Here is a 144,179-nt window from a genome sequence, read left to right as displayed (position 1 = left end):
AAGTTCTAATTAATACATGAATGTAAGGTATCATAATTGATATAGAAGTGAGTCTTGCAGAAATAGAGTGGGTTACTTCTTCAGTGGGACTTAGTATGTCAACATATTTTATCACCAATCCTAACTGGTAAGTAGACGGCTGCTGAATATTGTCATTTTTAGCACAGCAAGCAGCTATAGCCATTTTTTGTTCTAGGACTGATTGGAACATATACAGCGTGGAATTCCACCTGGTACTTATTTATGTCTTGTTTCAACTTGTGCTGTGGCAAGTTGTACTGTGGCAAGTTGTACTGTAGTCTGGTTCCTTATGGATTTGATTCTGACATGGCAGATTAAAGCAACAAATTTGGTTCAGTGATTCCTTACAATCCTTAGGGTCTATAAAGTGATTTCAGAAGGGGTGCGACCATGAACTCCCCTGCACCCTTTTGTACGACAGCTAATTTTGAAAACCCATGAAATTAAAACCCACTACATTTTCTATACTGTAAAGCCTTTTTCTCAAACACATTCCCAAGGTTAATAGTTACTATTAGTGAGAGAGTAGTCCATAAAACATACCATAATAAAATACTATGACTCTGTATCAAAGATACACAGCTTAAACAAAACTATAAGTTTAGCAAAAAATTAAAATCACTAAAATTTAAACACGGCTATGAAGGATTGGATTTTTTATAATTGTTACTTATTTTCTATCAAAACCATGTCTATGTTTGCACATACTGACTAAGTACTGTGCACAGAACACCTGGTTACCGGATACTTCACACTTGCTGGTGTTGCAAATAGGCTCAACCTTATAGCCAGAATTAACAAGGCTTTAAGTTGACTTTGATCACCTCTTGGAGAGTGGTGAAAAGAAAAATCTTCAGCTTTAATCATTGCCAGATTATATTACCTATCTGTTTAATGCTGTCTTTTTTCTATATGCATATCTCTATGTACAGTAGCTGATCATAGTCAGTGCTAAACTTAAGGCAAGTTTTCTATTGGCACTATAGCTATACATTCAGGAAATACCAATTCCGTATACGTAGGTTTAATGGTCGCTTATTATATTTTCAGATCATAGTGTGCTCCTTAATGAAGAGTGTTCCATGCCAATATTTGATAATTGCAATACTTTTTAGCCCAGCATACAGAAACTGCTAGAGAACGAGCAATTATCATTGTCACCAATATAATTATACCAGCTGCAGGTTATACTGTTCTGGAGGGATTATTGAAGTCTGAGAATCTGAGTGGACTTAAAACCATTAGTTTAAAGTTACAATTGAACATGACAATGGTCTCTTACCTTTATCTGATTTTGCCATCTCTTTGGAATTTGAATAACAGAACAGCAATTAGGAAATAGAATTGTACAAATTTAGCTATGTAGTGTAGTTCTGGCTATATGTACGGTTGAGCCTGTTTACAACCTATATCCAGTAATGCACAGTACAGTACAGTACTGACTATGTTCTGAGCACAGTACATAGTCAGTGTACTACAAACATGGGCATAGTTTTTGATAGAACAATCTGACACTGTGAATACCTTAATAAAAAGCTGTGCTTAAATTGTAGCGATTTAAATTTTTGCTAAACGTACAATTTTGTTTTAAGCTGTGTATCTTTGATACAGAGTTATAATATTTTATTATGGTATGTTATGGACTACTCTCTCACTAATAGTAACTATTAACCTTGGGAATGTGTTTGAGAAAAGGGCTAATCAGCATTGAAAATGTAGTGGGTTCTAATTTTGCGGGTTGTCAAAATTAACTGTCGTACAAAGGGGTAAAGGGGGAGTTCATAGTGGCATCCCTTCTGAAATCATTTATACATCCTAAGGAATCACTGAACCAAATTTGGTGCTTTAATCTGATTTTGGCTAAATTTTGCCATAACAGACCCTACTATTGAGGCTCTCTTGGATTCTTGTGAGGCTATGTGATGCAGTAGACAAGTGTATTTTCTGTCGGTTGAATGTTATACAGAAAATAAGCTCCCACATGAATACTGTATGGTTGTCATGTGAGCCTCTCTCACGTGACAGTAGGTATAAAAGGTAAGGTAAAGTGTTACAATTCATTCTACGCCACGTGTTTGTATGAGTGGGCTACGAGTGCGTTAATGAGTCTTCTACAGCAAGTTAGACTACGAGTAACGGTGATGGAGAATGCAGCCGCCAGGATGGCGAGCTTTAATGGCGGCGAAAACCGAGACACTGACCAGCAGAGAGGTGGACTTTTGATCCTGAAGATGCCGTAAAGAAGGTGCTTACTGCTTAGACACATTGAGGGGATATAGAGGAAGCGCTTGGCTGAGGCAGCTCGGTGAACAGCAAGAAAAATGTTATGGGGAAAGTATGCTGGTAGCACGAAGTTCTAGCAACCGTATCCTTCATGCTGATACCGGTAATATTATAAATAATGCCACGTGTTGATGGAACAAACAAGGTGCTTAATAGATGTGTTGATTGAGCAAGCAAATTAATCTCATGTGTTGATACGTAGTACTGAGCAAAGATGTGCAAAAATGTCGAAAAAAAATCTTACCAGAGTTCGAACCAGGGACCTCCATATCTAACACCTGCATCCTTAACCACTGAACCACTGCTACCTTGACTGATCACCTCACTTAATTTCTGCTTTATAAATGAAATTTCTAGTTGAAATCTGCTTATAATCAAACATTTGTAATTTCATAGATCTACCAATAGAAGTTCTAGATTGTTCTAGAACATTCTATGTATGTTCTATTAGAAATCCTCGAAAAAAATGTGCACTCTATTAGAGTATTACAATAAGATTATCAAATATTGAATTAAACCATGCAATGAAATACATTTATAAGTCTGTCTTCAATAATCATCATTGTATCTACATAGAAAAGAAGAAATGTGAGTAAAACAAACCTCAAAGTCAGCCATAGGCTGGTTTTGGGGCCTTATAAAGTACAAAAAGGAGTGAAATCCACACAAAAACAGCCAAGCTGTGAAAAAATGGTGCGGCCTTAAAAAACCTGGGTGAAAAAAGTTGTGAAATCAAAGGTGGCGGCCAAGAAATGGCTGCAATGATGTTAATGCTAAAAATTTTTAATAATGGCTGTGTGCATTGTTAAAATTTATTAGCATTAACATCATTGCAGCCATTTCTTGGCCACCACCTTTGATTTCACAACTGTTTTCACCCAGGTTTTTAAAGGCTGCAACATTTTTTCACAGCTTGGCTGTTTTTGTGTGGATAGTATTGTACTAGGAGTAAAGGGCTCAATCACAATGTTCAGTTAATGTCAGTGATATCACTAAGGAAATGTTGCTAATGTGTTGATAGTAGTGAGTAAAGGGCTCAATCATAAGTCCACGTGTTGGCAGCTAGTACTGAGTTAAGGCTCAATCATGACATTCCGATGCCTTGAAATGAATTACAGTTCTACTGATTTCAAATGTACCACTATTATGGACTCCAAAGTAGAAGAGCAGCTGCTTTGTGTTATATAGCCATGGTGAACCCTTCTTATAGAAGTTATCCAGACAATTAAAACCAGGGGCTCCACTCCGAAGCACATTGTTTATAATAGAGTTCTTTCCCTAGTTATAAGAAATTATATTATGTTATTTAGAAGTTAAAGGAAGTTCCATAACCAATTTCTTTTGTTCTTTAAAAGTAACTTAACATTGTCCAATGCTACTGTCTAATCAAAGTTTGCATTCAGATTGCTATAGCTATTCCGTCTATTAGAACATGTGGTAGTGGATTTTAAAATAAATAAATTAAAAAAATAATTTAAAATGTAAAGAAAAATATGGTTTCTGGAAATTCTTGGAACTGCCCCTGTAAATGTCCATGTACCAGAAAGTGTCTAGAGCATCCTTATATGTGGTTTGATACAGAATTCTATAACAAATAAAGGAATTCTTGGTAGTTAAGTTGACCGGTTGCTGTTCTCAAGTAGGGGGAAGACATTTTTTCCTAACACTAAATGTATGCCTACAAAATTCAATGAATGGTTAACAGATTCGAACAGTAAATAGAATAATCTGTGTACCATCAGCTTTTGTTCATACAGAGCAATCCCAGGGTAGTACCTCAATTTATAGTGCCATTAGCTGTTATCAAATAATTATAAAAGTGCATGTGCAATGTATGCACTATATTGGAGAAGAAGACAAGAAGGTGAATCTGGCTTGAGAAGCACCATAGGAACAAATTTGGTCAAACTTGAGAGAATGCTGTTAGAGAGTTTAATATAGTAAGTTTGTGGCCACATAGCATTTCTAAGAATTCAATTCACCATTATAAACCACAACTCAAGGATCCTCTATAGTTATACTGGAGATGCAATTCTCCAATGGAGTATTCACCACTTTTTGGCTAATGGTCCAAAGGAACCGGCGTATAGGAACACCACAATCTATGGACCAAGTTAAGACAGCTATATACAAAGTCAAATTTACAACCAGGTATCATGTTATGAGTGTGCTTTTTACTATACTGTATGTGATATTCACTGGTATTACTTGTTCTTAGTGGCAAAGGTTAGGTTCACATGTTGATAGTAGTACTGAGCAAAGAATTTAACCATCTATTGTGCAAATGGATCAACCATCTATTGTTAATGTGTTAATAAATAGTACTGAGCAAAGGGCTCAACCATCTATATTGTTAATGTGTTGATAGCAGTACTAATTAAAGGGCTTAACCAGCAATGGTTCATGACTGAATGAAGGACTCAACCAGCTATGTTGTTCATGTGTTGATAGCAATACTGAGCGGAGGACTCAACCATAAATTATATTGATAGTATATAGTATTGAGCAAAGGCTCAACCATCTGTTGTTCATGACTGAGCAAAGGGCTATATTGTTCATGTGATGATAGCAGTACGGAGCAAAGGGCTCAGCCATCTATTGTACTCATGTGTTGATAGTAGTATTGAGCGAAGGTCTCAACCATCTATTGTTCATGATTGAGCAAAGGGCATATCCAGTTATATTGTTCATGGGTTGAATAGCAGTACGGCTCAATCACCTATTGTTCATGTTCTGATAGTAGGCATATGCATGCATGGCTAAAGGGCTCAAATTATTATTGGTATAGCTATAAAAATAAAATTAAAAAATTCTAAAATAAATAGATTTAAAATAAAGTGGAAGTATGTATGCATAAAAATAACCCCCTCCCTAACTTGGTCATTGTGTTTGATAAAATGGTAGCAACAAAATATAGCTACAGTCGAATGTTTAATTAGGAAGTCCAACTAGTCTGGTAATGCAGTGGACAAGTCAGGGCTGTCAACAGGTAAGAGGATGGAATTGATAACATCAGCATTTGCGAAAATGAACAAATTAAATTAGAAAGAAGTTCCAATCACAGGTGGTACTGACTTGATTACCAGTAAATTTGACCTCAAGTTTGGGATACTATCATTGGGGTAGAAGCGGGCTCCAAGGGATCTGCATGGACGTAAATAATGAGAAATGTTAGATGTGCTACTTTAATTTGTAGCCTTATACATATTGTATAGTTTTCTTAAACTCATGGCTTTTGACAAATAGATATAGAGCTTTAAAAATTGACCAAAGACCGAATGGTCACAGTCCAGAGGGCTATTGTATGCATTATCTTTGGTGGAATGGTCTTAGAGGACCAGTACTTATTGCCAAGGCAACCTATAGAGCCGATACATGTATGTGTGACCCAAGACAGAATGGCCACAGCCTAAGAGGGTTGCCTGTATGTACAACCAATGTTGGAATAGTCATGGTCTGTAGGTATGTCCACAGATGGATTGGTCATAGCCTACGTGGAGTGCTGGTATAATAATATGACCAAAGATGGAATGGTCACAGCCTGGAGTGCGGGTATGTATATGACCAAAGATGGAATGGTCACAGCCTGGAGTGCTGGTATACATGACCAAAGATGGAATGGTCACAGCCTGGAGTGCTGGTATGTATGACCAAAGATGGAATGGTCATGGCCTGGAGTGCTGGTATATATGACCAAAGATGGAATGGTCTCAGCCTGGAGTGCTGGTATGTTTGACCAAACATAGATCACAGCCTGGGGTGCTGGTATATATGACCAAAGATGGAATGGTCTCAGCCTGGAGTGCCTTTATGTTTGACAAAACATAGAATGGTCACAGCCTGGAGTGCTGGTATATATGATCAAAGATGGGAATGGTCTCAGCCTGGAGTGCTGGTATGTTTGACCAAACATAGAATGGTCACAGCCTGGAGTTCTGGTATATATGACCAAAGATGGAATGGCCACAGCCTGGAGTGCTGGTATGTACGACCAAAGATGGAATGGTCACAGCCTAGAGTGCTGGTAGGTACGACCAAAGATGGAATGATCACAGCCTGGAGTGCTGGTATGTATGACCAAAGATGGAATGGTCACAGCCTGGAGTGCTGGTATGTATGACCAAAGATGGAATGGTCTCAGCCTGGAGTGCTGGTATGTATGACCAAAGATGGAATGGTCACAGCCTGGAGCTGAAGAAGTGGTTATGGTGTCGTTACCTATGACAAAGGATCTCACTTTGAGGCTTACAACCTGAATGCCAAGAGGGCTTTGGAAAGGAGGTGTCAGTAAGCCAACATGTTGATTATTCCATATTTCTGTTATAATTGTTATGTAGTGATAAAGGCACATGCAGCCACTATAGTTATTTATGGTCCTGTAGTGCAGTAAAGAAATATCCGGTTATTTACAACCACATAGAAGCCAGGTGGCAGTTACAGTACAAGACAATGGGAGATGTGATTCTTTTGTCGGATTTATACATAGTTAAGTTGCTTGAATTGCTTGCTTGTTTAGTATTCTGCAGGTTTCTTAAGATCTGATGAGATTATACACAGCAACTCATGCTATGTTCTAGTGCCCTGCTGGCCAGGCAGCAAAACGTAATCTTCAGCAAAATGGGAGATAAACCATCTAACACAGGTGTAACAAATCATAGGTGGCTGATAGAAGCCAGTGGCTCAGTGATGTACTAATTCTGAGGAGAGTAGATTGTCTGTCACCAAGCAATTGGGCTTATAAATTCAAGTATTACTATAACGTTTTCTTTGTTACCCTAGTGTGTGTTAAAGTCATTAACAGTAGCCCACGCTTGGTGGCACACAACCCAATGTGGTGCTGTGTTGTGGTTGGTTGTAAGAGTAATAGTATGATGAGGTGTATTTTCTGTCGGTTGAATGTAATGAATTAGACAGAAAATAAGCTCCCGCACGAATACTATATGGTTGTCACGTGAGCCTCTCTCACATGACAGTAGGTATAAAAGGTCTTACAATTCATTCTACACCACGTGTTTGTACGAGTGGGCTACCCTGCCCTCCCCCCAATACTGTTTGGGTTTTTTGTTCTTGATTCTCTGTAGGTAATTTTGATGGAACTTGAAGGCCTTGGCAGAATGAAATCATGGATTTCCTGTTTACTTGAACATTAGTTAATGCACAACATGAGTGGAGCCAACTTTTGGTTTTTCCTAGTAGGTTAAAAAAAAAACAACCTATCCCAGGGGCTGCCTTGGGCTGGGCAGTCTCAAATTTATATTTAGCTTATTATGATTTTGGCTAGCCCCCACTCCTCTGTTTTGTATATCAGCAACATGTACAAAACTGATGAGCTGTAATAGTAGCTTTGTGCAGTGTAAATCCGTTAGTGTGTTTTTGTGTGTTAAAGTCATTAACAGTAGCCCATGCTTGGTGGCGCACGACCCAATGTGGTGCTGTGTTGTGGTTGGTTGTAAGGGTAATAGTATGATGAGGGAGTCGGTGAAAGTGACCCACTATACTCGTACAAATAACTGTTATGTCAGCTACAACTCTTTGAGACAATAATCCAACCAGCTGTAGTGAGTGAGCGAAACAACTGAAGTGCGCCAAGGAAGCATCTTGCATAGCCTTCACCATGTTGCTCCCGACATTTTTTTACATTTTCTGGACTTTTTGGTTAACACCTTTTGTTGAAATATTAAAAAGTCATTTTATTGGATTAGTATACCGCCAAAGAGATGACTTGAAATTCAGTCTGTATATAGGTAACCATCAGAGCTCAAACCTTTTGTGGTTTAAATAAAATCTAAGTAAGAACTACAGAGTTACAGGAAAAAGCAACATAATGTAACATTGCTTGGGTCAAAATACTCTAATAGAACAGTCACAAAGTAGCAAAAAAGTGCACAAAAACTGTCAACAGTTCAAACCAGGGACCTAACTCCCAACTCCCAAGGTTAAACCTTTAACACTATTGAACCATTCTTTTCACCTGTTCAGCTAACTTAATTTCTACCTTATAAGTAGAAGAAAAAATAAGAATTTTAAGTTGATAAGGAATCAAAGCATAAAGTAGTGAAACAAGGGAATACTAAAAAGTGGTGAAACAAGGATGATTGCCTATACCTGCAGATATACTAGTAGACATTAAATCCCTCTTTCAATCAATAACTATTGGGAAATAAACGTCCACTAGTCTTAGTATATCTGCAGGAGGTATAGGCAACCTTCTTTGTTTCACCACTTTTTAGCAATTCTTTGTGTCACTACTTTCATTTTTGATTCCCAATCCAAATTAAAATTCCAGTGCATGGAATAACTTTTCAGACATACATATGCTAACATACTGTCAGAACATTGTGAAAATTGAATGGAATCAAACAATTTTACCATATGTGACCAGATCTGCGAAAACAGGACATAATTGCATTTTTTCGAATTCCTGCTTATTAAATATTTATAATCTACTTAGCCAAGTGTACCCTCTGGCAAAATTTCAGTTTCATTTGCCAATAACTTTGTGAGTTACAGCCCTACAAAGTAGCAACAACAGAAAAATTGATTTGTACAGCAAGTATAGGGAAAATAAATTACAGGCGCTTACAAAAACTGCTGTAACTTACCAACGGGTTGAGGTACGGGCTAAAGTTTTCACCATTGTGTTCACCATGAACAGGGGAATCAATTACTGGGTAAGTTTTTCCTTTACTCACTCATCTTCACTGCATACAAAGGCAAAATTTGTGAAGAAAAATCGATGGCGTACAATCGCTTCGACATGACGTAAACAAACGCTCATAACTTGCGTATCCTTGGGTCTACTGCAATGCAACATTTTCCAACTCCTCTTGAGCAGATGAATAAGATGATATCCAGGTTTGTATTGTTAGTCCTTTGCTTCACTAAGAAAGAGGGGTTAAAAAATTTTACAGAATTTTTTCAATGATATGCAAGCATTTCACTATATGTATTCAATGCTTTATACTGTAAATTTAGGCTAGTGCGATTATGTCCCTTTTTCGCAGATTCGGTCACAAATCTTTAAACTTTTGTTGTTTCTCCTTTCCTGTGTTTTTACCTACTTGGATGTCTGCCAATCATTGGAGCTACCTATGTACTGTAGAGCTGATTACTAATCAATCACTCACAGACACTGATACTACAGTATTTTAAACGGTCACATAAAAGAGCTTCTTTTTTGGTCTTCACCATCCTTCTTGTGCTGAAATGTCAAGGTTGTGATTCAGTAGTCATGATCAGTCATTATTTGCATCAGTAAGACAGTATTCTAGCTCGATCATTAGCTAGTATCAGTAGCTAGTATCAGTAGGCTGGCTACTGTACACATCTCCTGGGTTGATATCAGAATTGAAATCAGGTTATAGAATATCTGGCATGATTGGATCATAAGTGAAATGGATCAATTAGTGGAAATGTATTGGCCTAGTCCAGCTCAGTGGCGTAGCTACCATTAAGGCAACCGAGGCAGCTGCCTTGGTGAAAAAATGCTCAATAATTCAGGCTAAGCAGGTCTAAGTTTTGGCACACTGAATTTTCTACTCAAACATTACTACTAGACAGCATTACTGTACCACACATAATAGAGTCTATGGCTGTAGTAAGCAGGGCCAGAGCCCACGGTAACACAGTCCAGCATTGGTTGGACCACTTTTCAGTTTGCATGAAAAGATTGAGATACTCTAATAGAGCATTCAGTACAGATTATAGCCACTGCTCCCATTACAGTGCTTGGTCTAAATCATTTACATTTTATATGTTAATTGTCTTTAAATTACTTTTCAAACTGAGTTCTAGTGAGACAACTGCATGGCATTACATTGAGCTAATTGGTCATGCATATCATGCAGGGGCGTAGCCAGGATTTTTTGAAGGGGGTTCTAGCACCAGCATTGAGTTACCAGAAGCAGGGGTCTGGGGGCGCAGCCCCCAGCCGCTGAGAGACTTTCAATATTTTAATGAATCAAAACTCAGCAAATTGCTATAATTTATGCAAAAAGTACATAAATTATGATGCATATAAGTGCCCTGCAATGAAGGTAGTACTAGATAAAGCCACCTAGTGGAAACAGACAGCATAACACATAGAGACATATAGTAATCTGTAAGTGATAGTTATCTCGCTGTGGTATAAGAGCCATGAATCCACTGATACAAATGGAATGACTTACAATCAAAACAATATAATTATACAAATATGCATAGCATGAATTCATTTGGCATAACACAAGTGATAAATTACTGGAGCTCTATATCTTTAAACATTGCACACCAAAGCTATAACAGTATAAGGTCATGCTAAGTTTTGTATTTAATGTTAGAATGTCTGAAAAACTTCATATGGATATGGATATATTTACATGCATGTTCTATTAGAGTATACCTGACTGCTCTATTAGAGTATATTGATCTTTTTAACAAGTTTTGAAGAGGCCTAGGGCTCATGTTACCTCTGTAAATCCTTCCCTGAGAGATGAATGCAAGCTTTATCAATTGTTGTGCCGTGCCATTACACTATATTACTCACTCATTTTGTCCTGCCACACTAAATGGTGTGTTAGGATCCTGCTTGCAGAAGTCTCCAAAATTTTACAGGGGGGGTTTCTGAACCCCCCTCCCTATGCCCCTATCATGCATTAGCAGTTACAATTAAAAAAATAGCCCCACATGCCATTTCAAAGCATATATTTTCAAGCCCCCCTACTCCCTAGCTTGATATGCTTAGCATATGTAGTTGAGTATCCCATGAAAGAGATAGCTACATAATTTCTAACTTAAATATCACATCAGATCAATAAAAGTATAGTGTGCATGACGATGACCTCCATTGCAGTCCACCAATGGCCTGACCACCCAAAATATCTTTGGCAGGGTAAGTCAGTTTTTTGTGTTGAGTATATTGAAGCATACCATTAATTAACTAAGCTGGAGCATTACTTATGACATGTAGAAAAACAACTTATTTAATGGAATTTTCTACTGACTGACTGACTGACCGATGCCTTAAGACAAGCGTAACTCGATAACGGCCAAGGCTATGGGCTTGATTTTTTCACTGTTCGACATCACTTCAGCCCAACAGGTGCCTTTTGGCATACTGCAGTACGTACAGTGCATTCTTCATGGTGTCCTCCTTTGTATCCCATTCATCTTTGCTGACAGCGAAAAGTGCCGATTTGGCGGTAGCACGTGATGGCTTCCCTTTGTAACGGAAATCATTCGTATTCTTCATAGTGGCTATTTTGATAGCAGAGGTACTTTTCAAACAGTTCTTGATTCGTACTGTTGTGTAACGGGTTGAACATAACCGACAAAGAAGTGTAATGGATACTTTACTTTTCAGACAATAATTGTATAACTGGGATGTGCGGCAACATTTTTTTCGGTATGCGTGGATTGCAGAGGTGCTTTTCGAACAGTTCTTGATTCAAAATGCTGCGTAACGCATTGAACCTAGCTGACAACGAAGCGTAATGGATACTTCACTTTTCAGATGATAATTGGGGTGCACTGAGCCATTTCGGATGTGGTATGTGTGGGCTCACCAGTCATAATAATTATTTACAAAAAAAGTTAACAAACAAGTACACAGAAAAATTTGGAATATTCAACTAGAGTAGGGACCATAGCACATCGATAAAAGTACTGAAACAAGCTGCAGTAGTGCATGATATTAAATCACAGTAAAGCAATAAGAAGTGTTATATCCCTACTGTGCTCAAGATACCATAATGGAAATGCACAGTAGGGATATAACACTTCTTATTGTTTTACTGTGATTTAATATCGCGCACTACTCCAGCTTGTTTCAGTACTTTTTATTGATGTGCTATGGTCCCTACTCTAGTTGAAAACTTCTGTGTACTTGTAGATATAAAGAATAGTAAAGCTAAACTACAAAAGGAAATGGGTGTGAGGGAGATGACAACTAATACCCTTTTCATATGGTCACCTTAAACCAGGATGAACCCACATTCAACCCGGGTTAACGCGTTCATATGATCACCTTAATCGGGTTGAACCCGGGTTGAACCCGGGTTGAACCTTGAAATCATAACCGAACTACAAAGCAGTAGGGTTGAACTCAGTTTATGGCTTCAAAAGCAAGTTGCGGTTTTTAAAGAATACATAACATGCATAGAAGACAATTATCATTCAATGAATACCATCATGTGATGATTGCTTGTGAACAGAAACTGGGTTGAACCTGGGTTGAATGTGGGTTATTCTGCCAGGTTGAACCCACTTTTGGGTGGCCATATGAAAAGGGTGATAATTAATGAAGATTGGAGATTTTGAAACACTTTACAAGGTATTGTATATTTGGTTTAGACAGAAATGTGAGGATGTGTCTGTAAACAGTAGTTTGCTCCAAGAAAAGGCCAAGAGTTGAGCAATTGTGTCCAGACACTTCAACTCCTTTTTGTACTAGCAGTGGTTTTAAATGGCGATTTTGTAAATACCATAATCTTCTAAGTATAACCATGTAAGGCGAACAGGGATCAGCGGATATTGTCGTTGCCTGCGAGTTTAAATATGATTTTGAAAGGTGTTGGCTGAGTATTCTACAGAGCAAATATTTGATTGAGAGGCCTTCAGTATTGCTTATCATCATTGTTAGCTTGTCAGAGAAAATAGCTAAAAGGGAGTGAAAATGTAACGATAAAGTGACAATCCATGCATGCAAAAATGTAACTGGTACAGTTAAGCTTCCACCGCTGTTTATTGGGAAGTAAGCCAGGCTACTTGTTTCACATGCTGCACACTCAGACTTTGGGCATACAATTCTAGCAAACCACTCGCGCCCATATTACAACTATAAATTGTACACTACTTGGTTGAATTTTACAACAGACAATTTATTTCAAGACAGTTACATTCTAGCATCTAGCATTATAACATGACTCACGAACTGAATATCCACATCGCAATGATCAGCATGTAGTCAACAGATGTCACATAAAACAAAATACAACAAATAATTGTACACTACTTGGTTGAATTTTACAACAGACAATTTATTTCAAGACAGTTACATTCTAGCATCTAGCATTATAACATGACTCACCAGCTGAATATCCACATCACAATGATCAGCATGTAGTAAACAGATGTCACATAAAACAAAATACAACAAATAATTGTACACTACTTGGTTGAATTTTACAACAGACAATTTATTTCAAGACAGTTACATTCTAGCATCTAGCATTATAACATGACTCACTCCCTGAATATCCACATCACAATGATCAGCATGTAGTCAACAGATGTCACATAAAACAAAATACAACAAATAATTGTACACTACTTGGTTGAATTTTACAACAGACAATTTATTTCAAGACAGTTACATTCTAGCATCTAGCATTATAACATGACTCACTCCCTGAATATCCACATCACAATGATCAGCATGTAGTCAACAGATGTCACATAAAACAAAATACAACAAATAATTGTACACTACTTGGTTGAATTTTACAACAGACAATTTATTTCAAGACAGTTACATTCTAGCATCTAGCATTATAACATGACTCACCAACTGAATATCCACATCACAATGATCAGCATGTAGTCAACAGATGTCACATAAAACAAAATACAACAAATAATTGTACACTACTTGGTTGAATTTTACAACAGACAATTTATTTCAAGACAGTTACATTCTAGCATCTAGCATTATAACATGACTCACGAACTGAATATCCACATCACAATGATCAGCATGTAGTCAACAGATGTCACATAAAACAAAATACAACAAATAATTGTACACTACTTGGTTGAATTTTACAACAGACAATTTATTTCAAGACAGTTACATTCTAGCATCTAGCATTATAACATGACTCACGTTCTGAATATCCACATCACAATGATCAGCATGTAGTCAACAGATGTCACATAAAACAAAATACAACAAATAATTGTACACTACTTGGTTGAATTTTACAACAGACAATTTATTTCAAGACAGTTACATTCTAACATCTAGCATTATAACATGACTCACCAGCTGAATATCCACATCACAATGATCAGCATGTAGTCAACAGATGTCACATAAAACAAAATACAACAAATAATTGTACACTACTTGGTTGAATTTTACAACAGACAATTTATTTCAAGACAGTTACATTCTAGCATCTAGCATTATAACATGACTCACGTTCTGAATATCCACATCACAATGATCAGCATGTAGTCAACAGATGTCACATAAAACAAAATACAACAAATAATTGTACACTACTTGGTTGAATTTTACAACAGACAATTTATTTCAAGACAGTTACATTCTAGCATCTAGCATTATAACATGACTCACGAACTGAATATCCACATCACAATGATCAGCATGTAGTCAACAGATGTCACATAAAACAAAATACAACAAATAATTGTACACTACTTGGTTGAATTTTACAACAGACAATTTATTTCAAGACAGTTACATTCTAGCATCTAGCATTATAACATGACTCACGAACTGAATATCCACATCACAATGATCAGCATGTAGTCAACAGATGTCACATAAAACAAAATACAACAAATAATTGTACACTACTTGGTTGAATTTTACAACAGACAATTTATTTCAAGACAGTTACATTCTAGCATCTAGCATTATAACATGACTCACGAACTGAATATCCACATCACAATGATCAGCATGTAGTCAACAGATGTCACATAAAACAAAATACAACAAATAATTGTACACTACTTGGTTGAATTTTACAACAGACAATTTATTTCAAGACAGTTACATTCTAGCATCTAGCATTATAACATGACTCACGTTCTGAATATCCACATCACAATGATCAGCATGTAGTCAACAGATGTCACATAAAACAAAATACAACAAATAATTGTACACTACTTGGTTGAATTTTACAACAGACAATTTATTTCAAGACAGTTACATTCTAGCATCTAGCATTATAACATGACTCACTCCCTGAATATCCACATCACAATGATCAGCATGTAGTCAACAGATGTCACATAAAACAAAATACAACAAATAATTGTACACTACTTGGTTGAATTTTACAACAGACAATTTATTTCAAGACAGTTACATTCTAGCATCTAGCATTATAACATGACTCACGAACTGAATATCCACATCACAATGATCAGCATGTAGTCAACAGATGTCACATAAAACAAAATACAACAAATAATTGTACACTACTTGGTTGAATTTTACAACAGACAATTTATTTCAAGACAGTTACATTCTAGCATCTAGCATTATAACATGACTCACATTCTGAATATCCACATCACAATGATCAGCATGTAGTCAACAGATGTCACATAAAACAAAATACAACAAATAATTGTACACTACTTGGTTGAATTTTACAACAGACAATTTATTTCAAGACAGTTACATTCTAGCATCTAGCATTATAACATGACTCACCAGCTGAATATCCACATCACAATGATCAGCATGTAGTCAACAGATGTCACATAAAACAAAATACAACAAATAATTGTACACTACTTGGTTGAATTTTACAACAGACAATTTATTTCAAGACAGTTACATTCTAGCATCTAGCATTATAACATGACTCACGAACTGAATATCCACATCACAATGATCAGCATGTAGTCAACAGATGTCACATAAAACAAAATACAACAAATAATTGTACACTACTTGGTTGAATTTTACAACAGACAATTTATTTCAAGACAGTTACATTCTAGCATCTAGCATTATAACATGACTCACGTTCTGAATATCCACATCACAATGATCAGCATGTAGTCAACAGATGTCACATAAAACAAAATACAACAAATAATTGTACACTACTTGGTTGAATTTTACAACAGACAATTTATTTCAAGACAGTTACATTCTAGCATCTAGCATTATAACATGACTCACGTTCTGAATATCCACATCACAATGATCAGCATGTAGTCAACAGATGTCACATAAAACAAAATACAACAAATAATTGTACACTACTTGGTTGAATTTTACAACAGACAATTTATTTCAAGACAGTTACATTCTAGCATCTAGCATTATAACATGACTCACGAACTGAATATCCACATCACAATGATCAGCATGTAGTCAACAGATGTCACATAAAACAAAATACAACAAATAATTGTACACTACTTGGTTGAATTTTACAACAGACAATTTATTTCAAGACAGTTACATTCTAGCATCTAGCATTATAACATGACTCACGTTCTGAATATCCACATCACAATGATCAGCATGTAGTCAACAGATGTCACATAAAACAAAATACAACAAATAATTGTACACTACTTGGTTGAATTTTACAACAGACAATTTATTTCAAGACAGTTACATTCTAACATCTAGCATTATAACATGACTCACCAGCTGAATATCCACATCACAATGATCAGCATGTAGTCAACAGATGTCACATAAAACAAAATACAACAAATAATTGTACACTACTTGGTTGAATTTTACAACAGACAATTTATTTCAAGACAGTTACATTCTAGCATCTAGCATTATAACATGACTCACCAACTGAATATCCACATCACAATGATCAGCATGTAGTCAACAGATGTCACATAAAACAAAATACAACAAATAATTGTACACTACTTGGTTGAATTTTACAACAGACAATTTATTTCAAGACAGTTACATTCTAGCATCTAGCATTATAACATGACTCACATTCTGAATATCCACATCACAATGATCAGCATGTAGTCAACAGATGTCACATAAAACAAAATACAACAAATAATTGTACACTACTTGGTTGAATTTTACAACAGACAATTTATTTCAAGACAGTTACATTCTAGCATCTAGCATTATAACATGACTCACTCCCTGAATATCCACATCACAATGATCAGCATGTAGTCAACAGATGTCACATAAAACAAAATACAACAAATAATTGTACACTACTTGGTTGAATTTTACAACAGACAATTTATTTCAAGACAGTTACATTCTAGCATCTAGCATTATAACATGACTCACGAACTGAATATCCACATCACAATGATCAGCATGTAGTCAACAGATGTCACATAAAACAAAATACAACAAATAATTGTACACTACTTGGTTGAATTTTACAACAGACAATTTATTTCAAGACAGTTACATTCTAGCATCTAGCATTATAACATGACTCACATTCTGAATATCCACATCACAATGATCAGCATGTAGTCAACAGATGTCACATAAAACAAAATACAACAAATAATTGTACACTACTTGGTTGAATTTTACAACAGACAATTTATTTCAAGACAGTTACATTCTAGCATCTAGCATTATAACATGACTCACTCCCTGAATATCCACATCACAATGATCAGCATGTAGTCAACAGATGTCACATAAAACAAAATACAACAAATAATTGTACACTACTTGGTTGAATTTTACAACAGACAATTTATTTCAAGACAGTTACATTCTAGCATCTAGCATTATAACATGACTCACGAACTGAATATCCACATCACAATGATCAGCATGTAGTCAACAGATGTCACATAAAACAAAATACAACAAATAATTGTACACTACTTGGTTGAATTTTACAACAGACAATATATTTCAAGACAGTTACATTCTAGCATCTAGCATTATAACATGACTCACGTTCTGAATATCCACATCACAATGATCAGCATGTAGTCAACAGATGTCACATAAAACAAAATACAACAAATAATTGTACACTACTTGGTTGAATTTTACAACAGACAATTTATTTCAAGACAGTTACATTCTAGCATCTAGCATTATAACATGACTCACTCCCTGAATATCCACATCACAATGATCAGCATGTAGTCAACAGATGTCACATAAAACAAAATACAACAAATAATTGTACACTACTTGGTTGAATTTTACAACAGACAATTTATTTCAAGACAGTTACATTCTAGCATCTAGCATTATAACATGACTCACCAGCTGAATATCCACATCACAATGATCAGCATGTAGTCAACAGATGTCACATAAAACAAAATACAACAAATAATTGTACACTACTTGGTTGAATTTTACAACAGACAATTTATTTCAAGACAGTTACATTCTAGCATCTAGCATTATAACATGACTCACCAGCTGAATATCCACATCACAATGATCAGCATGTAGTCAACAGATGTCACATAAAACAAAATACAACAAATAATTGTACACTACTTGGTTGAATTTTACAACAGACAAATTATTTCAAGACAGTTACATTCTAGCATCTAGCATTATAACATGACTCACTCCCTGAATATCCACATCACAATGATCAGCATGTAGTCAACAGATGTCACATAAAACAAAATACAACAAATAATTGTACACTACTCGGTTGAATTTTACAACAGACAATTTATTTCAAGACAGTTACATTCTAGCATCTAGCATTATAACATGACTCACATTCTGAATATCCACATCACAATGATCAGCATGTAGTCAACAGATGTCACATAAAACAAAATACAACAAATAATTGTACACTACTTGGTTGAATTTTACAACAGACAATTTATTTCAAGACAGTTACATTCTAGCATCTAGCATTATAACATGACTCACCAGCTGAATATCCACATCACAATGATCAGCATGTAGTCAACAGATGTCACATAAAACAAAATACAACAAATAATTGTACACTACTTGGTTGAATTTTACAACAGACAATTTATTTCAAGACAGTTACATTCTAGCATCTAGCATTATAACATGACTCACAAACTGAATATCCACATCACAATGATCAGCATGTAGTCAACAGATGTCACATAAAACAAAATACAACAAATAATTGTACACTACTTTATGGGGTGCTGTTTGTATCAAAATTATAACAATATTATAAGTATAAAAAACTAGGTTATATATGCTTGCTGTACATGGTTTATACATATGTACATTTTTCATAAATAAATAATGACTCTTTTTAATAAATAATTTACATTATTTAATATACAATGCTCAAATGACAAGACAATGACAAGTATCTTCTCTATTATGTGCCATTTGTTGTCCTGTTACACATTTTGGCACAAAACCTGAACTTTCAGATGCCATTTGTATCAAAATTTAGGTTTTAATTACATTGCCAAAAATAGAAATGGAAATTATTTTCCTTGATATTGTTTACCCAAAAATGTGCAAGATTTCTATAGTACTTTTCATTATTTATTAAATCCTGAACATTAGTTGTTAAACCATTAAATTCTTTACTTAATGTACCGTTAATCTTAACAAACCTTGCAATCAACATCTACAACAGGCTACACAAGATTACACGAGGCTACACAGAGTTACATAAGGCTACACTGGGTTACATTAAAGCTACAAAGAGTTACATGATGCTACACATGGTTACATTTGGCTACAATGGGTTACATGATACTGCACAAGGTTGCATGAGGCTACATTGGGATACATGAGGCTTTACAGGGTTACATGAGGCTACACTGGGTTACATGAGGATTACATGAGGCTACACAAACTTACATGAAGCTACACAGAGTTACCTGAGGCTACTAAGAGTTACCTGAGGCTACACAAGGTTACATGAGGTTATACGCAGGGTTACATGAGGATACATTGGGTTACATGGAACTACACAAATTTACATTGAAATAATTATATGAGGCTACACAGTTTTGCATGATGCTACACTGAATTATTATATATATGAGGGTACACAGGGTTACATGAGGGTACACAGGGTTACATGAGGCTACACAAGGTTACATGAGGCTGTATATAGGGATACATGAGGATACATTGGGTTACATGGGGCTAAACAGAGTTACATGAGGCTACACAACATTACACTGTACTGGGTTACATGAGGCTACACCGAGTTACATGAGACTACACTGAGTTACATGAGGCTACACTGGGTTACATGAACCTAAACTGTGCTACATGAGGCTACACAAATTTACATAAGGATACATAGGATTACATGAGGTTACACAGAGGTTATACATAGGGTTACATGAAACTACACAGGCTCACACAATGTTACACAGGGTTACATGAGGCTACAAAGGGTTACGTGAGGCTACACAGAGTTACACAAGGCTATACATTGGGTTACTTGAGGTTACATGACACTACACAGAGTTACATGAGGCTACACAAGGTTGCATATGAGACTGACAGAGTTACATGAGGCTACAAAGGGTTACATGAGGCTACACTAGGTTACATGAGGCTACGTAAGGTTACACGAGGTTTCACAGAGGCTACACAAGGTTGCATGAGACTGACATAGTTACAAGAGGCTACAAAGGGTTAAATGAGCTGCACAGAGTTACATGATGTTACATTGGGTTACATGAGGCTACGCAGCCTCACGTAACCTTTTGTAAACCCAATGTAGCATCAGGTAACTCTGTGCAGCCTCTTGTAACTCTTTGTAGGCTCATGTAACTCAGTGTAGCCTTATTTAACCCTGTGTAGCCTCGTGTAACCCTGTGTATTGCCTCATTTAATGCAGTGTAGCCTCATGTAACCCTGTGTATTGCCTCATGTAACTGTGTGTACCCTAATGTAACCCAATGTCTCCTTATGTAACCATATCATGTCTAGCCTCATGTAACCCAATGTAGCCTCATGTAACTCTGTGCAGCCTCATGTAACCCTTTGTAGCCTCATGTAGCCTCATGCAACCCAATGTAGCCTCATGTAGGTTACATGAGGCTACATTGGGTTGTATGAGGCTAAAAAGGGTTACATGAGGCTGCACAGAGCTACATTGGGTTGCATGAGACTACAAAGGTTCACATGAGGCCGCACAGAGTTACATGGGGTTACAAAGAGTTACATGAGGCAATACACAGGGTTACATGAGGCAATACAAAGGGTTACATGAGGCTACACTTGGTTGCATGAGGCTACACAGGGCTACATAAAGTTACATCAGGGTACAAAGGAATAATTATACGGGTTACATGAGGCTTCACCAAATTACATGAGGTTACATTAGGTTATATACAGCTTTACATGAGGATACATAGGGTTACATGGGGCTACATAGGGTTACATGAGGCTACATAGAGTTACATGAGAATACATTGCATTACATTCGGCTAGGAGGCTACAAAGGATTGCAACACAGATTACATTGAAGGCTAAACTGGGTTACATGTTGATACACACATTAGGCTACACAGGATTACAACATGGTTACATGAAGCTACACAGCATTACACAGGGTTACATGAGTATACAAGAGGCTATTGTTATACACGGAGTTCCTGGTTATATGTGACCGGATTTGTGAAAAGGGGTATTCTACACACATCCAATTTACTAACTTTGACAATTAATAACTTATAAAATTGGAAAAAGATATTGACTTGAAATTTGGTCAGTAGTGCCTACCAACATAGCTCTCAAGTTCAGAGAATTGGATGTGTGTGGAAGACTCCTTTTCGCACATCTGGTCACATGTGTGACCAGATTTGCAAAAGAGGTATTCCACACACATCCAGTTTACCAACTTTGACAATTTATAACTTCAGCTGAGAAAAAGCTAGTTACTTGAATTTTGCTCAGTAGAAACCCAGCATGGATTAATGGTTGGCAAGAAGTTCAGGCTTATATGTGATCTTCACAGTTCATAGTATTGGATGTGTGTGGAAGATCCATTTTCTATCACATGTGAAGCTACATGAGGTTACATGATGATACAAAGGGTTAAATGGTTACATGAGGATGCACTGGGTTACATGAAGCTACACAGTGTTACATGAGGCTATATACACTGGGTTACATACATTAGGCTACACCTGGTTACAGATACTCAGGAGATTGTGTATATAGTGTATTAAACTGTGTTTCAGCTTTAAATATTTAAATGAGCTTTAGGGATTCTTTAAAGTCTAAAAAAGTTGAGTAAATTTATCAAGGGTTGTGGTGGTTATAAATTTAAAGTTACAAATACCTAAATGGTTGATGTGATTCCACATACACTACATAAGCTTTCTTGTGTATTGTTGTGTACTGTAATTTGCCTTACTCATATTTGGGCTTAACATTTATGATAAATTTTTCACCTATTTACTAAACAATTTACTAAATATCTTATTGCTGCTTTTACATGACTATTATTTACATTGAAGTTTTGTGATAGATACAAGTTGAGGGGAATAACCAAATCAAAAATTAAGTGAAGAGTAGCTATAGAGTTGAGGTTGATGATGAATAGACTGTGTAACTGGTCTATTAGAGTAACTAAACCTTTTCCACTAGTGTAGCAAGGGTACATAAAGATAAATCTGTATTCTTATTATGTACTTGTTTAGTAACCTGCTAAAGCCTTACAACTTAGAGCATATGGAAGAAACAAAGCCATATCTATCTATATAGTTGTGCTAAAAACCCGGTTAAATGGAGACTAGCACAAGTTTATTGTGAATTACAGCACTGTATTATAGGAAAAATACTGATTGTATGTATACACCCAAGTATCCATTTTGTAACCCAGTACTTCCATTTGTATCCCAGTGTATTCTCATGTAACAAAGTATACCTACTGTGTACCGATGTGAAACCCTGTTGTAACTCAGTTGACGTAACCCAGTGTAACCTCTATAGAAGTGACTGTGTATTAATGTGCACTTGTAGCCCAGTGTATCATGATCCACTATTACCTAGGTGTATCCACAGATCCACTTGCAACCAAGTGTAGCTTCATTTAACAGGCTTATCCTCATGAACCCCTGTGTAGTCTGGTGCAACCTTGCCTATATCCTCAGTGTAGTAGCCAAGTATAGCATGTTGTAAACCTGCATAGCTTGTTGTAAGCCTTTGTACTCCTGTAGCCTCAGTGTAGTCATCCTCATGTAACCCAATGCAACCTTGTGTAGCTCATTGTAACCTCATGTAACCCTGTGAAGCCTGTGTAACCTGAGCTGTTCGCAAATTCTCAAGCATTCTATTTATTACGATAGTTAATTCAAAGACCGTCAACCTTTAGTGCTTGACACTGCGAAGGTAGTAGTAGTAATACTAATACATATAGTTGTAACCTTTTGTGTAGCCTGTTGTAATCCTGTGGTTCTTCCAGACTATAGATATTATCCTCTGTTTGACCTGTTGTAACCCTGTGTAGTCTTGTGTAACTTTGGTAGCCTCATAGAACTCTGTGTAGCCTCAAGCATGTAACCCGATGTATCCTTATGTAACTCTGTGTATAGCCTCATGCAACTTGGTGTACCCTTATGTAAAGCTAATGTAACCAGATGTATCCTCCTGTAACTTTATGTATCCTAATGTAATCCTGTGTAGCCTCATGTATTGTAACTCTGTGTAGCCTCATGTAACTGAGTGTCTCCTTATGTAACCTTGTCTAGCCTCATGAAATCTAGTGTTGCCTCATGTAACCCAATGTAGCTCCATGTAACTCTGTACAGCCTCATGTAACCCTTTGTAGCCTCATGTAACTCTGTGCAGCCTCGTGTAACACTTTGTAGCCTAATGCGTCATGTAACCCAATGTAGTCTCATGTAGCTTACATGAGGCTGCACAGAGTTACACACAGAGTTACATAAGACTACAAAGGGTTACATGAGGCTACAAAGGGTTACATGAGGCTGTACAGAATTACACGAGGCTACATTGGGTTACATGAGGCTACATTTGGTTACATGAAGCTAGACATGGTATGATCACATGAGGAGACATTGGGTTACTAAGGCTACACAGAGTTACATGAGGCAATACACGGGGTTAAATGAGACTACACAGAGTTACATGAGGCAATACACAGGGTTACATGAGACTATACAGAGTTACATGAGGCAATACACAGGAGGCTAAACAGGGTTAAATGAGGCTACACTGAGTCATATGAGCCTACAAAGGGTTACACGAGGCTGCACAGAAGTACATGATGCTACATTAGGTTTATAAAAGGTTACAGATGAAGCTGCGTAGCCTCCAATGTAATACCATGCAACTCTGTGCAGCTCATGTAACCTTGTGTATTGCCTCATGTAACTCTGTGTAGCCTTATGTAACCCAATGTCTTCTCATGTAACCATACCATGTCTAGCTTCATGTAACCAAATGTAGCCTCATGTAACCCAATGTAGCCCCGTGTAGTTCTGTGCAGCCTCATGTAACCCTTTGTAGCCTCATGTAACTCTGTGTAGCCTCATGTAACTCTGTGCAGCCTCATGTAAGTTACATGAGGCTACATTGGGTTACATGAGGCATGAGGCTACAAAGTGTTACACGAGGCTACACAGAATTACATGAGGCTACAAAGGGTTACATGAGGCTGCACAGAGTTACATGAGACTACACAGAGTTACACAAGGCAAAACACAGGGTTAGATGGAACTACACAGAGTTACATGAGGCAATACACAGGAGGCTACAAAGGGTTAAATGAGGCTACACTGAGTTACATGAGGGCTAGACAGGATTACATGAGGCTGCACAGAGTTACATGAGACTACATTGGATTACATGACGCTACATTGGGTTACTTGAGGCTAGACATGATATGGTTACATGAGGAGAAATTGGGTTACATGAGGCTACACAGAGTTACATGAGGCTACACAGAATTGCATGAGGCAATACACAGGGTTACATGAGGCTACACAGAGTTACATGGGGCAACACACAGGGTTACAGGAGGCTACAAAGGGTTACATGAGGCTACATTGAGTTACATGAGGTAACACTAGGTTACATGAGGCTAGACAAGGTTACATGAGGAGACATTGGGTTACACGAGGCTACACAGATTTACATGAGGCTACATTGGGTTACATGAGGAAACACTAGGTTACATGAGGCTAAATTGGGTTACATGAGGAAACACTAGGTTACATGAGGCTAGACAAATGTTACACGAGGAGACATTGGGTTACATGAAGCTACACAGGGTTAAATGAGGCTACAAAGGGTTACATGAGGCTGTACAGAGTTACATGAGGCTACATTGAGTTACATGAGGTAACACTAGGTTACATGAGGCTAGACAAGGTTACATGAGGAGACATTGGGTTACACGAGGCTACACAGATTTACATGAGGCTACATTGGGTTACATGAGGAAACACTAGGTTACATGAGGCTAAATTGGGTTACATGAGGAAACACTAGGTTACATGAGGCTAGACAAATGTTACACGAGGAGACATTGGGTTACATGAAGCTACACAGGGTTAAATGAGGCTACAAAGGGTTACATGAGGCTGTACAGAGTTACATGAGGCTACATTGAGTTACATGAGGTAACACTAGGTTACATGAGGCTAGACAAGGTTACATGAGGAGACATTGGGTTACACGAGGCTACACAGATTTACATGAGGCTACATTGGGTTACATGAGGAAACACTAGGTTACATGAGGCTAAATTGGGTTACATGAGGAAACACTAGGTTACATGAGGCTAGACAAATGTTACACGAGGAGACATTGGGTTACATGAAGCTACACAGGGTTAAATGAGGCTACAAAGGGTTACATGAGGCTGCACAGAAGTACATGAGCTACATTGGGTTTACAAAAGGTTACATGAGGCTCCAATGTAGTATCATGCAACTCTGTGCAGCTCATGTGACTTGGGTAGCCTCATGTAACCTAGTGTAGCCTTATGTAATCCAATGTAGCCTCATGTAACTCTGTGTAGCCTCATGTAATCTAGTGTAGCCTCATATAATTATCCCTTTGTAGCCTCATGTAACTGTACATGTCAGTCTCATGCAACCTTGTGTAGCCTCATGTTACCAAGTGTAGCCTCAAGCAACCCAATGGATAGCTTCATGTAACTCCGTGTAGCCTCATGTAACTCTTTGTAGCTCTATGTAATATCGTGTAAGTCTGTGTAGCTTCATGTAACCCTATGTATAACTTCTGTGTAGCCTCATGTAACCCTATGTATCCTTATGTAAATTTGTGCAGCCTCATGTAGTACAGTTTAGCCTCATGTGACCTATTGTAGCCTCATGTAACCCTGTGTAGCCTAATGTAACCCAGTGTAGCCTCATGTAACCCTGTGTAGCCTCATATATATCATCCAGTGTAGCCTCATGTAACATTGTGTAGCCTCATATAATTAACCCAATGTAACTTTGTGTAGCTTCAAGTAAACCAATGCATCCTTATGTAACACTGCATATAACCTCATGTAACCCTGTGTAGCCTCAGGTAACTCTGTGTAGCTTCATGTAAGCTTGTGTATAGCCTCATGTAACCCAGTGTAGCCTCTGTAATGCCTCAGTGTAGCCTCATGCAACCTTGTGCAGTATCCTGTAACCCAGTGTAGCTTAATGTAACCCAGTGTAGCCGCATGTAACCATGTGTAGTATCATAAATCTTTGTAGCTTTAATGTAACCCAATGAAGCCTTATGTAACTCTGTGTAGCCTCGTGTAACCCTGTATAGCCTGTTGTAGATGTTGATTGCAAGGTTTGTTAACATTAACGGTATACTAATGTACATTAAGTAAAGAATTTAATAGTTGAACAACTAATGTTCAGGATTTAATAAATAATGAAAAGTACTATAGAAATCTTGCACATTTTTGGGTAAACAATATCAAGGAAAATTATTTCCATTTCTTTTTTGGCAATGTAATTAAAAACCTAAATTTTGATACAAATGGCATTTCAAAGTTCAGGTTTTAATTGTGCCAAAATGTGTAACAGGACAACAACAAATGGCACATAATAGAGAAGATGCTAGTCATTATCTTGTCATTTCAGCATTATATATTAAATAATGTAAATTATTTATTTAAAAAGAGCCATTATTTATTTATGAAAATGTACATATGTATAAACCATGTACAGCAAGCATATATAACCTAGTTTTTTATACTTATTATATTGTTATAATTTTGATACAAACGGTACCCCATACTACTTGGTTGAATTTTACAACAGACAATTTATTTCAAGACAGTTACATTCTAGCATCTAGCATTATAACATGACTCACGAACTGAATATCCACATCACAATGATCAGCATGTAGTCAACAGATGTCACATAAAACAAAATACAACAAATAATTGTACACTACTTGGTTGAATTTTACAACAGACAATTTATTTCAAGACAGTTACATTCTAGCATCTAGCATTATAACATGACTCACAAACTGAATATCCACATCACAATGATCAGCATGTAGTCAACAGATGTCACATAAAACAAAATACAACAAATAATTGTACACTACTTGGTTGAATTTTACAACAGACAATTTATTTCAAGACAGTTACATTCTAGCATCTAGCATTATAACATGACTCACTCCCTGAATATCCACATCACAATGATCAGCATGTAGTCAACAGATGTCACATAAAACAAAATACAACAAATAATTGTACACTACTTGGTTGAATTTTACAACAGACAATTTATTTCAAGACAGTTACATTCTAGCATCTAGCATTATAACATGACTCACGAGCTGAATATCCACATCACAATGATCAGCATGTAGTCAACAGATGTCACATAAAACAAAATACAACAAATAATTGTACACTACTTGGTTGAATTTTACAACAGACAATTTATTTCAAGACAGTTACATTCTAGCATCTAGCATTATAACATGACTCACCAACTGAATATCCACATCACAATGATCAGCATGTAGTCAACAGATGTCACATAAAACAAAATACAACAAATAATTGTACACTACTTGGTTGAATTTTACAACAGACAATTTATTTCAAGACAGTTACATTCTAGCATCTAGCATTATAACATGACTCACGTTCTGAATATCCACATCACAATGATCAGCATGTAGTCAACAGATGTCACATAAAACAAAATACAACAAATAATTGTACACTACTTTATGGGATGCCTTTTGTATCAAAATTATAACAATATTATAAGTATAAAAAACTAGGTTATATATGCTTGCTGTACATGGTTTATACATATGTACATTTTTCATAAATAAATAATGACTCTTTTTAAATAAATAATTTACATTATTTAATATACAATGCTCAAATGACAAGACAATGACAAGTATCTTCTCTATTATGTGCCATTTGTTGTCCTGTAACACATTTTGGCACAAAACCTGAACTTTCAGATGCCATTTGTATCAAAATTTAGGTTTTTAATTACATTGCCAAAAATAGAAATGGAAATTATTTTCCTTGATATTGTTTACCCAAAAATGTGCAAGATTTCTATAGTACTTTTCATTATTTATTAAATCCTGAACATTAGTTGTTAAACCATTAAATTCTTTACTTAATGTACCGTTAATCTTAACAAACCTTGCAATCAACATCTACAACAGGCTACACAAGATTACACGAGGCTACACAGAGTTACATAAGGCTACACTGGGTTACATTAAAGCTACAAAGAGTTACATGATGCTACACATGGTTACATTTGGCTACAATGGGTTACATGATACTGCACAAGGTTGCATGAGGCTACATTGGGATACATGAGGCTTTACAGGGTTACATGAGGCTACACTGGGTTACATGAGGATTACATGAGGCTACACAAGCTTACATGAAGCTACACAGAGTTACCTGAGGCTACTAAGAGTTACCTGAGGCTACACAAGGTTACATGAGGTTATACGCAGGGTTACATGAGGATACATTGGGTTACATGGAACTACACAAATTTACATTGATGCTACACTGGATTATTATATATATGAGGGTACACAGGGTTACATGAGGGTACACAGGGTTACATGAGGCTACACAAGGTTACATGAGGCTGTATATAGGGATACATGAGGATACATTGGGTTACATGGGGCTAAACAGAGTTACATGAGGCTACACAACATTACACCGTACTGGGTTACATGAGGCTACACCGAGTTACATGAGACTACACTGAGTTACATGAGGCTACACTGGGTTACATGAACCTACACTGTGCTACATGAGGCTACACAAATTTACATAAGGATACACAGGATTACATGAGGTTACACAGAGGTTATACATAGGGTTACATGAAACTACACAGGCTCACACAATGTTACACAGGGTTACATGAGGCTACAAAGGGTTACATGAGGATACACAGAGCTACATTGAGTTGCATGAGGCTACAAAGGTTCACATGAGGCCGCACAGAGTTACATGGGGTTACAAAGAGTTACATGAGGCAATACACAGGGTTACATGAGACTACACAGAGTTACATGAGGCAATACAAAGGGTTACATGAGGCTACACTTGGTTGCATGAGGCTACACAGGGCTACATAAAGTTACATCAGGGTACAAAGGAATAATTATACGGGTTACATGAGGCTTCACCAAATTACATGAGGTTACATTAGGTTATATACAGCTTTACATGAGGATACATAGGGTTACATGGGGCTACATAGGGTTACATGAGGCTACATAGAGTTACGTGAGAATACATTGCATTACATTCGGCTAGGAGGCTACAAAGGATTGCAACACAGGTTACATTGAAGGCTAAACTGGGTTACATGTTGATACACACATTAGGCTACACAGGATTACAACATGGTTACATGAAGCTACACAGCATTACACAGGGTTACATGAGGATACAAGAGGCTATTGTTATACACGGAGTTCCTGGTTATATGTGACCGGATTTGCGAAAAGGGGTATTCCACACACATCCAATTTACTAACTTTGACAATTAATAACTTATAAAATTGGAAAAAGATATTGACTTGAAATTTGGTCAGTAGTGCCTACCAACATAGCTCTCAAGTTCAGAGAATTGGATGTGTGTGGAAGACTCCTTTTCGCACACCTGGTCACATGTGTGACCAGATTTGCGAAAGAGGTATTCCACACACATCCAGTTTACCAACTTTGACAATTTATAACTTCAGCTGAGAAAAAGCTAGTTACTTGAATTTTGCTCAGTAGAAACCCAGCATGGATTAATGGTTGGCAAGAAGTTCAGGCTTATATGTGATCTTCACAGTTCATAGTATTGGATGTGTGTGGAAGATCCATTTTCTATCACATGTGAAGCTACATGAGGTTACATGATGATACAAAGGGTTAAATGAGGATGCACTGGGTTACATGAAGCTACACAGTGTTACATGAAGCTACACAGGGTTACATGAGGCTATATACACTGGGTTACATACATGAGGCTACACCTGGTTACAGATACTCAGGAGATTGTGTATATAGTGTATTAAACTGTGTTTCAGCTTTAAATATTTAAATGAGCTTTAGGGATTCTTTAAAGTCTAAAAAAGTTGAGTAAATTTATCAAGGGTTGTGGTGGTTATAAATTTAAAGTTACAAATACCTAAATGGTTGATGTGATTCCACATACACTACATAAGCTTTCTTGTGTATTGTTGTGTACTGTAATTTGCCTTACTCATATTTGGGCTTAACATTTATGATAAATTTTTCACCTATTTACTAAACAATTTACTAAATATCTTATTGCTGCTTTTACATGACTATTATTTACATTGAAGTTTTGTGATAGATACAAGTTGAGGGGAATAACCAAATCAAAAATTAAGTGAAGAGTAGCTATAGAGTTGAGGTTGATGATGAATAGACTGTGTAACTGGTCTATTAGAGTAACTAAACCTTTTCCACTAGTGTAGCAAGGGTACATAAAGATAAATCTGTATTCTTATTATGTACTTGTTTAGTAACCTGCTAAAGCCTTACAACTTAGAGCATATGGAAGAAACAAAGCCATATCTATCTATATAGTTGTGCTAAAAACCCGGTTAAATGGAGACTAGCACAAGTTTATTGTGAATTACAGCACTGTATTATAGGAAAAATACTGATTGTATGTATACACCCAAGTATCCATTTTGTAACCCAGTACTTCCATTTGTATCCCAGTGTATTCTCATGTAACAAAGTATACCTACTGTGTACCGATGTGAAACCCTGTTGTAACTCAGTTGACGTAACCCAGTGTAACCTCTATAGAAGTGACTGTGTATTAATGTGCACTTGTAGCCCAGTGTATCATGATCCACTATTACCTAGGTGTATCCACAGATCCACTTGCAACCAAGTGTAGCTTCATTTAACAGGCTTATCCTCATGAACCCCTGTGTAGTCTGGTGCAACCTTGCCTATATCCTCAGTGTAGTAGTCAAGTATAGCATGTTGTAAACCTGCATAGCTTGTTGTAAGCCTTTGTACTCCTGTAGCCTCAGTGTAGTCATCCTCATGTAACCCAATGCAGCCTTGTGTAGCTCATTGTAATCTCATGTAACCCTGTGAAGCCTGTGTAACCTGAGCTGTTCGCAAATTCTCAAGCATTCTATTTATTAAGATAGTTAATTCAAAGACCGTCAACCTTTAGTGCTTGACACTGCGAAGGTAGTAGTAGTAATACTAACACATATAGTTGTAACCTTTTGTGTAGCCTGTTGTAATCCTGTGGTTCTTCCAGACTATAGATATTATCCTCTGTTTGACCTGTTGTAACCCTGTGTAGTCTTGTGTAACTTTGGTAGCCTCATAGAACTCTGTGTAGCCTCAAGCATGTAACCCAATGTATCCTTATGTAACTCTGTGTATAGCCTCATGCAACTTGGTGTACCCTTATGTAAAGCTAATGTAACCAGATGTATCCTCCTGTAACTTTATGTATCCTAATGTAATCCTGTGTAGCCTCATGTATTGTAACTCTGTGTAGCCTCATGTAACTGAGTGTCTCCTTATGTAACCTTGTCTAGCCTCATGAAATCTAGTGTTGCCTCATGTAACCCAATGTAGCTCCATGTAACTCTGTACAGCCTCATGTAACCCAATTTCTCTTCATGTAACCATATCATGTCTAGCCTCAAGTAATCCAATGTAGTCTCATGTAACTCAGTGTAGCCTCATTTAACCCTGTGTAGCCTCCTGTGTATTGCCTCATGTAACTCTGTATAGTCTCATGTAACCCTGTGTATTGCCTCATGTAACTCTGTGCAGCCTCAGGTAACCCTTCGTAGCCTCATGTAACTCTGTGTAGCCTCGTGTAACACTTTGTAGCCTAATGCGTCATGTAACCCAATGTAGTCTCATGTAGCTTACACGAGGCTGCACAGAGTTACACACAGAGTTACATAAGACTACAAAGGGTTACATGAGGCTACAAAGGGTTACATGAGGCTGTACAGAATTACACGAGGCTATATTGGGTTACATTTGGTTACATGAAGCTAGACATGGTATGATCACATGAGGAGACATTGGGTTACACAGAGTTACATGAGGCAATACACAGGGTTAAATGAGACTACACAGAGTTACATGAGGCAATACACAGGGTTACATGAGACTATACAGAGTTACATGAGGCAATACACAGGAGGCTAAACAGGGTTAAATGAGGCTACACTGAGTCATATGAGCCTACAAAGGGTTACATGAGGCTGCACAGAAGTACATGATGCTACATTAGGTTTACAAAAGGTTACAGATGAAGCTGCGTAGCCTCCAATGTAATACCATGCAACTCTGTGCAGCTCATGTAACCTTGTGTATTGCCTCATGTAACTCTGTGTAGCCTTATGTAACCCAATGTCTTCTCATGTAACCATACCATGTCTAGCTTCATGTAACCAAATGTAGCCTCATGTAACCCAATGTAGCCCCATGTAGTTCTGTGCAGCCTCATGTAATCCTTTTGTAGCCTCATGTAACTCTGTGTAGCCTCATGTAACCCTTTGTACACTTATGTAACTCTGTGCAGCCTCATGTAAGTTACATGAGGCTACATTGGGTTACATGAGGCATGAGGCTACAAAGTGTTACACGAGGCTACACAGAATTACATGAGGCTACAAAGGGTTACATGAGGCTGCACAGAGTTACATGAGACTACACAGAGTTACACAAGGCAAAACACAGGGTTAGATGGAACTACACAGAGTTACATGAGGCAATACACAGGGTTACATGAGACCATACAGAGTTACATAAGGCAATACACAGGAGGCTACAAAGGGTTAAATGAGGCTACACTGAGTTACATGAGGGCTAGACAGGATTACATGAGGCTGCACAGAGTTACATGAGACTACATTGGATTACATGACGCTACATTGGGTTACTTGAGGCTAGACACGATATGGTTACATGAGGAGAAATTGGGTTACATGAGGCTACACAGAGTTACATGAGGCTACACAGAATTACATGAGGCAATACACAGGGTTACATGAGGCTACACAGAGTTACATGGGGCAACACACAGGGTTACAGGAGGCTACAAAGGGTTACATGAGGCTGTACAGAGTTACATGAGGCTACATTGAGTAGACATGGCACAATATGAGGTATTTAGATGTTATGAAAATTTATCTTGTAACTGGCTTCAGAAGTTACTAGGTTACAATGGAAATGAACTGAATGGCACAACAAATTGTACTGGGAAATTACAAATATTTGAAGTGATTAAAGCTGATGACAGTGGTCACAACAAATTACAATAGATTACAATGGGTAACAGTGGGTTACGATAGGTAACAATGGGCTACGGTAGGTAACAATGGGCTACGGTAGGTAACAATAGGCTACTGTAGGTAACAATGGGTTACAGTAGGTTACAATGGGCTACAGTAGGTAACAATGGGTTACAGTAGGTTACAATGGGTTACAGTAGGTAAAAATGGGTTACGGTAGGTAACAATGGGTTACGGTAGGTTACAATGGGTTACGGTAGGTTACAATGGGTTACGGTAGGTTACAATGGGTTACGGTAGGTTACAATGGGTTACGGTAGGTAACAATGGGTTACTGTAGGTTACAATGGGTTACAATAGGTTACGATAGGTTACAATAGGTTACCATGGGTTACAGTAGGTTACAATGGGTTACGGTAGGTAACAATGGGTTACAGTAGGTTACAATGGGTTACGGTAGGTAACAATGGGTTACGGTAGGTTACAATGGGTTACGATAGGTTACAATAGGTTACAATGGGTTACAGTGGGTTACAGTAGGTTACACTGGGTTACGGTAGGTAACAATGGGTTACTGTAGGTTACAATGGGTTACTGTAGGTTACAATGGGTTACGGTAGGTTACAATGGGTTACGGTAGGTTACAATGGGTTACGGTAGATTACAATGGGTTACGGTAGGTTACAATGGGTTACGGTAGGTTACAATGGGTTACGGTAGGTTACAATGGGTTACGGTACGTTACAATGGGTTACGGTAGGTTACAATGGGTTACGGTAGGTTACAATGGGTTACGGTAGGTTACAATGGGTTACGGTAGGTTACAATGGGTTACGGTAGGTTACAATGGATTACGGTAGGTTACAATGGGTTACGGTAGGTTACAATGGATTACAGTAGGTTACAATGGGTTACAATAGGTTACAGTGAGTTACAATAAGTTACAATGGGTTACAGTAGGTTACAATGGGTTACAATAGGTTACAATGGGTTACATTGAGTTACAATAGGTTACAATGGATTACAATAGGTTACAATGGGTTACAGTAGGTTACAATGGGTTACAGTAGGTTACAATGGGTTACAGTAGGTTACAGTGGGTTACAATAGGTTACAATGGGTTACAGTAGGTTACAATGGGTTACAGTAGGTTACAATGGGTTACAGTAGGTTACAATGGATTACCGTAGGTTACAATGGGTTACAATAGGTTACAGTGAGTTACAATAAGTTACAATGGGTTACAGTAGGTTACAATGGGTTACAATAGGTTACAATGGGTTACATTGAGTTACAATAGGTTACAATGGATTACAATAGGTTACAATGGGTTACAGTAGGTTACAATGGGTTACAGTAGGTTACAATAGGTTACAATGGGTTACAGTAGGTTACAGTGGGTTACAATAGGTTACAATGGGTTACAGTAGGTTACAATGGGTTACGGTAGGTTACAATGGGTTACAGTAGGTTACAATGGATTACCGTAGGTTACAATGGGTTACAATAGGTTACAGTGAGTTACAATAAGTTACAATGGGTTACAGTAGGTTACAATGGGTTACAATAGGTTACAATGGGTTACATTGAGTTACAATAGGTTACAATGGATTACAATAGGTTACAATGGGTTACAGTAGGTTACAATGGGTTACAGTAGGTTACAATGGGTTACAGTAGGTTACAGTGGGTTACAATAGGTTACAATGGGTTACAGTAGGTTACAATGGGTTACGGTAGGTTACAATCGGTTACGGTAGGTTACAATGGGTTACAGTAGGTTACAATGGGTTACGGTAGGTTACAATGGGTTACGATAGGTTACAATAGGTTACAATGGGTTATAGTAAGTTACAATGGGTTACAGTAGGCTGCAGTGGGTTACAATGGGTTACAGTATGTTACAACATGTTATAATGGGTTACAACATGTTATAATAGGTTACAACAAGTTACGGTGGGTTACAAGAAGCTACGGTTGATTACAATAGGTTACAACAGGTTATGATAGGCTACAGTCTGTTACAAACAGTTACAGTGGTTTAGGCCTGTTACAATGAGTTATGATTGGTTACAATGGGTTATTTTTGGTTACAGCAGGTTATGATAAGTTGCAACAAGGTACAGTAGGTTACAGCTTGTTACAACACTTCCAATAGTAGAAAATTATGCATATTTGACAAAAACTTCTGATTGACAGTGTTCTGTTGTTTTGTATTATGATATTTTTAATTTCCATGAATCAAATGGAAAATATTTGTGTCTAATTTTTAATTTTAATTTAAGTTTAACCAAAAGGTAAGGTGAATACAAAAGGCAAATATGCCTATATGAGTACCACCTACAAAAACGATACAATACAAAACCAAAGAACTAAGGATACATTACAAAGACAATTACAGTACAGTGAAATAAAAAGTTTACATTAAAAACATACATGACTTAACCAGAAACAAAATTGTAAAGCATTCGCCTAAAAGTCCATGGCAAGTCCATGGCAACCACAATGATTATGCCACAATATACATATTGTAAAACTACTCCTACGCACTTTTGAGTTTTTTCTAACAACTACACTCATTCAGCTTAAAAATTGTGATGTGAGAGTTTGGAATTTGTTTTTAATGGTAGTTATATACTTTGAAACAAATCAAATTACTGTATTATTATTATTATTTGATTGGGCCATGATTTCTAAATTGTTGGCAGGCTTTCCTATAATAATTATATATTTAAATTGCTTCCAGAAATTATCTAAACGCTGATATAATTATAGTGCTTGAATGTTAACATTGCTATGGTGGGTGCAGTTACATCTGTTGCAGAGATAGCTACTAGTCCAGTGGAATGACTAGTTTAGAGATACTTGTAATATTAAAAACAGTACTACAGCAGAATACAACTAGCAACAACTTTATAACTCAGCAAAATCAGAGATAACAGCATACAAATGACAAGTCCTTTTGTACAAAACTAAATCATCTATAGATACTACTGTTCTAGTACATTCTGCAATAACTAGAATGATCAAATTTCCTCAAAGTTCTAATTAGTTCTATGGAGTTCTAGAACATTCTGGACACGTATTCTTCCTTAAAAACAACTGCATGTGTTTGGTAAATAGTTCCATTGATTTAATAGCAAAAAATGTGTTGTCTAGCTGATGACCTAGGCATCAACTTTAGTTGATGCCCATGGTCTCTGGTAATGGTTGAACTACAGGGGTGCAAATAGTAGGTTCCATGTCATAGTAGTTATTCAATATTTTGTAGGCTTCAATCAAATTACCCCTTTGGCATCTATAGTAAAGGGATACAGACCTTATTTTTAAGCGGCTTTCATATGACAAATGTGAGGTCATGAAGGTATTGGTGGCTTGTCTCTGAACTTTTTCTAGTACTGTATGTTTATATCTTTGGCCAGATAAGGGTTCCAAACCTGTACACAATACTCAATATGAGACGTACATACATTTTGAATAAAAAGACAAGCATATCAACTAACACCTTCTGATAAAACAGAGAACCTGAGAAGCTTTAACTACAGCTCTCTGACCGTGTAGAGATGGCTTTAAGTCACTCCTACACATACGCCAAGATCTTTCTCCTCACTGACTACTTCTAAATCAGTAGATAAGTTGGTGGTAATGCCCTCAACCATTCTAGTTGCTAAGTGTACGGGCAAGTGGGTTGAGATTTTTGGCAATTAATACCTTGGAGCACCAGAGACTACAATGTTGTTTTACCTTTTGTGTAAGTATACAAGGAATTCCTTATCACATCACAAATTCAAACAATCTTGTTGCACCATTTTACACTATTCCAATACTTATTGATATCAGAGGCGGTTGGACTCGATACAAGTGCTACTGAAAATTATTAGCATTAATTAAATACTTCGAGACTAAAATAAAGTTGATACAAGGCCCTAAGACACTGCCCTGTGGAACACCACTGATTACAGTAGACCAGAAAGAAGCTGATCCACTGACACAAATCCTTTGTCTACAATTACTTAAGAAATTTTGAATCCACTTAAGATTGTCTCCATTTACTCAATGAGCTTCAAGTTTGCAAATCAGTAGCTTGTGGGAGACTTTATCAAAGGTTTTTCTGAAGATCCAGGTACATGCAAAATATCAATATCTTTACCAGCATCAAAACAGTCAGTATATAATGGTTTACCACTATCAGTAGCTGCAGTTCACAAGATCTTCCAAAACGAAATCCATATTGTACATAAGATTACAACAAATTTGACTCCAGGTGTTCCATTAGGTGAATTTTTGTGATGGCTTCAAGCATTTTGCATATCACAGATGTTAAACTCACCAGAAGGTAGTTGCTGGGTTTGGCCTGCATCCCTTCTTGAATATTGATGTAACATTTGGCATCCTTACATGAGTTGGGTAGAGTGGATTCTTCAAGTGATTTATTAAAAGCAGTGTCAAGGGTAAAACTAGACCATTACAAATGCTGAACAAAACATAAGGTTGACAATTGTCAGGACCAGCTGCATCTAACTTATTTGTTTTCAATCTACATATTTATTATTGCATGGTTGAGAGCATATATACTTCTTCAGGTGTTACTGTAAATTTATCAAAAACCGTAAAAAAATAATCTGAAATTAAACGCGGGCATAAATTGGTAACCTGTTGTAACACATCGTAACCCAGTAACTTATCCTAACCCACCGTAACCTATTGTAATCATATGTGGTTTAATTGTAACCTATCGTATCCCACTGTAACCCACTATAACCCCATTGTTACCTATTGTAACCTACTGCAACCCATTGTAACCTATTGTAATTGCTACCCCATTTCAACCTACTGTAACCGACTGTAACCCATTGCAACCTACAGTGACACATTGTAACCTAATGTAATACATTGTAACCCATTGTAACCTACTATAACCCATTGTAACCTACCGTAACCTATTGTAACCTATTGTAACCCATTGTAACCTACTGTAACCTATTGTAACCTACCGAAACCCATTGTAACCTACTGTAACCCATTGTAACCTATTGTACCCTACCATAACCCATTGTAAAACCTATTGTAACCCATTATAACCCACTGTAACCTATTGTAACCTACCATAACCCATTGTAACCTATTGTAACTCACTGTAACCTACCGTAACCCATTGTAACCTATTGTAACCCATTGTAACCTATTGTAACCTACCGTAACCCATTGTAACTCACTGTAACCCATTGTAACCTACTGTAACACATTGTAACCTACTGTAACCCATTGTAGCCTACTGTAGCCTATTGTAACTCACTGTAACCTACTGTAACCCATTGTAACCTATTGCACCCTACCGTAACCCATTGTAAAACTTATTGTAACCCACTGTAACCTATTGTAACCTACCGTAACCCATTGTAACTCACTGTAACCTACCGTAACCCATTATAACCTATTGTAACCCATTGTAACCTACTGTAACCTATTGTAACCTACCGTAACCCATTGTAACCTATTGTAACCCATTGTAACCTACTGTAACCCATTGTAACCTATTGTAACTAACTGTAACCCATTGTAACCTACTGTAACACATTGTAACCTACTGTAACCCATTGTAACCTATTGTAACCCATTGTAACCTACTGTAACTTATTGTAACCTACCGTAACCCATTGTAACCTATTGTAACCCATTGTAACCTACTGTAACCCATTGTAACCTATTGTAACCCATTGTAACCTATTGTAACCCATTGTAACCTACTGTAACCTACCGTAACCCATTGTAACCTATTGTAAACTATTGTAACCTACTGTAACCTACCGTAACCCATTGTAACCCACTGTAACCCACCGTAACCCAATGTAACCTGTTGTAACCTATTGTAACCTACTGTAACCTATTGTAACCCATTGTAACCTACTGTAACCCATTGTAACCTATTGTAACCCATTATAACCTACTGTAACTTATTGTAACCTACCGTAACCCATTGTAACCTATTGTAACTCATTGTAACCTACTGTAACCTACCGTAGCCCATTGTAACCTACTGTAACCCATTGTAACCTACTGTAACCTACCGTAACCCATTGTAACTTATTGTAACTCACTGTAACCTACTGCAACCTATTGTAACCTACGGTAACTCATTGTAACCTACTGTAACCTATTGTAACTCACTGTAACTCATTGTAACCTACTGTAACACATTGTAACCTACTGTAACCCATTGTAGCCTACTGTAACCCATTGTAACTCACTGTAACCAATTGTAACCTATTGCAACCCATTGTAACCTATTTTAACCCATTGTAACCTATTGTAACCCATTGTAACCTACTGTAACTTATTGTAACCTACCATAACCCATTGTAACCTATTGTAACCTACCGTAACCCATTGTAACCTATAGTAACCCATTGTAACCTATAGTAACCTACTGTAACCTACTGTAATCCATTGTAACCTACCGTAATCCATTGTAACCTACCGTAACCCATTGTAACGTACCGTAACCCATTGTAACCTACCGTAACCCATTGTAACCTACCGTAACCCATTGTAACCTACCGTAACCCATTGTAACGTACCGTAACCCATTGTAACGTACCGTAACCCATTGTAACCTACCGTAACCCATTGTAACCTATAGTAACCCATTGTAACCTATAGTAACCTACTGTAACCTACTGTAATCCATTGTAACCTACCGTAATCCATTGTAACCTACCGTAACCCATTGTAACGTACCGTAACCCATTGTAACCTACCGTAACCCATTGTAACCTACCGTAACCCATTGTAACCTACCGTAACCCATTGTAACGTACCGTAACCCATTGTAACCTACCGTAACCCATTGTAACCTACCGTAACTCATTGTAACGTACCGTAACCCATTGTAACCTACCGTAACCCATTGTAACCTACCGTAACCCATTGTAACCTACCGTAACCCATTGTAGCCTACCGTAACCCATTGTAACCTATAGTAACCTACCGTAACCCATTGTAACCTACCGTAACCCATTGTAACCTACCGTAACCCATTGTAGCGTACCATAACCCATTGTAACCTACCGTAACCCATTGTAACCTACCGTAACCCATTGTAACGTACCGTAACCCATTGTAACCTACCGTAACCCATTGTAACCTACCGTAACCCATTGTAGCGTACCGTAACCCATTGTAACCTACCGTAACCCATTGTAACCTACCGTAACCTACAGTAACCCATTGTAACCTACCGCCATTGTAACCTACCGTAACCCATTGTAACCTACCGTAACCCATTGTAACCTACCGTAACCCATTGTAACCTACTGTAACCCATTGTAACCTACCGTAACCCATTGTAGCCTACTGTGACCCATTGTAACTTATAGTAACCTACTGTAACCCATTGTAACCTACCGTAACCCATTGTAACCTACTGTAACGCATTTTAACCTATTGTATTCCATTGAAACCCATGTTGTCGCCACTGTCATCTGCTTTAACCATTTCCCACTACAATTTGTTGTGCCATTCAGTTCATCTCTACTGTAACCTAGTAACTTCTGAAACCAGTTATAAGATAAATTTTCACAACATCTAAATACCTTTTTAACCAATTGTAGTAAGATATTAGGAGCTAAATTATATAAAGTCATAAAAGATTACTGAGATATTAGTAGCTAAAGTTGTAACTTGTGTAACTGGTTACAATGATTTTTTTCAGGATTTTTAAGGAGAATATTACCTCATATTAAGCCACATATGACATTGAGTTACATGAGGTAACACTAGGTTACATGAGGAGACATTGGGTTACACGAGGCTACACAGATTTACATGAGGCTACATTGGGTTACATGAGGAAACACTAGGTTACATGAGGCTACATTGGGTTACATGAGGAAACACTAGGTTACATGAGGCTAGACAAATGTTACACGAGGAGACATTGGGTTACATGAAGCTACACAGGGTTAAATGAGGCTACAAAGGGTTACATGAGGCTGCACAGAAGTACATGAGCTACATTGGGTTTACAAAAGGTTACATGAGGCTCCAATGTAGTATCATGCAACTCTGTGCAGCTCATGTAACTTGGGTAGCCTCATGTAACCTAGTGTAGCCTTATGTAATCCAATGTAGCCTCATGTAACTCTGTGTAGCCTCATGTAATCTAGTGTAGCCTCATATAATTATCCCTTTGTAGCCTCATGTAACTGTACATGTCAGTCTCATGCAACCTTGTGTAGCCTCATGTTACCAAGTGTAGCCTCAAGTAACCCAATGTATAGCTTCATGTAACTCCGTGTAGCCTCATGTAACTCTTTGTAGCTCTATGTAATATCGTGTAAGTCTGTGTAGCTTCATGTAACCCTATGTATAACTTCTGTGTAGCCTCATGTAACCCTATGTATCCTTATGTAAATTTGTGCAGCCTCATGTAGTACAGTTTAGCCTCATGTGACCTATTGTAGCCTCATGTAACCCTGTGTAGCCTAATGTAATCCAGTGTAGCCTCATGTAACCCTGTGTAGCCTCATATATATCATCCAGTGTAGCCTCATGTAACATTGTGTAGCCTCATATAACATTGTGTAGCCTCATATAATTATCCCAATGTAACTTTGTATAGCTTCAAGTAAACCAATGCATCCTTATGTAACACTGCATATAACCTCATGTAACCCTGTGTAGCCTCAGGTAACTCTGTGTAGCTTCATGTAAGCTTGTGTATAGCCTCATGTAACCCAGTGTAGCCTCTGTAATGCCTCAGTGTAGCCTCTGTAATGCCTCAGTGTAGCCTCTGTAATGCCTCAGTGTAGCCTCATGCAACCTTGTGCAGTATCCTGTAACCCAGTGTAGCTTAATATAACCCAGTGTAGCCGCATGTAACCATGTGTAATATCATAAATCTTTGTAGCTTTAATGTAACCCAATGTAGCCTTATGTAACTCTGTGTAGCCTTGTGTAACCCTGTATAGCCTGTTGTAGATGTTGATTGCAAGGTTTGTTAAGATTAACGGTATACTAATGTACATTAAGGTTACGGTATAGTCACGGGCAATCGTTCAAAATTTTGAATGCCTATCGATACTTTTTGAGAAGCCCATAAAACCAGTCTAGCAGCGTAAAAAGTTTTAAATGAAGGTGAAGCCCTTCATATTTAATGTTTTTATGTAGCTACAGTGTAGTTTGAGGCAGGTGGAACACTACAATTTGTTGTAGTAACACAAGTAAGCCAGCCCCTACATCGCTCAGTTCCAGCTGTCACTACCATGTTTTTCCGCCGCCAAACACAGCAAAAGCTGTAGGCTCTATTGGCTTTTCTGGGGCATAGTGATATTGTATATTAAATTTATTAGGTCCTGTGGAAGTGTTTTTGGCGTGTTTCTTCTCAGTGACTCAGATACATGCCTTCAAAGAGCTTGTTTCACTCGAAAAAACTACTAAAAGTTCAATAAAACGTCTATACAACCAGTAACTTAAAAAATCGCTTCCACAGGACCTAGATATTTAAATTGTTTAGCCACTTGTGTTGAAATTATAAGGATTCAGTAATCTGTTAGTCTGGTTTTTGGCACGCGTTTTTATAAAACATCGCTCTATTGTAGACTACACACCCAAGAACAGTCGTTGTTCTGTAGTAAAAACAAACAAGCACAATTAGTTGTATTGCTAACACAACACAGTTGTTGAAATTATTTATCCCTGCTTGGTTTAAAGCAGGTTTTGTAATTTGTTCCGCCCACGCATTTTAAACTATTCCGTAACCTTAAGTAAAGAATTTAATGGTTTAACAACTAATGTTCAGGATTTAATAAATAATGAAAAGTACTATAGAAATCTTGCACATTTTTGGGTAAACAATATCAAGGAAAATTATTTCCATTTCTTTTTTGGCAACGTAATTAAAAACCTAAATTTTGATACAAATGGCATTTCAAAGTTCAGGTTTTGTGCCAAAATGTGTAACAGGACAACAAATGGCACATAATAGAGAAGATGCTAGTCATTATCTTATCATTTGAGCATTATATATTAAATAATGTAAATTATTTATTTAAAAAGAGTCATTATTTATTTATGAAAATGTACATATGTATAAACCATGTACAGCAAGCATATATAACCTAGTTTTTTATACTTATAATATTGTTATAATTTTGATACAAACGGCACCCCATACTACTTGGTTGAATTTTACAACAGACAATTTATTTCAAGACAGTTACATTCTAGCATCTAGCATTATAACATGACTCACGAGCTGAATATCCACATCACAATGATCAGCATGTAGTCAACAGATGTCACATGTAACAAAATACAACAAATAATTGTACACTACTTGGTTGAATTTTACAACAGACAATTTATTTCAAGACAGTTACATTCTAGCATCTAGCATTATAACATGACTCACATTCTGAATATCCACATCACAATGATCAGCATGTAGTCAACAGATGTCACATAAAACAAAATACAACAAATAATTGTACACTACTTGGTTGAATTTTACAACAGACAATTTATTTCAAGATAGTTACATTCTAGCATCTAGCATTATAACATGACTCATGAACTGAATATCCACATCACAATGATCAGCATGTAGTCAACAGATGTCACATAAAAAGGAAAACACAACAAATAAATGTAACACTTTCATACCTCAGAAGAAAGGAATTCCAGTGGATACATTTGCTATGTATACCTCAACACAGGGAGACATATAAATGTACACCGGTGTACATTGAAATGTATCCCGGTGTACATTGAAATGTATCCCGGCAAAGTGGTTGCACTTCTAAAAGAGTAAGCCACTTTCATCAAAGCAAGTATGGCCTTGATGTGGATGAGGTAGTGGTACCACCCTCTGTTTTATACAAGCTCTGACCAAAATCGATCGTGGGAATAAATCAATGCTCACGTGATGATTACCACAAATTGAAGTGTTGCCAGAAGCAGCAGTCAAATGAAAGCGTTTGGTATCCTTGCCGTTCTACAAGTTGGAAAATGGTGAGAACTAGTCTTCAAGTAAGAAGAAAAGAAAATGACAAATAGAAATCAAGATACGATGAAAGGAATGATCAAGCAGGTTGTTGACGTACAAAAGGAACCAGATAAGAAGTTTGTAAAATCAGAAGAAAAGAGGATGAAAATGGAAGAAGCACAACAGGAAGGGAGGCACAAATGCACAGCGATTATCAAAAATTCCAGATGCGTGTGTTTAAGATGATGCTGTCAGGATCTTATTCCCATTATTCTCATCCGCCACCAGGATATCAACAGTAATCAATGATTGCATGGTGAGCACTGAACAGTTGTAACATATTCATGATTTTATACAATGATTTATAATTTTGTTGTGATGATGTATATTCATGTACCATATATATATGTGCAATCAACATTGAATACATATGTCATGAAAAATTAATTAATATGACATATGTTGTTGTGAACTAATCATGTGAGTATATTATACATAGTACATACAGTATGTTGTACACTGATTATCATCCTGATAGGTGCTGTACTAGTGCATTTCCAACTGATCTAGCATCAGATGTGGACATAGTTCTAGCAGTTGAATCATACAGTGAAAATGTGGTTGATAATTTTTCCTAACTTCATCCAACCAGTTGTCAACAAATGCATCTCCATGTACTTCACACGTATTATGAAGTATACAGCATGCTGTAATTATTGTAGGAATATTATCAATATCAGCATCCAGATGTTTGGATACACGACGCCATCTAGCCTTCAGTCGGCCAAAAACATTCTCCACTACAATGCGAGCTCTGCAGATATGGTAGTTGAATGTTCTTAGTTCCGCAGACAAACTACTCCAGATGTCTTTTTCAACATGTAGTAATGTTGAAAGTGTAGCTCTGGCTGCGCTGGCTATGATATCGGCAATGGGTGTGTTGAGTTCTGGTTTCTTTTCCTCTTTAATGATGCGGAAAACTGCAGTACTGCTATATCCCTTCGTTATTGGCACATGTGGTTGGTCACGCTTGAATAAAATTAATGTAAACATGTACCCATAAAAGTTCTGTCATGGTTTATACAAGTGTGGTTTCTAATTGTGCCTAGTGTAAACGCCTAGTGTAAACGCCTAGTGTAAACGCAGTATTATTAAAGCTATAACTAAAATCAAGAGTTCATAATGCAGTAGTAAGGGAGAGTATCTAACTGGAATGCATTTATGAAATGCACTGCCACTAGTACAGTATCAATACCTCACTCTGTTCTGTAGAATAGAGGCTTCATCATTTTCAACACCTATCAACAGTTCCCTCTTAACAGTAAAGTTGTATTAAACGAAAATCAATACCTCTCCATATTAGGAAAGCTATTAATTTCATCAAAAGGTGAACTTGTGGCAGTGTGTTTGTACAGGGTATATTGAGTGTTTGACACTCTTCCTCTCTTAATATTATGAACTCTTGCTAAAATATGTGACCGGATCTGCAAAAACAGGACATAATCGCATTTTTCGAATTCCTGTTTATTAAATATTTATAATCTACTTAGCCAAGTGTACCCTCTGGCAAAGTTTCAGTTTTATTTGCCAATAACTTTGGGAGTTACAGCCCTACAAAGTAGCAACAACAGAAATATCAATTTGTACAGCAAGTATAGGGAAAATAAATTACAGGCGCTTACAAAAATGGTTGTAATTTACCAACGGGTTAAGGTACGGGGCTAAACGTTTCACCATCATGTTCGCCATGAACAGGGGAATTAATTACTGGATAAGTTTGTCCTTTACTCACTCTTCTTCACTGCATACAATGGCAAAATTTGTGAAGAAAATCGATCACGCACGATTGCTTTGACATGACGTAAACAAACGCTCATAACTTACGTATCCTTGGATCTACTGCAATGAAACAAAGATTTCCAACTCCTCTTGAGCAGGCGAATAAGATGATATCCAGGTTTTTATTGTTAGTCCTTTACTTCACTAAGAAAGGTTAAAAACATTTATGGAATTTTTTCAATGATACGCAAGTATTTCACTGAATGTATTCAATGCTTTATACTGTAAATTTAGGCTTGTGCGATTATGTCCCTTTTTCACAGATCCGGTCACATATATTAATGATGGTAACTAAAACTTTAAAGGGAGGATTGCATGAAATTTTGGTGTGCATATTTTTTATATCAGTATATAGTGTATATTATGTGTTTAATGTTTGTATAATTTGTTTTTGAAAATAATAATGTTTTACTGGTGAAAAGGTGGACAAAACAATGGGACTACTAGACCATTTCATGGCTTCTTCCCTTTTGCGCTCATGATGTCAAGAGTGGAAGCGTATAAGCTTTGATCATTGGAATAGTATACATGTTAGTTGTACATTGGCATTTGTAAAGACAATAGAGAAGCGATGTGTGGCTTTTGGATGTTCTAACGTACCCGGCAAAGGAATAAGCCTATTCCAGTTCCCTGCAGATCTTGCATTGCAAGCAGAATAGACAAAACAAGTTTAAAGTACCAGGGCAAACTGGAAGGGTCCAACTCAGAATTCTGTTTTATGCAGCGAGCACTTCACAAAAGACTGCTTCAAAAGGACACTGCTATATAGCAGCTAGCTTTGGAATTAAGAAACAACTGAGACTAGTACATGGAGTGACTCCTATGATTTTTAAAAGACCAGACACTTCCTCCTCTACCCCATCCCATTCATCAGAAGATTGTTCCTCATCACTGAAACGAGCTGTTGCTTCACACATTGAAGGGAACGAGCCACCAAAGAAAGACAGGCTTTAGAGAGATCTCGTGTAAGTGCTGTATATTGTGTCAATAGCTATGTAGCTACCTATAGCTATAGTATAAGCTTAGCTATATACGTCATAGATGGTATTAACTGATCATATAAACACAAACTGTCAAGGAAGTACTGCAGACAGCTGCATCATCAGGCACCCAGCCTGAATTTAGGGATTCACAGGGGAAAGCTCTGATGTCATAATGCACCCAGGCAGAATCTACTGATCTACAAACAGCTGTATTACCAGGCACACAGCCTGAGACTAGTGATTCACAGTTGGGTAGCAGCAGCGGTAATGCCATTGTGGCTGACATTGAGGCAGTGCCAAAATATACCAATTATTCAGGAACACAAGTGATGCCAGAGATGATATCTAGAGGTAAAGCACCCGTGCCTATAGCTATCTTTCATATGGTTTATATACATCTAGAAACTGAAGCTAAACCTACAGTTCAAGACTTTGGTGTACAGTGTGACTTATTGTTTCCGATGCCAACCTCATCTTTTCTACCAGTACTCAACTCCACAGCCAATCATGAGTTCTATGAGACAGACACTACCACTACTGAAGATGAAATTAATGATAAATATCAGCCAATGGTTTGCAGGTGGATACATTAATCGCAGATTGCCACAGGCAAATAAACAAATGGCTTCTTGAAACATATCCACCTGTAAAACGGCGTTACAATGTGTGGCTTGTAGCCAAAGGTAATCATGTGCTATATATAACTAGCAAGCAAAGTTGACAGATACCTGTACAATCACACAGGTTTGCATAAGAAGTTGGAAAAGCTAGCTAAGCAGAAGGGCTGTGAGCTAGTAGGAGAGTGGCTGAAGAGCATGATTAGTCATTTACACTGGCATGTCTCTTCAACAGCAGATGGGAACAAAGAAGTCATAAGGGCAAAGTGGAAACAATGGAACCGTAAATGTGAACATGGTAATTTAAGGTGGCGTGATAGAAAAAAATGGTTTAAGAGACGTGAGTAAACAGCTTTTTTCGCTTACAATGCATTTGTTGTAGATACCAAAGCAAGCAAGAAGTTGGGTGCACTATTGACAAACACCAACCTTTGCAATGACATGGTTAAACTGTCCCCAAAATACCACATCATCCGTGGAATCCCTCCATAATGTCATTATACATTTTCTACCCAAGTCTGTGGCATTTTCATATCTAGGAATGTACTGCAGGTAGGCATAAACATGTTTTATGAAAGGACTATGTTACCAACGTGGTCATGGTCTGTGATGTGAGATATTTAAGGCATGTTGTGAGATATTTAAGGCATGTTGTGAGAGACATACAGGTAATGACAACATAGTTGTCAGGTAACAGAACCCCCTTGGTGAACCTATTAGACATGTGACTGTTGACTGTTAATGACTGTTAATAATGATGACTGTTCTATTAGTGTATCTCTATGTCTTTTGTAAAATGTGTAAAGTTTGTGTTCCTCATTGTCCACTTCCTCTTCTGCCAGTATTTACAGTATTCTCATTACTATTACCATCCTAATATATGCCCTGCAATAAAATGGTGTATCCCTAGATATTAGTTAGGTTAGCAACCACTGAAACCATGAATAGGAGCATCCATTAATAGTTGATTGAATGAAAAAAGCAAACTGGACTCACAAACTGGGCTCATGAAGTAGACTTGAAACAGAAACATAACACTTATCCAGGTATTGTCTAGTTTTGTGTGAGCTACAATTGCCGATACAGCTCTTCCTTATAGATCACAAACTCGGCATATGTATGCAGTAATTTGTTAGAAAAACAATGGCAAGGAATAACGTTGTAACATAGATTCAGAAATTAAGCTTGTAGATTGCTCTATGGACCTTTAGGATCCAATGATGGAAAAGTAATCCAACATGTTTAACCAAGCTCTCTCACACTACCCACCTGCTCAATAATAAATAGATGTATTCACTATTAATGGTAGGGCATAGCCATGTACCATCCCACAATGTTATACGTATTACAAGATATTTGAGTATTTTGTGGAATAACCATTGGCACACATTTTATTAAATATTCTGATAGCTACTGCCACACAACCTTCTTGATCTATAAGGAAGCAGAAGTTGTATACAAGAGCTAAATAACAAGATTTAGGAAAATTAGGAATTTTAAGATCATAGAAAAAAAGTAAGAAAACAAGAGAGGTTGCCTACACCTGCAGTTATACTAGTGAACATTTAATCTCTATTTCAGTCTACACCCCAAGACCAAGACTGAATTAGGGATTAAATTTCACTAGTATATCTGCAGGTGTAGGCGACCTCTCTCGTTTCTTAAAATCCCTAATTTTTCCTTAGACTTGTTTGTTTACTTTTTTTTGTAACATTATTATGACTAGTGAACCCATGCATACCGCATTAACAGAAAGGCTGGCATCAGAATTAATGTTTTTGTCTGAACGAGTGTCCCAGCTATCAAATACTGCTTCGAAAGTGCAGTGGCCATTACGCTTGGCTTTCAGCTATGCTCAGCCCGTTACACAGCGCTACAGACGAAAAACAGTAGAAGAAGTGCCTCTGCAACAATCCAGTCACCACGAAAATACAACGATTTGTATGCCCCCAACTATCAATTACCGCCTTGAAAGTGCAGCGGCCATTATGCTTCACTTTCAGCTATGTGTTCAACCCGTTACACAGCATTACAAATGAAGAACAGTGTTAAACTCATCTCTGCAATTAATCCAGTCACAACGGAAAATATGGACGATTCCCATTTACAAACTTATAGTGTAGGGAACCCATGCATCGTGCTACCACGAATCGACACCTTGGGCTGTCAGCAAAAAGAAATGGGACACAAAGGAGGACAAAGGTAAGTCCATGATGCATGCTTTGTATGTACTGCAGTATGCCAAAAGGCACGTCTCGGGACAAAGCGACATCAAACAGTGAAAAAATCAAGCCCATAGCCTTAGCTGTTATCAAGTTATGCTTGCCTGAAGGCAGACAGGCAGGCATGCAGGCAGGCAGGCAGGCAGGCAGGCAGGCAGGCAGGCAGGCAGGCAGGCAGGCAGGCAGGCAGGCAGGCAGGCAGGCAGGCAGGCAGGCAGGCAGGCAGGCAGGCAGGCAGGCAGGCAGGCAGGCAGGCAGGCAGGCAGGCAGGCAGGCAGGCAGGCAGGCAGGCAGGCAGGCAGGCAGGCAGGCAGGCAGGCAGGCAGGCAGGCAGGCAGGCAGGCAGGCAGGCAGGCAGGCAGGCAGGCAGGCAGAAATTCCATTTAATAATTTTTTATTAAATTTTGTAACAATTATTGGAAGCCTTTAGGATTGTACTGAAGGCACTTTTGGGCTTGGTTATACCTAACCAATACTGCCAAAGTGCCAGGATGGAGTTGTGAAGCTGGTTTTAGGGTGATTTCTTTGGCCAAATCACCATGATCTCTAATATACAGTACTACCGTACTGTATGATACCTAGTTCATTGCCCCTCAAGCGGATTTAAATGTGCACCCATTGAAATCCATCCATAGCAACTTCAATCTGGGGGCTACAGAGTTGAAACCACTGTCATTTTATTCAGGAAGCCCAGACATTTCAAACGGTATGTCATGTGAGGCCAAGAAAATCAGCCAGGGAAACCGATATCACTTGGAATACACACAAGAAGTATAAAACACGTGTACTATTTACATACCTGTGAAAAATCGGTCAGAATTTTCGTCTTGGTGATAATACGCCACTGGAATAAAGTTGCAATGGCAAGTCAATTGGTATACAGTATGACAACATCACACACAACAAGATGTTGGCTCGGTTCTTATTTTTGCGTGACAGAGAAGGAACAGTCTGAGCAGACCAAGTTCCTTTGCTTCACAGTGCGTGAGTTCTGTGTGTTACTGTGAAACTTTTTAGACGACCGAGTAGGGTAAAGAGAGGTCTTTGAATGGCATATACTGTTTAGCGTTAACTGAAAGATGGCTTTCACACATTTCACGCACAGCTAACACAAGCTGTTACTGTTTTGTCTCTTGCGGTTTTTGTGATTTTATAAAAATAATTCCAGTAACAAAGGGATAATTATATCTAATCAAAAACAGCCAAGCTGTAAAAAAAGGTGCGGCCCCCAAAAAGGCCATGGTGAAAAAAGATGTGAAATCCAAGGTGGCGGCCAAGAAATGGCTGTGATGGTAGGTTAATGGTTAAATTTTAATAACGACATTTCAGGTGAATTTGGTGCCAAGACCTTTTTGGGGGCCGCACCTTTTTTTACAGCTTGGCTGTTTTTGATTAGATATCACTTCTTTTTGTATTTGTATACTGCAAAGCTGGCCTATGGCTGGCTTTGGGGCTTTTTTAACCCAAGTGTTTTTTTATTTACCACAGGAAGAAGAAAAGAACTTAAAGAAGATTTGTAATACTTCAATTATTTTTGATTTTATTAATAATTATACAAATTATATACATATATTTATTACATGCCCATTATTCCCCACAGGATATTTTTTTGCAGCTGATCTCTCTACTGGGTGACTTGAAATGTAGCTGAACTATGTACAGGATGGTTTCTTTGTAGCTGAACTCTCTACAAGGTGACCTCTTCTAGCTGGTCTCTCTACAGGGTGATTTATTTGCAGCTAAACTCTCTACATGGTGGTTTCTTTGTAGCTGAACTCTCTACATGATGGTTTCTTTGTAGCTGAACTCTCTATAAGGTGACTTCGTCTAGCTGAACTCTCTACAGGGTGATTTTTTTGTAGCTGAACTCTCTACAGGGTGATTTGTTTGCAGCTGAACTCTCAACATGATGGTTTCTTTGTAGCTGAACTCTCTACAAGGTGACTTCTTCTAGCTGATCCCTCTACAGGGGGATTTATTTGTAGCTGAACTCTCTACATTTGCAGCTGAACTCTTTATGTGGTGGTTTCTTTGTAGCAGAACTCTCTACAAGGTGATCTCTTTTAGCTGATCTCTCTACAGGGTGATTTGTTTCTAGCTGAACTCTCTACAGGTGATTTTTTGCAGCTAAACACTCTACATGGTGGTTTCTTTGTAGCTGAACTCTGTACATGATGGTTTCTTTGTAGCTGAACTCTTTACAAGGTGACTTCTTCTAGCTGATCTTTCTACTGGGTGATTTGTTTGCAGCTGAACACTCTACATGGTGGTTTCTTTGTTGTTGAAATCTCTACAAGGTGAATTCTTCTACCTGATCTCTCTACAGGGTAATTTGTTTGTAGCTGAACTCTCTATAAGGTGATTTGTTTGTAGCTGATCTCTCTGCAGGTTGATTTGTTTTAGCTGAACTCTCTACAGGGTGATTGCTTGTAGCTGAACTCCTTACATTGTGTCTAGTTTCTAGTTGATGTCTCTACAGGGTGATTTTTTGTAGCTGAACTCTCTACAGGGTGATTTGTTTCTAGCGTATCTCTTACAGGTAGATTTGTGTTGATTTGTTCATTGCTGATCGCTCTAAAGGTTGATTTGTTGTAGCTGAACACTCTGCAAAGTGTTTTATTTGTAGCTGATCTCTCTACAGGGTAATTTGTTTGTAGCTGAACTCTCTCCACAGTGACTTGTGTGTAGCTGAATTCTCTAGAGAGTGACTTAATTGTAGCTGAATTCTCTACAGGGTGCATGACTTGTTTATAGCTGAACTTTCTTCAGTGTGACTTGTAATGTTCTGAATCTCTATAGTGATATATTTGCTTAACTCTCCACATGGTGACTTGCTTCTTGCTGAACTGTCTATAAGATTAACTGTTTGCAGCTGAACTCCCTACAGAATAACTTGTGATGTAATAAAATTCTATAATGGAGTAAATAAATTAGCCGAATGCTCTATTAGGGTGACTGTTCTATTAGAGTATCTCGATCTCGCATTTGCTACACGGAGTTGGCTTTAGAATCATAACTCAGTGGTTTGCAATCCGATTCTTCTGTACTACTGCAAGGACTTTCTATGAAGATTATTCCAGCTATACACCGATTTTCAGCTCATTGCTCTAAGCGGTTTGCCTAGTAGGCGTGAAAACTAATTCTTTTTTTAATCATAAAAATCGATCGCGTAATTGTGACACAGGTTGGGTTTTGTGTCATATCTCCATGGTCTTTATCTCGATTCCTTTCAAACCACCAAAAGGCACTCCTACGATGGTTACTCCATCTACATAGCAATTTTTAACTCATTCCATGAAGCGGTTTACCCTGTAGGCGTGACAACAAATCGATCTTGTTTTACGCAAATAATTGGTCATAACTCCTGAACCATTCATCGGATTTGCACCAAAAAAAAAATAAATAAATAAATAAAAAAAATAAAAACCAAATTTGATGCTAGGATTCGCCTTTGGACTCCCTTTCTCTGTGCCAAATTTCATGGCGATCGGAGTATGCATTTGCTTGTTATAGCAATTTTTGCAAGTGTGCGAAAAGACGAAGAAGAAAAAAAAAAAAAAAAACAGAAAAAAAACGAAACTTTGGCAGCTCGTATCTCGGAAATGGCTGGAGCGATTTCCTTCAAAATTGGAATGTAGACTCCCCTGGCTGGCGGGCAACTGTGTAGCAAATTTGGTTCCAATCAGATAAAAGTCATCACTGAGATACAAAGGTGTGAAAATGACGTTTTCGTTCTTCCTGTCAATATACTCACGGGTGTGGCGCGCCGGCTTCTTGGGCCGCATGACACACTACCGTGTGTCTTGATAATTATATAAATTATTAAGAATCTGTTTAAAGCTCATGACTAGTCCACGAGTCCAGCCCACAACTCCAATCTGTGTTGAAAAATACACTTTACCAAGAAAATTGGCCATGTGATGTAATCAATTTAACAACTGGAACAGAAATTAGGAGTATAAAAGCAACAATACTCATGCAACATTCATATTTTCTAAGGACTACCATATAGCTACTATCATAAGCACAAGAGGTCTGATTTTGAACATACCCAACCACTTATCAAAGTCATCATCTTCACTGTCTGATCCAGATGCCATGGCAATACAACTCTACTACCTATATATACAAAATATAAAGTTATTAACTTAAAAATGAAGTAGGGATCAAAGCAATAAAAGTAGTGAAACAAGAGATGAATGATGGTATTACAGCATAGCTCTGTGCATGTCATAGTGATTATTTTGTTCAATGCCAAAGTAGGACCTTCCCACAAAGCTATGCTGTAATATCATCATTCATCTCTTGTTTCATTACTTTTTATTGCTTGAATTCCTTTATTTTAGTTTATTCGTTGCAGCATACAGCTTTACACACATCACTGTTCCATTAGGGCGACTGCTGTACTAGAGTATCTCAAGTCAGCATCCCACCACAAAGGGAGTAAAGGTGTGGACTCCACTTAGTAGTCAACCTAAATTATTAATGGGTGTGGATTCAAAAGTTACAGGTATCTACTGGGTATCCAGTACCTTTCACAGTAACATAAGTGCTTTAAATAATTTTGTGCCATCTAAACAACCTGCTCAAGGAAAGGGTTGATAAGGGAAATTAATGTCTTGATATAGCATCATTGCATGAAGAAGATGACAACTAGATTGATTAAAGGAAAGAGAAGGCACACACTCGTTGGAACCCCAAAAGGCACATGCCACTGGTATTGTGGTAGCCGTATGCTGCTTTGTTTGGCCTCTCCAGCCTTGAGAATGTTGTCAGACAGACAGACAGGCAGGCAGGCAGGCAACCAAACAAAAATTTAATTGATTTAAAAAAAATTCTATATCCAGTTGTTTGTAAGTGTTCTTGTTTTTTTTTTTTAATGCTGCATTTGATATTACATGGACTAATAAATTATTATTCCATAAAGGTGATTATTGTTGTATAAGACATCTTTAGGAAGATTTTAAAGGCAGCACTTTAGTCAGTGCTCATCATTTTAGGATATTGTTCACTTAAACCATAATATAATATAAATTTTAGCAACACTGAATCTGACTATATACATCATACAGACAAGTTTTCTTTACAATAATTGTGTCATTGCCATATTTATAATATTTGAAGTTTGAAATTCTATGAAATTGTCTATACGCCATTAATGAAGCAGAATTTAATGTCCACTGGTGTGTATCATGAACCATGATAGTGGGTTCATAATAGGGATCGCAGAAGAATTTTTGAAAATCCTAATAGAGCAGTCACCTAAAACCAAACCTTAGAAAGCAGACTCGAGCATAAAACAACACTCAGAAGGCTTATCATCAAACACTGAACTCAGACAAATGGTGATATAGCAGTAAAAATGGTCTAGATGAAATTTGGAAACATTCAAAGCTTGCAAATTTTACGCAAATTGTTCATATTATTATTCATAATATTATTATTATTTTGTTTCACCTGTGTACAGCCCAAGGCTTCCATTTTTTCGCGACAAAAACTACACAGCCTTACTCACTGAGTCCTTCCGTATGTCAGTGACCCATTAATTAACCCGTACTCCACAGATCGCTAACCAGCCTCCACCTCGCAGGGGCGTATGCAGGAATTTTGAAAAAGGGTTTCCACTACAGTTAAGTGACTATTATATTAGAGTAGTTTATATTGCCTGACTGCTCTATTAGAGTATCTCGATCTTTTCACCAAAATCACAATTCAAAACAATGCTATAAGTGTTGCTATCATGTTAGAAACTATTATTTAACTAAGATAAAAGTTTAAAATGTGTCCTGTTCTATGACAGATTCCAGATTCTGGAAACCTGAAGTATCAATTTCTTAATGTTTCAAGTACTGTGTAAATCCAAAGGGGTTTCCTGAAACCCCTGGAAACCCCCCTCCGTACGCCCTTGCCTTGATAAATTTCTAAGTTCTTATTTGCCATTGCCTGCTGTTCCATATATGGAAGAAGCTGTAGAAGAACAAAATTATGGGATCTTGTGTGCTCAGGGATGCGTATTGTTCGACTATAGTATTTATAATGTTAATAGATGGCAGATTGAAGTTGTGCAGCAGTCTTTTACCTTACAAGATCACCATAATAGGGTCTCTAATGAGCTGTCCGTGTTTGCTACGAGAAGCCGTTCAAGTGTGCATGCAAGGCATCCAGTTTATTCTTCCTAGCCATCACAGTGAGTGCTTTGTTTGTCCATTACAGGGGAAGATAAATGGTAGCGCTGATACCATGGCTGCTTTTCACACACAAAAAAGGTTGGGTGGGATGTTTATTACAACCCTACCATTTAAAAATATTTTGCGGTCTAACCACATATCATCAACAATCCTCCCATATGGTATCCATGTCATAAACAACTTACAGGGTGTGAGCCTGACAGTCTTATATGGGAGGATTGTGTGCTACTGTGCTTATGTCACTGTAACTAACTACTGTGTACTTACTCTAGCACATTCTCCGATCAGCTAGTGACATTGACAGTTGCAAGCATTTATGACCACATGCTAACCAGACTTTGCTGACTACACCTATGGTGTTCCACTTTATGACACACTGATGCTAGCAGGCTACACCTAGGCTTTCCAGGGCTAGAGCCTAGTCTACGTCCTGGCAATTAGAACTCAATATGTCAGTTTAAAGTACTCCTGCATGGGTAATGACGAGTGACTACAGCCATTCGCGATGGCTGTAGTCACTCGTGAGCAAGCTAATTAACTTGTCAGATGGCTATCAGCTTCGCATATTACCAGCTCCAATTACCTTCTAGTGTCTCAAGTGTAACTCTCCATGGCGTAAATAAGTCATCTCTTAATGAACGGTTGGTTTCTTGGAGCCGTTTTGTTTACGACAAATTGTAATGCAAGCGCGACAAATTCAATTGCAAAACCAACGAATTCAATTGCAAATGGGACGAATTCAATTGCAAATCTGATGATTTCAATTGCAAACGGGACGAATTCAATCGCAAAGGTGGCGAATTTAATTGCAAAAACCTGTAAGATATCTAGTTAATGAGTTAATCTTGTAAACTGAGGAATCTCTGTTAGCTTGCTACACTAATGTGCCAATTAACTTATAATCCATAAATGAATTTGGAAAAAAACTAGACATATTAAAAATTAAAAAATAAGAAATAGAGATCGCTGATAAAAGCCACAAAACAAGAAGGGATCACTGGGGTGGTAATGTAAACCACAAATCCCTATTTTGACTCTCTATAAATGCTCCATTTGAGTATAAAAGGTCAAAATAGGGATTTGTGGTTTACATTACCACCCCAGCGATCCCTTCTTGTTTCGTGGCTTTTTTTCAGCGATCCCTATTTCTTATTTTAAATTTTTAATATGTCTATATATATATATTATGTGACCATCTCAGTAAAAACTCACCTTGTTCGCACAAGCATGCATATTGAGAAAAACAAAAATTCATTAACTACTCAAAGAAGCAAGACTCAAATCTTTGTTGCCCCATCGGTATGAGTTTATTTAGACCTAAACAAGATTGTCGTCATTTCTTCAACTATACTGCCTTCATACGAGACTACAGGACTAAAACTATACCTTGGGGTTGAACAGCCACTACAAAAATGGATAGGATTTACATATATTTCCTAATGTCTGTCAAATCACCAGGTAGTCTAGTTGAAGTCATTATCGCCATCACAGAGTATCCTCACCGTCATTGTGCTAATGCTTTTTTGAAATGATAGTTCACAGAAGTTCTAACTTAGAACAAAGAAGCGGCTGATGGTGATGTGTGATACAGCTACAGCAGTTAGATGTTGAGGTACACAGTTGAGAACTGGCGTGATGGTGGTGCACACAGATGGGGAAGAAAGATGCAGTTTACCGACCTGAAATCCTACTGTGGCCTCCCAATTATTGTGGTGCCATCGCCTTGTACTCTGTTTCCTGATGTTCTTAGTATTGCTGTACCACCTTTTGACACCCAAGTACAAGGCAAGCATTAATTTACCTGTGTTTGTTTGTATTAGTGTAGCAACATGGATTGTGAGATCTATGAACTATATAGGAGTTAACGTGGCGCAGTTTAAGGCGAATGACTTCGAGGATTATGCTCGAGGTAAGTTGTATATTTCACGTACTCCTTGGCATTGATTTTTTTAGGAATGAGATACAAGACAAAGAATGGGTTAACCACATGAAAACTTTTAAAGTTTCAGCTTAGTTTTTACTAATGTGATTATTGCCATTGGTTGTTAGTGTGGAATGTATGTCAATAAGTGTGTCTCCTCTAAGTGTAAGTGATTAGTTCACATGCGTATCTTCTTTTCAATAGCATTCTCTGCATAACACATTTAGCATTCAACAGAATTATTGTTCAGGTATTGATTGCTTCCCAGGACAAGGTGTTATGGCATCTAGACCAATTATTTCCTGATGAATTTAATCAAGACACACGGTCCAATCAAGACACATGGCCCAAGGAGCCAGCACACAATACCATGAGTATATTGACAAGAAAGAAATCACAATTTTCATGCATTCGTAGCTCCGTGCTGCCTTTACAAAATGAAACAATTTTGCTGTGGACATGCCCTCCACCATCAGTAGTCCACAAACCAAATTTGAACAAAATTGCTTCAAGCATTTCCAAGATATGTGACTTCAAAAATTGGCTTAGTTTCTTTGTTTTTTCTTCTTATTTTCTTTTTTTAAAAACTATAATGTGCTATTAATCCATTATTTTAAAATAATAAACAAGAATACTAGTGAGAACAATAAACAACAACAGTCAATGTGATGGAAGCACCTGACCTTCAGATACTGCAAGGTCAAGTGCTCTGATAGTCACAATGAGACCTGGCTCCATGCAGGCAGGTTACAGCTGACCTCAGTAAAGAAAAACTGTTGGAGCATCTAATCCAGGACACCACACTACCATAGCTCTGGTCTCTCTTAGTGGCAAGCAGAGATGCCACCCTCTTTTAAGCAGTAGTGGCTGCACCACCTACATATTCCCCCAAAAGTAGAGGATACCAATGGGGTGAAAGAGCCCATTTCAACATCTTACATGCTGCGCATACTTACGCTGTTTGTCACGCTCAAATCTGAGCAGTGGGATTAAAAACTCATATGTCAAAGAAAGCCCTTTGAAGACGGTTTCCCCAAAATCCTTGCACACTGACATCCAGGTGTGCCCCATCTTCCACATTAGCCATGGCATAGTGAAAAGATTCACCAGATAGGGGTTGCAACACTGGTTCAATTGCCACATCATGACAATTAATAATGTTCGAGGGTGCTAGAAAAGTGTAGAGACTATCTGGACACGTATTTGTTTTTGTGTATGTTATGTCACTTACTGTAAACCTATACTGTAAAGGAAATTTGAATTACATTGTACAAGGAAATTACAAAAGTTCTCAAAAGTAAACCTGAAATTTTGCTATGCATGAAAGTCCATGTTTACTTCTGCAGTTCATATCTTTTGGTGGGCTTACTGGAAATGTTTCCAAAATGTTGTACCTGTTTAGTGAACAACATGTAAAGAAAATGCTATAGTAAATTCAGCTCTTTCCTGCACATGTAATAAATGGCAAAATAACCCATGAGATACCTTAGATTCCAGACCAGATTTGGAAAGAGCAGTGAATAGTCATTAAAATGAGCTATAGTAGTAGGAAATCAGAGGAAATGTCATTTTAAGGTTGAAAATCACTTACTTTTTCTATGGCGAATTGAATGGTGGATCTTTCGAAGGGAACACTCTGAAACTATTTTGACGTCTTGGCATCCACTACATTAGTGTTACAATGAAACAAAAGCATTGTGAATTAGTTCCACAGGTTAGTTTGTGAAAATTACAGTGTTTCTGTGAATATGTCCTTGCCATGTAGCAAACTTCTTCATATTATGTGTCCTTGAAAAGGAAATCCCACCACCATATAAAGTACATTTGGTATGTTGTTGGTATTTCAGTCATATGTCCTGGTACAAGAAATCTTATTATTTTCCTAGTGTAATTAATAATCCCCTAAATGTAGAGCCTGATCTGGCCGCACAAAAATACTTATTGGAGATCCACCAGACTCGACCAGGTCCTTGTTTTCTCCTCCCCCACACAAAATTTAAAAGTGATCAGCATAGACTAGGGTTGGTCCACTCCTTCAGCAGCAGGGCAACAGACCATTTTTCCCCTTTTGTGCCATGTCCCAGCACAAAAAACGGTCAAAATAATTATATTGTTGTACCCCCAAACCATCAGAGTTGTTCTGTTGTTTTGGCTACACGACATGAGCATACGAAAAGTTACAACCAAAAACATAAATTAGCTACAAAATAACAATTAACTACTAAACTAAGCTACAAACTAATTTATAACTACACTAAAAATAATAACTACAAAACTAGACATCAACAAAAGGGAAGACAGTGTCTTCACACTGTAAAGCCCAGCATTTAAAGATCATTCTTGCATTATTCAACCAAAGTGAGCACTGAAAGCTGCTGAAGAGTGTTCTTACGAGCCAGTCGAGTAGAAGCACTACTTCTAGCTGTGGTGCAATCAGCAGTGGAGTGCAGAGCCTGAAGAGCGAATGGAGACCACACGCCAAACATTTCAACAACAAGGGGAAAAAGTCACACCCTGCTTCCTCTACAACATCTTGATGTCTTTCATCCTTTGCTAACTCCTCAGCTGCAGCAGTTACTCCGGCACAAGTAGAGGTGGATGAAATAGGTGAAACCTGAGTAGTGCTACAAACTGAGATGTCAAAATATGTAGGACGGCCATGATGGAAATCTGGATGGTAAACATCACCAAGGCAGGAGTGAAACTCTCTGCTCCCAGGATGATTCTGAGACAAAGCATGGTAAACAATGTCAACTAGTGTGGTGTCATATTGACGGATGCACATAGTCCCATGCGCACATTCCAGAAGATGATCACCACAGTAGTCAATGTCAGGCACACACAAAGTGGTGAGAGTGGAAATAAGGAAATTACCAGCCATAAGCACAGACTGACTACAAACTCAGAACCAGGAATAGAAAGGCCAAGTGATACTTGAGGAATAGCCTTAAGCCACCTACTACTGGTGCCAGATGAATGAGACAAAGCTGTGAGATGGGCTTGTTCTTGAATGTTTAATGAAGCAAAAAGCTGGTCATATTGATGTTGATCTAAAACAACCTGCAGGTAATGCTGAGAAGCAACAGAGATGGAAAGATTGAAATAAAACTTCTCAAAGACAGTTGCAGCAACATCTTCATCAGGAAAGGTTAACTCATGAAATTCTAGTGACAAAAGTTGGGAAGCCAGTAGGTGAATATTATTGCATGAATCTAAGAAAGCTGCTGCAGCAGAATGGTAAGAAGAATGCAAACCTAGACCAATTAAACAAAATGGTAAAGTAGCTTGGGACCATCAACCACATGAAAGGCTACACTGTACAATACAGATTTTAAGATTAGTTCAAGAAAAGAGTGCAAAATAGCAAATGGAACTGTTCAAAGAAGATGGACAATTTTACAGCTACCTAAACAACTTCGTAGAAGATGGAGCTCAACCTGGGGTTCCTCCAAGAGGGAAACACTATCTTGGGTAGCCACAACTTTTGCTAGGCAAGAAGACAAAAACTTATCAAAAAACTCAGCTGTTCCTGTAATTGGGTATCCTAAGACTTATAAATCCTTGGTCACACATTTTATGTTGGTTGGGATATCAGGAAAAGAGTTACCTGATGGCTAAAATAACTCACACTTGGATAGATTTAAGTGAAGGCCAAACTGAGGACCATGAGTAGTGAAAGTATCCAAAAGCTGCAGCAAGGAAGATCTTGAACCTATGAAAGTCTCATCAACTAAATACCAAAGATTTAACTTGACAAGGTTATGAAACTTGACAAAATCAATGAACTGCATTAACACAAAAGAGAACTTCAGCAAAGGAACTAAAGGGTCACCTTGTTGCATCCCAGAAGAGGCAAGGATGCGCCGTGAGCCAAAACATAGCCCAGTGGGTTGTGAATAGCACCATTCAATCCAACAACAAATCTCTGGGAAATCATCAGCAATATGAGTGAATAAAGCTGCACGACTACATTCATTAAAGACATTTTTCATGTCAATGCTAAGGTGGAGTCAGATGCATTTTGGGAGATATAAGGACATGTGACATGAATAGCATCCTCTAAGCCCCCAAAGATACCTACCCCGACCTGACCATAGGGAAGGAATACTCCTGGAAGAGATGGGCAAACAGCAAATAAGCACAAACTAGCCGAGTGCCTTAGTATGTACTTTACCCACAGCAATTGGGCAGACACCCTGGCCCCTCCCTTTTAAGCAATGCTATCAATGGGGCTCCACACAACCAAGGAGCAAGGCATGAAGGGGCTTTGCCAGAAAGCAAGTGGTTCATCAGGCGGGTAAGAGACAAGAGACAATCCCAAGCAGAAGGAACGATGGACCCAGCAATTGCATCCAATAAATGTTGAGCGCAAAGTTTTGAGGCTCCAGGACTACTGCCTTTTGGAAAAGCTTGTAAACAGCTCAAAACCATCACAATCAAAGAATTAGAAGATACTTCATTAGTGTCTGGGCATGGCGAAGAAAGGATGATGATTGAGCAGATCCTGGTAAGCAGAGTCATCATCATGGCCAGTAACACCCTGCCATGAAAGAGCCTGAAGGGCATTGTTATGCCTAGCCCAAAACAAAGTTTTGCAAGAACAATCAAGAGAAGTCCCATTAGACACTTTAAGGTCATCCTGTAGAGAAGACCAAAAACTATGAATACATGCACTGGCAGAGATATAAGTGATCAGGTAGAATGGCGCTCATGACAAAATGGTGATGTAGGCTATAACTAGTGGAAGGAGTACACAAAACTGCCTTGGCAAACATGGTTAAGTGAACAAACTCCAAACAGATGAGCAAGCCTTACAGACTTTAATCCTCAATACTCGAGCACGAACACTATGAGGAACATGGGCAACTGTATTCACAGGACAAACCATAACATGGTCCATCATAAAGGCAAGTACCTCAGATTCCATAGCAGCAGACCTTGAAAAGGTCTACATTCTACAGAGTTTAAGCCAATTTGTAAAGGACCAGTTGGCATGGAAAAAGGCTTATCTATAAGGGAAGCAGAGCCACATGGGATACACAATTGAGAAACAGGAATGTTCAACACAGTACTAGCATGTACAAGAACACAACGCTTTCCTGTACTCAAAAGACGCTTGCATCCAGAATTGTGATAACCAAAATGAAAAGCCCACCGGCAAGAAGGCTGTGAGAAAGCCAAACAATTACAAGATTTAAAGAAGGCAACAGGTGGAAAAGTGGACCTTGATGATGAACGGAATTAATATGTTGCCAAAGTTGTGAACAAGAAGAAAAGGGTTTTTTGCACACAGGACAGTCATCCAGATTTGAAACAGAATGAATGCAGCTACGGCAATGACAAAGGAATCAAACCATTGGCTACAGAGGAAGCAGGAGTATAAGGTGAAGCAGTTGTGGATGACTCGCCAACAGTACCTTAACTGAGTACTTACTGACAGGAGAAGGCATGTTTTGGCTACTGAGTTGAGTGAAATGTCAAATTGTAGAAACTTCCCCAGTTCAATATACACTTTAATGGATAGCAGCAATGGTTTAACAATCACAATAACACAACAAGAATTCAACAGCAATAACCAGACCAGACAGCCAGTACAAAAATAAGTCAAGCAGTAAAGTCACTAGTATTTTTTAAAATTGTTAATTTAAAAATGAAGTAGGGATCTATGCAATAAAAAGTAGTGAAACAAGAGATGAATGATGGTATTACAGTATAGCTCGATGGGAAAGTCCCTACTTTGGCACATTAGCTATATGCTCAATGCCTTTGGGTTATCACAATTTTAAAAAAATACTAGTTTGTGTAGTTTTTTGTTGCAGCACAGCAAGTTACAGTGTAACTTGTGAGCTAGCTATCAAGTTCCTGTACAGCTTATTAAAGTACGTACTGTGCCAAAATTGGAAGCACATACCGTAGACTCTGGTCATTAGGCGCATGTGTTTATAATTTTTGGAGGAATTATTTGTGAAATTTACTATGCTTGTTAAGCATATGCGCTTATAAATTACGGTAAGGAATTTCTGCTAGGAGGGAAATAGTTGTACCCACTACAGTTTTCAAGCGAACCCAGTCAATAGTTTGCTTCAGTCGTGGAACGGAAATCCTTAGAAGCCAGGTAGCAGCTACTGCTATCGTTATTACAGACGACAGTATCTGCTAGACACGGGCCTATGGAGTGTGCTGTGACATGTCTGGTTCATTCTGACAACAATTCTACTTAGTACGAGGTGGCAGAGGCAATTCAACCATATGTACTTAACAAACAGGTGTCTAGCACAAGTCTACCATATGTGCTTAACAGGCAATATGCACTTAATAACCATGTACACCTAATAACCGGAGTCTACGCTAGGCCCGTAGTAGCGTGCATAGCTTGCAGGCCCGTAGTAGCGTACATAGCTTACCTTTGATCGTAGTAGTAGTGGCGCTCAGATCTATGACTTGTGTCAGTATGATGGTCCGTGTTCTATTAACCCAGGCTGTAAGTTGTTCGAACAAACAGGTCCTTTCAGTTGTCTGGAGTGTAGTCTCGACTAACAGGATGAAAGTCTCGACTAACAGTATGAATAATACAATTTTCACTCGAGTACTATCCAATCACTCGCTGATCTCACCGTTTGGCACTGAGTGGCTGAGTCAGTGTGTTCAGAGGAACAAGCCATTGAGTATCAGTCCCTCTATTAAATAACAAATCTCTTCGTTGATTGCAGTCCACGCGTTGGCAAAAGTCGAAGTGACAACTCAGCAGCCTTAATGTATCACGTGCAATTCACTTGAAATTATAAGCACCCCGCTCTTTCAGCAGCATGAGCGCTTTCTGAAATAATATCGTGGTGTCTACAGAAAAGTGTTGATACAGAAAAGTAATGCCTCAGTATGGTTTCAATGCTTGAAGAAGACAACCAACCTGATTGAAGATAAAAGGAAAGTCAAGGCGCACAGGGCGTAGTCACTCGGAACCCCAAAAGGCACATTCCACAAGTGAATTTGTTGCTGTGGTGCAAAATGGTGACCGTGCACTGCTTTGTTTGGGCTCTAGGCTTGCGACTGTGGTCAGTGAGTGAGTGAGACGGAATTAAGTTTTGGAGATTCTTTTAAAATTCTATATCCGGTCATCGGTAAGTGCTTTCTTGTTTTTAATGCTGTATTTCACATTAGATGGACTAATATTATTCCATAAAGGTGATTTTTGTGGCGTAAGATGTCTCTAAGATAATTTTTAAAGGCAGCATTTTAGGCGGCACACATCATTTTCGGGGAGATCCCTACTTAAACAGTACTACCGTACTGTTTGATACATATGAGTTCTATAATATCCTGGCTTTGTCTACAATCTATTTACACCTATAATCACAAAGGGTCTATAAAACCATATACATGACCAGCTGAGCAAAAACCAACCATTTTCAGAAAATTCTATTTTACCATAAACCATACTGAATTACACAGGGTAAAAAATGTGCGTGTTACATAAAAACATTATGCATGCTTTAATCGCGTTTGTACGCAGTGAATAAAGCTCAAATCAATAAAACCTATGCACCAATGCATTTGCCTGTTTGTGGAGAGTAAGAAAATTTTTGTTTCATGTTCGCACAGCAAAGGATACGTGAATTATGGGCGCTTGTTTACAATCCTGTAAAAACAGCACTCATCGTTGCCATTTCTTAGTTGGAATGGCCTTCTTCTTTGTCAACATGGAGAATAGGGAAAGCACTATACCTTGATTGAAATTTACCAGTCCATGGTGCACAGATTGAGCGAAGTGCCATATTCGTAGTCTGGCAGCACCCGCCCCTTCGCAAAAGGGGCAGGTGCCGCCAGACTACCATTTTTGAATTTAACACTGTTCGAAACTGTCAAACGCTATAACTCCAAGACCATTCATCACAAAAGGCTGCAACTTTGGATGTACACTCTTTCGTTACTATAGATTTTATAGAGATGCAATAAAACGGAATGTGCGAAAATGACTGGTTTTTTTTTTCTATGCTGTTACAAAATGTGACCGGATCTGCAAAAACCCGACACAATCACGCATTTTTCAAATTCCTGTTTATTAAATATTTATAATCTATTTAGCCAAGTGTACCCTCTGGCAAAATTTCAGCCTCATATGCCAATAGCTTTAGGAGTTACAGCCCTACAAAGTAACAACAGAAAAATCGATTTTAACAGTAAGTAGACCTATAGGGAAAATAAATTACAGGCACCTACAAAAACGATTGTAACTTACCTGTAACTTACCAACAAATCGAGGTACGGAGCTACAATTTTCACCATCGTGTTCACCATGAACAGGGGAATCAATTACTGGGTAGGTTTTTCTTTACTCACCCTTCTTCATTGCATACAAAGGCGGATTTTTTTTTCGGAGTGGCTATTCGCACGGTCACGTACTAATAGCTTCATGCTATTCGCACGGCAGTCACGTGATGTTATTATTTTACGGATAGTACACGGTTCATTCATCTCCAAAAACTACACGTGGCTTTGAGCGGGATTTTTCTTTCTGGACGTTTCTCTGTGGTCTTTCGTCACATGCCCGATGTTTTGTATAGGAGACGAGTTCAAGAGTTACGATGATCTTACAGAGACAGTCTCTGCCTTTGAAAGAACGGAATCCGTCCAATTAAACGTTCAATGATCAACATGATCAAAATCCGGCAATAGATTCAGCAGCGAAACGTGCACCATCGAAGGTATACAATGAAGATTTGAGGTATAGAAAAATAGATTTTGTTTGTGCACACTGAGGAAAATGTTCGGACTGCATTTAAGCAGGGAGTATACCAAGATTGAGAGTATACCAAGGAGAGTATACCAAGGTAGTATACCAAGATCCAGTCATGGATTTTTTCTTCTTTCTCTAACTTTTCAAACATACTTAGTGCAGGTGATATAAACATCTTAGGCCTTTATAAGGCCTTCTGGTATGCAGGCTCTGCCTTTACCAGGTACTTTAATCATAATAACAATCATAATAAAGATCAAGATACTCTAATAGAGCAGTCATTCTAATAAAGCTGTCATAGTATTAGAACAGTGTGTAGCGAGCTTCTTTTTCAGGCAGTGATAAATGCATAGTTACATGGTAGGGTGGGCAGCTATATTGTCAGCAGGCTGTGACCTTTTTTCAGTGGTCTCACCTTATACCAAACCAAACAATGTAGCATGCCAATTTGACCCCCTTTCCGAAAGTCTGCATGGATTCACCCCTGGTGTGTGCCACTTTTGTTATCACATAGGCTGAATTGTTTTGACATTGTCGGTGATTTGACAATTAATACCCAGTGAATCCTGGTGCTGACTCTTGCTTGTCGGGTATTACAGAAAATTTTTTCAATTTTGGAATTGAATTCTGTCCATTGTCATGATTCCTCAGAGTTGTAGACCCCCTAGCCACAGTTCAATAACTAAACAAGGGGATGCTACTTGTTCTACTGGAGAAACAATGAAAGTGATGTATGTGATGGAATTAAGGTAAAATTCAGCCTTGTCTGCTTGTATGCTAATGATAAATTTCTTTGTTTACTGTAGGATGGCATCACTCTTGCATTCGCATCACTTTGGAAGAGGGCAAGTGAATGAATGCTGTTGGAAAAATGTGGTTTTGTAACTAGAAGGGATGTGAGGATGCTGGCAATGTTTTTGACTCAGACTGCATGACTCCTATTGGATTATTTTTATCTAATTAATCTGCTACTTTACAATGTGTGCTATTTTGTAAATCTCTACTTATTAATTTTATCATATCAGTTTGTAAAACTCTAACTGATTATGAACTTCATGACTGCGTACATTTTACCATCCATGCAGTTGGGTCTAACACATACAATGATGGCTATAATATGTAAGTACACAACCAACAGCTAGCAGTCCATAGCAGAGAAAACGCATTAATGCGTGTGCATGCATGGTGTATCCTTGGACTCACACGACCAAAATTTGGTGACGTATGATCTATCCATTACACTTCCCGCATGCACGTACACACCCCAAAGATATATGCCATAGTAAAGGATCTATGTGTACACACATGCCAACTACATCTGTCTTCTCTTAGTAACCGTGCGAATAGCTCTGAGCGAGGCTCTGTGCTATTCGCACGGTCACGTACGAATAGCTCCGTGCTATTTGCACGTGACCGTGTGAATAGCAACTGCCCTTTTTTTTCCCCCGGGCTAGATGTAATGCCCTTTCCTACCACCCCCAGCACAAGAGGCAAATGTGCTGGACAAGAACTGAAAAGCGGGACATCTAAAAGTCCCTAGGGCCCTTTGTTAGGCCCATTTCCGGGGAAGCATCTGGTGATCTAAACGAGAGGGAGCGGCTACCACGGGTGCACATCGTCGCTGACCTCAACAGGGAGAAAGACAGGGTACAGCGAATCCACGCCAAAGTACTACTGTACGATAAAGCACCACGTTTGGAAAGGAGCTCAGCAAGCAATCTTTAAAGCACAAAGGTCAGCCACTTTTAACCTATCTTAACTCTGGAGCCTTGAAAGATAATGATGAACAAGCACCAACAGTTTACGACGACACTGGCTCAGTCAGTCAGTCTATGAACTCAGCTTTAAGGGAGCTTGAATCACGGCTGTTATCCTCACTCCAAGAGGTTATTATCTCATCTGTTGGATCCCTGAAAGCTTCTTTTGAGTCCGAGATCAGATCCCTCCACACGAAAGTCAGTGAGCTTACTGAAAGAATTCAACACCTAGAAGAAGACAAACTAAGCCACGGCATCCCCACGTTAAGCATGGACACTCTCCAACCATCCATAGAAACAATGATTAACTCTACTGTCACATCCCTCTTGTCTGAAGAGAAGGAGAAAGAAAAGAGAAAGCTCAATTTGATACTACACCGGATTCCTGAAAGTGCTTCAGAAGATGCTGTGGAAAGGAGGGTACATGATACTAATCACGTTAAATCCATTCTTCAAGACTACCTTAAAATCGACGTCCAGGTGGACACAGTTGCCCGTATAGGCAAAAAGGATTCTGAAAAGACAAGACTGCTGAAGGTTGATGTTCCATCGGAAAAGTTGAAGAAGCAGGTCTTGCATAACAGTTCAAAGCTAAGAGATGATTCTAACCCTGACTGGGTCAAGAAAATATTTATTACACCTGACCTTACACCCAAAGAACAAGCAGAAAACAAGGTTTTAAGAGAGAAACTTGCAGAGCTTAATAAAACAGTCCCAAGATCCTACCGTATAAAAAACGGTCAAATTTTAAGGAGGGAGGGGGACCTCCCTCCCACTTAATTAAGAACTCCTCTATCTGTAATCCTAATAGCGATGATTCAACTACTAATTGTAAACTTTACTTTAATGATCATAAATCTTTTAAGATGATTTCAACTAACTTAAGAGGTTTGCGTTCCAAACAAGAGTCTTTTATATATATGATTAATGCAGAAACGCCACACTTTATAGCAGGTACTGAAACCTGGTTGAACTCTACTGTATACACCAGTGAAATTTTCCCCTCAAATTATCAAGTATTTCATGCAGATCGAGAAGACGGGTATGGAGGAGGAGTATTTTTCGCTTGTCACAACACTATAAACTGTACCCAAATCCAAACCATAACAGATTGTGAAGCTGTAGCCTGTAAAATTAAGTTATCAGTCAGTCGCATGTTAATAGTGTTAGTTATATACAGACCACCAAATAGAGATATACAGTATATGCTAAACGTTTGTAATCTAATTGAACGCTTGTGCTGTGAGTATGAGAATGCTGTAATGTGGATTACAGGTGATTTCAATTTTCCCAATATCAATTGGGACCTTAATTCTGTCGTATCCAATGCCTATCCATTAGAGTTATGCAATATGTTACTTGACACTTTTAGTACCTTTGGGTTTACACAGTTGGTTGACTCACCTACAAGGGGAAACAATATACTTGATTTATTTGTTACAAACAGACCCGGATTGATCCAGGAAGTTAAGGTTTCTCCTGGTATTAGTGACCACGAACTAATTGTTATTGAGTCCTCTCTCGTTGCAACCTTAACTGAATCTCAACCTCGCACGGTGTACTTATGGCATCAAGCTAACTGGCAAGCACTTAGTGAAAATCTTTCCCACTTCTCAAATAACTTTGTATCCAATTATTCTACTGTCACCCCAATCCAAGATTTATGGAACGCTTTTAAGCAGGAATGTCACAGCTGCTTGGAACTGATACCTCAAAGAAAACTCTCCAAATCTCCAAGATATCCCTGGATCAATAACCAAATAAAGCACCTTTCCAGCAAAAAGAAACGTTTGTATAATAAGGCTCGTATTTCCTTCCTTGAATCAGATTGGAAAGCTTATAGAGACTTGAAAAAACGAATTCAGAGAGAATGTCGTAAAGCTCACAATGCCTATGTATCCAAATTAATTGACAGCAATGGCTCATTCAGTAACAAGCGTTTCTGGTCCTACATTAAGTCTAAGAGAAATGACCAGTGTGAGATTCCCTCACTTGAGAAAAATAATCAGATTTATACTCAGAATGCCGACAAAGCTAACTTATTAAATGATCATTTTTCATCAGTTTTCACAAAATCCAATATTCCATCAGATCAAATCCCTTCACTTGAGAATAATCATTATCCTGATATTACTCCCCTTCTAATAGAGGAAAACGGTGTCAGACTTCTTTTACAAAATCTTGACTCCCATAAAGCACAGGGTCCAGATGGCATACCAGCAAGATTTCTTAAGGAAACCTCCAATCATATTGCTCCAGCATTAACTTTAATATTTAATGCTTCTTTTCAACAGGGAAAGCTTCCAACAGATTGGAAAAAAGCCTTTGTGGTGCCAGTTTTCAAGAAGGGTTCACGCACAGATCCCTCTAATTATAGGCCTATATCTTTAACCTGCATCTGCTGCAAAATATTTGAACATATAATAGTATCCTCAATTTCTCAGCACGCTAGCAATCACAACATAATTTGTAACGAACAACATGGCTTTCGTAAAAATCACTCATGTGAGACTCAACTACTCGAAACTGTTAATGACTTATCTGCATCTCTAAACTCAAGCAATCAAATTGATCTTCTTTTATTGGACTTCTCGAAAGCTTTTGATAAAGTGTCTCATCCACATTTACTGCACAAACTGTCCTACTATGGAATTACAGGTCCTTTACTCAATTGGATAAGTGACTTTTTAAAAGATAGAGTGCAGCAAGTATTAATAATATTACATAACGACAGAAGCCAGTTTTGTAATGTTTTATCAGGGGTGCCGCAAGGCTCAGTATTAGGTCCTTTGCTCTTCCTTCTTTATATAAATGATCTCCCTAGTAATGTTACCTCTAAAATCAGACTCTACGCCGATGATGTAATTTTGTATAGAGAGATTCATAGTGCAGAAGATATTATTAGACTACAGAAAGACTTGGACATCATTGCTCAGTGGGCCCACACGTGGCTAATGAAACTCAATTTGACGAAGTGTGAACACCTCACCATAACAAATAAGAAAAACCCCATAAATTCAACGTACAATATCAACAGTCATTTCCTCTCTAAGGTCAATTCTGCCAAATACTTAGGAGTCACCTTTACTCACAACTTGTCTTGGCATGATCATGTTGTTGCCATTTGTAATAAAGCAAACTCTACACGTGCATTTCTGCAAAGAAATCTCAGGCAATGCTCTCCTACTATTAAATCACTTGCTTACCTCACTTACGTACGTCCAATTTTGGAGTATGCCTCTACTGTATGGTCCCCTTATGTCAGAACTGATATTGCAAGACTAGAAATGGTCCAACGTAAGGCTGCTCGTTTTGTCTTCAACAAATTCTCGGCATACTCCAGTGTGACCTCTATGTTGTCTCAATTAAACTGGCAATCACTTGAAGTAAGAAGAACTAATGCCATCATCACTATGTTTTACAAAGTTATCAACAACCTTATTTGTATTGACTTCTCACAAGATCTCCAACCAGTATTGTCATCTACCCGGGGCTATCTTAAAAGATTCATCAGTTTACCTGCTAGAGTTAACTCATATTATCATTCATTTCTCCCACATTCAATTCGACTTTGGAACTCACTACCTACTAACTTAACTAATACACCTGACTTAAACACATTTTGTCACGCACTTTTCATCTTTATAGAGAACAGTTATTTTAAGTTCACATCTTTTCACATGCACACAACACTCAATTATGAGGTATGTGCATTAAACAAATTTAAAAAAAATTAAATAAAATACAAAGGCGGAATTCGTGAAGAAAAATCGCCGGATCGCTTCGACGTGACGTAAACAAACGCTCATAACTTCCGTATCTTTGAGTCTGCTGCAAAGAAACAAAGATTTTCCAACTCCTCTTGAGCAGGCGAATAAGATGATATCCAGGGATTTATTGTTAGTCCCTTCCTTCACTAAGAAAGAGGCGTTCAAAACATTACGGAATTTTTTCAATACTTTGTACTGTAAATTTAGGCTTGCGCGATTGTGTCGGGTTCTCGCAGATCCGGTCACAAATGATCTAGTAGTAGCCGCTCGTATTCGTACAGTCGTAACCCGCACGTCGGCTCAATAATACATGCGTAGATATACTAAACTTTACAACTATGATACCTACTTCCTTGCCGCGACAATACAAATAGTTTGAGCTGAGCTGTCCCCAGCGTTGGCAACACACCGACACCCTCCTGTCACTCCTTGGTAGCTAGCTATTTGATGTTAGATGTGGTGACTGATAGGCCTTCGAGACTTAAGAAAAATGCACTCCAGCAATGCCGCCTAAAACTACACGAGCTAATCACGTGAGGGTGTGGCTAAGAAAACCTCACGAGACTGAATGCTCTACTAGCTATTTTAAAAAAAATCTAATAACAGAGGATATACTCAGTGATTTTCATCCTGTATATAAACAACATGTACATCATTCATAAATACAAAGTCACACTCAAAAGTATCATTATTCTCAGTGAAGGTTAGTATCTATGGTCACTGTTCAAGCAGGCCACTCATACTGTCATCTCCTGTTCATACAGAAATTTTTAATTCCACAGCTTAGGATCTATTCAATTTCTTTTGAACTGAACTCTATAAGTGCCAGTCTGTAGCAACTTGTAAGTCTATTTTGAGAGCAAAACTGTTCAGAGCTATCACTTCATCACAACATATCTTCTTAGCATGCGATTGTCCTGAATGGAACACTTGATTGTAATTTAGTTATGTCCTTGTTTAATGTTACATGTTCATTTGTATGTTGTACTTTTCCTTGTCATGTTTGTACTGTGTACATAGTCACATGTATCCAAGGATTTGTAATTGTGTGTTTTACACATCCTAAGGCCATGACAAATTAATATTATGTTTAACAGATGCAGCTGCATGGTCACTACTTTGGTAAACTCAAAAATAAATGTAAATCACGTGATCTCTCACCTGTCAAGATCAAGATATCCTAATAGAGCAGTCATGTAAATTCAACAGTCAGATGCAGCTGAAATTATTTTTTTACCGGCAGTCACTACTGGTGGGAAAACAATCCATGAAACATGATCAATTTGGTATGGTCTAAATGATTGTTTTTCACTCACCCCCTACTAGCTATATACGTTAAATTTGTCTAAAATAACAAGTATAACTCAAATCAATGGACACAAGCTTTGATTATTTTTTACTGTTAGACTCAGCCTGCAGGTACCTTGTGGCATACTACAATACATATACAATGAATGTATTTACTATTGTCCAATTTTTTTGCTGACAACCAGTGACAGGGCAAAGTGATGATTTTCATGTAGTAGTTTGTAGTGACTTACCTTGCTGTACTCACTATCTTATTTCATAACAGGAATTATCCATACTTTCCATAGTGACTGACCTGATTGTAGAGGCACTTCTCAAACTGTGATATTTGTAACACTGTGTAACAGGCTTGGCTGAAAACAAATGGCCACTTCATTTTTTCAGTAATGATAGTTGGGATGCACCGGCATTTAGACACAAATAGATATGGTATGCTTCAAGTTCACTAGTACTATATAGTACTACAAAAAAAAAAAGTAACCAAACAAGTACAAAGAAAAATTCAAATAAGGATCACAGTAATGAAACAAGCAGATATACTGAGATATCTGCAGATATACTAGCCGGCATTTAATCCCTACTTCTCTACCACTATATATCCCTATGATTCCTAATTCTAATTTTTCTTTTTACTTGTGGATATACTGTGAAATACAATCAATGCCTTATTAGGAAAGTATACACCACACAGTTACTGGTAATATCTGATTCCTGTAATGAGACAAGTGAATTATTACCAAACTATAAACTACTCCACTAACTGTTAGGTGTTTTCCTTAGTGATCTTCTCCTGTTAGAGGATGGTAGAATAGGAAGAGTACATCCTCCACTACTGGGAGTGGTGTCCACAAAGAACACTTGACCACCACTAGACAATTTACTACTTGTCTTCCTGCTACTGGTCTGACTGAGTCTCTTTTGTTTTGTTGTCTTCACTTTCTTGTGTCTCTTCTTTACATTTGTTACTCCATCAGTTAGATCTGAAGTGTCTTCTTTAGAGAGGCTACTTGAAGGATTCTTATCTTCCTCTTCACATTCCTGTACCATGTATACTTATTGGTACAGTGTCCCCTACCACTGGTTCATCCTCACTAAACACTTCCTGCTGTGGGGAGGATGGTGGAGTGGACTGTACCTCCTACACAATAACATTAAACTAGTGACCTGATAGTAACAATAGCAATACAAAATAAGTAGTAGTCAATTTACAAATTCACTATAAAGTACATCAGCTCTCACAAAGAACGCTTAGCAAGGACAGTAGCTGATAAGTCAGTGGTAAAGTATACATCATAGTACAATCTGACATACTTCAAGTTATGGCTGGTCCTACCCTAGTCATTAGGATTACAGAGCATTACAACAGAAAAATGCCACAATTTCAAATAATCCCTGGGTCCGAAATTAACACACCTAATATAGTCATAGTCTCTGTGTAATACCATAAACAATGAAGCAAAGCTGTCTTCCTTCTAAACTTGAACACATCAATGAGGATGCAACATGAAGGAATGAAATAGTACACATCGATACTGGTATGGTATACCTTGTATTGGGTAAAAGTTGCTTGAAAGAAATACAAATCTCAGTCCACAATTTGAGTACCAGTATGTAGTACCAGGAGCTCATAAGTGCCGCAAGGCGTTCGCACCTTTGGCACTTATAAGCTCCTGGTAGTACCCATCGGTATAGGCAACCTCCCTAGTTTCACTACTGTTTTTATTTGTTTGATCAATCAAACAAAACTTTCCTTGTACTTGTTTGTTTACCTGTTTTGTAACATTATTATGAATGGTGCACCCACAAATGCCACATTAGAAGAAAGAATGGTGCCAGGCTTATTGTTTTTTGTCTGAATGAGTGCCCCATACTGAAATAGTGAAGTGGTCATTACACTTCATTTTCAGCTATGATCAGCAGTTACACAGTGTTACAAATGGAGAAAGGCCTCTGCAATCAGTCCAATCACAATGCAAAACTCAGACAATTTCTGTTACAAACATAGGGAAGCCATCACGTCATGCTATTGTGAATCACCTGTCAGCAATGATAAATAGGACACAAAGTACACAGCTAAGTCCACAAAACATGCATTGTACATGTTGTGGTATGATAAAGAGCACCTGTCAGGTTGAAACAATGTCAAACAATGAAAAAAATCAAGCCCTTAGCCTTAGCTGTTATCAAGTTACGCTTCTCTGAAGGAAACCTTCATTTAGCTCCAGGTTGGCCAGAGTTCCTTGATGGAGTTGAAAACTTCATTTAACTACAAACTCAAAGTCTAATCACTAGCTATGTTGATATCTTGTGTTATGCGTACTTGTGTGACATGTAGTAACAAAATGGTGGGAAGGAAATTCACAGTACAGATCTTTACACAACACCACTGAGCTGTACAACCAAATACAATCATTCCCAGGTTGGCCAGAGTTCCATCTGAAGGAATCGGTCACTCAGGCAGTCAGTGAGTGATTAGAAAACATCAACGAATAATTTTTTATTTAAACAACAGGTCCTACTAAAGACACTTTTGTACTTGGTTATACCTAACCATGCACAATGAAGAGGCTGGTTTCTGGTCAATTTTTTTTGTGAGAAAGTGCAAGCCTCCACGATCCCTAAAATAGAGTACCATACTGTATGATACACTATAAGGCCATATCCTTCACTACCCCACTACAACCACACCTGATCAACACTATCAGTGGATGATGGAACAATCACAGGATCATCAGTTGTGTCTGTTGTGTCCACTACATCATGATCACCAATAACTTGTAGTGACTGTAGAGCAGAAACAATTTAGTGATGACATCACTTGTTAAAGGTCAATTGTGGTCACATGATACAATTGTATTTGTGGTACATGTTCCTCATGTTTGTGGGTACAGTAATAATAACCACAACACTAACCAACTGCCACACAAATAGATAACTCTTTTGTTGTTATGGAGCTTCCTTTGTTGTATAACAATAAATCATCTAATGATCCAATAGAAGTGTTTATACACAGAGTACTACAATATGAAAACTTCATTTAGCTACAAACTCAAAGTCTAATCACTAGCTATGTCGATATCTTGTGCTATGTGTACTTGTGTGACATGTAGTAACAAAATGGTGGGAAGGAAATTCACAGTACAGATCTTTACACAACACCACTGAGCTGTACAACCAAATACAATCATTCCCAGGTTGGCCAGAGTTCCATCAAGGCATCAGATTATTTGTACAGCTTACCACTGGGCTCAGATAAAGCAGCCAGCAAAGCAGACCACTGAACCATGGCTGTAAAATTTAATAGTGTATACTCACATCCAATAGTTCCTCAATAATGTTCTCTGTAGTGTTATATAACATCACTGTGGTGACATCACCATCTGAAGATGACTGCTTTAAGTTTAATTTCTTCATCAACCTGTATGTGTGTAATTATAAATACAAAAATAGAAGTATATACAATTTTGTATAAATACATCAAGTTATACAAATACATGCAGCAAGAGAACACACGTCACCTTGGGTGTGTGTAGTGTAGCCAGTGTACAAATCCTTTAGGAGCAGGTAATAGTTTATCAACCTGTTAACTGACATGTATCACTATACAATGATAATATCAGTCACACCTTAAAGTCACCAACTCCAGTTTGTGTGTGAAGTCTGTTACACATAATACAACAACACAAGTACCTGTAGCAATAAAACACTCTAATAGAACATACACTGAAATGTTCTTACTTGACATAACAATGATAATCCATCTGGAGAACTGATGTTTTGTCTATTACATACCTGTGAACATGGAGGAAGATGATTACAACATGATTACGCTGGTCAATAGTACAATTACATGTCAGTGTTGTAACAAGTGATCTATTAACAGTAACAAGTGATCTATTAACAGTTAACAAGTGATATTAACAGTAACAAGTGATCTATTAACAGTGATATTAACAGTAACAAGTGATCTATTAACAGTTACATGATTGTTGTGAGTACATAGTACATTGCACACAAAAAGGTACACATAGATACAACAAAACTTTAATACTTGTTGTAAACACACGCACACACACACACGCACGCCCACACGTACACACACACAAACATGCACACACACAAACACACGGTACTCTCACTTGTACAGTAATAACAATACTGGTAGGGAACACTGAGGTAGTTTATCAGGTGAAATTTGTAGTACCACATTCAGATAATGTACACGAGAGTGTCCTACAATATCAGAAGATCAACATCACATTTGAAACATCAACTACACTATCATACAGTACTACTTGTACACATACTAAATAATTGGAATACACAAAATATCAATGTTAATGTTCAATGTTCTGTTGCTTTGTTCTACTATACTGACATGTTTTGTATAGTGTTACACTGATATACATATGATCACATTTACCCATACCGATTATTTCCTCATTCTTCTAAGCGATATGCTGATATTATAACCAATATTCTTCAGAACAAGGGAGGGAGTCACCTAAAGTCTGTGTGTACATTGCATTTGTAGTAATTAATTGCGTGGAATATACTCTTGGCTTGTAGCTGTTTAATAACTATTTGGCTTTTGAGGCTACTGGAAAAACTGTAGCAGACCTCATAGACTCTGCCACCCAGACCTTTTGCAAAAGGAATTGACTAATTGCATGGGTGGCCAATAAATATACACAGCCTGCTATAGCCTTGCAACAATACTGTACTAAACAGACAAGCATCAAGCCTAAACAGTTATAAACGGAACACCACTGCATTTACTGTCACATGTTCATTGCCATCTTTACTGATTGATTTCAGTTTATCAGATAATTATTTCTGTTTCATTACCAATATTTGTAAAATTAGTTAATATTGGCTGTTACCAATTATTCAACCGATTATCGATGCAACACTAGTTTTGTACCATGTAACAGCAGTTTACAATTTCTAAATTTTGTTGTCTATAAAAGTTTGCAAGTTGAACAAGACAAGCCTATGTGTACATGTAATGATATTACACAAGTACTGACATGAGTTGAATAGTCTCTGTGCAAAAAGTAAGGAAGAAACACGATGAGGTTCAATACATATTTTAGTTATGGGACTCCAGAAAACACGGAATACGGAATAACGGAACAGCGGAATAACAGAAATTGGTGAAAATTACATTCTTACATTTTACTACTATATATACAGTCTATAGCATTTATACAATACTCACCTCGTAACAATTCCACAGAGAATCCACTAAGGCAATCCTCAGGGCGATCTTTAAATAGAACGAGCACAAAACTAACCACTCTAGAATAATCTAACTCAGTTAAAATACTTTCTAATACACTTTACTACAAAATCGCTACAACACTATAAGTTCTTTCTGCTACAGCTACTTATACCAGCCATCACACACGAGTAACTGCCCGAATTTATTAGAATCAAGCTGCACAAAAGTGATGTCAGCTAAATACAGCACTTAACCTTTTGAATTTACATTAAGCTTGTTTGGCGATGGATAACTAACAGGTTAGCCAAAGTAGATTATTTCAGAGAAGATTTCTTAGGATGGAATGATGTCACTAATAAATTCGGGCAGTTGCTCGTGTGTGATGGCTGGTATAAGTAGCTGTAGCAGAAAGAACTTATAGTGTTGTAGCGATTTTGTAGTAAAGTGTATTAGAAAGTATTTTAGCTTAGTTAGATTATTCTGGAGTGGTTAGTTTTGTGCTAGTTCTATTTAAAGATCGCCCTGAGGATCGCCTTAGTGATTCTCTGTGGAATTGCCTATTGTATAAATGCTATAGACTGTATATATAGTAGTAAAATATTAAGAATGTAATTTTTGCTTATTCCACTGTTCCGTTATTCCGTGTTTTCTGGAGTCCCTACAGTAACAATGTGTGGCAGTCATAGTAACAGTGATCAACAATTATTACATTATGATCATTTTGTATAATCAACTGGTAGTATGACTACAGTTAATAAAATATTTTGATAGTGCTTCATTGTACACATGGTCTGCCCCTACCTCCTATGTGTCTTCGATTCAGGTAACTAGTGCTTATAAAGAGTACACAACTAACCTAGTATAATATGTAATATCAAGATCACATAATCCGGGGTAGTAGTCTGGTGATCCCCACTAATCATCAGGTACTCAGTATACAATGACAAGATGGCTGACAATAACTGCTCCTGACTGGGAGTGGTCTGTAATGAAATAATTGTAAACAAACATATGAAGTATTGAGATAATGTCTTCCTGTATAGTGGAACCTGTCTTCATATAATTATCAACCACCTGCTTAGACACATCAAGTCAGGTTCCACTGGGACAGAATACACTTCATTTATGTACATGCACCATATAACTAACCACTCTATATAAACTAGATGAATAAAATATTGAACATTTTAAAGGAAGAATAGGGATCACTGAAAAAGGCTATGAAACAAGAAGGGATTGCTGGGGTGGTAATGTAAACCACAAATCCCTATTTTGACTCACTGTCATAGATTTTAGTTACATGCCCCATCAATTTGAATGGTTTACATTACCACCCAGTGATCCCTTCTTGTTTCATGGCTTTTTTAGCAATCCCTATTCTTCCTTTAAAATTTTTAATTTTAGCTTGTGTACTTTTTATTAATCCCGAAATGGATTATTTTATTGATAATGATTGAATTATGCATAGTAATGCAGTCAGTATTCCAGTACAAACATGAAACTGATCAAATTGCAATGTGCATACAGAGTCTCCTAATATGCGCTAGAATTTATACTACTAGTGTTTTCAAATTCAATACAATGTTTGTTATCAGATACACTTGACTGCATTACTAAAGTATTAATGTGACTGCTCTATTAAAGTATTTTGATATTCGGTGGTAACCTGCCCATGTACAATAATCATGGAGCGAAAAACCACCTTGCAACAGTCTTCAGCACAGATGGAGCTTCCTGGCCTATACTGAGTTTAATAAGAGAACAGATTTAATTAGCAACAAGTAGCACACACCAGAAAACCTACTCTGAATGTGATCTTGTATGGCTTTGTATGTGTAATGGCATTTTTGGTAAGAAGAAACGGCCCATTAGAGGGGTTTCCATCTGAAAACAAATTCAAAAAAGTTCAAGGACCATGGAAACGCCTTGCTACTTTTATCACAGTATTGTGGTTATGAACTAAACTAAATGTCAGTTTTGTCTGAAATACACTTAACGATTCCTTTTCACTTGATACTTACTAGTGGACCTATACTCATCACAAAAACTACCAGAGAGTTGTTTTGAGTTGGAGGATGCTTTCTGAGGTGTACTTTTTATTAGAGTTTTTGCAAAAACATGGGTGATCTCTATCAGCATTGAAACTGGGTCAGGTCATCCGGGTCACACTTTCTCCAGGTCATCCCGGTTTATAGATTATCCGGGTCTGACCCGGATTGGATCATGTGAGAAACGAAATTGTTAGTGTGACAATGTGGAAACTTATTAACGCTAATCACGCAGCTCATTCGTGAGTCACGTCCACTTATCACATTACAAACGTACCCTTGGCCACACCCATTTATTAGTAAGTGCAGTCTGTAGCACGAAACCATGTCCGTTGCTGTCTGCAAGCTTACATGGAGCCACGCCCACTAATCAATTATTGTACGAGTTGTACATAGTCTAGTCTTGCAGCAGGATAAGTTCTTTTGTGAGTCACACCTACTTTAATATATCTGGAAATTGTAAAACTAGGTATGCACAAAGCCACACCCAAATGCTACCTGTAAACTCACAGTAGCTACGTGGAACCAAAACCCACTGACTGATTTTAAAATATAAACTTACCGGCTTAGTTGTCACTCGTTTACTCAACACAAATTGAATGCTCAAAACGTAGTCTCGCTCGCTCGAGACTACCCAAAACATAGCTCTTGTCATGCGCCTTGGCTTTAATTAATCCGGGTCACATCCAGGTCAAATCCGGGTCTGACCTGGATTGCTATCTGGGTCAGTGGGTAATCCGGGTCAGCAGTAGTGACCCGGTTTCAACGCTGATCTCTATTATGAACCAAGCGCTGAATCGATCATGGTTTTTTTAGTATTCGAGTACTCTCTAGAGTTACTGTAATGATCGGATAATACCCATTTAACATGTTTATACTGACTTTAAGCATTTTTCAAGTAAAAACAATGATACACACACTATAACATTTAAGTACTGATGTTAGTGTTTCTGACAAGAAATTAGACCAATCAAACTCTGTAGCCTTCATTGTGTCACTCCCTGATGGCAAATGCATCATGTGAGCTGGGTCATGTGTCGTGTGATCTTAACAAGTACTCAAGTACCAATTTTACTATCTGAGTACCAAAATCCTTAATGAGTAGTCAAGTATTTGCATTACTTGTTTCAGCCTTATTATGAACCCACTATCGTAGGAACAGTTGACCTAATAAAGTTATTCATGTAAAAAAATTGGCTGTTTCATGGGCCCAAACAACCCACATTATATTCACTGTTCTATTCTGTTTTGGCTTTGTTTATTTTTGTAGCTACTTTGTTCATCTCTTTATTAACTAGCGGAATAAAAAAAAAATAAATTAGAAATAAGGATTGCTTTAAAAAGCAACAAAACAAGAAGGGATCACTAGGGTGATAATGTAAACCACAAATTCCTATTGTGACTCAACTCAAATTTCCAAATTTCCTTGGCTACATGACACACTATAGCAAACCAGTAGTGTATAATATGTACTTCAAAGTTCCCACATAATTTGCACATATCACAACACATTTCTAAATCCCACAAATTATCCATTACTTTTTTGTTGTCAGTAGTAACGTCATCAGTTGGTCGACAGTTATAGGTGAAGAGACAAGTCCACATCACCTGTTTCAATTTTCTGTAACTACATTACCAAATATGTAAATGAGTTATAAATATAGTAACAATCACTTACTAGTTACGTGACCTCTTGGTTGGCTTAGTATCCACTGGATTGGTTGGCATGACATCCACAAGATGACTAAAGATCCTACAAACAAGAAAAGTAGAAGTAGTTCGTGTTGAAGAATTTAGTTCACTTCAAACACAACTTCAACCAATCCACCTTTGCCTCCTGAACGAAACCAAAACAAAAATATGCATATTAAATTTGTAAATATGTGTATACACAGACACATAATAAACTAACCAAGTCATTCACAAGCTGGTCATATCCTAAAGCTGGTCACATCCTCAAGCTACTAGCGTTAGAGATGGGTGGTATTGTAGTTTTGAAGAATGGGGTAAGAAAATACCTTGAATACCCACTAAAATTACGATTTGCACTTATACCCACACCTGTGTTATTAGTTTTCTAAAGGAACAAATGAAATGACAATTGAACTAGCAAGTAAAATTGGAAGTACCCCCAATAGTAAACAAACCTTTGGTGAATACTTCTACATACTGTACATCGGCTGTGCTTGTATGCGGGACTTGGCTTCATTTATGGTCATGACTACAAAAAATTTAATTGCTATGTTTAATTCAGTATTTAGAAAACCACATTGGTATTTGAAAAATACCTTCGTTAACTGCTAACACCTAAATACCTCCCAACCCTAATTAGTGTATTCAAATACGTGACCCAGTCTGAGAAAACCAATCTTATCACCCATATCAGCAGATTTGATTTTTCACCCAGGACACAAAGTTACATGAAAAACTATCTAACTCCACAATCAAAATCAGCTAGACTTGAGTTGTCTGGTTTTGCTGGCTGCCTTTCCCAAGCCCAGTGGCGATATGTACGTGCAGTGTGGGGCCTTAATGGAGCTCTGGTCAGCCTATGGATGACTGTATTTGGCTGTACAGCTCTGTGGTATTGAATAAAGACCTGTGCTGTGAATTTCTTTTCATTTAGCCAATTTTGATACCCGAATGACCCAAAGCTTGACCTAATTCATCTCTACGCCTTCCTTTTCAATTTTTAAACACCATCTTGCCCACCTTCCAGCCCCCCCCTCCCACCTCCCACCCCTTTTGCAGCTCTCCTGATACAGTCAACCTCGGTTTAAAAAAACTATCTAAAATGGCGGGAAACTTAGTTGTTGGCTACTTGGACAGTGGATGCTCTGGAAGGTAAGGAATTGGTGTAACACATGTGAAAATTTGGTACACATAACTTCAACCATTGGCAAGCTACAACACACTAAATACTTAAAACCGATACTTTTAAATAGGAAATAACACCGATTTTCCCACATATTTTGTTACCACAAGGTTTGCTTGGTATGTTTTTTAGCTGTTACATATCTGTACCATTATTGGCTTTGACTTGTACAAGTATAAAGAATTTTAAGTTCGATTAGAGATCATAGAAAAAAGTAGTGAAACAAGGGAGGTTACCTACACCAGAAGATATACTGGTGGACATTTAATCCCTAATTCAGTCTATATCCATACTAGTATATCTTCAGGTGTCTCTTGTTTCACTACATATACGATTCCTAATCGAGCTTAATTGTTTGTTTACTTTGTAACATTACTATGCTGAACCCACACACTGCATTAAAACGGATGGTTTTTGTTTTCGTCTGAATGTGCCCCAACTATCAATTACTGAATTAGCGAAGTGGCTATTATATATTCATTTTTATCTATGTTACACAGTGTTACAAACGAGGAGAAGGACCTCTGCAATCAATCCAGTTACAATGGACGATTCCCATCAAATGTAGGGAATTGGTACCTCACATTGTCAGCAAAGATAAATGGGACACAAAGGAGGACCAGGTACGTAAATCCATGAAGCATGCATTGTACATACTGCGGTATGCTAAAAGGCATCTATCAGACTGAAGCAATGTCGAACAGTGAAAAAATTAAGCTTGTACCCTTAGCCGTTACCGAGTTACACTTGTCTGAAGGCATCAGTTAGTGCCAGGTAGTAGAAAATCCCAAATTTCATAGCAACTTTTTGGAAGTGGCTGTACTGAAGTGTGAAGGCAATTTTGAGCTTGACCAATATGTCATGCAGTGTTGGGGTCGCTACTCTAAAAATGTAACTCACTACATGTACATGTTACTAGTTACTTCTATACAATGTAATGCATTACAGTTACATATTACTCCCAGAAAAATAGTAACTAGTTACATATTACACATTACTTTGAGGGCTATAACTAGTGTACATATTACATATGTTCATTACAAGCTATAAATAAGTCCAACCTTCTAAACACATGCACCCACCTTACAACTACAAGTGACACGAGCGCATTTTTCTGATGTAGATCAGCCTAAAAAACATACTTTGTTGCAGTATCTTGGTCTCAGGGGCACTCCCCCCACACTATCACTCTTTGTTCTTGCCTGTACAGTCATATTCAGTGTTGTCAGGACCCCAAAATGCAGCCAATCACGTCCTGGATACAACGTGCATTAACAAGTTGATGTTGTGCTACTTCTAAAAACCAGGAACCATGCAGCTACAGGGTGTAGCTAACTCATCTGGAATTAACCAACTAAGTATTGCTATTTTATTATGTTGTGCAATAATGCAAAATTACTTTATTGTAATTCTCAGATTTCGTAATTCATGAAATTTTTGTAATTCTTTAATTACTTTGCTATGTGCACTGCTAAGGAAGCACTTGTTAAACAAACTGCTTTTAACAACATATTATGCACAGAAGTATCTTCTAAACTTTTGACTAACGTGTTTTTTCCAACAAATTCTCTCGACAAAGCCTCAAAGCTGTTCTTCATTTTTGTTTGCGTACATTAGGGATACGTCCCCTTTTCAACCAAAGGGATAGGCCATTCCTGGTAGTCTATGAAGCCTGCACTGTTGTTTCTCAATTGTTAAACGCCTGTAAAACCTGAAGGGAAGGTAATTCACAAAGTCTGAGAAGAGTCATCACACCCGTGTTTCAGACCGCTGAAAAGAAACCACCTCAGAGCAAAGTTTACCAGTGCGCACGTTAATTTGATACAGACTTTATTTCGCTTTTACTTCTTACACGTAAAAGCTGCTTTTACCATTTAATGATTTTGCTCACGTGGGTGCGTACAAACAAACACAGATAGGTAGATAGATAGATAGATAGATAGATAGACACACACACACACACACACACACACACACACACACACACACACACAGACAAACTTTTACGAAAGCAATTTCAGTAAACCAGGCACACGCTCTTTTAAAAAAGAAGTAACGCGTTACAATTTTCGGATTTAATATCCATTATATATCACTCGTTACTTTGTCATGTAATGCTTTTTAAACCCCAGTGTGTGGGAGTATCAAAGCGCCGCGCTGGGTTATAACTACCATACAGCTAGACAGAGCGGTGCTGCTACTGTACGATATATTAGTTATCACCCAGTGATAACTAACTTATCACCCTGTTGCGGAGCCACTCAGTCTCTTTCGTGACATCATAATAACCGCGAATGGCATTGTTTACCAATGGAACAAAGAGCCAAATAAGGAAATATTGATACAAAACACACCAATACAGCACTTAAAACTACCTAAATCTTACAAGAAAACTGTTAATCCTTTACACAATAACACTACAAGTTACCAATACCGTGATAGCTAGTTTAACAAATGTCAAGAATAGTCCATGACGATTTTCGCTCCAGCAATCACTCCCAACGGTCACTATGGTGAAGAACTAACTTCCTCTAGCTTCATCGTTCTATCTTGGACTATGGTAGCCACTTGTTGGTCTTTATTTTTCTCTTGCACACCACGCAACACCACCATACCAATTTCTGACGAAGGCGAATCGTACCTGGAACCGCTGCTTCATAACACCGCCCTTAGCTACAGTTTGTAGGCAGTATGTAAGGTCTCTCTTGTAGCTACGAAGTAGAATCTCCACACAATTCGGACGGAATCTTGAGCACAGTGACAGGAACTCAAACCGGAACTTAATTTACTATCCGTAAACTTCTGCGCACTCCCGCGCACTGGGATATAAAACAGTTATATCCCATATACTTGGATGATATCATTGTTATTACACTCGTCCTCGGCTCCGCCTCGGACTCGTGTAATAACAATGATATCACCCTCGTACCGGGATATAACTATAACATATTATTTCGTTATAACAAAAGTAATATTATTACACAATGCTTTACAAATGTAGCTTGTTACCCCCAACTCTGATGCTATGTAGGTATTGTGAGGCTGGTTTCAGTGTAATTTTTTGGCCAGAAAAGCCCAAACCTTTATGATCCCCAACATACAGTACTAGAATATTGTATGATATACTCACATATACACTACACTACCACAACACATGATCAACTAAACACACCTTTGATATAATCATGGAGCAGTTCATGATGTTGATGGCATCTTACGCTATGAGTTTAAATAATTTGCCTGTGGTGTATAACTGCCTTGTTTTTCTTCCTGGCTCCATGATAAATTTTGTTTCGTTTGACCAGGATAAGCTGCAGAATAGTGGCAAAGCACCTAAAGCATCATTGATCATGGAAAATTGTTCAGCCCACCCTGATGAAGAGCTACTGATCTCAACGGATGAGCTAGTAATGTTTATTCTACCAAACATCAGTATCATTAATTCAGCCCATGGAGCAACATATTCTGGAAACCTTAAAGTGGTGATAGTGGAAAACACATTATACAGGATATGATGGTGAAGTATCACTACAGTTAAGCATGTACAGTATAGACAAACACTATACACATCACATGACCTACCATATTCCAGTGGTCCAGTCAGTGTTGTAAGATGTTCTGTTGCCAGTTAACATTTGTTGTGTGACTGGTCAATAGTAACTGAATATCTGTAGAAGTAACAGTATAGACATTACATTATACTAAATGGAGCGGCTATCGGTACAACACTGCCATACAAATATTTATTCATTTAACTGTTGTACGGCAAACTGCCATCATAACTCTAGAATCAAACACACTAGTTATGATGTTAAGCTTTGGTTTTGGTAAGTTCGAGGTGAGCTAGGACTGGTCCAGCTTTGCCTGCCTTGCACCTTCCAACCCAAACCAAGAATTCACCATAAATTTACCTTCATACAGACAAAGACATCACTATGCTTAGCAAGCAAACCTAAAGTTAGTAGTTGGGCTCAGCTTTGGTGTCTTTTTCACCCAGGTGATACAGCTAGCTAATATACATGTTTTTTGATGGCTCACATTTGTAAGAGGGAGTGGGTAGCTAATAGTGGCGTAATGTAGAACTATAACCTAACATAGAGCGTCCTGAGTTTGATCCTCAAAACTGTTGTACTTTTATATTTGGGGACCCATTAGTATAAGTTTTATTTTTAATTTCATGACTGCCAAATCACAATACTAAAACAGGTATCTGTACAGGTTATGTGTACAACATGTTACACTGAATTTTATGCAATACAAGTGTGTTCCAGTCCAACAAAGTTGTCCCAACTATACACATAGAAGAGATAACAATTGCCAGGTACCTGTCCTATATCTTTGGGTCATACAACTCATTGTTATCCTTGCTGAGGACATTCAAACAGAACACAGTGACCACAAACTTTATGCACTTGTTTGGGTATTCTTAATTGCACAAAATATAGGACTGTATGATGCAGTGGACAACTAAAACAATATTTTTTTTGCCAATCTACTGATGCATTTGACACTAAAACACATTACAGTGCTCCCTTGAATACTGTAATTATTCGAACACTTAATTATCCGAACAGTAGAAATGACTGTTCTATTAGAGTATTGTGAGTATTCCATTAGAGTAATAGAATAGGGCTCTGTATATAAATGAATGGAGTTTTGAATATCTGACAGGTCTTGGTAACAGATAAGGAGCACTGTACAGACTAGTATACAAGGTAGTATACAGACTAGTATACAAGGTAGTATACAGACTAGTATACTAGTATACAAGGTAGTATACAGACTAGTAAACAAGTCACTAACACTGATGGGTAGGATCCTGACAAGTTCTGATCTCTGCTAGTCGCTGGTCTAACTGTCCTAACGTAAGTAATGGTATCTTGTCTACTAATGTGACCGGATTTCACATAACAAGGCTTCCACACACACAAAATCAAACTTACGTTTTTACCAGAAATGGATTGCTGGCCTAATACACTATCACATTCCACACTGTACTTCCTTCAGGACTGGCAAGTCTGGTTTCTGTGGCAGCTTTCTTCCGACCCTGTCAAAGCCACGAGTGGGAGATTGGCGCCATTGAATGGCCATGGCTTTGTGATAATGGTGTGTAGTGAGCTGGGACTTCACAGAGAGCTCACCAATAGTGTTCTCGGTCAATTTGGAGTGATTTGAGGGCCATGGGGAGCCCAAACTTGGCCTCTGGATTCCAATCGTCTTCTTACTCCATTTTATACCCGTATATTAAGACCACCATCCACCCCCACCCTCCCACCCTATTACTATCACCTGTGATATTATTACCCACTCGAGAAAAGCTGCCCAAAACAGAGCTAATTTTGGGTATCAGAAATGTATACACTCACTCAGTGATAGCTAGTAAATAGATGCATACTTGGTGCAAATTTTGCTTGCACAGCTGTAGGCACTGGGAAGTTATTACACAATGATTACTTAAAATCGCCATATCTCCTAACGAAGTTTTGTGCGTCGAAGCCGGGTTTTGTCAAATTCAGTCACTAATGGTGGAATAACCTTCTCTCTCACCATCTTCTTAGATAAGACACTAAAAAAGAAACACACACACAATGAATATGTACCTACATGAAGTAAATATCTGAATAGCAATGCATTATAATCAGGAGCCACCTGACTACAGTGTACGAAATAACAATGGACAATAAATTGACCATTCACTATAAAAATGGTTCCAGATCAACAGATTACAGATCAAACACGTCGAGTTCAATTATGAGTATAGCAACTATGGGAGACATCAGCGAGAGGGAAATCAAGCTAAAAACTGTCATTTGTGACTAAGACCTGGACTATACGTATATAATAGGTACTGGTATAGCTAGTCTATAGCTTGAGCTTTACTGTTTACCTCGCAGCATTATGCAGCAACAACACATACACATCATGTATTAAGCACACTTCTGTAAACCATTAGTCGCTGCAAGTAACAGAACCTAAGGTGAAAAATCGCTACATACACTGTAACCAAGTCCACATTCTTCTCTGCTGGAAAATTATGACAACAAGGCTGGATATCATGTGACCAAATTTATTAGAGTCATGGGATGTATAGTGATACTTGTGTTTTAAATTAACTTTCATTAACATTACTAAATATTGTTGATGAGTGTGCTCTAACTAGGATGATTTTTTAAGCCAGAATTTTGGGCAGCGCGCAAAATTTTTGGGATGATCCCTACTTAAAAATGGTACAACACCATTTGATAATTCTCAATGCTGTATTCAAGGTAGGTATACACTTCTTATGATATCCACTTGCTGTAGATAGCATTTTTGTTGTGTAGCTATAATCCTGTGAAAAGGCTGCAAGGTGAACAATGTATGTTAACGTAGTATAGTTTTCTTGTAAACTATGTAGAGCTAGACTAGCTATAGTATACTAATACATCTGTGGCTTTGGTCACATAGTGATAATCAAATTCCCTGATGTCCTTCCTATACTGGGGAATTCCAAATCTCTGCAATGTCTATAAGCAAATATGTGCTCATGTCCTCATCTATCACAAGAAGTTCTTAGTAACACATCATGAGACAAGTATAAAATAGCTAAGTGAAACACAAGTTTGAAATCTGTAAAGAGACTTCGTTGAATCACAATCACACGAGCTGGTCCGGTTCAACTGTGTCAGGTGGGAAGTGACGTAGTGAATCATATTTCGTTGCATCTTTCAGATGTGTTGCAAAGACTTGGAAATCTCTGTAACAGTGTTGGATAATGAGGCTGGACTGTGTACATTACTATAATCATACAGTACAATAGTACTGCATAGTAGGGACGATGGTGTGGGCGTGGTCCACGAAGAAAAATCTACCCAAAATCATCTTCGGAAATCCTTCACGGCCATTTCACAGTATTGGTCAGGTATAAACAAGCCCAAATGTGTTTTCAGAATGACCTGAAACATTTCCAACAAGGTGCTATGAAATTTAAAAAAAAATTAATTTTAGGGAATTTTCTACTGCCTCACTGATGTGTTCAGTCAAGCGTAGCAGAAAACTGGCTACAGCTACAGCCTTGCTTCTTTGGCAGAAACACTTCAAATTTTGTGGAGAAAAAATCTTTCACAATATTAAATACCTACGATGTGTGCACTACTGTCTTACTGTTTTATCTTTGATCCTTCCTTATTGTGGCCATCTCTCATGGGTACGGCTTCCATCAAAGCACGCACACCACAGTGCCCCAACATATTGGAATAAACATGTAGCATAATTGTAGCAAGCACGTGATTTTAATGTTGGGATACACCTCGGGATATGCTCCTGCCTGTTCAACATCGCCACTACACGCGAAAGGATTAGAGTGTTTGCTTTGGCTCGAAGGTGGTTTCTTTTCTGAGTTTAAAAACCGGTTGTATATGGTGCCTATACACAGACTCTATGGGTAGCTTTCCCAGAGCACTTTTCAGGCGTACTACAACTGAAAAACACCGTAGTAGGCCTCATAGGCTCGCGTATCTCGTCATCTAGAAAGTGGGCGTGACCCGTACTATGCAAACTAAAAGTAAGAGCAGCCCTGAGGCTTTGTTGAGAGAATTAGTGTAAAATAATACTGTAGACACACTATAAAACAGTTGAAAAGATACTTCTGTGGGTAATGTGTTGTTTAAAGCGGTTTGTTAAAAATCCGCATCCTTAGGAACGTTTAGCTGTGTATTTCGAGAATTGCAGAGGGGGTGTGTGAATTACTAAATACGGTTATTCAATAAAATTTACAAAAAAAGTACACAAACAAGTGCAAGAAAAAATTAGGAATTTTCCATATGAGTAGGGACTGCAGCAATAAAAAGCAATGAAACAAGCCGCTGAGACAAAACACAACTGAATGGTTGCATTTTAATCCCTACTTACAGGTTAAAGTAGGGATTAAAATGTAACCATTCAGTTGTGTTTTGTATCAGCGGCTTGTTTCAGTGCTTTTTATTGCTGCAGTCCCTACTCATATAGAAAATTCCTAATTTTTTCTTGCACTTGTATAGTATGTAATTGTACACATGCATGTAGAAGTATTGAGATGTGATAATAAGAATTGTAGTAAAGGAAACGCGTGGTCCAGTCCTTGCACTGTAGTGCCCCCCCCCCCCCCCCCCCCCCCCCCCCCAAGCCCGTTACGTCTCCAGTAATTCAAACTCGAGCTGGACATGTATATCACGTGAGCTATTGATCTGCTAAACCCTTAAAATGCAAATAGCCAATGACATAAAAACTGGATGCTATGGATATCCATAAAATTGTATTGAAGCCATTTGAAAAACAATATGACAACTACCGGATAACTCTTTCATTAGCTACAAAGTTTATGGTATACTCCAAATGGCATGTGATGTGTTGCTGGTTTGTGGTGAGGATAACAGTTTAACGGGTTGTGCCAGTCTATTATCTCAGTTACCTGCTTATTCTCAATAAGCAACTGAAGTGTATAATTAAGTTCATGGCTTCCTCTGTCACGTAACTCTCTCAAATAATACTGTATTTGTTGGTCTAGCTTTTCCGCAAGTATTAGTAGTAGTGATGGGCAATATTGATATTTTGCTATACGATTATTGTCATGAACAAATATCACGACTATCGTCAACTTAACTTTTGTAATGATTACATTATTACAAACTAAACATATTAAAATTTAAAATAAGAAATAGGGATCGCTAAAAAAAGCCACAAAACAAGAAGGGATCGCTGGGGTGGTAATGTAAACCACAAATCCCTATTTTGACTCTTTATACTCAAATGGAGCATTTATAGATAGTCAAAATAGGGATTTGTGGTTTACATTACCACCCCAGCGATCCCTTCTTGTTTCGTGGCTTTTTTTAGCGATCCCTATTTCTTACTTTAAATTTTTAATATGTCTAGTTTGTGTACTTTTTTTCCAAATCCACTTATGGATTATAAGTTAATTGGCACATTATAGTGTAGCCTAAGCTAACAGAGATTCCTCAGTTTTAAAAGGTTAACTCATTAACTAGATATCTTAATGTAATATTAATTTGTAATCTATGATAAAGACTGTATTTTCATCCTGATTTGTACACGCACAAAATAATAGGGTAGGATATATTAATTCCTAGTCAACTCAGTGTTTCAGCCACCATCGTCACACTTTGTGCCATTGCTGAAAACACACTGCTATATGAGCTAGCTACCTGTCAGAAGAATTACTGATTGTGCACCTATCATACAGGAGACAGTGTTGATGACAGCACAGGAGACTTGAAGAAGAACAAGATGTCTTAGGTGTTTATTCTAACAGAAGGACAAGAATGAAACTCTAAGATACAAGTTATAAGAATGGTAACTGTTAGTGTTATAATTCCTGTAGAGTCCATTTAAAAAAAAAGAAGAAGAGAAGAACGATGCATACATCAAGCATGTGCATTATAGGTGTAGAGTTGTCTAGCAGAATAGGTAGTGAAGAGATAGCTATACATTGTAGCTGTAGTGCTATTATTGTAGTGATGACACTTACAACACCTTTGCACAAATGTACGAGTTGCACATATCAACATGCAAGGCTGCATGCAGCAGCAACCGTGTGAGTTGGTGTTAATCAAGCTAAATAGGAGATGGCTAGGCTTGACCGAAGTCTTCCTATGCCGGTGTCTGCATGTACAAATCACAATGTCACTATACTAGTGGCCAGTGGCGTAGTCAGTCTTACATGATTATCAGGGATTTGGCAGTCATATCCATGCAAGACTACTTTAAACTGGCATATTGAGTTCCAATTGCCAGGACTTAGACTGGGCTCTAGCCCTGGAAAGCCTAGGTGTAGCCTGCTAGCAGCAGTGTGTCATAAAGTGGAACACCATAGGTATAGTCAGCAAATTTAAGTCTGGTTAGCATGTGTTCATAAATGCTTGCAACTGTCAATGTCACTAGCTGATCAGAGAATGTGCTAGAGTAAGTACACAGTAGCTAGTTACAGTGAAATAGCACAGTAGCACACAATCCTCCCATATAAGACTGTTAGGCTTCACACCCTTAAGTTGTTTATGATATGGATACCATATGGGAGGGTTGTTGATGATATGTGGTTAGACCACAAAATATTTTAAAATGGTAGGGTTGTAATAAACACCCCACCCAACCTTTTCTGTGTGTGAAAAGCAGCCATAATATCAGCGCTACCATTCTTCCCCCTATAATGGACGAACAAAGCACTCACTGTGATGGCCAGGAAGAGAATAAACCAATGCCTTGCATGCGTGCTTGAACGGCTTCTCGTAGCGAACACAGGAAGCTTACTAGAGACCCTATTATGGCGATCTTGTAAGGTAAAAGAGTGCTGCACAACTTTAATCTGCCATCTATTAACGTTATAAATACTATAGTTGAACAATACGCAACCCTGAGCACACAAGATCCCATAATTTTGTTCTTCTACGGCTTCTTCAGTATATGGAACAGCAGGAAATGGCGAAGAAGAACTTAGAAATTTATCGAGGTGGAGACCGGTTAGCGATCTGTGGAGTACGGGTTAATTAATGGGTCATGGACACGCAGAAGGACTCAGTGAGTAAGGCTGTGTAGTTTTTATCGCGAAAAAAATGGAAGCCTTGTGCTGTACACGAGTGAAACAAAATAATAATAATAATAATATGAATAACTAGATCAATAAAAATTGGAAATTTTAAAATGGGAATAGGGATCGCTGAAAAAAAGCCACCAAACAAGAAGGGATCGCTGGGGTGGTAATGCAAACCACAAATCCCTATTTTGACTCATTTTAAAATGACTCAGGGGAGCATGTAACTAAATATTTATGACAGAGAGTCAAAATACGGACTTGTGATTTGCATTACCACCCCAGCGATCCCTTCTTGTTTGGTGGCTTTTTTCAGCGATCCCTATTCCCATTTTAAAATTTCCAATTTTTTATTGATCTAGTTTGTGTACTTTTTATTAATCCGGTAATGGATTTGTTTTATAATTGTTGTAGATACGTAGAGCAGTTTACAATTAGTGGCTGTCAAGTTCAGTGTAAGCTTTGTTGTTATCAGACACACTTGACTGCATTATTAGGGTATTTACCTGACTGCTATTGGCTATGGACAAGACTATACATTAAACACAACAGTGAGCAGCTGTTGTCTAACTTGTCTTACTACACCTGTCAGGACTCTAGTCTCTTAGTCACATTGGCATCCTAATCCAGTGTTCATGAATATACACACACCAAATGGTATGATACTGAGCTAGCCACCTGCAATTGAAGACATGGAACTCTGACAAGCATATAATTATAAGTTAAAATAGTCAGTGGCTGTGCATTTATTATTTCAGCCAAGACCGTACACAATAAGAAGAATCATATACAGATTTCCCATGGGTGCATGGACTACAACATTGCATGGCTCACTGGTGCACAGTAGTATAAATGCTAAGTACAATATAGTTTGTACAGCTAGAGTTTGTTGTTCATGTGAGTATTGTATTCATTGACTTCATCACAGTGAAGAAAATGAATGCATGACTTCCCACAAAGTGTTATTAACACTTTACAGTGATCAGCACTGAAGGTCTGAAGCTAATCTGCATGCACACACATCATTCACAACAGCAAAGTCAGGTACTGTGTATAGCTGCAATGGGTTATCAACAGCATGAAGCCATGTTGTTTACACAATGTGGTCAGACAATTATGGCACTCAAAAATAGTTTTAATTTTAATTAACACTAACATTGACTCCACCCAACTTTAGGCTTTACCTGGAAAGGAAATATGGTTTATAGAAACTATATTCATAACAATGAATAATCTCTGGTATCAGTGCTATCACTTCTTTATGTCTCTGAGAGAGCGCTTGTATGGTCCCTCGGCGTAGCAAATCGCAAATCGCGACTGTACGCTTACAGGAAGTAGACTATACTCACCACGCAGAGACGCTATGCGCGATCTAAGTCTAAGAAGTGCTGTTGAGTACTTGATTAACGCTGCAACAAAACCCAAAGGAGCTCACACAACGGAATCCTGTAATGTTATTGTTATACGGCTTCTTTAGTATACGGAGCTGCTGCCAACAGTGTAATGGCGAAGAGAACTTAGAAAAATTTCGAGGTGTAGGGTGGTTGGCGATCTGTGGAATACGGGCTTATTAATAGGTCATGGACAAGCAGAAGGACTCAGTAAGCATGGCTATATAGTTTTTAGCGCGAAAAAGTGGATAACTTTTGCTGTACATGAGTGAAACAAAATAATATAATAATAATAATAATAATAGATGAATTAAAAATTGGAAATTTTAAAATGGGAATAGGGATCGCTGAAAAAAGCCACAAAACAAGAAGGGATCGCTGGGGTGGTAATGTAAACCACAAATCCCTATTTGTGACTGGATCTACGAAAACCGTTCTTATCGCCCAAGACAGGAAGTTTGATTTTTTCACACAAACACAAAGCTTAATGAATGTACTATCAAGTTTCACTGCCTCAGTCGACCAGAGTAAAGTGGTCTGCTTTTGCTGGCTGCTTTTCTAGAGCACAGTGGCGAGCCGTACGAGTGGTCTGGGGTCTTGATGGAGCCCTGGCCAACCAGGAGATGGCTCTGTGTGGCTGTACAGCTCTGTGGTGTTGGACAATGACCTGTGCTGTAAATTTCCTTTCATTTTAGCCAGTCCTGAGCCCTGAATGGCCTATAACTTAGCCTAATTCATCCCAGCACGTCTCTTTTCAATTTTTGAACACCATCTTGCCCGCCTTCCAGGGCCCCCCCCTCCCACCCTTCTGGAGCTCGCCTGATACAGACAACCTCGGTTTAAAAACTATCTAAAATGGCGGGAAACTTAGCTGTTGACTACTTCTTCAGTGGATGATCAGGAAGGTAAGAAATTGTTGTGAAACGTGTGAAAATTTGGTATGCGTAGCTACCACCATTGGCCAGCTACAACACACAGAATATTTAAAACCGACGTTTCTCGATACTTTTAAATGGGCGATAAGACCGGTTTTCCCAGAGTCACATTTTGACTCTGTCATAAATCTTTAGTTACATGCTCTGTCATTTTGAAGTAAGTAGGGATTTGTGGTTTACATTACCACCGACAGAGAGTCAAAATAGGGATTTGTGGTTTACATTACCACCCCAGCGATCCCTTCTTGTTTTGTGGCTTTTTTCAACGATCCCTATTCCCATTTTAAAATTTCCAATTTTTAATTCATCTAGTTTGTGTACTTTTTAATTAATCCAGTAATGGATTATGAGCCTGATTTCTTTTATTGATAATAAAGACTGTTGTGAATAGTGTAATTTTGCATTCTGCATAGTAACACTGTCAACATTTCAGTACACACATGACACTGATCAAATTGCAATGTGCATACAGACTGAGAGTCTCCTAATATGCGCTACAATTTACATTACTGGTGCCTTTAATAGCTGTAAAATTCAGTGCAAGGATTGTAGTTATACACTTGACTGCATTAATAGAATATTTAAGTGACTGCTCTATTAGAGTATTTAATCTGGATAACCCGCCCACGTACAATAATCACGGAGCAAAAAAACCACCTTGCAACAAAGTCATCAGCCCAGATTAAGCTTCCTGACCTATACTGAGTTTAATAAAGACGGATTCTATTAGCCACAAGTAGCGCACACCAAAAAACCTAACTCTGAGCGTGATCTTGTATGGCTTCTCGAGCGTAATGGCGTTTTGGCAAGAAGAAACGGTCTGGTTTGGGCTGTTTCCATCCTAAAACGAAATCAAAAATAGGTCATGGACACGCACAATGATCCATTCAGCAAGCCTTGCTACTTTTTATCTCAGGATTCTCCTTGTAAACTTCGCTATGCCTGTGAAAGAATAATAATATTATTACATAACCAAGTAATAATAGTAATAAGAACGTGACGTCATAAATGAATAATGATAATAATAATAATAATAATAATATGAACAAACTGGCAAATTTCAGTGTTGTCTGAAATACACATACTGTTTCCTTTTTACTTGATACTTACTAGTGGACCTATACTCATTGCAAAGAACCACCAGAGGGTTACACTGTTTCCTTTTTACTTGATACTTACTAGTGGACCTATACTCATTGCAAAGAACCATCAGAGGGTTGTTTTGAGTTGAAGGATGCTTTCTAAGGTGGTTTTTAGGTGTGCGTTCTATTAGAGTTTTTGCAAAAAAACATGGGCGATCCCTATTATGAACCCACTATCGTGGTTCATGATAATACGAACAAAACGGCAAATTTCAGTTTTGTCCCAAATACACACACTGTTTCCTTTTCACTTGATACTTACTAGTGGACCAATACTCATTGCAAATAACCACCAGAGGGTTGTTTTGAGTTGGAGGATGCTTTCCAAGGTGGTTTTTAGGTGTGCGTTCTATTACAGTTTTTGCAAAAAACATGGGCGATCCCTATTATGAACCCACTATCGTGGTTCATGATGAATAATAATATGAACAATTCACGTAAAATTCGCAATTTTTGAATGTTTCCAAATTCCGTGTAGACCATTTTTACTGCTATATCACAATTTTTCTGAGTTCAGTGTTTGATAATAAGCCTTCTGAGGGTTGTTTTATGCTCGAGTCTGCTTTCTAAGGCTGGTTTTAGGTGACTGCTCTATTAGGATTTTCAAAAATTCCACTGCGATCCCTATTATGAACCCACTATCGTGGTTTATGATATTTCTCTGACTATCATGATTATTGCATGATTACGATTATCACTAGTCAATGAAAAGTACATGATGTCGATTATTGCCAATAAAATAATCTCGATTATTGCCAATAAAATATTCACGATTATCACGATAATTGAATAGTTGCCCATCCCTAATTAGTAGGCATCCAGTTTTAATTCTTTCATAATATCTCATCACTTTTAGTGGCTGTGCATTCTTAGCTAACTTTTTTTTCCCTGGATGTATCAGCAGCACTGTCTTCCCAGTATGACAATAAATAAACTTTTCAACAAAATTGCTTGTCACTCACATTTCATTCTATTCAACCCATGTAAATTAGAAAAATTTCCTAATCACTGAAGTAACCCCATGTTACAGTAGCCCTCTTTCCCTGTTCATATTGTTAGGTCTGTGCGGCCAAATTTGTAAAAATCATCAAATTGGCAAATTAATCGTGATTTATCATAGTTTTCTATGCCAAAATTAGCTATTGTATCCAAATATTCTGTTCACCTCACCTTGCTGACATGACTTGCCTCATGCCACTACTGGGTGTTTTCAGTATGTGTTTGTTGCAAGGAAAACGATAAAAGCATTTACCACAGTGACTAATTTACCATAGTGACTAATTTACCATTGCCAACTGGTCAACCCAACCAGGATATTCCATTCTCAGCAATCACTGCCATAAATTCTTCTGGTGAAAGACAAATTGAAAAGAAGTGTTAGAGGTCTGTGATGTCATCCCATATCACAGGAAGTATTAGCTACAGTATAAGACCCTACAATTTAAAAAAAACTTTCTAGGAGTTACCTAGCACTTCTTACCAGGCTGTAGACTTATGCTGTATAAAGCAAAAACAAATATGTACCGGATGTAAAAAATGATATCCAAATAAAATATGACCAAATCACCCATCACAGACAAGGCACCTGCTACAGTAAGGTCAAGTATCACAAACAGAACTTTCCTACAAGATCTGACCAGTGGCATAACTAGAACCATACTGACACCAGGGCCTAGTACAATCAGTGGCGTAGCTAAGCGGAAGGCGATGGGGTGACACACACCCCACAGAACACTTAATGTCATGATTGTACAAAAAGGTTAATGACCCAATGATGGGCTAGCCAACATACGGTGTAGTATTAGCTAACTTATATCCAAGTAACTGCTTTATTACAAATTACTATCTATGTAAGTACAACCGCAGATTGAGCCTCATCTCACTCTCACGTGTCTCAACTGTACTCCCAACATATTCGTCCATGATCAAGTAGAGCTATACATCACTGGCAGTATATAATGCATTATAGCTATTACGTTAGACACTCCTAGCCACACTGATTTCGTCCACTAAATTTAGTGAATTATCACTCCAGACTCCAGTTTGACTTCCAATCTTTATCTCTATTTCCGAGTAATCCCCTCTACTTTAATATAATTAGCAGACCAACTCTCTCAACATGTGTAAAAAAAAGAGATAACCTGGCAAAAAAAAATTCATCGCCTCGTAGTGCAGTTTATCAGTGTTACCTCATGCTTCAATTGCAGAAGGTCAACCACCTTTGTTTAAACGCACTATCACGTGAGTAAGCTAGTCTAAAATAGAGCAATAATAATTAGTGTGAGTAACTAATATTTTTGTTACTTGTTATCTCAAGCATGGACGATCCTTTTGTTAACTGTTGCATCACACATTTGCTAAATGGAGTGAGTGGAAGTGTTGAAGAGAATATAGCACTGAAGAAGCTGGCCATTTAGCACGACTATTACCATGCCAGGACACGTGTTCAACATTGTTTACATGATCTAAACGCCACAACCTAATGTATGCACGTGAAATTTAATTTAAAGGGCATGGTAGTTTTGTGCCTCGATCAAATCGATCAATGGTCTACTATTGCTCCCTAAGAGATACTCTAGAAGAGTATAGACCTAAGACCAGTAAGTCTTCTTTGAATTTTTAATATATCGCCCACGGTCCGTGACGGTTGGCCAAGCCTTCCTTGGCACCGCGGTATACAAAATGTTTGTTTTCAATCTGATAATTTGCTGACACCCGGGCCTAGACCCGGGTAGGCCTGGGTTTAGTTATGCCACTGGATCTGACTCTTTTCAGGCAAACTATGACACACATCAACAAACTAGAGCTAATCCCCACAGGCTATACTTGTAAGGTTTTCCTTGTTTGCTGGATACCAACAAGGCAAGTCTCTTAAAACCCATTAGCAACACGATCCATATGTACCAAAAAGCAAAGTGGCATGAACAAGCTCATTTCAACTTCTTTTAATATGTTGTTTCTATTTTCATTACTTCTATCTATACTATTCAAAGTGATGATACGAGGAGGAAACTTGGGCACCGTGGGCAGGACTCACATCAAACAAAGCCTTTCGATGGCAACTCCCACAACACAAGTATCATTTTCAACATTATCAGCAGGCAAGATACATATATGTTCACCATCTACTGTCCAAATTGAGTTGGTACAATTACAGATTTCAATTACCGTTGAAGCTGTTTGAAATACACAGTATAGTTGGTGGTTAATTCGTTCTTTAGCTTCCCCTCCTGCATTTCTCCCAGGCTAGTCCTAAACACTCGCTGTAGGTCGTCATCCTCTACTGGTGATGGTAATGACGAATCTAAAGTAGCCCGTTACTATAGATATACCTCTACCAAGTGTACGTCCTCACCTTGAACTAGCTGCTTGCCGAACACAACAATAAACCGTCTCGCTAACTTCTGCGCCATCCCGATATTTCTGTTTCGTTTCACACATGAACAACTTCTGATGAACGCGCGTTATTTAGAGTTCGGTCCACGTGATCTTGTACTTGTGCTTGTCAAAAAAATATATAAATCTACATGTTACAAAAAATGTATGCATCAACTAGACAATGCAATAAGATTGAAACTGAGAATGATAGAAAATTGTAATAGTTTTGCTATGTTAAGACACTTCTTTTTCAATGTCATTGGCTAGGTTCTTATATCCAGCATTCCTCAAGCAGCTAAGCACTGTCTCCCAGGATACATTACCAGATTTCAAGTATTCTCTAATCATTGCACCCCGACAGTCTCCCACATCATAATGATTACTCTTCTCAATTTGATGTGTTTTAGATCCATCATCATCGTTGAGTAGGAAAGCTGCAAGTGTCTCCCAGTCAGCAACTCTCTCAAAATACCTTGTTAGAGTCTGGTTGTTGGGCTCTGTAATGTGTAGTAGAGAAACACTTAATTATTCTGAGGGGGATTCCCAGGGGTAAATATCATTTATCTACTTTGTCACAATGACAGGGTGGCACCAAAAGGCATAGCACAAGTCGCCAATTATTGACAGGTAGCTACCACTTATCGGCACTTGTAAACTATAGAGGCTACGGGTATATGGAGGCTACCAAGTTCCACAATGGGCTGTTATATCCTCTAAAACATTTCTTAGATTTATTTTCATTTGGTAATTATTGTTGTTAAAGCACTTTACAAGCTATGCTGATTAACCATGGAATTGCATAAAAATAAATTTTCTATTGGAAACCAGTACACTTTTACATCTAACCTGAATATCTCTTGAATGGCTGGCCCCATCTTCGTAAAACTTCTGTGAAACAGAGTTATCCAAGGACTGCACCTCCCATAAAATGTCACCAAAGAACTAATGAGGCACCATGGAGTTACACACAAAATCACACATTGTGCCGATAGTTGGTCAATCACGGAAGTACAGTTTCCAATAATAGATACCCCATGCCAATATTTGGCGCATGATAGGCATTGCGATTTTCCTTATAACAAGATGTACACCCACATGAGATAATTAAAATTTGGTGTGCTAAGAGACAAAGGACTGCTCTGTTAAATGGTTCAAACCAGAAGTTCATACATCATTGAATTAAGGAATTAAAACTGCATCATGAAATGGTGCCAATAATTGGCGATTTACGTTAGCCTATACAAGTTCAGTAAGCCTCCTTTGATTTCATATTTTTGGAATGCTGAGATTTTAATGCATACATGAGTCAAGCCCTAGGAATTCATCGTAAAAATCGGACACCTCAAAAAATCAGGTTGCTACATAATTAAGTTGTGACCAGGAAAGTTTATCCCAGAGTTATGTGGACTACCCGAAATACTTGTTCAGATTTTAGTAATACAACCAAATCTTCAGGGACTACACCATCTTCCCGACAACTAATTTTCTACCAAACACCAAAATTAATGTTTTCCTTTGTGCACATAACACATTTCAGTGTTTATGTTGTATCATGCCCATATATAGCTAAAATGTTGAGGGGATTTTTTTAAGGATGTTAGAAAGATTAGTACACAAAATGAAATAACAAGGATAGACATTACCACATGTGGATTAAATCATATACTAGATACAAATTTTTCATTATTCACTCTTAGCATAGATTATACTGTGTTCAAAAACTGACATACAAATGTGACTGGATTTTGGAAAAACGATCCAAATCGCACATTAGAAGTTCCGAGATAAACGGTTTTAAAGAATTGAAGCCAGCATAACTCTCCAAGGATAGCAAGCACGCGTATGAAATTTACACAAAAGATGCATCAATCTGTTACCTTTCAAGCCACTTCCAGTACTTGTAGCTGCTTGTACAGTTTCCCGCCAAATAAGATAGAAAATCTGAGCAGTTGGACGAGCGAAGTAGTATCACGAGTGCTCACAAAGGGGTGGAGGTTGGGGGGTGGCGGGGAGGGCAAAAGATAGACCTCAAAATGGAGGCAGACCACGATTGGAGTCCAGACACCAGATTACAGGGCTGTGCTGGCTCCTTAGTGGCTGATATGTAGCAAAATCAGCAGAGAACACGTCTGGCCAACATTATAAGGCTGTCCACCAGTAAACCACTGACTCTTGCCAAGCCAGGTCCTACACAAGGCCTGAAACCGCCATTTGAGCACTCCACACCACCCAGAAAAGACGTGTGTAAAAACCAGCCTCGTGTAGTTTGAGTAGTGCTGAGGGTCAAAACTTGTAGTACGATAGTGTAGCTATCCACTGGTGGTGTTAGTTTGATTTTGCCTGATGTGCGATTTGGATCGGTTCTGTGAAATCTGGTCACAAATACAGCTTTCATCCATATAAGAGAGAGGAAGTTTCTTGTTGCTTTATTTTAGCTATCACTAGTTACTGTTATAATCAATAGCCTATAAACTCTTACTATATATGTATATAATGTCATACTTGTTGAATATCTACTGCTATCACCAGACATGTCTGTAATGTATCCAATATGTACATAACTACAACTACACAGGTGAGAATAAATATAATTCTACCTATAGAGAATAGTTACATATAGCCTGAACAGTCAGGAATCACAAAATCACCCAGATCACAATTATGAGTAAAATTTGCAGTTTAGAATAAGTAATCGACATCTAAGTGATGCAAGGAGCTTGGTATAACATATAGGATCGGCGAAAACCCGACATAATGATGAATTTTTAGTTAACCCAAATGTATGCTCTGGAAAAATTTCAGCCTCATATGGCAATACTTTTGGATTAAAGCCCCAGTGAAACCGGGTCACTACTGCTGACCCGGATGACCCAGATTAATTAAAGCCGGATGTGACCCGGATTAATTAAAGCCGAGACGTGTTTCGGCTAGTCTCGGGTGAGCGAACGAGTCTACATTTTGAGCATTCGATTCGTGTTGAGTAAATATTGCAACTTCAGCCTAGCTGTAGGATGAAGACCAAAAAAAAAAAAAAAAAAAAAAGGTCTTCACCTATTGACAATAGCTACCCCTCACCATAGATACCCTCAGTTTCAGCGGCGGAGGAAGTAGTTGATATGAGGGGGGGCTGGGCTGACCCAGAACTTATTTCTATAGTTTGGTAAGGTGAGACCAAAAAAAAAAAAAAAAGGTCACAACTAACTGACAAGAGCTTTCCACCTCACCAGCTACCATTTCTAGCTGATAAACTACATAAAAATCCTTACATAGCTCGCTACACACTGACTACTTTATTAGAGTGACTGCTCTATTAGAGTATCTTGATCTTTATCACGGTTTTCAGCCCCACTCCAAGAAAGATAATTTCGTGCGATATCATTCTGAGGGGGGGCTAAGCCTCCCCTCAGCAGACCGAGAGGGGGCTTTAGCCCCCTAGCCCCCCCCCCCCCTTTCCGCCGCCTATGCTCAGTTTCGTGCTACATACTGCACCTACTAACAAATAGGCGTGGCTGAGCATATGTTGGTAATGCGATAAGTGGGCGTGGCTCATGAAAGAGCTACGCGATAGCGTTTATAAGTTCCACGTCATCAAACGAACAATTTCGTTTCTCACGTGATCAAATCCGGGTCAGACCCGGATAAATTGTAAACCGGGTCAGACCCGGATGACCCAGAGAAAATGTGACCTGGATGACCCGGATGACCCGGATGACCCGACCCGGTTTCAACGCTGGTATGCAACTGTAATTTACATTCACTATACCATACAAATCAACCTATCATGTTCACCATGAGTAGAGGAATCTATTACTAGGAAAGAGGTTTTCCTCACATCACCTTTCTTCAAACACAAAATCAGTGAAGAAAATTGATCGCATACTATCATTTTGACATGATGGAAACAAATGCCCATATCTCATGTATCTCAAAACTCCTCTTGAGTAGGCAAAACAAGATGATATCCAAGTTCTTACCATTAGACTCTTTAGCTACAAAGCATTTAAAAACTTTATGGATTTTTTATGCAAGTAGTTTACCCATTGCATGTAATCCATGGTTTATAGAGTAAATTTAGGCTTGTATTATTATGTTGGGTTTCATAGATCAGATCACATATACTTGTTTGCAAACTTTTTATTGAAGACTGCTCAGTATAAAAATACTGCTTTTCAGCAGTGCCCTGACAAACATACAGTTATTAAATATACACAATTATGTACATAGAAGTGACTTATACAATGATCCTCAGAAAGTAACAAATTTACATATTAACTGATATCCCTGTATTTTACAATTGCTGATTTTGCCAGTCAAAAGGCCAGAACACTTTGCTTTATACAGACAATGAAAGTGATGTGTACAAAAGTGAAGCAGGCTTTAGGAAACTCTAACTACTACCGTTGGTTATGCTCTCTGTATACATTGACATGAGTGAGCATCCTATAGCTGACATGCTGCAGGGTTATTAATAGGACAGGTCAGTAACACTGACATAATCTCAACTCTCAATACATATTTGTGAACTTTAAGGTTTGACATGTTCTAAAAGCTCCACACAAGATATTACTAGCTAGATATATTAGCTATAATTCAACAATATAAAACTGGACCTGAAAATGGGTTGGTAGCTACATACTAGTACATAGTTTGTAATTAATTACTAGATGGGTTCTGATTTGATTCGGTCTTTAGTTTTAATAGTGCAAAGTTCTGGTTCAAGTCTTGGCCTGAGCTAGTCTGGAGGAGAAACTGAAGACGTCCATATTTTTAAACACAGTAGCGAGTGCACATAGAAAGTACATCAACCAAACTGCTTTGACTGTCACGTCTACCATGTTTTTCTACCAACCACCTGTACTGAAATCATTTACTTATGGCTGGAAATTAATAATACAACCTTCTGCATGCAAGCAAAAGCATCTTTTAGTGTACATCTGACATGGTCAGTGGCATGTTCTTTTCCCTTATACCGTATAGCTAGAAAGTTTGGTGGGAGGAAAGTTTGGCGAATTTGGCGAGTGAACAATGTTTCGCCAAACTAAAATCTGCCAAATCGTTTGTCCTATACACAATCAGTGGTAGCTCAAAAATTCGCCAAACTTTGTTCTCGCCAAAATCCTATCACGGCAAATTCACCAAAGTTCCCTCCTGCCAAACTTTCCGGCTATACGGTATATTTTCTCAGGCTAAATAGAATACTACCACCCCCAGCACTGGCCATCAAGTACTGAACAGCTGGATAGCACTATCAATTGTAAAACAAGGGTGTCAGCATTAAGTCTGCCCTCAGAAGAGGCCTGACACTAGCTGTTACAAGATGACGTACAGATCGATGTCCCCTAAAAAACATGATGGCAGATGAAAAGCAACACCTACATCTCTCAGCCATAGCAAACACAACTATAATTTGTTTCCCGTTTGTCTGCCAACATCAAGGGTGCAGTTTCAGGTCATAGGATTGCACCTTATTTGTGTGTTAATCATATGAAGAAGTTAGCTAAATGGCACGGACATAATTTGGCTTAATCACAGAACACTGTAATTTTCGCAAACTAACCTGCAGAACTAAATGTTTCATTGTGACACTAATGTAGTGAAGGTTAATGGCTGTCAAGACATCAAAATACCTCGTCCTGCCTCGGAGGGTTCCCTTCCAAATATCCTCCAATCAATTCGCCATAGAAAAGTAAGCGATTTTCAACCTTAAAATGACACATTTAAATTCCCTCTGATTTCCTTCTGCTATAGCTCATATTAATCACTATTCATTGCTCTTTCCAAATCTGGTTTGGAATCTGAGGTATCTATCACGTGTCATGGGTTATTATGCCTTTTATTGCATGCCCCCGAAATGCCCAATACAAAATGTATGGGGAAATTTGCTATACTCAATTGGTTTAGGCTATTTTGATGCATCAAAATTTCCTTCTTTTGGTATAGGTATCATTGTACTCACAGAGAGTTTCTCTACATGTATCAAATTCGAAAAGTTACTAAACAGACTCGAAGTAGGCGGTACATAATTACTATGGTTTTTCAACTGAAATGTATGGACATGCCTGTTCCAGCTGGTTGTCATGGACAAAAGTATAGCAAATGTCCGGCAACTTCTTGATATGATCATCCCCCAACCAGGAATATAGTGGAGGAAATGGTGGAGATTTGACTTATTGAAAAATCTAATTATCCACCCGTGGAGGTAGTCTGGCATGGCCGCCCCTTCACAAACAGGAAGGGTCTGGGGACTCTAGCTATGTGTACTTGTGCGAACTTACCAAAAATTGGTACATCCAATCAAATCGTTTGCCTGCTCATTTAGTGACATGGATATCCATTTTGGCTAACTTGATAGGTGGCAAACTATGACTTCTGTTTTGCTTGTCTCAAGTCTTGTCCAGTTAGAACGACTTATCATGAAGGAATAAGGATGGCATATTAAAAAAAGTGCAAAGAGTACATTAAGTAGTCTTGTAAGTTAGAAACGGTGAGTTTTTTAGCATTCCACTGGATCAATAATGATAATGACACAATCTAATTACGGAAAACCACGTCTCTCCCACTAATTACATTCCATTCGCACAAGTACACAATGCTAGAGTCTCCAGACCATTCCTGTTAGCGAAGGGACAGCTGCGCCAGACTACCATGGAGGCACGACTCCATGCACGTGAGCATGTATATGGCTACAATACACTTTACGTCCTCTTTCATACAGTCAAATGAACACGTCCATTGAACTAATATGCCCCAGGGGATTCTCTCATTATGCAGTATAATCCCGGGAGGGAGATATCAGGGGATGCTTTAGCTATAATGGATAATAAACCCCAGAATACCCCTACGCAGTTACCCATACAGCGTGCCGAGGCATATATAGATACACATGCACTACACATGACTGAATTGAAGCGTACGAACCTGATGGCGATTTTCGGATTCCGTGCGTAAGTCACTGTCAATCGACAAGCTTGTGGTCGTTTAGATCTTGATGTAAAAAGGTACTTAATCCCATGGGGCTCCCATGGGAAGATTTAATGTGAGCAGTCCCATGGGTCACTCATGGGAAGGAATAATGTCACTATACCCTTGGGTCACTCATGGGGAGATTTTACGTACTTTACACTCACGTAAAATGCTGGTAGAAGGTAGGAGATCCACTTGAGAGCCTTACTCCTGGGAAGATTTTACGTAACTTTGCAAATCACGTGATACTAATGTTACATGATGCGAACTAATCACGTGAGCATTGTTAAACCTTTATGCACCTATCAATGTTATCTCCCACCTACCCCCTCCCGGGCGTAGTGGGGGAAATGGTGGGGATTTGACTTTTTGAAAAATCAAATTCTCCACCCATGGGGGAACGACTAGTGGTCAAATCTCTATGTAGTATGGCTGTTAGGTACTTTATGAAACAGGTCAATTCCTTTAGCTTGCAAGTTAAAACAAATGCCTAAAATATCGAGCGGTCAAATGCCCCACTAGTGGGGCAGAATTTCAGATCAAACCAGATCAAAATCCCCCACTAATCCCCTAGTAAGCCCGGGAGGGGGTAGTGGGGCTTAACATTGATAGGTGCATTAGTGTTGAGATGTGTTCTCTGTGGAGATCAAGATCTACATGGATTGTACTACTGCTTTGCTTTGGAAATCCTCTTTGCTTCGCGCAACCCAGTAGCTCTGTGGATGCTGAGCCATTGGCTGCTAGTATCATTCTCAAAATAGCTCTTCTAGTTATTGTAGTGGCTGCAGTATACTTACTTACAATTCCCTTAGTCGTGCGAGGGTAAGCTAGCTACTATTGTATACTTCAATGCAACTACAACTAGCTATTTTTAGATTGTACACTACTTTCTGCCTGACAGAAGCATGGTGAGCAGCCACTGAAACAAGTGGCGGCAATCGTAATAAAACAAACCCCTACCAACACTTCTTTGGATCACTTTTAATTGCATTCATTTTTATGAACTTGAGGTACGTGTTAAGTTATAATTTTTGCATCTATTTACATAATTATGTAACTAGCTTGTCATGTAACGCCATGCATTCTGGCGGAGTACATTGATTGGTATACCTGAAACATGACCTAGCAATTTTGTCCAAATCATAGTTATCACACATTTTTACAAGTGCTGAGTATGCATCTAACTCAAAATTTCTCACATTTTACACATTTTTACATAAGTGCTAAACCAGTGGCATAGCTAAGGTAGGGAACAGGCCAAACCAATCATTTCTAGTGCCCTACCAACTCAGGTACTCACTGTACGTAGCTAGCTATAGCTAAATTGTGCAATACGAGGAGCAATATGAAGCTACGTAACTAATAATAATCATAATGTAAACAAAACGTACGTACAGCTAGTGTCTTACTAGAGATGACAACTTTTAGCTGTAAAATGCCATCAAATTGAATCTCAGCATGTAATTTTCAAAATTTCCTGTGGGGGGCATGCCACCAGAGTCCAGACTCTCCTAGGTACAGCATGCTGGATAATGTGCTTTGCACATCATGGTTGCTGCAGCTTGTATGGATATATACAATGGTGCCCAACCAATCCTTCTGGGCTAGCTACACCACTGTGCTAAATATATATCCAACCCATAGTTTAAGCATACTTTTCTTATATGCTGATAGAGGGTTGAGATTTGAAGAAAGCTTTTTACAGTCTCTAAAAACCAGGCAGATATTTTTGATTTAGCATAATGCTTTGTGGATATTGAACTTGACACTTCATGCATTTATTGAGCTATACAAGTTAGCATAAAAGTTCTATTGTCATCAATGATTATCACATATAACACTACCAATATGTACAGGCACAAATCAGTTAGTGTCCTATAAGAGTATGCTGTGAAAAGGATTTGTACCATGTTTATGGTCATAGGCGGATCTGAGGGGGGGCCAAGGGGTGCTGTGCCCCCCCTGGCCCTTCTCTTGCCCCCCTTGGACCTACAGTACTATATTGATACCAGAAACTAGAATCATGCATTCACACTCAGTGTTGGGCAAGTTACTTTACAGTAACTTGTTACATATTACATATTACTTGCAACTGAACTATTTAGTTACAGTTACATTTTACCCATAAAATAAAGTAACTATAATAATATTACATGTTATATTACTTTGTGTCCACAGCCTTAAGCAGTCACGTGTGAAACTACCACCTTATCATGTGACATGATTTCGTTGTTGGGCAATGTGCAAATCTTGGTTATAAGCAAGAAGCTGGTGAATAAGCTTCATTCAGTAGGCTTCATTACTTTGTAGTGGCTAGGCGTTACTCAGTGGGTTACTAACGAGATTAGTAACTTTGCTACTTGAAGTAATAATATTACATAATATTAGACTCGTTACAGTAACTATATTACTTAGGTAATGCGTTACATTTGTAAGTAAAGTAACTTGAGTTATATTACCTGTTTTTATAGCATATTTCGTTATATTACTTAGGTACCACAAAAGTAATAATATTACGTAACACGTTACATAAGTAACGTGTTACTTCCAACACTGTTCACACTGTATTCAGAAGTATAGAAAGCCAATGGGTAAATAGAAGACAACAGTTATAAATGTACTTTACAGTTAGCTATAGCTAAACTGTATGTACACTAAAGAAAGTGAGGCAAATAAATTAGAATTTTTGTGCAAAGATCGAGATACTCTAATAGAGCAGTCACTACTCTAATAGCACAGTCGAATTTCTAATACATCAATTTACAATTTTTACAAATCATAACAAAACTAGCTACTCCTTAATATAATTTAGTATACACTTTACCATCAAACAGGTTTATCTCAGATAGGCAATCTTTGTACGCATTGCAAAGCATATACACTTTATTAGCTAAGTACTATCAAAAATTCTCTCAAATTCAACCCTAGAAGGTCCAATTTTTAAAAATTTCTCCAACTACAGTCTAAAAACTGAATGTCCACCATTCATCCAGCTATATGCTGAATAAAGTTATGCAAATGAATATAACTTGTGTACTAGAATTCCATTCTTATTTTCTTATTAGAATAAACACTGTTGTGCACTAAAATTTCTTGCCCCCCTTGGCCCCCCTGACAGTGTCTCCTAGATCCGCCTATGCTTATGGCATACGTATTATTATTATTATTAGTACTTTACAGTGACCAGCACTGAAGGTCTGACAGCAACATGTGCTGCAGCCTTAGGATTACCTAACCTAACAAGAACTGGAGACTTTAAATGATTACTTAACGTATGTTCCTTTCCTTGTGTAATAGCTAACAATGATATCCTGTACTGATGATATCCCACTTGTACTTAGATATGTACAGTAAGTGGTGTTTAACTGACATGTACTAAGGGGCAACCACCCACAAGATGCTTAGTATTGTGTGGCAACAATGGTTGAATTGGGGATGGACAATTAGCGGTGGAAAAGACAATTATTTGTCCTTTTCCCCCGTCTTCGGCTATGCTACTGTTCCTTGTAACTTATGTTGAGTTAGACTTTGGTTTTATTAGTGCTAAAGTAGTTTCACTACAGCAACAATCTGAATAAAAGTCTTTCAAGCAACAGTTAACAGGCTTGCACAAACATACAAAAATACCTACTGTGTTGGCTTCAATGGCATGAATCTTGTTTAAAATGTTGCATAAACTGACAAGTCATGATGCTGTGTTTTGTAGAGTAACAAGAAAGCTAGATGATAATTTATTAATATAGTCCATCTGGTGGTCATCATCTCGTACTTTCCTCCTTTGATGTGTGGCTGCCTTGAAATGATATATTGCTGTTGTATGATGTTGCAGCAGAACAAAATAATTATGGTGAATTAATTCTATTTTGTGTACGTATTTCTTCTGCAGATGTGTGTATCAATGAGGGGCAATTCTTTTTACATGGTCCCACCTCTGAGTTATTGGTTTGCAATCTTAAATTGACTGCAAATGTTTCAAGTAGTATGAAACAATTAGCAGAGCAAGAATGGGGAATTCATAGCAGCCAAATTACTCTTACTCATGAAGGAAAGAAGATAAGAGATGATCAAAATGCCTCATTGTGATTCAAACATATATGTGTCAATCAAACAATGCTTATCTGGTGGTGTTAAAGAGTGTGAAATTTGTGGTGAGATGGCTCAATACAATTGTGATGAATGTAAACAAGAATTTTGTGGTGATTGCTGTTCAACGGTGCACCAACGTAAAAAAAACAACAAAAAAAAAACAAAGATCACAAACCCTGCAAAATTCTGCCTAATAGTATATACATGATGATAGTGGCTGTGTTTCATGTAGTGAAAGAAGTTGATGGAATGGGAAGTGGTGGCTGGGTACATCTTTCCCGTCAAAATAGTGATGCGTACACATGCACTTGCTTTCACCAAAATATTTAAAAATGCAAAGTGGATCATCCCAATTTCCAGCCAACTGAAACCCTTTTGGGAATAGTGACAGATTTGTCAGATGCTGAAATAAATGGATTAAAAAGGAGCGTTGGAGAAGATTCAGCCATGCAATTACTGAAAGGTTGCAAGGTGCATTGGATCAGATCCTGGCACCGTGAACATGACAGAGTTGTTCATAGTATGCAAAAGGTTAAAGAAAAGCAAATATTCAGCAAAACTGCTATAGCTACGTATTACACACTGCGATGGCCCTAGTGCACTGGAATACTTTACAGTACTGTGCTCACAATCATCTGAAAAACCTCTACTTCCTGTTATAAAAAAATTGTCATTGGAAGAGGTGGAATTTCTGGACAAAAACTGCAATTGGACTACTGCTAAGAAGTAGGTTGAATGGTGGATCAGGCTCCAACACTTCAAAATGCTACATAAAGATCATGCTGACATGGATATTAATACTTGGAAGAGATGTCCATCATTAGCCAATGCTGTTGAATGGAAGATTAGAGATTGCAAAACTACTACTCCACAATTGTTACTTCCTGCATTACTTAATCTATACAAAATGGACAAAGCCATTTGTACTAAATATGTTGTTGCAAAGCAGGGACATGCAAAGTCCTACAATGACCAAAGTGCAGGGCTGGAGCCCAGAGATTTTGAGTGGTCCGGCCATCCATGGACTTCAGTGGAGGTCATACTACTTATTGATCTGATGTGATTTTTAGATCATGTGATACTCAACTGCATGTGCTAAGCACACACTACATGCCAAGTTAGGGGGATCTGGGGGCATGCTCTCCCAGGAAAAAGTTTGAAACTAGATGTTCTGAAATGGCATCTGGAAGCTATTTTACTTGCAAAGTCTCTTTCTCCTTTTTGTTAACATTAAGGATATATCCTAGTAATTTTGTACTACAGTACCAATTAATTCAATTTCATAGTGAGATACAGAAGTCATTGGGTTTGTAATTGCTAATGCATGCATGACATGCTCACACGCATGATCAATTTGCCCAATGCAGTGCAATGCAGATGACTCACTGAAACTTTTGGGTGATTTGAGCACAAATAACATGGCTTATGCACCTATCAATATATTGCCCCACCACCCCCCCTCGGGCGTAAGTGGGGCTTTACAGGGGGAATTGACACGAAACTGCTGCCCCACTATGGGGCATATGACGATCGTTCAGTAAGCACCCAAATATTTTTTGTTGTAACTTGCTTCACTATGTCAAATCCTGAGTAAATCCCGCGTTGCAACTGGGGCCAACGGAGGGGATTTGACACGATAGGTTTGCCCTACTATGGGGCATTTGATATTCGGCTGTGTCAAATCCCCACTATAGCCCCACATATGCCCGAGGGGGGGTAGTAGGGCAATACATTGATAGGTGCATTAGACTAAGTAGAACAGTGGCTATTTTCTATACCAAATGCTCTATTAGAGTATTGCGATGACTGTTCTATTAGAGTATATTATGATGACTGCTCTATTAAAGTATCTCGATCTTTTTCCAAATTCAAGTAGCTGAAATTCCTGAAAAGTGGTCCGGCCAATGCCGGACCGGCCGCACCGTGGGCTCCGGCCCTGAAGTGAGGCTAAAAAGCAAGAGACTGCAGCCAAAAGGATACACTGACATCAGCAAGAAGCAGAATGCACCGGTCCACCAGATAAGTAAAATGACTTTATCACGACTAAGAAAAGGTCTGTGTATAGCTTCAGTAGTGGGCCAATTCATACTTTCATTGTTATGATGACTTGATGAGTCTTGATATGCTGCATTGCTTGATTTAAAAATAGTTGCAGAGTTGCATATATTATTATTGCTATTTATTTTATGTACAGACCTAAATCTTCAGTTCCAGTAGACCACAGAGTAGCTTGTCAAGGCATGTATATCATAAAGTATGTTTATGCATGTATATCTCGTACGTGGACTTATAGTGTTCAATGTACATAGTTTGACATGGTAACTACGGTATCATTTACATAATTACGTGAGTTATATTGGAATATAGCTTGAGTAATGAGGTAAAGAGGGTAATGCTGCACAGGCAAAGCTGCAGTCTCAACCATGAATACTCTACAGTATCTTTTGTACAGTATCACTAAAATTAATGGTACTTTAACTGGTATATAGTATTTTTAATGTATGATGTCTTCAATGTAAAAAGGTAAAGGTAAGCATGTTAAATAGTGTAAAGGAAGAAAATATTTAGCTTTGTTCTTCAAAGTGTTAAATGTTGGGTTTATACATGATGTTTTTCAAAAGAATGCTGTATTTTGTGGAAAATAAACCTCAGTCAGTGCCTTTGATCTTCCCATGCAAAATACTTTATAATAGTTAGCTATTATTATTCAAACTTACAATACTGGAAGATTGAGGTTTTCTGGCCAAAAACATCACCCCAAAATCAGCCTCACAAATATACCTCCATGGTGCCTTGGCAGTATTGGTTATGTATAGTCAAACCTAAAAGCCTTCAGTGTAACCTGAAACAATTCCAATAGTGTAAGCCACCAACTATCGGAACTATTTTGTCTAGCAATTGTAATTCTTTTTTGGAATGATGCATCATATGAATTTTTGGTTTGCACTATTCAATAGAGCCGTCTCTTAAAATTTGATGTCTCTTAGCACACCAAATTTTAATAGCTCATGTGAATGATCATCATGTTGTGAGTGAAATTGCAAAGTGTATCATGTGCCAATTATCGGAATGAGGTACGTATTATCAGTAATCTGTACTTCAGTGATTGACCAATTACCGGCAGATTTTGCAAATTTGTCAGTAACTTTCTGGTGCCTTGTTGGTTCATTGTGAAAATTTTGTGGGATATACAGTCCTTGGATAACTCTGTTTCACACAAGTTTTACGAAGATGAGGCCAGCCGTTCCAGAGATATTCAGGTAAGAATCAAAGCATACTGGTTTCCAATACAGAATTATTTTACATAACTTCATATATTCCATAGTCTGTACAATTTACAAGTGCCGATAATTGGCAACTTATGCTAGGTTGATATGAATTTTTTATTCAGTAGAAGTTTCTACTGACTGACTAACTGACTGATGCCTTCAATCAAGTAACTTGATAACAGTTAAGGCTACAAGCTTGCACTGTTAAACATCATTTCAGCCCGACTGGTGCCTTTGGCATACCACAGTACTTATATACAATGTATGCACACATCATGGATTATGTCCCATTTCTTTTCACTGGCAGTGCAAAATATCAGTTTGTAGTACATACAATTTCTTCTATGCTGATTATCATGTTTATCTTGAACAGAATGGTATGTATTTCCATAGTGGCCAGATTTACTGCAAAGGTGTTTTTCGTATCTGTAAGGCTGTGTAATGGTAGAAGAGGGCATATCAGTTTGCACATGTTATACAATAATTATGTTTTGTACAACTTAATCAGTTATGTCTTACGCATATGGCTAGTTATGTACATGCATGTTTCACACGAAACATAGCAGTGCATTGTGGCAGGTGGTTTTATACGTGAACTCATAGGCTATCATTTTAAATTTACAGCAGTAGACATGCCAGAGAAAGGGCTTCATCCCAGATCCAGTCACATATGGCATGATTCTCAATATTGTATAATATAATGCATGTACATTTTGATAATTATTTACATGCATATAGCTCACAGAATGATATCGGTGTCATCTACAACCCACCTGACTTGAGTTTGATGGGGAAAAGCATTAAAATGAAGTTTTCTATAAAAGGAGGAATGGAAAAGTGGTACAAAGGGACAGTAACTTCATATGGTGGAAGTGGGAAGTATGGTGTATACTTTCCTTGTGACAAACAGACTGTTTTTATTTTACCTGATGATCCTGACATAGATTACAGTAACTAAGAAGTGGCAGGGGCAGATCCACACTTTTGTAAAAGGGGGTTCCACTCTGGAATTGCAACTTCAGCATAGTCGTGAGTGGAAGACCAAACAAAAAGTTCATTACCTGCTACCCCTCACCAGCTAGCTATATTTATAACTACATAGATAGCTTGCTACACTGCTCCTCTAAATAATACTGTGACTGCTCTATTAGAGTAGTAAGAGACTTCCAAAAGCCAAAAGGGGGGTTCCATGGAACCCTTTGAACCCCCTGGTCCTGCCCCTGAGGGGGAAGTGTAGTAAAATAATTTCCAGCTCATTCACATGTGATCATGTTGCATCACATGACCTTTGTTTCACAAGGTTTGCAACATGAGGATTTCCAAACCAGAGCAGTACCAGAGTAGTAAAATCCTTGATCTCCACAACACACATCACAATACTATTGTTTAACAAGAAATCTCGTTTAACAGTGCTCGTGTGATTAGTTTGCATCACATGACCTTTGTATCATGTATGAAGTGATTTGCAACATGAAGATTTCTTAACAAGGAATCTCGTTTAAAAATGCTCACGTGATTAGATTGCATCACGTGACATTCGTATCACGTGATTTACGAAGTTACGTAAAATCTTCCCAGGAATAAGGCTCTCAAGTGTATATCCTACCTTCTACTAGCATTTTACGTGAGTGTAAAGTACGTAAAATCTTCCCATGAGTGACCCAAGGGTATAGTGACGTTATTCCTTCCCATGAGTGACCCATGGGACTACTCAAGTTAAATCTTCCCATGGGAGCCCCATGGGATTAAGTGCCTTATTACGTCAAGATGGGTGCGACCCAAGCTTGTATGTTAAGTCCGAAAGGATATTTAGACTAGCACACCAACAACCTCCTTGAGAAGAGGAACAAGGAAAGATCACTCTTCGTCTTAGACAATGCAAACACGATAAATTGCGGAGTGTCAGCCCAACAAATTGATTGCTTGTTTGCTTTACGCACGTGATTGTTGTCGTAATTCTCGTGAATATGATGTCGTTTACTGCATTGCACCTTCACTGTTCAAAGCTAGCAATGACATATGTGACTCATCATAAACAAACTCATCTTTGTTTTTAAACTTTACTAATATCAAAAGTTTTCCCACATTTTTTGTGTAAACATAGTGAACCACAAAAGTTTTCTCCCTTGAAAGGTTTGTCATTTGCAATTTCATTGTGCAAATTCAATTAGATTGTGCAAAATTTATTTGTGACACGATTTACAAATACACGTACACACTGACCTTAAATGTGTTTATCCACCAGTCAGTAACAGAGTTTCTTAACTGAGCCCACCAGCTTTCAATTTTCTACAAAATAATGAGAAGTTATAAAATGATGCAATCACTACAAGCAGATTTAGTGCATTAGGTTTCCATTGAAAGTCACAACATTTAAAGCATCGGTATATTAATATGGGAAGTCAATGTATGTTCTCTTTATCCTTACTGTATTTGTTGTAGAAGAGCCATATCAATAACTTTTTCTCCTCTGTATTCATCAGGATGATCATGTCGTAAATACATATGGGTGAGAGCCAACATAGTGTTTTCAGTGCCATGATCTGATCGGAGTATACTTGGACACCTTGAAGATGCAACCAACACAGATACATTGATGTACGTGTATGACTACTGTGAAAAAAAAGCATCATATTTGTGACTAGATTTTTATAAAATTGATCGTATGGTCACAATAATTTTTGAGGGGATATCAGTAATAATAATTTTTGCTTTCACAATAATTTGAGGGGGAAACATTTTGCGAATTGCCATCTGAAATTTCTAGGGGGGGAATTTTCATTTCTATAGGATGCATTAGTGCTTAAATCAAACAATGCCAAGCTGCTAATTTCAAGGTAAAAATTTTCACAGATAGCTGCTGGTCAGCGAATTTTTCCCTATCAAAAATTTCCCACTATACATATAATATGATATTATGGTGGTCTTAATAAATATTCATAGTTAACGTTTTCACTATTTTTTCAAAACCACAAAATCAGCAAAAATCTTGGGTTATAATGGTAAAAGTAGTACATTGCTACTGTTTACACTCGCTTGACTGTTTGTAACAAGGAGTACTTTAACAAGTGTGTAGAATCCTCACAATAACAGGTCTTTTTTAAGATACAAGTTAAAAACTTTAAATGTGCATTTTAATCCCTATTTATGTATGCACTATTCAATACCACACCTCATCACATATAATCCGATGCCATAGAACTATTGTAAGTAAATATATATATATATTATGTAAATAAACTTCAACTGTAGTTTTTAAATTTTTTTGACTGAGTACAACGTGACATTCATGACATTGCAGACATGATGAGGACACCATTTGTCAAGAAACTGTCAAGTGTTCTAGCTATAATGGTGTACACTAGAACTCAGGTGTACTCAAATGTGCATATAGCTAGGTAGGTGCTTACCTTTACAGCCCAACACAGCTAATAGATATGGCAACATTATTACTCCAGGATCATTATTCGTTGCCAGTAATTCAAGCCAGATTATTCTCCAAGAATACCTAACATAAAACATGATATGTATAAGAACCTTGCCATGCTCTTTCCTTATGTCACTATAATGTAGAGCTGTACCGATATGGGTTTTGGCATGTACCGATATCCGATATGGATACCACCAAAAGAAGCCAATAACTGATAGTCCATCCGATATTTGCATTACAAGCAAAAGTCATAGATAATCTATGCATTTACCTACTCTACAACAACATGTGGATTAGAGCTGAAACGAATATCAAATTTAGTATTCGAATAGTTTGAATAATAAAACAAGCGAATAATTCGAATAGTTTGAATGTGCTATATTGATTGAATTCATGTGATTTGATTTGTAATTACCTATTCCAAACCTTGTGGTAGCACTTCAAATGCATTAGAGTTAACGTTTTAAAGGTTAATTAGAAATATTTGCATAAATACATTTAATTACTTGTAGAATTACTCAGAAATACTAAAATATTGCTAAAAGCTTAGTTGCTTTACCTGTTGAGGTATTCGAATACTAACAATACCGCGCGAATATCCAAGCGAATCGAACGTTTGTTTCAGCTCTAATGTGGATATATTCATTGCTCACTCTATGCCTGTGGTGATAGTGGCTTGGGTTTCTATTGTGCAATCCAGACAATTAGACACCCACAAACATTTTCCCATTAAGCCTTAAACAAATATTTCTGCATTACTCCGCATTTTATTGGCTTGTGTGAACTCTGGTACAGTAAGTTTCTTTGGTTATTCTGTGACTGTTCTTTTATATTACAAAAGTACTATATAACTGCTTCATTTAAGACTGATAAGCTTTAATTTCCAGCAACAAAGACTAGAATCGCGTATGTTCGTATGGCTTCTCGTAGCGTAGCGTTTGCTGTACAGTGAACAATAAGCCACTGCCACTAAACAGCCACATGGATAACAGAAAACCAATATATAATCCGTTGATGTACAAACTATTGCTGTATAATACCGGTAGCGATATCGGTCCTCCTACTGTTCCCGTAGTGATTTCCATACCGCCGACCGGGATCAAAAGTTTGATCGCCAAAATATTGTCTTGATCACTTGATTTCATCTTTCCAAGAGCCTTGATTCTTGATCGTCAACCGTAAAAGCTTAGTAAATTCTCGTGTTGCCCAAATGCCCCGTAGTGGGGCAGTTTAGTGTCAATTCCCCCCTGTGAAGTCCCACTTATGCCCGAGGGGGGTGGTGGGGCAACACATTGATAGATGCATTAGTATACAGAATTGTGCAAATAAACTATGTTATTGTGCTCACAAACCTGAATTACTCTTTGCATCATGGTATTGAACTGTAATTTACTCTAGACCCTTTACGAAATAATCCAAGCGCATGGAATCACATTTTTTAGCCAAGTTAGCCTATAATCTTAAATACTTGGTTAATCACGTGATAGAGTATCTCTTCACCAGTACCTAACAGACATACATTGCACAGATCTTAAAGTACGCCAAAATCACCTCAATCTTTTTGTACTTTATGATGCCTACAAACAAGACGACGATGAGGCAGTATTGGTTGGGTAAAACTAAGCCTAAACAAGCTTTCAGATCAACCCGAAACGCTTTCAACAAGTTGCTATGGAATTTATTATTTTTAATTTATTCGACAGAATTTTTTACTGACTGAGTAACTGACTGATGCCTTCAGACAAGCATAACTCGATAACAACCTTTACATTACTCGAGAAGCTAAAGCTTTAAAGAACAAAAGAAACCGTTTGTGGAAAAGATATACCAGATCACAATCTACTGCTGATCATGTTGCTTACACTCAAACTCGTAATGCCTTGCGTACTCTTACACGCAACTTGCGTAAACAGTTTGAGAGACAGATTGCTAACAATGTTAAGGAAAATCCAAAAGTATTTTGGAATTATGCAAGAAATAGAATGAAGACACGACCAGCTTTAGGAAATATTGAAGGAATTGATGGCAAACTTTATACCTCAGATATAGATAAATCCAATGCACTTAACAATTTCTTTTCCAGAGTTTTTACAAATGAAGACCCAAGTACAGCACCAACCTTTAATATAGACAAAAGTGATGATGTCTCATTATCCAGTATTACCATAGATCCATCTATTGTGTTTGAAAAATTGGCTTCTCTTAAAACTGGTAAGGCACCTGGACCAGATGAATGGCCAGCGGAGGTTTTCAAACAGCGTGCAGATCAGTTTTGTGTCCCTCTGTCTATCCTTTTTAACAAATCTTTAGAAAGTAGTGTACTACCAGATGATTGGAAAATTGGTTACATAACACCTATATACAAGAAGGGTAACAAGACTAAAGTAGATAATTATCGTCCTGTTTGTCTAACGTCTATTGTCATTAAAATATTTGAATCTATTATAAAGGATACTCTGTCCAATTACCTCTCCGACAATAACTTACTCTCACCTAATCAGCATGGGTTTGTTCCTAGAAGATCATGTTGTACTCAACTACTACATGCTTTAAATGATTGGACCTTATCACTCGATGAACGTCTCTCTACTGATGTAGTTTATTTTGATTTCTCAAAAGCATTTGACAGCGTCCCACATACTAGACTTTTATTGAAACTTCAAGCATATGGAATTAATGGTCAACTTTTGAGCTGGTTCAAAAGTTTTCTTATGGGTCGACATCATTGTGTTAAAATTAAAGGTGTCTTGTCATCTTGGATACAGGTTTCCAGCGGTGTCCCACAAGGTTCAATACTTGGTCCGTTATTGTTTTCTCTATTTGTTAACGAACTGCCGTCACTTGTCTCCAGTCAGTTACTGATGTTTGCAGATGATATAAAGCTCTATCGTACCATCCGTTCTTCTGAAGACTGCCTTGTACTGCAAAATGACATAAACATCTTGCTTGACTGGTCAAAACGTTGGTTATTATCTTTTAATATTTTAAAATGCAAGGTCTTACATATTGGCAATGCTCCATACACCGGCAATTATACTATAGCAGGAATCCAGCTGGAGCTATTGGACAACATTCGAGATCTTGGCATACAAATTGACTCAAAATTAAAATTTCACATTCACACAGATATGGTAGTTAAAAAGGCCTACCGGATTCTAGGTCTCATCTGTAAATCATTTGAGTGTAAGGACTCTGATGTCATGGTAAAACTATATAAAACACTTGTCCGCCCAATTGTTGAGTATAACAATGTCATATGGGGACCTTCTTACACACTTGACAATCAAAAACTTGAAAGAATGCAGCGTAAAGCAACCAGAATGATTCCATCTATCAACCATTTATCATACTACGACAGATTAAGACATCTAAACATACCATCTTTACAACACCGTAGATGAAGGGGTGATTTGATATATTTGTACCAAATTCTCAAAGGCAGTTATGATATAGAAAATCATTTATTTACCCCATCCACTTCTACTGTAACAAGAGGTCACACAAGGAAATTATTCAAACATCACACTAATTCGTATACAAGATCTAATTTTTATAGTAACAGAGTAATCAATGACTGGAATTCATTACCCCAATCTATTGTTGATTCTCCCTCTGTCAATGATTTTAAAACACTGCTGGACAGACACTACAGTAATTGCTTATTTGATTTTGTATAGTAATTAGAATAGCTAAGTACATAATAATTATTAATTTTGTTATGGATGTACAGGCATAAACCTTTATCCTTAAAATACAAATACAAATACAAATAACGGCTAAGGCTACAGGCTTGATTTTTTCACTGTTCGATGTTGCTTCGGCCCGACAGGTGCCTTTTGGCATACTGCAGTACGTACAATGCATTCTTCATGGACTTACCAGTGTCCTCCTTTCTGTCCCATTCATCTTTGCTGACATCGAAAGGTGTCGATTTGGCGGTAGCACATGATGGCTTCCCGGAAATCGTCCGTATTTTTCATAGTGGCTATTTTGATTACAGGGGTGCTTTTCAAACAATTCTTGATTCATACTGCTGTGTAACGGGTTGAACATAGCCTACAGCAAAGCGTAATGGATACTTAACTTTTCAGACAATTAATATAATTGGGGGGCGCGGCACAATTTCTTCTTTCGTTATGCGTGGATTGTAGAGGTGCTCTTCGAACAGTTCTTGATTTGAAATACTGTGTAATGGGTTGAACATTGCTGACAACGAAGCGCAATGGATACTTCACTTTTCAGATGATAACTGATATAGCCGGGGCGCGGTGTCATTTCAGATGCGGCATGCGTGGGTTCACCAGTTATCATATACAAAAAAAAGTTAACAAACAAGTACATGAAAAAATTAGGAATTTTCAACTAGAGTAGGGGCCTGTCTCGCTGCAGGTGGTCCCCCGCCGCAAGTGGTCCGAGGGTGGTCCGGACGGACCAACTACCGCGCCTCAAGTAGTCCGGCCGGACCATGTAAAGTTGCTGTAGATGGTCCGCCCTGCTGCAGTTGGTCCCCCTAATGAAATCTCCACTATCAGCTTCCCAGTCAATACTAGCTCAACGTCTTGATCAAAATGCACTGCCCTCCACGAAATACGAGTCCTGAACTAGCAGTGAAGCGAAATTTGAGTAATGCATGACCTATTCTTAAGCTAATCCAACAACTGAATGTGTTACTGTATAATACTCTTAATAGCAGCTTGACATATTATATTGAAATACGTCAAGCGATTAGCCAATAGAATTAGTATTACACTTGTTTGTCAAGGTCCCATGACAAAAATTTATAATACTAATTTGATTGGCTAAAATAGTGTGGTGTGTTTATATTAGAAGTAAATGTCCGATTTGACAACTATTGTTACCATAGTGATAGATGCCCCCAAGGCACGACACAACATGGTTGCTTAGCAACGGTTGCCAGGTAACAGTTGCTGAGGTAAAGTCATTTTGAGACCATAGCAACGGTTGCCAGGCAACGGTTGCTAAGTGTGATTGGTCTTTTACAGTGGTTATTTTTTGAATTTCTGTTGCCTAGTAACAGTTGCTATGGTTGTCGGATTAATTTGCAATAGGACGGATGGCTGTGGTATTCGGGATTAATAGTTCTCGCACTGTAAACAGGAAGGAAATAGTGCTCGGCTTCGCCTCGCACTATTTTACTCCTTCCTGTTTACAATGCTCGCACTATTAATCCTGAATACCACAGCCATCCGTCCTATTACATATACATATAATTCTGAATATTGCCTTGTTTTGCATTTGCACGTGTAGCTATTCGTGTACGCGTTGTGGGCACCGGTGTCACTTTTGATCCCCCCTTTCAAAAATACTACCAAAACATACTCTAATAGAGTATGGTCAGTCAAATAGAACAGTCACCACTATGATATGGCTTAGTGTCATGTAGTCATCCACATGCAGTTGCCAACAGGATAACACTATAAGATGCATCTCTGGAAGAGGCTACAAATAAAGCTTCTGGAAACCCCCATCACTTCAGTGTAACTTGCAATGCTCAATTACCATCTCCACTTTCCAGAGGCCATGACACACCAACTGAACAGTTGGCTAGTTTTCTCAGTTCTAATAAAACATGATTTAATCTCTATACTCTGATTAAGGCTGGAGTATGGGTTAGATAGCTGTTCTACCAATGGTGAAAACCATTAATTCACTTGGATACAGTGATCGGTAACTACTAACTGCATGTTTCACGCCTCATACGCAGCTTCAATAGCTGTAGACAATAATTTTTTTAGCATGCCGGCACGCACTAAAATGTCAGTTTCGTTGAAAATGGTATATACAGGCAGGCTACTATAGCTGAAGGGTTCTATTCTAATCTTAGTGTGTAAACTTTAAACTCTCCATTAATGATACTAGAACTAATGCAGTATGGTGACCTTAAGTGGTTCTTACAAGCCAATAAGTTAGTAAACTTAAAGTGTGACACCTAATAGTTTAATTGAATCACCGCACACAATGGTTTTATTGTTCTATACTGGCCATATCTTATACCTCATTTACTTGGTTAAACACTGCAGCATTTATTACCTCAGTTTCAAAAATCAATGTGGTGGCTATTCAAACTTGACCACCTCTCGATGTTCAGAAACAATGTTTAAATTTTGAATTTTGAGCATAATAGGCTGGATTTTGGGCACTGCTCAAAAGCATAATAGGCTATTTTCAAAGCATAATTAGCTCAAGCCTAGCAGTGAATAACCAAAACTAATGTAAAAAGCTGTCTTTCTGGCAATGAGCCTAAGCAGCATGCATGCATAAACACAACTTGGCTAGTTGAAAATAAAAAATCATTTGTTCAGTTATGTAGATTCTCCATTTTAAAATCTCCTATTCACTTTAATTTGATTTGATGTGCTTTTCAGTCACTTGGAGCAACTGATTGTGACAACCAGCAAGGATTAACATTTTAGGACTTACTTATGTAGAAAATCAGGTAGAATTACAGCAGATACTGTATACTCAGTAATGTTACTTAGCAGTTGTCAGCAGACTTGTGTGTGTGTGGAGTCAGTAGAGGCCACTGATAAAGACAAGCCGAATGAGTTGTACAAGAAATTTTTAGGATGAAAAGGAGGAATTGGAATTTTATTTTATTTCTATTTCAAACTATTGTGATAATGAGTCGGTGTTATGTACTTTCACACTTTCCATTTCTTGGATCCTGCATGTAGTTGAGATTCACACCAGCATTGGCAAAATTTGCATTTAGTGGATTAACTATAATATCCACTGTTTTACCCATAAATGTGTGAAAGCATCAGTGTTAAGACCAGACAGCCCTCACTGTTGGCCAGTGTTACAGTATATTAGGATGATTACCAATCAAGTGACAAATCTGAAAGCTCCACTTGATGTCCACGCAACTATTAAAGTTACTGTACATTTCACCATTTTACACAGGATCATGGGTATCACATGGTTATATAGGAAAGGTTTTACCATGTTCACAACAACACTTCACAAAAGTGCTGATACACAATTCATCACGAAGATTGTACTGGCCACTCAAAGTTGCAGGACTCTAAAAGAGTATACATGCGACATAAAATAATATTATTAATCAAGTGTGAGTAAGTTAGTTATTGATCACATGATCATTACAAACAATTATCTTTGAAAATGATATCTGGTATCTCTATTGCTTGATATTATGACATTCTCTTCTTGTACATTATACTCCTTGACTGTGCAGTGTATGGTCAATAGCTGTAAAGAGCTCAAATACTTTAATTATAGATGGTGAAATTGCAGTTCCAGTTTACAACTGCTACATAGCTATTGATTCAGATGGCACCGACCTTTCTGGTGACTTAATGACTACAATATCAGCTCATCATGGACTGCATTATAGTGTTGTGCATGAAATCAGTGAAGGTGCTATTATACTTGTATGAAAATCCAGCTCCTAATTTAATCATGCTTCATGTCAACGACATAAGATTAACTTTCCAAGAATCTCTTATAATTGTATTTACGTGATGTTCATTAAGCCATTATACTTTTCATCATCATTTAGATAGCACTGTAGCTGTAATGTGTGGATGTGGGTACATTATATGCTCAGGCATCACAGCCGATAAACTTCCAGTAGCCTCTTGCTCTGCCAGTGGATTGTGCCAGTCAATTTCAATACTGTGAACACTAATATAATAGTATCAGCTACAGTTTTGTTATTATGTCATTTATATGTAATTTATTTTGTCGGCATTAAGCTGTAAGTTTAATTGTACAGTGGAACCTCTCTATTATGGACATTGTAAGACCCAGAAGTTTTGGCCACTTTTTACTGTAATATAGAGGTTTTCCTTTTTCAGAGGTAAAAATGTATTGACCAGACCGTTTGGGACCATGGAGGTTTTTTCTATTGTGTCCTTAATTTGGGGAGTTTGTTAAGATAGGTTCCACTCTATGTACTAGCTATCTATAGTGTTTTTACATAGATACTATGGTATCAGGGGCGGATCCAGAGTTTGGAAAGAGGGGGGGCACCTTTCTGAAAAACAGTTGAAGACCAAAAAAACTTGCTGAAAACCAGTTGAAGACCAAAAAAAAAAAAAAAAGGTCACAACAATAATAGCTAGTTATCCTTAACAACTATATCACGTCTGTTATGTAAAATAAAATCCTATTTATAGCTTCATAGGTAAGCTACACTGCCTCATGAACATTGTGACTGCTTTATTAGAGTAATTGACTGCTCTATTAGAGTATCTCGATCTTGTATGCAATTTCTTGAAGGGGGGGCATTTGCCCCAAATGCCCCATCCTGGATCCGCCATTGTGGTATCTATGCATGGTTTTTACCCCTAATGTTTACAGCAGCTGATCCAGGGTTTATCAAAGGGGGTGCACCAGTATATGGAGTAGGGATCTGTGCCCCCCAGAAGCTAAAGCTTTTTGCAGAACAAAATATCTTAAATGGTTTAGATCATACTGCTTTTTATGTGGACTACATTGATCAAGAGTTGTATAGGAGCATTAAAGTGACAATCATGCCAGCAGATTATTATTATAGACCTAAAGAATGGCATACACAAGATCGCATGTATTTCATTTACAAGATATCCTTAGCAGGCTAAATGTACATGTACCAATGCAATTGTAGATGTTAGGTGACTGTTCTATTAGAGTATTTACTGACTGCTCTATTAGACTATCTCGATCTTGTATAACACATACGCATACTAGTACAATTATAAGGCCACCTCGAAGGCCACAGTGGAACGGGAAGCTAGGTCGGGCACTTTGTACCTAGCCCTACGCTTTCTCAAAGATCTGTGATCGAGTCTATGATAAAGCCAGTGGTGGACCACTTATGGCAGAGGGGGACCCAATGGCGGATCCAGGATGGGGCATTTGGGGCAAATGCCCCCCCTTCAAGAAATTGCATACAAGATCGAGATACTCTAATAGAGCAGTCAATTACTCTAATAAAGCAGTCACAACGTTCATGAGGCAGTGTAGCTTACCTATGAAGCTATAAATAGGATTTTATTTTACATAACAGACGTGATATAGTTGGTAAGGATAACTAGCTATTATTGTCGTGACCTTTTTTTTTTTTTTTTGGTCTTCAACTGTTTTTCAGAAAGGTTCCCCCCCCTCTTTCCAAACTCTGGATCCGCCCCTGGGACCAACTGGGGAATCGCTCTTTTCACAACTGTTCATGACATTACGTCACTTAACCATAAGCGCCTGTAAATCGTGCATAAGCACCTGGTATCACGTGAGGTCTAGTGGCGGCAAAGTTTAAACGTGATGGAGTGGTGTATTGGGCTAAAGAAACATGGAAACTACTACAGTGGATTTGTGGAACGTTTAGAGCCAGTGTTACAATCACATAGGATTGCTACTACCACCACATGGGGAATACGCACTTCAATCACCCATGGCTGTACAAATGATGCTGGCAGCAAACAAGAGTTACTTGAGGATGGTGATGGAGAGAAGGAAAATGACCCATCAATGGTAGGGAATTATTTGTCATGATTTTATCTTGGTGATGGAGTTGGAAAATAACAATGATTGGGCTAGTTATAAAAATTAGACAAAGTAAAACTATATACATACTAGCATTGGTACCTGCCCTACTTGCAGGACCCACATTTTAATGTCGGGAACAGAGACCAAGCATTAAATACCAGCACTGCTCAATGTAGCATGTATAATGATATTACTTCTAAAGAACTTGTGCCATCATGTAAGTATACTGAAATTCAATCTTCCCTTCAATGTGCTGTAAAGCATTTGTACCCACAGGGACAACTAATGTGACATAGTGTCCTATAGTGCTGTGTAGCATGCATGTTGATAAAACCCAAGTGTTTAAACATCATCATTAATATATTTTTAATGTCCTGTAGTAATAACTGTAATGTATGATCGTTATGTTACTTGGCACTTCATCAAGTAATGCAATTCCAGTCTCAGGTTAGGGCTGGTGGTAAAAAGAAGTATTTTAGCCACTAGGTTTCATAAATGAAATTTATGTTACACTCTATGGTGAATATATAATCATGCTTGTATTTTACATTTTCAGATGAAGCCTTCAAAGCTCTATTGGACCCACAAATTTGGTGATACAGTTGCAGAGTTTAATAATACACCCTTTACAATAGTGAGGACTCAGTATTTAGATTGCCAGCATGGTAGGCATTACTTTAAAAAGTATGAACGCAAGTCTGATAGAGTTTGCTTGCAATCGACTCGCAAGTTTGGTTGTCCAGCACATGTAGTCATAAAAGAATTTAAAGTATTTCCACAGTTTTGTGTTGAACTTGATGGGTTGTCTGCTAGGGCAATGCGGAAAGTAAAGGAAGACAAATTACACTCTCTTAAGAGTGCACTTGCAGAAGGTACTGACATTGAAAGTGTTAGAAGGTTTTATGTCTCCCTACCAACAAATGAAGCACACCAGAAACATTTCATTGGACCTATTGCAGGAGTGGTGCAGAAGGTCAGTCCAGTGGTAGCAGCAAAAATTGAAGAATTAGTGAAGGAAGGATATTCAGATGTTGCAGAAGTCCAACGCTATCTGGAGCAGTTTGTGAAAGCAGAATTTAGGGATCAGCTACCTGACAAAACCAACCGTGCATACTACCCTACACCAACTGACATACGAAACCACATGTACAAGGCCAGGCTTGGTTTGCAATTCTCAAAGCTAGATCAGGTAAATCTACAAGAACTGGTTGCTCGATGGAGAAATGAAAAACAGAATGAAAAGTTTTTCTTCAGACCATGTAGTGACCAACAGTCACAAGATGATCCTAATGCCAGTGAATCATTATTGTGGGTTCATCAGGTAGCTTGGCAGCAAGAATTGCTGATCAAGTATGGAAACTATATTTCCCTGATTGATGCAACATACAAAACCATGAGATATGAGCTGCCACTGTTCTTTGTGTGTGTCAGAACCAACGTTGGATATTGTGTTGTTGCTGACTTCATTGTGCAGTCCGAATGTGCTGTATCTATTAAAGAAGCACTGTTAGTCCTTCGTTCGTGGAACCCTGAATGGAATCCTCCATTTTTTATGTCCGATTTTTCAGAAGCTGAGATCTCAGCATTAGAGCAAACATTCCCTGGTGTTACAGTGTACGGGTGTGACTTTCACCGTGAACAGGCGTGGACCCGTTGGATTCAAGATCACAAGAATGGTCTCAGTACAGATGAAAGAGAACAGTTATTGTCACTGCTACGTGATTGTGCATGGGCTCCTTCTGCTAGTGAATTAGCTTGTGACTTCCACTACAAACAGTCATTGGAGAAACTACAGAAGTCTACTGTGTGGAAACAGCATGAAAATGTCCGTAATTGGTTGGTGGGCTCATGGCTTAATTCCCCCAAGGTGAGCTTAACCTCTATAACAAGTCACATGTGGAATGGTAGGTACAGTGATGGGAGTGTGAAACTAAGTAGGATGGATGGTAATTGTTGGCACAAAAAAAAAACATTTTCGGGATGCTTTTTTGGTGAAATGTTCCTAAGTTTTATTGCACAAAGGGAATGTCGGCCTTAAACATCTACACTATTGCATTCACCACTGCATGCGTGTATACAGGTCATCATAATTTATATTAATGCAGATCTACCAACTAAGATTATGAGTTAGGGTATTGCATAGGTATAACAAGTGCTCACCATATTTTCGGGCTCAGTCTAAAGCTATGCAATATTCTTGAACTAAATAGCACAAAATATGCTACTGTAGACATGGTCATGTTTAATATAAATAACTTGCATTTCTGTGCAAGTGTATTCTGTAGTAGTAATATTGCTTGCAAATGGCATATGGCAGGTACAGTATGTTAAATTAATAATCTATAGTTGATGTACAGTAGGTTGCAAAATAAAGTTAACGTTTCGTAATTGTAATTACGGTGTGATTACTAAGTAATTACCATGTTTGTACTGTAATTACGTTTTGACCGTAATCTGTAATTATGCAAAAAAGTAGTTTTTCACCAGCCATATATACAATATACTCATAGTTACCAATAGAGCATAATTCGTAATTACGCTTTGTAATTACGCTACTACAGCGTAATTAAAATTACGAAACGTTAACTTTTTTCTGCAGTTTACTGTAAGTGTGGTGTATTAATGAGGTATGTATTCTATTGAAGAGTGTAGGGTTGTTGAGGAACAGTAATTATGTATGGTATTTGTGCTAGGGCTGGGTGTTAGTGAATTTTTCAATGTCTGAACGATAGTAAGATGCTGTTCACGATAGACAATAGTATAACGAATAGTGAAAATCCACTTATTACCTTCACAGAGATATGCAAGGATAGATGTACTTATGGATATGTTTTTGTCTAGGAGACTAAACAGGCTTTTTACCCTGGTTTGTGTTCCCAAATATTATTTTTACAATTGTTTTGCATGAATATTTCAAATTTTTTTTTTGTTTTTTTACATTTTAATTACTGTCTGATAGTAATTTTTCAAATGATAGGTGATACACGATAGCAATACCATCCTGATATTCTGATATGTTCATACTATCCCCCAGCCCTAACTGTGCGTATGTTGTGGAATCTTGTGCTTATTATATCTTCTTTAATTTGTAGCGTTGGGCTCGGGCATTTCGAGATCACAACTTCTATGCAGCTGTAGATACTAACAATGGAACTGAGGCCATGAACAAACTGTTCAAATATAAATTCATGCCAAGGAGGAAATCATTCACCTTATCCGCTTTAGTTACACAGCTGTCAGACCGCTTTTTACCTGACTTACACAGGAACTATGTCCTTCAGAATCTAAAAGGCTCACCAATGTATAGAGAATACAATGATGTCGTCCCCAATTACCTGCATGGCAAGCCACGGTCAGTTGTTCTACACTGCTTAGAAAGAAAAGCTAGGTCAAATCGATATGATGATGAGGACATTGTCTTAAGTGAAGATGGAATATTTAAAATTAAGAAATTGGATACCTTTAAACACACAGTAAATTTTTTGCAACCCTCTTGTACATGCAAAGATTGGATACGATGGCACCTGCCCTGCAAACATATGTTTGCAGTTATTAGCTTGAAAGCAGAATGGGGTTGGAATGCCCTACCAAAGAGTTACAGGGAAAGTCCTTACCTTCAAGCTGACAATGATGCCATTGTGCATTACTATGGTGATAGTGGAGACAGTGGAGAGCAGCAGGTGCAAATGGTTGAGGAAACTGATGCCACTTTAATCTCCATGAGTGACAACCAGTGTAGTACACCTGCCAATATTCAGAAATCTCAAGTACATGTTCACACACACATATATATATATATATACACTCAACATTACATGACATGTACACTATGATGTATGTTTATACTGGCCAACAATGAACATCTGTGTTTGTGCCTAAACATTGCCCTGAATAATTAACCTGATAGTATCTGTTAGTATTAGTGGCTGTACTTGGCTGTCTTATATATAATAGTTTTATTACAAACACTGTCTTCTAGTTTAATACTTGTAGTTTTGTATGCAGTATAGTATTTGAATGTTTGAAATGGAAAGGATAAAAATTAGCCTGCATGATTTGTCGAAAGCTTCAATTTATTAGGGCTGAGCAATTGTGAAATTTTGTTACTTTCACGATTGTAGAACGTAACATCACAATTGTGGTAACTATCATGATGTTATAACTCACATGTATCAATAGCATGAAATTATTATTTTAGTAATACACGGCCATGTTCAGCACAATTAAAATCATGCAGTTACAGTTTAATAGTAACGAATAAAGTATCCTTAGAAATTCAATGGTTTCTAGTAGGTGGACTTTTAACTATGTCGTAAGATTTATTCACACAATGAACTCTCAGAAGTGTAGGCTTGCTTTCTGGACCATGTTCTTTCACATACAAAGTATGTGCCATGATTTGCAATTTATTAACACATATTTACTTGTGATATCACAATATCATGGTTATTTATAATATTTATCAACATCATGATGTTCAGAGACATTTACAATTAATCCCACAATTGATATAATCTCCCAGCCCTACATTTTATATATCCACCACATACATATATTTACTTGCTGTAAAAAAATAAAAAAACCTGCTGAAAATACATGGTAGTTATGTAACTGTTCACCCTCACTGGCTATGTTATAGTCATACCAATGTTAACATTGTGTAATCCAGAAACCTCTGCGAGTTGCCATGTATCAGCCAATTTGTATTGTAAATACAGTGGAACTTTCCTGTCTGTAAAGGACATTGGCCTCCTCATTCAGGACATGGAAACAGCTGCTGAGGTCCCTATATAGACCTTTGTCAATGCAATTTTCCCTCTAGAAAAGAGCATGGCACAATAATAGTAAAATTTCATCAAAATCATTTGGTCCCAAAGTGTGTGTTAAATGCAGGTTCGACTATAATTCACTGCACAATCTGACAGTTAAACTACAGAGGTGACAACAACCCAGAATGCCATTGAGTGCATGAGCCACATATTTGAAAGGGAGTGTATAAACTGTGGAATGGACTACTGGAATGGTGGAATGAATTTTTTTAAAGTTCAATATCATTTTTTTACATCCAAATAAGTACAACTCCCCTTATGTAAGAAGGATTCCTCTTGAAGTCAGCTCTTTTAGCATAATTCACCTCACCATAGATACAGTTTACCAATATATTGTACTGTAAAGAAAGTTATGAACATGCACAATAGCAGTTTATTGGGAACGCTAAGAAAATTCCTGACTTAACCCTTGTTCCCAATTGATAAAAAGTTAGCTAGCTAGCTGATTACATGAATGCATTGTGAAAGTACATTCACTGTATAATGAAGTATTCATTTATTATCAACTTTACCAGTTAGGCACTGGAGGACGAACTCAGAAGGCAGAACCTGTACGAGGTGTTTACCACTAACCTATAGGAGCCTAAGCGAAAATCTTTGGGTAAAGTGAAACGGGACTATCTTGTAAGCATTTACAATGAGCCTTTTCCATAATTATGTCAGAAAACAAAATTTAAGCCAAAGTTCATTGTGGCAGTGCCATGTTGCACACTGAACTGAACCACAGTTAGTTTCATACAAATAATAAAGTATTGAGTTATAAGTCATACAAGTGTTGTGGTGAGGAAAAGTATGCTAAAAGAGCTGACTTCAAGGGGAATCCTATTTATTTGCTTACATAAGGGGAGGAGTTGTACTTATTTGGATGTAAAAGATATTGAACTTTAAAAAATTCCATTCCACCATTCCAGTATTCCACCATTCCAGTAGTCCATTCCACTGTTTATACACTCCCTATTTGAAATGTGTTTGAGACTGTATCATAAGCAAGTCAGTTACATGTTTCTGACTCCCTGTATTCACAGGCTTTAGCCTCCTCACAAGTCCCTAGTGGGATAGCATTAGTATATAAGTCCTTAAGCTCAAGTCGTTTGACTCAAGACTTTGGTGTATGTCACAAACATAGCTAAGGTCTACTTCATGACCTTATCAATAAGACCACTTCATTATAGTGACTATGTTAAGTAAGCCCCAAATATAGCTATGGTATACTGTATGCCTAACAGCAAACAGCAAAAGGTTATCAGAGAAAATTTTTATCCTTAGACCTCCACAATAATTATATAGTCTAATACATAATTTATTGGGATTGTTTGCAAATCTGCAAAAAAAATTGAATTGGTAATATTGCCCACAAAATATTTATTGTTTTTGACTGGGCCTGCAAAAACAAGACATGTGGGCACAAACTACACCCTATCACATAACAGGTCATATCTCAGTGATTGAATAGAATATATTTGCATTCTGTAACTTTTATTATAAAGTCAATCAAATGTTTAATGCAGGCTAAAAATTGTATTACCATAGCACAGTGGCATAAAAGATAATGGACGAAAGTTTGAAACAGTAGGAAAATTTTATGTACCCACATGTTCTGTTTTCGCAGGCCTGCATGGTCACATTTCATGACCTTTTGAAAAGATCACCTTGTATTAAGTAGGTCCCAAACATGTATAGCTGAGGTCTACTTCATGTCCTCATCAATAAGACCTCCTCACTATAGAAGTAGCCCAATTGCAAACACAGCTAAGGTGTGTTTCATGACCTAAGACTACTTCATTATAGTGACCATGTCTAGTATGTAGGTCTCGATAATGACGAGTACTTTCTTTCTTGTGACAAAATCCAGCATAATGTGTTATTGCATGCAAAAATGATTGTAATGTTTCTGTAGATGACCTGTGAGTAAAGTGTACATTATGTGTGACTGTGTGCAAAGCATATCTCAATTTAGCCAATTGATTGTACTTTGTCCTTTAGGGGGGAATCAAAAGACAGCTCAAAACTGAATCAGTGAAAGTACGCCAGATGTTAAAACAACTGGAAATTTTGACTTACAGCATGGATAACATTGATGTCCTGGTCAATTTTAACCAGTGTTTGAAAAAATTGTATGAGGAAACCCAAAGTAAAATGCCTAGGGCTGCTTTGCCGTAGAAGAGGGGATACTTCAGTAATTATCTCACGGAGGAAGATTAAACGAGCAAGAACAACACTTCAGTGCTCAACACTGCCCAGATGCAAGCGTGCTAAGCAATCAAAAGTGAAACAAAGAGTTGGTTTGAAAGCAGAAAAGAAGAAGGTATTACTGGCCATATGACATTCATTTGAGAATGTTAAGCTTTGTGCTTTTTTCCATGCAGGTAGCAAGATTAGCGAAACAGAAAGCAGCACAACCAGCAATAGTGCAAGAAGAGGAAATGGCTCAAGAGGGATTAAATAGACAGGAAGCAGTACAATTGGGACGGGAGTTGCAAGAGCCAAGTATTGTTACAGCTGGAACTAAAATAGGTATGCACTGATGACCTCAGTGATGATATATCTTTACCTTTATATACATGTATAGGAGGAAAGGGATAACGTATTTGTGGTCAATGCACTGGATGCCTAGCAACTGACTGCGGGAAATGTGTCAACTGTGTGGATAAGAAAAAATTTGGAGGCCCAGGTAAGAGAAAGCAGCGTTGTAAGGAACGACAATGTCAAGGATTGTAATATTAGTGTCAAGGACTGCATCAAGGATTGTAATATTAGTGTCAAGTATTGTAATATTAGTGTCAAGGACTGCATCAAGTATTGTAATATTAGTGTCAAGGATTGTAATAATGTACTTGCTGCTTAAAGTTCGTTCTACGTAACAGTACATGTATAACAGTAATTATGCTAATGGGATGTAAGATAATGTAGTTTGTAATTGTGTTTTTCCTTTTCTTAGGTTCCACTGTACAGTGGAACCACAGTGGAACTTATCTAAGACGAGACTAAGATTTTTTTGGCCTTAATAAGCAGGTGGTTGCTTTTATATAGGTGATTTTGAGAATTAGCATACCATCCAATGAAATACTCACTGAAATGAGCTGTGCTATTGTCAAGATTAGGATGAGGGGTTTCCAACAACATGGGACTTCTTTACACTATCCGAGAAATCCATTAAAAGTTTTAAAAGCTGGATTAATTACATAATCGGATACTTTCATTTCTGTTGGTTCACAATGGGTACAAGTGGATTTACATAACTATTACTGTATTTGTTAATTAATGACTTGTCATGGTGACTATGATCGATGACTATAAGTAGCTGCAACGACTATTTGGAGTAAATAACTGCTAGATGTTGCTGTCCAGATTGTGCTCCTGTCAGGCTCCAGTGGTCAAGCAGAAGTGAAAACATCTCTGATGAAAATTTTAGCATATTCACCAATATTTATCAAATAGACAGTATTCCAAATGACGTCATGAAATAAAATGGCTGCGGCTATTTGGGGTATTCTAACATTTTCGAGTGAGAGTTCCAATGGGGCTTAATAAGATTCAAATCACTATATTCAATCCTGGAAGAAGATATTGACCTAAAACTAGCAGGTACAGTTATAAGGGTATAAAATCTATTCTTTAACGCCAGGTTAGAAATTTTCAGCTGGTTTTCAAAGTTTAGAAGAAAAACTATTGTTTCTTTGCTGTAATAACCAAACCTGGTAATTTTGCCTCGATATCTAGTTTGTTAGCCTACATATCAATCTTCGAAATCTCAATCGCCATTGGTGACAATACTTGAAAATATAAGAATCCTCCAAATAGAAAGTTTGTGTGATGTTATTTGGAATACGGTCTATTGTTAATGCACGTGAAATATTTTTGAATATTGGGCACCCTTGTACATGATTTTGGGTTGGCAACCCCTTGAGGATTCACTTAATTGTTTTGTCAAATCTGTTAAATTATGTGTTAAATGTGAAGTACCATAAACAGGGAAAATTTCGCATTCTTCATGGTTTCAAAGCAAACAGCAAAAGTTTCCCTGCTAAATAAATATTTTTGCAGTGTAGTGTTACCAAGTAGCCAATTATCAGCATTTGTAAACTATAGAGGCTACAGGGTATATGGAGGCTACCAAGTTTCACAATGGGCTATTGTATCCTCTAAAACTTTTCTTACAATCGTTTTCATTCGGTGATTATTGTTGTTAAAGCGCTATACAAGCCATTCTGGTTAAGCATAGAATTGCGTAAAAAAAATATTATATTGGAAACCAGTATGCTTTTACATCTAACCTGAATATCTCCTGAACGGCTGGCCTCATCTTTGTAAAACTTCTGTGAAATGGAGTTATCCTAGGACTACACCTTCCATAAAAATTTCACAAGGAACTGACAAGCCTTCATGAAGTTACATATAAAATCACATATCGTGCTGATAATTGGTCAATCACAGAAGTACAGTTGCCAATAATAGGTATCCCATGCTGATATTTGGCACATGATAGGCATTGTGATTTTCCTCATAACAAGATGTTCACTCACGTGAGATAATTAAAATTTGGTGCACTAAGAGACAAAGGACTGCTCTGTTAAATGGTTCAAACCGGAAGTTCATATGTCATTGAATTAAGGAATTACAATTGCGTGATGAAATGGTACCGATAATTGGCGACTTACTCTACTACAAAGCTATGTTTAAGCTTTACCATAAAACTTTCACCATGAATAGTCTCAGTAAACCTTAACTGCAAAACTTTCTTTATGGTACAAATTAAAGTGCTGTATGCAAGCACAGGAAATACCTGGATTTGTCATGTAATACATTAATTACTCAAAACGTAATAATCGCATTGCAATACCCCTGAACCCTGCCTCTAAGTCCTATAGCACTGATTTCAAATTTACCAAATTGCTGAAGCATTCACAAATAATTAGTTTTCTGTTGGAGTATAAATTTAAATACCTGCTATACAGTGGTACTATTAAACATTACTCTGCTATATGGTATTGAAATTTGTTGAATGGTTGACACCTTCTATTCCTGGCCATGTACATGTAACTACGATTTCCATCCCATGCACTCTGTCCCGTATTTACTATTGCCACTCTCTATCATTTCAATACACATGGATGAAGGAATGCTATCCATATCAAATCAGGATTATGCACACACTATAATACATAACCCTGAAAAATGTGCGTACACTGTTTAAAGGATTTGCCAAATTAACCATGACACCAACAGTTTTGGCCCCCACTATTTCCACTTGCATCTAGGCGGACCATAAACATGCATAAAAATTGATATTGGACAAGGTATGGCATTATAATATAGCTATATCATTAACATATACGAATAGCACACTACTTACTTGTGTTACTATCTCTCATCATTACAATCAGTGCCCCTATGGACATATACCCGCGGAAAATTAAACAAGCACGTGCATTGAAGCAAATAAAGTGTGATGGTAATAAGACTAAATTTCTTCAGCATAACTCACCTTCCTGTTATCAAAGCCATCATAGAAGTGAGCTTTATTTGGAATATTAACATTACCGTGTAACTAATCAGTATACTAAAACGTTCTGCTGACGATCATATCAAACTCCCACCATCGGTTCTCTCATGTTTCGCTATATAAGACGTTGAAAAATTTCGTACTGTAAGAGGCCTATCAGGCTTCAGCGCAATGCCCTGTTGAAGGTCATTACGTAACCTTTTATAGGTCACGTGATGTTAGCCGCATTGATAAATCAATGCGCTAATTTACCTTCCTTGTTGGCATTAGGCGCTTATGGTTAAGTGACGTAATCTCATGAACAGTTGTGAAAAGAGCGATTCCCCAAAACTCAGGCCTGCTCAGCCTGAGTTGTTGAGCATTTTATTATTATTATTATTAAAGCTTTACAGTGGCCTAGGTTTTACCATAGATAATAGAGTAAAGGGATAGGAAACGCAAGCGATTTCCGGTTTGATTTCCGTTACGCGTGACTTGAAAGGACAAGACAGTTTTGTGAGAATTAGTGTTCTAAGCAGCGTAAATAGTAATCCAACAGACTACAGTAAGTATTTAGGCCTGTGAGAGATTTTGGCGAGAGAATTCAGACCGTAGATTTTGTAACAAAGCGTATCGCATTAACCGTGATTGTTACACGCTGTCACACTTTCGCTCATCGTACCTTCATGCCTCGTCCATACCGCTTCTTTTATAGCCGGTTCCACTTTCGAATCTTGTGGTAAGCTAGGCGTGTCACCAACACAGTCTTTTACCGTTGCGTTGTACTGCAAGGTGGTTAAAACTTTTGGTTAAAAATGGAAGATACTTAGTCGTTTCTTCAAGCAACAGTTCCTGTTTTGCTCCGATATTTCCTCTGGTTCCCTCTGTTAAATGGTAAGGAATAGGTTTATCACAGTTAAAAGGATAGAATATATTTACGAAGAAAGTAAAGTGGTTTAAAGTAATTTTTGGGCCGTTTTTTTCACTTTCAATCTCCTTTACTTTTGTTTATAACTTCCTTGAGGGTTGGTACCATCCTAATTCCCTCGATTACTTACTTGAGTTCACTGTAGCGAAGTTTCACAGTCGTTGGTTACAAAATTCTGTCGTTACAACAATTTGTTTCTCTTTGATACAAGCGCAGCAAGCGTAACGAGTATGTTCGTGACGTACTACACGGAATTCCAATAGAAATGTACGTATTTTGTGACGTCACGTTATTGCGTTTCCTATCCCTTTACTCTATTATCTATGGTTTTACCGAGGCAGCTGCCTCAATGGTAGCTACGCCACTGGCTATGGCCCCTACTCTAGTTGAAAATTCCTAATTTTTTCGTGTACTTGTTTTATGATATTACCACACTGATGTACAGACCTTGTCCAACATTTCCATCACCAGCTGATTCGGATCAAGTGCCCGTCAGTACCTAAAGACGTATTGAGACTCAAATCGTCTTGAAACGATTTTAATTTTGCGAGTGAAATTTTTGCGATTAGCCGCCTCTCGCGTCTTATCGATTATTTATTATTTTTTCTCGCTATGCACAATTGGGAATGCTTGGCTGCAGCAGACACCTGACTTCAGTAATTAGACACTAAAATTGTTAGAGCACCTGGAACTCACAATTTCTTATGTAAGGGCGGATCTAGGGGAGGGGCTAAAGCCCCCTTCACTTTTAGACTTTATTTGATCAATTTGCAGAAGATTACCATGATAATGAACTTTTGTCTTAGCATAGTTATAATGATCACAAACCCACCTTATAACCATCTAGCTTTTCAAGGTAAAGATTATCCAACAAGGGCCCAGATTACCAGGGTCAGTACTAGTCTCGCGTGGCCAGACCCTTTCAGCGCAGCCGCTTATCGATTGGAGATTATAAGCGGCGCGCTACAAGGGTCTGGACTAGTTCATGATTTAAAAAAATACTGCTCTCACCAGTGGTAGGGTCCGCAATGCGAAAAATCGATATCCTCCAATCAACTACCTAACTATTGTCATATGTTAGGCTAAGTGTAACTTGAATAACACAAGCGTGGCAGCCAAGTTTGTCACTTTCTTGTGGTAGAAAACGATACAAATGTCTTAAAATCACGTGATTTTTCGGTGCAGCAGTTCGTAGGGTTCTTCGTATGCCACGATATTCACTCTCAACATTTATTTATTTATTTATTTTCCAAAAACATTGTTCAAGTAGTCTATCATCAACTCAAAGTATTGGTGGTTTGATTTTACTGGTCAGTTTCCGGTGGCAGCACGATCTGTGCAGCTTTTTGGCGACAGACAAAATGTTTCTTGCTCTGGAACACAGGACAAGCAGAGCAGCAACTGCGCCGCGGGTCAGCAATGACCAGTACTAGGTAAAGTACCTGTATGCGGAGTATGGTTATAATTAAAGCTTGTTAGCCATCTATATGCTGAAATTCGGCCAAAATGACGCGATTTTTGCAAACAAATACCAGAATGGTTGATACATCAGTGAGACAGTCTCCAACAGCAAGGATGCGAAGCTTATAAACACCTAACAATACGGCTATCTCGCCCAGTAAACACATAGAGCAATCCAATGCATGAAATAGGCACTCAGGTGATCGAAATTCAAATCGCGGAAATACCCATGAAATCGCTTTCATTTCTGAATAGGAGCCATGCAGTGTGCTCCTTTTGTAAGTATTTGTGTGAATTGTTCACTCAGGCGTGGTCTGGGCCAGTGCTAGTCTCTCGGCGCCCGACCCTAAATAGAGGGTCTGGTGAAACTGTGTACAAAAAGTTTGGCGCTGCCGGAATGTTGGAAGCTCCAATCCGATCGCTCCATTTCAAATTGATTATGTAATGTGTACATTTCAAAAGATTCGCGGCTTAAGGTTAATTACATCCGGTGACTCTGCTGCTTAAACTCATTGAGAAAACAGCCATACAATTCTGTTGGGTTCGTTTTAATGTTGAATAAATAAAGTAGCGCTATTGGTTTGGTGATGCTGTAAGCGGATCTGGTTGAATGGATGTTGTGACGTAAACAGTGCACTTACGTAACACGTAAACGTCATCCAATAAACATTCCAGAGCTCAAACTTTTTGTACACAGTTTCACCAGACCCTCTTTTAGGGTCGGGCGCCGCGAGACTAGGCCAGTGCAGGTGTGTTTTATGCTCTGGTGGCATCATAGGGAGAGTCTCAGACTGCTGGGCTAATCGAGATGTTGAACTTAATGCACACAAACTGATTTTCACTTGATTCCAAGTGATTTTAATGTCATTGGAATAGATTATGGTTGTATTTTCCGAGATTTGAATATCGATCACGTGAGTGCCTATTTCATGCATTGGATTGCTCTATGCGTTTACTGGACGAGATAGCCGTATTGTTAGGTGTTTATAAGCTTCGCATCCTTGCTGTTGGAGACTGTCTCACTGATGTATCAACCATTCTGGTATTTGTTTGCAAAAATCGCGTCATTTTGGCCGAATTGCAGCATATAGATGGCTAACAAGCTTTAATTATAACCATACTCCGCATGCAGGTACTTTACCTAGTACTGGTCATTGTTGACCCGTGGCGCAGTTGCTGCTCTGCTTGTCCTGTGCTCCAGAGCAAGAAACATTTTGTCTGTCGCCAAAAAGCTGCACAGATCGTGCTGCCACCGGAAACTGACCAGTAAAATCAAACCATCAATACTTTGAGTTGATGATAGACTACTTGAACAATGTTGAGAGTGAATATCGTGGATTCGTGGCATACGAAGAACCCTACGAACTGCTGCACAGAAAAATCACGTGATTTTAAGACATTTGTATCGTTTTCTACCACAAGAAAGTGACAAACTTGGCTGCCACGCTGGTGTTATTCAAGTTACACTAAGCCTAACTTATGACAATAGTTAGGTAGTTGATTGGAGATATCGATTTTTCGCATTGCGGACCCTACCAGTGGTTGGTGAGTGTTACTACCGACTCGTGTGGGTTTTGCCTTCTCCCTACCATTGAGTCCTCAACAAGTACGATTGAATATAGACAAACAAGCTCGTTTATCTTGCTTTCAGGGAAAGTAGGCGGAAGATATTGAATGGATTTGCCGATCAGAACAGGCTAAAGGTTCGAAGGAAGATCCATTGCAGTCTGGCCACGCGAGACCAGGTCTGTACATTGAGGTTCACAAAATTGAGATACTCTAATAGAGCAGTCACCTAAAATTATACTGTAATCAGGGCCGCCCACAGGGGGGGGGGGGCAACTGGGGCATTTTGCCCCGGGCCTCAGCCTGAAAGGGGCCCCAGGAGGCCCCATGAATACCTGTTTAAAGATCGATATACTCTAATAGAGCAGTCAGATCTAAATACTCTAATAGAGCAGTCACAGTATTCTTCAGAGGAGCAGTGTAGCAAGCTTATAGATAAGGAGATATGGTTGGTGATGGGTAGTTATTGTCATTGCCAGCAGGTTGTGACCTTTTTTTTTTTTTTGGTCTTCACCTTACAACTTGGGTCAAGGCCCCACTTTAACTCTTTGCCCTGGGCCCCTTAATTTCTCTGGGCAGCCCTGACTGTAATAGAACATTCAGCAGATAAAAAATATAGTTGGTTCTGCTATGGAATTTATCTGTCTGTTCTGCTATGGAATTTACCTGTCTGGCACTTAAAAATGTGTTTATAATTACAATTATTATTATTATTGTTACTGAGCAGACAGCACAGCTGATATGCTCAGGAAAAGAAAAGCAATCATAAAATGAATTTAGCTACGTAGTTACAAAGATTACAGTTATTGAGTTCTATACAATGTTTGCAGTTCCACTGAAAAAGAGTCAACAATGAAGTGTATTGGTCTATTTAAAAGGCCTACATTAATAACTGATTCATCTACTAGCTTGTACAGTCATATTTGCAATACTTAAGTCAAGTATACACATGCCACTGAAGATGCTCTCAGATTCAATCTTGTATTATTCA

At 38.0% G+C, this 144,179-nt stretch overlaps 2 protein-coding genes and 2 long non-coding RNA genes across 14 annotated transcripts; 1 reads left to right on the top strand and 3 right to left on the bottom strand.

The window, feature by feature from the left end:
• Nucleotides 1-74,724: 74,724 nt before the first annotated feature.
• On the bottom strand, nucleotides 74,725-101,785 carry LOC136244166 (uncharacterized). 9 transcript variants are annotated; one of them, XM_066035698.1, is made up of 21 exons: nucleotides 101,645-101,785; nucleotides 101,458-101,593; nucleotides 89,805-89,823; nucleotides 89,061-89,117; nucleotides 87,840-87,925; nucleotides 87,430-87,730; nucleotides 85,340-85,512; nucleotides 83,530-83,603; nucleotides 83,295-83,459; nucleotides 83,061-83,135; nucleotides 82,922-83,009; nucleotides 80,191-80,317; nucleotides 78,250-78,343; nucleotides 77,849-77,902; nucleotides 77,737-77,800; nucleotides 77,629-77,690; nucleotides 77,426-77,528; nucleotides 76,799-76,894; nucleotides 75,186-75,248; nucleotides 74,872-75,148; nucleotides 74,725-74,821 (listed from the first exon to the last, which is right to left on the bottom strand). In XM_066035698.1, the coding sequence occupies exons 9-21, from the start codon at nucleotides 83,300-83,302 to the stop codon at nucleotides 74,802-74,804; spliced, it is 1,131 nt and encodes a 376-aa protein (XP_065891770.1). In that variant the 5' UTR covers nucleotides 83,303-83,459; nucleotides 83,530-83,603; nucleotides 85,340-85,512; nucleotides 87,430-87,730; nucleotides 87,840-87,925; nucleotides 89,061-89,117; nucleotides 89,805-89,823; nucleotides 101,458-101,593; nucleotides 101,645-101,785; the 3' UTR covers nucleotides 74,725-74,801. The 9 variants fall into 9 exon arrangements, with proteins under 9 accessions (XP_065891770.1, XP_065891773.1, XP_065891771.1 ...); XM_066035701.1 differs by lacking the exon at nucleotides 83,295-83,459 and adding an exon at nucleotides 83,185-83,219; XM_066035699.1 differs by lacking the exon at nucleotides 85,340-85,512 and adding an exon at nucleotides 83,185-83,219 and having other exon boundaries at nucleotides 83,295-83,603.
• Nucleotides 101,781-108,883, bottom strand: LOC136244175 (uncharacterized). Its single transcript, XR_010695066.1, has 3 exons — nucleotides 108,795-108,883; nucleotides 104,170-104,202; nucleotides 101,781-102,164 (listed from the first exon to the last, which is right to left on the bottom strand). It is a non-coding gene; the product is annotated as an uncharacterized lncRNA (long non-coding RNA).
• A 19,778-nt stretch (nucleotides 108,884-128,661) lies between these two features.
• LOC136244161 (uncharacterized) lies at nucleotides 128,662-136,658 on the top strand. Of its 3 annotated transcripts, none has more exons than XM_066035683.1 (6): nucleotides 128,662-128,907; nucleotides 129,479-130,789; nucleotides 132,015-132,689; nucleotides 135,735-136,056; nucleotides 136,118-136,265; nucleotides 136,321-136,658. In XM_066035683.1, the coding sequence occupies exons 1-4, from the start codon at nucleotides 128,698-128,700 to the stop codon at nucleotides 135,909-135,911; spliced, it is 2,373 nt and encodes a 790-aa protein (XP_065891755.1). In that variant the 5' UTR covers nucleotides 128,662-128,697; the 3' UTR covers nucleotides 135,912-136,056; nucleotides 136,118-136,265; nucleotides 136,321-136,658. The 3 variants fall into 3 exon arrangements, with proteins under 3 accessions (XP_065891755.1, XP_065891757.1, XP_065891756.1); XM_066035685.1 differs by having other exon boundaries at nucleotides 128,881-128,991; XM_066035684.1 differs by lacking the exon at nucleotides 128,662-128,907 and adding an exon at nucleotides 129,005-129,139.
• Nucleotides 133,210-139,456, bottom strand: LOC136244170 (uncharacterized). The gene is made up of 3 exons (XR_010695061.1): nucleotides 139,293-139,456; nucleotides 139,105-139,240; nucleotides 133,210-133,740 (listed from the first exon to the last, which is right to left on the bottom strand). It is a non-coding gene; the product is annotated as an uncharacterized lncRNA (long non-coding RNA).
• Between the last annotated feature and the right edge of the window lie 4,723 nt (nucleotides 139,457-144,179).

The sequence above is a fragment of the Dysidea avara genome, chromosome 14 (genome assembly GCF_963678975.1).
Source record: "Dysidea avara chromosome 14, odDysAvar1.4, whole genome shotgun sequence".
NCBI lineage: Eukaryota > Metazoa > Porifera > Demospongiae > Dictyoceratida > Dysideidae > Dysidea > Dysidea avara.
This window is presented reverse-complemented; position numbering and strand designations above follow the sequence as displayed.

Excerpts from the sequence above, each read along its gene's own strand:
- LOC136244166 (XM_066035693.1), bottom strand. The coding sequence starts at position 87,456 with ATGAACTGCTCCATGATTATATCAAAG. Across the intron at positions 83,010-83,060 it reads ACCAAGAGGTCACGTAACTA|TTACAGAAAATTGAAACAGG; the intron begins GTAAGTGATTGT and ends TTGGTAATGTAG. Across the intron at positions 75,149-75,185 it reads TTAGTGAGGATGAACCAGTG|GAATGTGAAGAGGAAGATAA; the intron begins GTAGGGGACACT and ends TACATGGTACAG.
- LOC136244161 (XM_066035683.1), top strand. The coding sequence starts at position 128,698 with ATGGAGTGGTGTATTGGGCTAAAGAAACATGGAAACTACTACAGTGGA. Across the intron at positions 128,908-129,478 it reads AGGAAAATGACCCATCAATG|ATGAAGCCTTCAAAGCTCTA; the intron begins GTAGGGAATTAT and ends TTACATTTTCAG. Across the intron at positions 132,690-135,734 it reads CCAATATTCAGAAATCTCAA|GGGGGAATCAAAAGACAGCT; the intron begins GTACATGTTCAC and ends TTTGTCCTTTAG.